The 132,379-nt window shown below is 35.5% G+C and overlaps 5 protein-coding genes across 10 annotated transcripts in view; 2 read left to right on the top strand and 3 right to left on the bottom strand.

Annotated features, from left to right (window-relative positions):
- CDK12_1 (Cyclin-dependent kinase 12) overlaps positions 1–2,830 on the top strand; it is a 5,114-nt gene extending 2,284 nt beyond the window's left edge. The window contains exons 6-13 of one of the 2 annotated variants that reach the window (XM_051213445.1): positions 1–62; positions 105–275; positions 315–504; positions 538–699; positions 737–931; positions 971–1,102; positions 1,137–1,258; positions 1,292–2,830. The exon at positions 1–62 is cut by the window's left edge and continues 72 nt beyond it. In XM_051213445.1, coding sequence (XP_051069429.1) covers positions 1–62; positions 105–275; positions 315–504; positions 538–699; positions 737–931; positions 971–1,102; positions 1,137–1,258; positions 1,292–1,809 — 1,552 coding nt within the window. In that variant the 3' untranslated portion in view covers positions 1,810–2,830. The remainder of the gene's footprint in view (positions 63–104; positions 276–314; positions 505–537; positions 700–736; positions 932–970; positions 1,103–1,136; positions 1,259–1,291) is intronic. The other variant, XM_051213446.1, reaches the window with a different exon arrangement.
- An 11,304-nt stretch (positions 2,831–14,134) lies between these two features.
- On the bottom strand, positions 14,135–15,824 carry CFDP2_2 (Craniofacial development protein 2). The gene has a single exon (XM_051208004.1). It carries the CDS (start codon positions 15,410–15,412, stop codon positions 14,714–14,716), a length of 699 nt encoding a protein of 232 aa, XP_051069428.1. The 5' UTR covers positions 15,413–15,824; the 3' UTR covers positions 14,135–14,713.
- A 17,451-nt stretch (positions 15,825–33,275) lies between these two features.
- Positions 33,276–46,199, bottom strand: RMND5A (E3 ubiquitin-protein transferase rmnd5a). The gene is made up of 5 exons (XM_051213444.1): positions 45,573–46,199; positions 40,138–40,238; positions 37,014–37,180; positions 34,803–35,078; positions 33,276–34,220 (listed from the first exon to the last, which is right to left on the bottom strand). Exons 4-5 carry the CDS (start codon positions 34,837–34,839, stop codon positions 33,799–33,801), a joined length of 459 nt encoding a protein of 152 aa, XP_051069427.1. The 5' UTR covers positions 34,840–35,078; positions 37,014–37,180; positions 40,138–40,238; positions 45,573–46,199; the 3' UTR covers positions 33,276–33,798.
- Positions 46,200–52,287: 6,088 nt separating this feature from the next.
- UBN1_1 (ubinuclein 1) lies at positions 52,288–72,824 on the top strand. Of its 2 annotated transcripts, XM_035733165.2 has the most exons (16): positions 52,288–52,928; positions 53,190–53,294; positions 53,330–53,446; positions 53,483–53,608; positions 53,645–53,694; positions 53,728–54,031; positions 55,852–55,916; positions 57,823–57,998; positions 58,533–58,620; positions 59,840–59,968; positions 60,626–60,763; positions 66,979–67,029; positions 68,038–68,805; positions 69,767–70,238; positions 71,115–71,681; positions 72,695–72,824. In XM_035733165.2, exons 1-14 carry the CDS (start codon positions 52,824–52,826, stop codon positions 70,191–70,193), a joined length of 2,649 nt encoding a protein of 882 aa, XP_035588458.2. In that variant the 5' UTR covers positions 52,288–52,823; the 3' UTR covers positions 70,194–70,238; positions 71,115–71,681; positions 72,695–72,824. The 2 variants fall into 2 exon arrangements, with proteins under 2 accessions (XP_035588458.2, XP_051069426.1); XM_051213443.1 differs by lacking the exon at positions 72,695–72,824 and having other exon boundaries at positions 53,645–54,031; positions 71,115–71,790.
- A 961-nt stretch (positions 72,825–73,785) lies between these two features.
- Positions 73,786–82,923, bottom strand: CPSF3_1 (Cleavage and polyadenylation specificity factor subunit 3). 4 transcript variants are annotated; one of them, XM_051213441.1, is made up of 12 exons: positions 82,805–82,923; positions 80,267–80,330; positions 80,126–80,226; positions 79,964–80,092; positions 79,742–79,925; positions 79,283–79,699; positions 78,928–79,233; positions 77,755–78,016; positions 77,045–77,241; positions 76,705–76,792; positions 75,603–75,807; positions 73,786–73,922 (listed from the first exon to the last, which is right to left on the bottom strand). In XM_051213441.1, the coding sequence occupies exons 1-12, from the start codon at positions 82,810–82,812 to the stop codon at positions 73,859–73,861; spliced, it is 2,025 nt and encodes a 674-aa protein (XP_051069424.1). In that variant the 5' UTR covers positions 82,813–82,923; the 3' UTR covers positions 73,786–73,858. The 4 variants fall into 4 exon arrangements, with proteins under 4 accessions (XP_051069424.1, XP_035588457.2, XP_051069423.1 ...); XM_035733164.2 differs by having other exon boundaries at positions 75,635–75,807; positions 82,805–82,899; XM_051213440.1 differs by having other exon boundaries at positions 75,635–75,807; positions 77,045–78,016; positions 78,928–79,699.
- Between the last annotated feature and the right edge of the window lie 49,456 nt (positions 82,924–132,379).

Genomic DNA, 132,379 nt, shown 5'->3' with positions numbered 1-132,379 from the left:
ACTAATTCAAGTTGGTGAAGGTACATATGGTCATGTCTATAAAGCAAGAGATAAAATCACTGGTAAGTATTTACTTATTTGTAATATTACGATGTTTATTCCAGGGGAATACAAAGCATTGAAAAAAGTTAGGCTAGAGAATGAAAGGGAGGGATTTCCCATAACCGCTGTTCGAGAAATAAAAATACTTCGCCAACTCAGACATCCTAACATTGTTAACTTATGCGAAATCGTTACTGACAAGGACGATCCTACTGACTTTAAGAAAGATAAAGGTAATGCTTGTTATTATTCATTGTTTTACTTTCTGCAAGGTGCTTTCTTCCTAGTTTTCGACTACATGGATCATGATCTTTATGGTATTTTAGAGTCTGGATTGGTAGCTTTCAGTGAACAGCATATCGCTTCTCTGATGAAGCAGCTCTTGGATGGCCTTAGTTTTTGTCATGATAGACATTTTCTTCATCGTGACATAAAATGTTCTAATATCCTGATTAACAACAAGTAATAAAGTTAACTGAGTTATTGGTTTTTCAGAGGACAGCTGAAGTTAGCGGATTTTGGACTGGCACGTTTATATATCGCTGGAGATAAAGAAAGACCGTACACGAATAAAGTCATAACCCTGTGGTATCGACCTCCAGAATTACTACTTGGTGAAGAAAGATATGGCCCAGCCGTTGACATATGGTCTTGCGGGTAAGGAGAAAAGTTTTACAGTTTTTACCCCTCTAAGGTGCATATTAGGAGAAATGTTCACTCGTCGACCAATGTTTCAGGCTAGTGAAGAAGTCGAACAATTAGAAGTCATATCACGAATTTGTGGGTATCCAGATCCAGCTATATGGCCTAATGTTGAAAAATTACCTTTCTATTCGACAATAAAACCTAAAAAGATGTACAGACGCAGACTCCGAGAAGAATATCACATGTAAGGCTTCCATTATTATTATTATTATTTCCTGCATAGCATTCCACCACATGCTGTAGATCTCCTCGATCATATGCTTCAATTGGATCCCCAAAAGCGATGTAGTGCACGTGAAGCGCTAGCTTCACCATGGTTACGGAATATTGACCCTACAAAGATTTCCCCACCAAGGTATTTACTATAGAAATATTCTACTCTTTCTTAGATTACCTGTTGACCAAGATTGTCATGAAATGTGGAGCAAAAGAAGGCGACGCATGTTGCGCCAGGAGCAGGAAGTAAAGGCTCAGAGAATTGGCCAAGAAACATCCTCTTCCAAGTTCCCAGGTGGGTTATTTTCTTAAACGTTATTTTTTGTAGCTGTCACATCTCGTACTTCCTTAGTGGATGGTAATTCTGTTCCAAATGGACCATCTCAAAACCAAGTATATTCAACAAGCAGTAGATCTGGATCATTCAAACAAAGCATTCCAAACAAACTTAGTAGTGACGGATTTCCAGACAGTAGTTTCAACATGACACAACTTCATCATCCTCAAATTTCTACTAATCCCATAGATTCCACTACTAGTCTTAAGAATCAGCTACGAGACTTATTGGCAGATTTCGCAGATTCTGGAATAGACCGTTTCAAAGAATCTATCACTGAAGCACTGAAAGCAAATCCTAATTTATTAAAAGGAATGCAAGAATTACTTGGTCCTAGTGATCCTAGTGAAAATGCCTCAGCTGTTCTTGCGTATATTTTATCATTGTTGGCAGATTTAAGTAGTCAGAGTTCAACTGCTATGGAAATGAGTGATGCAAGTATCCAAACGGCATCTTCACAGATCCATCCTCAACATTTGCCACGTGATTCCAATAATCAACTAACCTAGTATTACTGCTACTGCCGCCACTACAGCTCTTTCTAAGGATTCTGGTATTTTCTGATGTGAAAGTTCAACCATTGTGTGCATTATACATATATTTCAATTTTGTTGTATCTAAGCTGTAAAAAATGAAATGCTTTATTGTTTTTGTCCTGTTTATTTAAATGACGTGCTATTTTTAGACAGATAATGTAGATATAAAAACAGACACTTGTGATAGACATTATCCGAAACCTAATTTTATACTGATAAATTTTCGGCCCCAAAATACATGTTATTACTTGATAGTCTTTTGCTCATTTTTACTGGTATCAGCTCAAAAGGTTTTTGTTGTGAGTACATCTCTAGCAATTATTGCACTTGCATAAAGGTTATTATTAAGAAAAAACATTGTCAATGTTATTCCATTCTGTCAGGCAGTTTAGTCACAAGACTTGAAGTGTCACGGTTTAAAAAATTATTAGGTGATTTTAGGTCAATATTGCACACGTATCAGTGCGAATTGTGGAATATTGTCATATATCGATAGTGAAATAGAAAGATGCCTCTTCAAATGGGAATTAGGAGAGGTTTACTTCCGAAGCAAACTGACTTTCCTCTAAAAATCATTTTGATAGTTTAGTAATGATATTTCATAGGGATACTAGAAAATAAGGTTTCATAATAATCTCATTTCCCCAGTAATAATTCTTAAGTCATCATTCAAATACTTTATATTTTGGTAGGATAGTGGGAAAGCTAGTATCTTCTTGAAACATAATGTCGACTTACAATTTTCCCATTGCTTTGATAACATATTTTACTGGTCAAAGTTATCTGTACTAAAAAGAGAAGCAACAATTTTACAGTTATTTCAGCAATCAGACTGACATTAAAATTATTCAGGTATTTCTAATCTCAGTAACTGACTTGGAATTATGTACTAATCATTTTAAAGTATTCGTACAATATACATCCTTAACAATCTTTGCGGTCTTATGGAGGGTTAATCCCAAACATTCTAGATAGGCCACTTCCTATTGTATTTCTTTGAGTAGATAAATGTGAACTATGGTCGACCACTGTTTGTATGATGTCTGTCTCACTGAAACAGTAAGAACTTAAGAAGACGGACAATGTGCCGTTGATCCTTCATTGATTCTGCTTATACCCTCACTGACTGCAGTTCTGGTGAAGTGAAAGATTAGTTCTACAATTAACCTCGTCACTTTTAGAAAACCATGCACTTAACTGTTGTAGTCCTAGAAGGTACCCGAGTGCCCAGACCGAAGCAGGTGGTTTTCCTAGGGGGCCACACCCGGAGCCTTTGATTTAAAGGTCTGACTCACAAGGCAGTGGAGCATCGTAAGGAGATGCAGTCCCATGGTAGCCGGTGACCAACGATTGGTTCATAAGCCATTTGTTCCCGCAGGATACTGGAACGCATGTCCACCACTGGTTTGGGGTCCGGTTAAAGCGCTGGACATTCGCATTTCGTCCTCTCATTTTCGTAAACGGCACCCTCGCCACGAGAAGGCAGTAAGTAGGACTTCCCTGTCAGAGGCTGTATTCGCGTGGCCGTGTGGGAGCATTTGTAGAGGAAGGGCGGGCCCACCCCACTCTCGGCCATACTAGGGCATTTTGGGGCACATGCTTGGACTGTGATCATGCTGTACCAATAGGAGTACGCGTTTGCCCACGTCTTACTGGGCACAGAAGAGCTGCAACAGGCAGACCGGTTAAGTCTTAATTCAAAGTGGGAAGGTCAAGAGTCCATTTAGGGGAGAATCAATTCAGCACTCAGTCGATCATGGAGAAGAACATTCTGACAAAGTGAAGTTTGATATGATATCCAAACTGCTGCAAATGCGTCAGTGATATTGGTCACTGACTTAAATGAAAAGGTTAAGAAGCACCAGTGGACTTCGATGCCATCTACTGAATTGATAGCTGTTACAAAACTCATCTTGACAAACTGGCAGAACGATGAGGATGACAATTGAAATACAGACTAATAGGAAGTTCGAACAATGATTGTGAGCGATGGTGATCAACAGTAGCAAAATATGTGGGAAAAACTGACTGTGGGTAACACTAGACAACTGTTACGACTCTTAGAGAAAACAAGTATGTAGGAGTGGGGTGTTAGTGAGAATATTTAAGAAGCACACGGAACAGTTATTCATTCTTAATCCTGAAGATTGGAACGATGGGTAGAACGGTTTAAAGGATGATTCAGCTGTGTTGTAGCAATCTTCCGATTACGTATTATTATCAAACAACCTGAATTGGAAATCATGAGAAGTCTCCTAATTCATAATGAAATTGAGAAGTTTTTACTTACTCTAAAGCGAAGGAGAACAGAAGGTATTGTTAGATCGATTTCTGAGACCTTAGAGGATAGTGATTTGGTTTTGACAAACAGATTGTCTCAGATATTATCTTGAGTCTAAGAACAGGATTTAATTCCACCTCACTGGTCTTGACCTCTGATCGTTTTATCGCGTCTGGTGTTGTCACCCCCACATGGATTATTCCGGCTTCTGTACAGACCGATTTATTCTTTCTTGCGTTATTGTCCACACTTTGACCTATTCAATTATTTGCTTATAATCTTATCCGATATATGAACGTATGTGTCTGTATCGCTTACTGTGTGTACCAAATGTCTTTAGCTTAATTTTTTGTCTGATTCCAGATGGTGAGTCATGCCTTATCAAATAGATTTGGTGCTCTTTCCCTCTCCTTTTTACTTTCCTGCTTCTCGTCTTAATAACTTTCTGAGTAAATGAATCCACGTGATAAATTTATCCAATTGAATCAGTATTTGGTTTCTTATTACCACCGCCGCTCAAATGGGGTTAACCTATGTGTAAAATACGGAATTAAGTGGAGGATTTATGTCCATGAGATATTCATTAGTTCGTTTAAACAGGGAGTTATATCATGAGCCACCAAAGTTCCACACTATGAGAATGGACAAAAATCGACTGAGGAACCAGTTTGAGGATAATACCCCAGACAATGTGTTAGTCAACAACCAACGAATAACAACAGCACGTGAAATGCAAATCTTAGAGAGACTTGTCGTTTAAGATCAGCATATGGATGTATCGGCTCTAAAGGTAGCTCTCATTCTCTAACTTCCCAGGAGTTGATTTTTCATGAAGAGGATCACTTATAAACGTAGATGAAATATTCCAATTAATTAAGACTCAGAATGCTAAGATGTTCGGGGTGTGTTCCTTTTCTTGTAAATGGAAATTGTTTTTCTCAGGAATAATCTGCATCGACCCATAAACTAGCAATAGAGAGTGAAATAGTTGAATGCGTTGATCACTGCACTTCACTTGTGTTAAAACTTTTATCAAACCTGGTAAGCTAGTGTCTGATGAAAGCTGGGTCAATCTTCAACATATTCAGTTATTTATGACGTAGGCGAGATATCCTGCCAGCCAAAAGGTATATATGCTGCTCAGCAATCTACTCTGTTCTACCTTACATATGTGGAACATGAATCGTGAAAGTACAAGACATGAGTAGTCAGAGTTTTCGATCTTGAGTATCTTCGAACGATTGGTTGCGTTTCATGGATAAGTCGAATGAAGAACGTTAATACTGAGCACAGAATAATAGGTAAAGATGGAAAGACGGTTGATGAGTTTGCTGATTTTCATCGACTGAAGTGGTTAAGACGTGTGTTACGTATCCTTAACCACTGACTACCTTGATACCTGATGCCTTTTAATGTAGGAGTAGGTTGAAAAAATCTAGGATAGCCCAAATCAAGATATGAAATTAACCTATGAAGTCAGTGACTTAGTTTTAACATTGTTGAGAGATGCAGGTTATTTAGTTGGGTCCTCATAATAATAGCGAGCAGTGGTTGTGAACTTTGGATGACAAAGCTCCAAGTCGTTATCAAAGGAGCAGATGAATTAACTTTACCTCGTTCTAGATTTTGAATTCCAGTATTCACCCATGCGTAACTTTCTAATTAAACTTCTCTAACCATATATTTCCAATATTCAGTCTTCTTCATTGTGATTGTTATATCCTTCTCGTGGTGTTAACATGGGACGGCGACGTCAGCCAATGCTAATCTGTGTTAGGCTCTATGCTGATGATGACTGACTGTCATGATCTTTGAGACATACTTCATATACACTTAATCGAACCGAATGTTAGCTTCTGGGATCTCATTCGTAGTTGACAGTGAATAGAAAACGACCGTGAGTTTAACTGAACGAATAGTTGGCTTTTGGCAGGACGTGTACTGGTAGTTCCCAATATCTCTACAGCAAATATTTTGTAGTGTTTCCTAACTTTTTAACTAACGGTGTGCAGTTTGTTTTGCATGTTGTTCGGTTGAGATCTACAACAATGTAACTAACGTAATGGGGATGGTGTTTGTATATTTCAATTTATCATTTTCCTAAGTTGAATGAATGTTACGTTTTCCTACCAAGTTGAATTCAATCGTTGGTATTTGAATTATGATTACTTCCTAAGAAACAAATAAGCTGAATTTTCATCGTTAATTAATTGTAATTATTGTAAACAATCTATCTAATATTCAACTTATTTGAAATTATTAAGTATATTCTTTGTAATGATACTTATTAGAATATAATAATCCCCAGTCTTTAAGCCATGGCTTTTTGCACTTATTCTGAATTTTGACAGTCATTTTGGATATGTTTTTCCATCTTATTATAAACCATGAATCAGTGAATTTCACCTAACTAATGTATTATTTTGTGAATTTTTTATCATTGACAAAGAGAAGAAGCAAAGTGTTATTAGCAGCTTCTAGTTTCAGTGAAATGAATCCATCAGCTATGTTATATAACATCATCATTGTAGCCTAAACCATTTGAAAAATATGCATTTTCTCTGAAAGTTAGATAGAAGATAAATCCTTCATATAATACTATCAGGTGCTTCCATTTCATTGAGAGTTGTGTGCATAGACTATGACCTTGATTTTATCAAAACTATGGTAGAAGCCTTTTTGAATTTACTTTAGTACATCTTTCAAACTGCAGTAAAGAGATGATGAATTCAGTTTTTAGGACAAAAACCCTGTTTTTATTTCGAAAAAACATTTTGTTTTTCATTTTGTAGCTACTCGTAAGTAGTCAAAATATTTTGTATTGAAAAGATGTTTGATTTGGAAGTATTGGAGAAACAAGTACGTTCGTTAAGTGACGCCGTATCTGAGCTGAGCTATTGAACATACACTTTCTTTCACTGTTCATTAACTTTTATGATATAATTATCTCGTAGTTCATGCTCACAGTTTCAATTCTTGCTACAATGTACTTATGTCCGTCCGCATAAATAGTGGACACATTACCAGTAAACATAATTGGGTTATATTTAATATGAATCATTTAGAATAATGCCATGAGATAGATTTTATTACATTTCTTACATTCAGTTTTTTTAAAACAATAAATTCACAGAAAAAAAGTAATCACATTTAAGATTAAAACCAGTAATAATGTGTGTACATTATCTGAATTATCTGTGTTTCATGTGTAATTTACTAGTTCCAAATTCAATGACCGATACTTTCATTTTAATTCAGGAAGGTATATATAAAGTATAATTAAACAAAATTCAAGTTTGTTATCCTTTCATAGATTTCATGATTTTAAATCTTCAGTTGCATGTATTCTTCGGTAAATGTTCGGATTTCAGTGGCAATATGCATTTATCATATGTATATTAGTGAAGATAAACAAAACGTCTATTACTTCATGTTGACTTATTTGATTACACTTTTTTGAATAAAGATATTATCCAATGGAATTGAAACGAAAGGCTTGGAACAAATCGGTAGTTGTTATATCCAATAAGAAATTGTTGTGTATTATTTATATTAGCTGTGTGATTAGTATAACCATAATCTCTCATGATCATATGAATATCAGTAACTACATTTTACTTAAAACTATAATCATTAAATATCGATCTAGTGAGTACTGATATTTCGATAGTTAATTGTTTAATATTATTCTCATGGTTACATATTTCAATGAAATGACCTATTACAGTTAAGTGTGATAGTTTGTAATGTAAAACTTATTTATTATGTATGTGAATTTTTTATTTTCATGTAGTTTTATTAAACAAACAAATTAAGGTTTTATCAGAAAGGGTTTTGTGGAGATTTTAGTAATTCCAATGGTTGAAATCATGAGTCAATTGAAGCTAGACCACCATGAAAAACCCGGGAGAACTGGATGGCCGTCCCTTCCTACTATGAGACTCCTTAGCAGTCCTCATCCACGATCCAGCCCCCCGCGAGATTCGGACCCAGGACGTATCAGTTTCACGAACGAGCGCTTAACCATTAGACCACTGAGCCAGCATCTAATGGTGTTAATGTCTAACTTCAACCAATCCACGAAATCGCGCCGCTGTACACTATTGTCTTCAGTGAGCTGATATCTCACAACAGACCTGTTTGAACTCTACTGGTCACGGCTTCTCACTAGAACCCCAGGAAATTCCACTTGAAGTCAGTCACTAGTAAGCAGATGATTATTGTCACAAAAGGTTTTGTGGAGATTTTTAGAAATTTCAATAGTTGAAATCGTGAGTCAATTGAAGCTAGACCACCATGGAAAACCTGGAAGCAGTGGGTACGAATCTCGCGGGGGGGGCGGGATTGTGGTTGCGCACTGCTGAGGAGTCCCATACTAGGACGAAACGGCCGTCCAGTTTTTCCAGGTTTTCCATAGTGGTCTAGCTTCAATTGACTCATGATTTCAACTATTGAAATTAAGGTTTCATTATCATGATGTACTCATATTCAAAACAGTTAGTCCCTTTGATAAATTTCGATAATGATATTAGAAGACGAAGATTATCAGAACTATGTGATAGATTAGCGCAATACATTTCGAACAATCTGATCACACATACACTTGTTAAGAGCATTTATATATAAAAATAAAAGGTCAACTAGACTGGAAACGGGGTAAGAGGAGATAAGAATAATGATAAGAGTAATAATAATAATAATGTGAACACAATTCAAAACCTAATCACTCTGGATAATAAGTCAATATTACCAGGGTAGGTTTAAAGTAAGAACAAACTGTTTTTGAACACACAAAGGGGTTTGAATTTTCGTACGACTAAGGCTTCAATAACCTTCAATAACTTTATGAATTCATTTCTCATGAATATTCACTATTCTGTGAATATCTTATAGTTTTATCAGTAAGATAATATTTCTTTTTGTTGGTAGGAAGATAATACATATGTAATGAATTGTTTTATTTAATTTAATTACTATTAACTTAGCTACAGTGATTGTCAATGTAACACTCGAATAGATTCAAATCTATATACTTTTAACATTTAGAAATATTGTTGATTTTTTCTCTTTAGTCTATCAGTATTCTATAAATCATTCATGATAAATAGATAGTTTTTAAGTGAACGTACTGACATTTTTTTCTCGAATGGTATGTTGTTTATTTTGTGCTGAAACTAACTGGCATTAAGTTAGTTGCTTAAGTATTGACCAGGTCTAACTTTATAAGGCTAAAATTTAGATTAATCATAGTTGGAGACAAAAACATTGACACTGTACTATTGATATATGATATTAGATATTTCTGGGTAATTGATTATTTTACATTTTAACTGTTCATAAAATTTCAAGTTCAGATAATTAAGATAGCATGAAGCTTTTATAGTAATACTATTCTAAAAATAATTTCACTCACCAACTGGCAGTAAATAACGAACTGTTAAAAATTACAAAGGATCTCTGATGCATTTTATTCTGGTTAACAATTTCTCTGTGATGATGCGTCATGTGACTTAATACTGGTTATACCTTGGTGACTGACTACTATTTACATTTGACTCATTAGAATAACTACTTAAAGCCCACTCAACTATAAATAACTTCTATGGCAATAATGATGAAAATCATGTGTCGAAGTTTCGAACAAAGAAAATACCTTTTACGGTATTTATCATCACTAAACGTTCAACACTAAATTTATATTTTCTCGGACATAAAATATTGCTCCATCACATCAACCTTAAGCCCATTTAATTTAAATTCGGAACTAAAGTATGTATACCTTCTTCTTAAATAGTCTAGTGAGTGGGTGTCTATACAGCAAAACCTTATTTATTTTGTGTAAAACGGCATTTCTATACTTTAATAACCTTTCATACACATTCTGTTTGACGAATTCCAAAGATTCGTAATCAAAATATAAAAGGATTAAATATCATTTGTTTTAGTAATAAAACGTATTGGATTAACCCAACAGATTTGGAAGGATTATAAGAACATATGGATTGATTTAACGATTCTTATTTTTCTCTACAGTCGGCTTGTAACAAAACATTTTTTGTAGTCCAATCAAAGTTCACAAATTTCAGCGAAATTGTGTTTTGTTACCTGTGTAGTTTGATTCTGAAACTTTTAATACCTACCTTAAAATGATCATCAGAATGAACTTAGAAGTTAGCTATGAACATTTTTCCCTAAATAACCTGGAGGTTACTTTATCAATATTAAATCTGATTAGTTGTGGACACCACTTATCCTGCGATTCTTTGCTCAGTGATTTCAATTATTCTTTTCTCTAACCGGGTTTTCGCAGTAATAGTTATGCATAATTTTTATGTTTAGTTGATAAATTGGTTATATTTTGTTAGGTTTGTTAACTGCTGAGAATCATTTCGTAAAAGTTCTTATGGGAACAAACTTAATCAGTTCAGGAAGAATTCTAATAGTTCACTGACATCTGTAATTTGTACTGATGATATTATCTAAGATGGCAGTAAGAACTTCATGATTAAATAATCCAGTATAAGTAATGCAACCTAATCAAAATCATCATATTGAACCACAAAACTTCTCAATCATCTCAACATTTATGAAGTTGTTACTCTCTCGGATCCATTTCAATATAGATTAAATGTCAATTAATATTTCAGAATAGCTACACTTGAAACAAACAATTGTTAGTTCATCCTCCTCTATTATCAAAAGTCGTTCAACAATCAATGAATCAATAAATCCAGTGTTTTAGTTCTATTATTTAATATTCAAATAAATATAAAAAGTTTTCAAAATATTGAACGAATTTCTTACTGTGTTTGTTTAAAATGTCACTACATATTGAATCCTTATTAAGTTTTCTAGACAAAAAAATTGATTAAAAACGTTGAAATCATTTTCGTTCGACCGAGTAAGCAGTCTAACTTAGATAATTTTGATTATTTTCAATGGATGAATTCTTAGACTGTTTTTTTTTATAAAAAGGAGACCTTTATTGTTAAATTATTAAATATCATATATCTTTTATTGAATACAAAAATATCCTGGTATTTATGTTCTTATACAATCCATTTATGATAGTCTTGGATAACATGAATAAATAAGTTTCAAACAGTTTTTATTTATTCAAGACAATTTTATACAGTTTACACGATAATTTATCTTTCAAAATCGGTTTATCTAATTCTTTTTAATTTATCTTAAAAAAGAATGAAAAAGTGAGTTGATCTAAACTGGATCACCATTGAAAACCTAAAAGTATTGTACGATTGTTTTGTCTTAGTCTGGGACTCCTCAGCTATGCGCATCCTCGGCTCAGTAGTCTAAAAATTGAGCGTTCTCACGAGACTGAAGGTCCTGGGCTCTAGTCCCTCGTGTGGGATCATGAATGCGACTTGCTGAGGAGTCACATACTGGAACCGAACGGTTGTCCATTGTCTCTAGGTTTTCAATGGTAATCTAGCTTATATAGACTCGTGAATTCAACTGTGAAAATACTACAATCTCCACAAATTCCCATACTGCAAATAATAAATAGAAATTTAATTCGTTGGTAAGTGAACGTTTACTTATTTTCTATTTATACAACGGTTAGAAACAAGTTTTTTTAATTATGGTAAACTGTCTAGTTTGGTTATAACAGGATTAGACTATTAACTTCAAGATCACTGGCTCATATTTAATATCGAGATAGTTTCTGAAACAATATTTTTATTTTCATAAATAAAAAATTTATAACTAAGCAAATGGCAAAAAATCTGTGAATTTAAGTTATAGAAAAGCAGAACAATAAATGGCTTTTATCTCCAAGATTGAAATGATATAATTCATCAAAGTTTATAGTGTAAAAACAAAATGTATATAAGCTGTTTCACATACATTTATATGTTTGAACTGTTGTCACAATCAAAGTTATAGGATGTTCTTTCATATAAGGTATATATTTACAATATTCAGTCTACTAATTTTATTTACACCCTTACTGTGCTATACGAATAGGTCTTCAATTTAATTTCCAACGGTATTTTTACAAAAACAAAATTTTCATATATATACGATTGTACAGCTTGATAATAAATTCGTTGAAAAGAGATCCCTTAGCTGAACTTCGTGTTTTAATTTTACTCTTTCATGTAAGTAATTTCAACACATTATGTAATTATAATTTTAAATATTGCAGGTTGTAAGAAGCTGAAGAGAACTTACGAAATAAAAATGAATTCATGCTATTCTGCTAGAATCTTCGTCTACTAGGCTAAAGTCCCGATGTGAACATTAACACTGAAATGAAATACATTCAACTGATGAGTCAAAGTTAGGACGAAAGATGCACCCTAAACCACTTACTTACTTATTCACGCCTGTTACTCCCAATGGAGCATAGGCCGCTGACCAGCATTCTCCAACCCACTCTGTCCTGAACCTTCTTTTCTAGTTCCATCCAATTCTTGTTCATTTTTCTCATGTCTATCTCCATTTCTCGGCGTAATGTGTTCTTTGGTCTTCCTCTTTTCCTTTGACCTTCAGGATTCCATGTGAGGGCTTGTCTTGTGACGCAGTTGGGTGCTTTCCTCAATGTGTGTCCTATACACTTCCAGCGCTTCTTCCTGATTTCTTCCTCCACTGGGATCTGGTTTGTTCTTTTCCACAGTTGGTTGTTGCTAATAGTGTCCGGCCAACGGATCTGAGGTATTTTGCGTATACAACTGTTAATAAACACCTGTATCTTCTGGATGATGGCCTTCGTAGTTCTCCAGGTTTCTGCTCCATACAGTAGAACTGTCTTGACATTTGTATTGAAAATCCTGGCCTTGGTGTTGGTTGACAGTTGTTTTGAGTTCCAGATGTTCTTCAGTTGTAAATATGCTGCTCTTGCTTTGCCGATCCGCGCGTTCACATCTGCATCAGATCCACCCTGTTCATCAATGATGCTGCCCAAATACGTAAAGGTTTTTACATCTTCCAAATCTTCTCCGTCAATTGTGATTGGATTGGTGCATTCTGTGTTGTATCGGAGAATCCTGCTTTTCCCTTTGTGTATATTGAGACCTATTGCTGCTGAGGCTGCTGCCACACTGTTTGTCTTCTCCTGCATCTGTTGTTGCGTTTGGGATAGAAGGGCCAGATCGTCTGCGAAGTCTAGATCATCCAACTGCATCTTAGATGTCCATTGTATCCCGCGCTTTCCTTCAGACGTTGACGTCTTCATGATCCAATCGATCACCAGGAGAAAGAGAAAGGGTGAGAGTAAGCAACCTTGCCTAACACCGGTCTTCACTTTGAACGACTTTGTCAACTGTCCTCCATGCACGATTTTGCAGTGTAATCCATCATATGAACTCTGTATGATATTGAATATCTTCTGAGGCACGCCGTAGTGTCGAAGAAGTTTCCATAGTGTTGTTCTGTCCACGCTATCAAATGCCTTTTCGTAGTCAATGAAGTTGATGTAGAGTGATGAATTCCATTCAATTGATTGTTCCACAATGATCCGTAGAGTTGCGATTTGGTCTGTACACGATCTATCCTTACGGAATCCTGCCTGTTGGTCACGAAGTTGGGCGTCTACGCAGTCCTTCATCCTGTTTAACAATACCCTGTTGAAGACTTTTCCCGGTATTGAGAGAAGAGTGATGCCCCTGTAGTTATCACACTTGCTGAGATCGCCTTTCTTCGGTATTTTGATCAGAAGTCCTTCTTTCCAGTCTGTTGGTACTTGTTCCTCATCCCAAATCTTATTGAAGAGAATGTGGAGTATCCTTGCAGCTGCCGCTACATCTGCCTTTAGTGCCTCTGCTGGGATGTTGTCCGGTCCTGCTGCTTTGCCACTCTTGATTTGTCTGATAGCCATGCTGATTTCTTCAATTGTTGGTGGGCCAACATTGATTGGGAGGTCCGTGGGTGCTGCTTCGATGTTGGGTGGGTTCAGTGGAGCTGGTCGATTCAAGAGTTCTTTGAAGTGTTCTACCCACCTGTTTTGTTGCTCTTCAATGTTGGTGATTACCTTGCCTTCCTTGCTTTTCACTGGTCGTTCTGGTTTGCGGCGATTTCCAGAGAGTTTCTTTGTAGTGTCATACAATTGTCTCATGTTTCCTTCTCTTCAGCCTTTTCCGCCGTCGTTGCTAAATCTTCCACATATTTACGTTTGTCGGTTCTGATGCTCCTCTTCACTTGTTTGTTTATTCCCGTGTATTCAGCTTGTGCCTTGGCTTTTTCTGCTCTTGTTAGGCTGGTATTGATTGCTGCCTTCTTGTTTCTTCTTTCTTGAATCTTATCCAGTGTATCAACAGTGATCCATTCCTTGTGGTGGTGCTTCTTGTGACCCAGGACCTCATGACATGTTGAAGTGATTGCCTCTTTGATCCCCTTCCAGTTGCTCTCCACAGTAGTTCCTTCTCCATTGAGTAGATCATGAAAGGCCTGGAACTTGTTGCTGAGGACTATCTTGAATTTGTTGAGTTTGTTAGTATCCTGGAGAAAGGCCGTATTGAACTTTTGTGATACTGTCTGCCCCGTTGTCCAGTGCTTCTTGAGTTTCAATTTCATCTTGGCGACCAGTAAGTGATGATCTGATGCTATATCAGCTCCTCTCTTGGTTCTCACGTCTTACTTTTTGTTGATGCAGATATGGTCGATTTGGTTTTGTGCAGAGTGATCCGGTGAAGTCCATGTGTTTTTGTGTATGCGTTTATGTGGGAATATGGTGCCGCCTATGACCAGCTTATTGAAGGCACGTAGGTTTGCAAATCTCTCACCATTTTCGTTCCTTTCTCCCAGTCCGTGTCGTCCCATAGTGTCTTCATATCCAGTGTTGTCCGTTCCAACCTTGGCGTTGAAATCTTCCATCAGAATGGTCAGGTCCTTTATTGGGCACTTCTCGATGCTTGACTGCAGCCTATCATAGAATTGATCTTTAGCTTCTTCATTGTAGTCGTTGGTAGGCGCATAGCATTGGATGATGTTCATTGAAATGCCCTCTTTCTTTGTTTTGAAGGAGGCTTTGATGATCCTTGGTCCATGAGATTCCCATCCCATAAGTGCATTTTGTGCTCGTTTGGACAGCATCAATGCAACTCCTTGTGTGTGGGGGGCATTTCCTTCATCATGGCCGGAGTATAGCAGAAGCTCTCCTGAAGCTGGTCGTTGTTGTCCAACTTGCGTCCAGTGTGTTTCACTGATCCCAAGCACCTCCAGGTTGTATCTCCTTATTTCTGCAGAAATTTGGAAGACTCTCCCGGTGTCCCACATTGTACGAGTATTCCATGTACCTAAATAAATGGTTGCTCTGGTTGTCAGAAGGGGCATCGGCCTCGTGACTTCCGAAGGAACTCGGCTTTCATCATGAGGCGTCAAAACTTTTTAAAATGAAGATCTTCTGACTCCCAGGGCAGAGTTTAAAAGGTTTGAATAATTTTTTCTGGTTAGCACTTTTTAGCGAGTTAGTTTTCTACGGGATGGGGTCGCTAAACCCATGCCCAACTCTCCTCCTTTATCCGGGCTTGGGACCGGCAGTGGCCTCCGGAGGGACTTCGGGTGGAGTTCCATGAAATTTTTTCTCTATACAAATCCATGTATTCTGTAAAAAATTGTAATCGTAGTTTTTTTTAACTGGTTATAAAATTCATAACTTGCAAAACATGTAAATATATATGATGTTCTCAGAATTCTTCTCAAATGAGATATATCATAATACTGCATTATCCATTAAAGATACACTACAAACAATTGAATTAAGATTCATTTCTAACATCATTTAGCCAATAAAATATGGTTTATTATTTATTTATTTATTTGAACATATAAATATTAGTACAAGAGGGCACCAGATGTGTATGCACCACACAAAAATATGGGAATGGGAAGAGAAAAAGAATGAGAAGATGAGGAACAATAACGAACACAGATTAGTGTAAGGTAGTGTAATAATAATAAGGCAAACGGAAAGGTACAACCAGAAGAAATCTTTCAGTTAAGATACAACCACTTTTTATGAGAAATGTAAAAGGTTACATCAGGATCGCCACTGGCTTCTATTCTGAGCCATATCTGATAACGTCTCTAGCCACTGTTGCACCATCTCTAGGACTCCAACCAAGGAGTCTAGAAAGACCTACACAAGCCAACCCTTTGCAGCTTTCTTGCATACCACGACACCATGTCATACAATAACCACCTCTCCGCTTCTTCCAACCAGTCCCAGAATCGGCAAATAATGCACGACGTGGACTTCTCTGGGAGGACATTCGTAGAACATGTCCAAGCCACCAAAGCCGATGTTTCAAGATGGTGACACCCATTGGATTATCGTCTCTGTGCCCGAACACACGATACCAAACCTCTGCATTACTAACATGGTGTTCCCACTGGATGTCAGCAATCTTTCGGAGACAGCGGTGATCAAACACAGAGAGTCGTCTAACATCCTCAACTCGGAGAGGCCATGTTTCACAAGCGTAGAGAAGACCTGCTCTCATCGACGCGTTCTAGATCCGAACTTTTACTGCCAGACTGACATCACGAAGGCGCCAAAGATGTCCCAGATTTGCATAAGCCCCTTCGACTTTCACTATACGTGCATCGATCTCATCACTCACGCCACCATCAGCACTTATGCAGCTACCACCTAGATACACGAACTTCTCGACTACTTCAATCTGCTCACCACCCAGGGTGAGTATAAGATTAGAATCCTGCCAGTCTTGTAGAAGTGATTTGCACTTGGAAGGTGCAAAGCACATACCGTACCTACGGACACTGATTGCCAAGTGATTTAGTGTGGGTTGCATGGCTTGGGCATTATCGCACAGTAAGACAGTATCATCCGCATACTCAAGGTTGAGAAGCATTTCTCCAGGCAGCAGGTCCACATCGCCATTACTTACGTCTTTCAGAGCTGTTTCCAGAATGTTATCGATGGTGAAGTTGAAGAGGAGTGGTAAGATTGGGCAACCCTGTCTAACCCCACTGATTGAATAGAACAATGGAGAGAGGTGGTTGTTGATAAGTCTTGCAAATTGAAAGCTATATTCGTTTCCTAAGCTATTCTGTCACCCCAAGCTAGAACTATACAGCGACCTGAACAACGAGAGAGAAGACGCAAAATATGCGAGGCGTACTTTACTCCAAGGTTCATTTTAACACAGAAAATATAGGGTTTTTATATTATTTTTAAATATCCTTGGGTTGCTCGAAGATTCTGCAATGCTACTAAACATAGTAGCAGTATAACAATCAGCCAATCAGAACATCTACATGTGACGTTTCACTTCCTTGATATTTTTGGCTAAAACTTCAAGTGAACGCCGATTGGATGAGACGCTTCTTAGTGTTTCCTGATCCTTGCTTGTCTTTTGGAAGAAATTTTCTGGATCACTCCAACAGTTGTATGCCCTCACTCTGCCCGAGGTGTTTGTATATAGGGCTTTTAGGATGTTAATAAACTTCTCAGACACACCCTTCTTCAATAGACAATCCCTGAGAACAATCCTGTCCAATGAATCGAAGGCAGCCCTGATGTCAAAAAACACTACGATTGTTGGCCTGTGATAAGTATGACGGTGTTCTAACATTTGACGGAGGGTGAAGTTATGATCGATACATCCTCGACCAGAACGAAAACCAGTCTGCTCCTCGCGAGTTAATCTTTCTCGGGTTTTGAAAAACCTACGAAGTATGACAGAAGCCAATAGTTTGGACGCAATCGGAAGTAGACTTATCACCCGATAGTTGTTACAGAAACGACGTGAACCCTTTTTAAGGATAGGGACAACTATTGAGTCATTCCATGACGTTGGAACACTCTCTAGTACCCTAGACCTTTGTAAACAACGTCGTCAGTTCCTTAGTCAGAAAGTCACCACCATCTTTAAAAAGGGTCGGAGGTAAGTCATCTAGGCCTGGTGATTTATAGCTCTTCAAGAGTTGGAGTTCCTTGAGGACTTCCGTTTCATTTAGTGGATCAGTCGTCATCACCGGCCATGGAGAGCAGGACAGTCTGATCGATGTTTACGGAGCAGCAGACCACATGAACTGCCCATCATCCAGGATGCTGATAAATGTTAGTGATTGGCACACCGTCATCCTCACAGATTGTTCCACTCACAATGAACTTGCTGCCAGTGGCTCGGATGAGTTGGAAGAGCTTCCGTCAGTTACCAGATGCAGCTGGTGCTTCCAGCCTATTAGCACGCTCCGATTACCAGGCTTCTCGGTCCTTATGCATGCTTTGCTCAATTTCATTGCTTAACAGCCTTCGTTTGTGGTCAAGCTCACGGTCATCCAGAGTAGGCCGACGGGCTTCGATGAGTTGTAAGAAGCCTGAAGAAACCCAGTGTTTAAAAGCGGGACGTTTCGCGAAGCCGCAAGCGGCTTTACTCGCTATTTTGATGGGGTCATGAAGTTGCAAACAATGCTCATCTATACTTTTCGGCGGTATGTGAGCTAGCCTTGAACCTAGCTCGGTTTGATGTTTAGTTGCAACAGAAGTTGCAACCAATTTACTGACATTAATCCGTTTAGGATGATGAATTTGTTGGCCGCTGAAGAGTAAGTTAAGATTAGCGCAAACAAGGACATTTTCAGGGTTCAGATAGGTACTCCAAAAGTAGTGGCAGTCTTGTACACAACCGCGCCAGCGGTAGCTGATCGCGATGTGATCAATCTGAGTCCAGACTTGAGATGCAGAGGGAGGGCGCCAGGTGGCAAGTCGGCGATGATTGTGCCAGGAGTCAGTGATCACCAGAAACAGGTTATGATCTACGCACAGTTGCAGTAGACGGTCTCCGTTATCTGACCTGCAATCAACAAGTCCCCATCGGCCACTTAAACGATTATCTTCTGTGCCTAGACGCCCGACCTGAGCATTCAAGTCTCCGGTTAGTACGAATACGTCGATATTAAGACTTTATAAAGACGTAGTTAACTCTATCTGTTTTTCGATTTGCATTAGTGTGCGAACGTTGAAGGTAGCAAGTTTGAATGGTGCACGTGGTTTCAGAAAAACTGCTTCAGTATTCGTATTTGGTGTTAGCATTCAATATTCAACCAGTCAGTGACTCGAGAACGTTTAGATAGAACCGAGTTTCCAACATAGGCGAGCTTCTGTATGAGTTAAAAAATAAGAATACACAAAGTGGGAATAAAAGAGATTAGATAAGTGACTTAGTTTATAAATAGACAATTGTATCATGTTAATAATATCGTTATATTTCAGTATTCAATGATACTGCTTATTGCAAATTCAGTTATTTTAAGAATAAAACTTGTTAATGTTGAAATAAAAGAAAGCTGTTATTCTGATAGATCTAAGGTATTCTTCAAATGATATTCAAAATTGAAATGAACTATTCAACTCATCCCTCTAACAATGACTAATAGTTTCGACCGACTTGAGATTTTACTTGTTGTTATCAATGAAATTCAATGCTGAAAAAACTGCTAGTCACTTTTAGGGAAATTCTAATATTTCACTTATTGATGATTATGTTGCTTAGTTATACACTAGAAGCTTCACGATCAGAAGATCCAACAACATTAAAATCCTTCTAAGCTAATCAGCCTCTTGTTCTGTTATATGTAAAATTAGAAAAAAAGCTGAACAAATGATTGAAATTTGCATGTTAAAACTAACGTCCTAAAAACATAAAGACAACAGAAATCTCACTCATTACTTCTTCATAATAGAAACAGTAGAAGGTATAACCAAGTAAGGGGAGTTAATTCCTAAGTTAGTGCATAAATAGTGTATTTTGTGTTTATTTCAAACAATTCATTTCACAATGAACTATATTTTAAAAATATTTTTTGGGATATTTGTGAATTCACGTGTTTTGATCGATCTGTCAAAATATTCATTAATTTTTCTTATTTAGTAAAACAAATATTTAGGTTTTACAAATTACCATCCAATAATATATATGTATGTATATGTTATACGGAATTCATCCGATGGAATATAGTACAAAGTTGTGCATGGAGAGCAGCTGGTAAATGCATTCAGGGTGACGACTGGAGTCAGACAAGAGAACTTATCCCCCCCTTTCTCTGTCTTCGGGTGGTCACTTGAGATATGAAGACCTCCACATCTGAGGTGAAGCACGGAATATAATGGATAAGATGGATACCACTAGACGATTTGGACTTCACAGATCATCTGAACCGTCTATTCCATACACATCAACGAATGCAGGTCACGACAAACGGTGCAGTAGTAGCCTGTGCATTAGTAAGCCTCAACATACACAAGGGAAAAAGCAAAATTTTCAACCACAACACGGAGAACACCAACTCAATCATACTTGATGGAGAGGCTCTGTAAGATGTGAAATCTTTCACGTACCTGGGAAGCATCATCGATGAACAAAGAGAATATGATTTAGAAGTAAAGGCGAGGAGTGACAAAGCAAAGACAGCATTCCTACAGTTAAAGAGAATATGGAACTCAAAACAACTGTCAACCAATAACAAAGTCAGAATCTTCAATACGAACGTCAAGAAGTCCTAATGTGCGAAGCTGAAAAAGGGAGAACTACTGCAACCATCATCAAAAAGGTAAAAGTATTTATAAACAGTTGGCTACGTAAAATACTGAATGTACGTTGACCGGATACGATCAGCAAACAGACTGCTGTGGAAGAGAACAAACCAGGACGCTGGAAGTGGATAAGCTATACAGTGAGGAAATCATCAAATTGAATCACAAGGCAAGCAAGAGGAAGACCGAATGACACACTGTGCCGAGAATTGTTAACAGATATCCAACGAATGAATAGCTACTGGAAACAACTGGAAAGGATAGCCTAGGTGAATGCTGGTGGGTGGCCTATGCTACTCCATGAGGAGTAGCAGGCGTAAGTAAATACTGAGTCCCGCTAGTCACCATCTAGTGCAACAGGTATGAATTTAATTAGTAAAATTTTGAATTGACTCTTTGTTAATATTCTGGACTGAATCTTGATCAGCCTTATTTGGCACGTTCGCATCCTGTGTGGGTTGCCTCAATCTAGTTATTTCGTCGCACGATTTAAAAGCGCGATTTTCCTTCATATATTTAATAAGGGAAGCGACACTGACATTGTTCTCAAATAACTGATACTACTATTCTAAGTTGTAAGTGGCCAATGAGACACTACGAAATAAAGAAATTCAAATTATTGGGCTACGTTCATTACTCTTGCTGAATTCAAATTTCGAACATTGATTGTGCTAAATACAATGTCCGAAATATGTTAAGATAGATTTTGTACTCTTGTACTATTAAATGTTGACCTTCAATAGTTTGTATAAAAAGTTAAACATCTGACTTCTCTGTTTCCGCTATGTACTTCCATATCTCGATTTTTGAATTAGTTCCAAACTTTATTATTCATTATTTAAAAATATTATTTATAAATGAGATTCCATGGTGTTGCAAAATTCATCATTTTTCTTTTCAACTATGTAAATTTCCAAGCGGTTGATAATTAATGTACAGGGATAATCATTTACAATATCAAAATAATTATGGAGTTGAATCAATTGGTGACTTTTATGCATGTGTCTGTATATTTATCAATTCTCTCGATAGCTATATCTCAAGATTAAAATGCTCAATTAACTATTAAAGTGTTAGATGGTGGTTGGAGGTAGTCGACAGGAAACCCTGGACCCGAGTTTCGTGCTACTTGGCACTCGTCAGCAAGATGTACCTATAATCTTGAGGAAACTGGTGCTCCCTGGCAGATTCGATCTCGTGTCACCCATCTTCACAGTCAGAGACGTTACCTCTGAGGTATCCGAGCCACGACCGACCTCCTGTAGGAGTGAGATGTAATCACAATTGATTGATCACTGGGTGGCGATCAATGTCATGCGTGTCTAGTCCTTATTAGTGCAGATCGAATGCTATCGATCATGTTGCAATGTGGCCACCAGTCTAGGTGACTCAACACTGCGGGCACTATATATTGAGATTAGATGGTGGTCGGAGGTAGTCGACAGGAAACCCGGGTCCAGGATTGCATTCGATCTGCACTAATAAGGACTAGACACGCATGACATTGATCGCCACCCGGTGATCAATCATTTGTGACTATTAAAGTGTATAAAATGACAATGCAAATAAGATATTCAAATGCGAACAAAACATTTCAATTCAAATATCATCATCTCATATCATTTAACTCATAAACAATAACTAAATTTAATTTATGCGTTAATAGTCAATATTTTGAGTCTTCAATATTCAATTAGAAACTCTATTAAAAAATTAGGGAGATTTATTAGTCGAAAAAATGTGTTAAAGTACTATTTTATTTTATGAAAGTGGTATTTTCATTATGGAGTTTTCATTGCCTTTTTAAATATAATATCAGAAAGCAAGTAGCTGTACAATATATTCTGATGATTTGGAAGTGTATTCATTTTATTTGTGGATCTTTTATATATCCTGATACTATACATATTGGACTATTAACGTCGTTAAAATATATTTTCCACTGATTTTTCTCTGTTTCATATTTTTCTGTCCGGTTAAATAATATTTTACCAAATCAGTCATTCAATGAAGATTAATAGGATACTACGTTTCTCCAATAGCTCAAAATATTTATGTTGAAGGATTAATTCAGTTTCAAATAAAACAACTATGATGTAGCAATATTTTTTTTTGCTTAAACTAGGAATTGGCACGAAATCAGGTGATTTATACAAAATCAACCATATGCGTTCCCTAATAATCTCCATGTATTAAAAGCTCCCTTATTGAAATCAGCTCCTTATATACTAATTAACTATTGATATCAATAAGTAGCTCAACAACCTCCACATTCGTATAATCAGCTATATCGCGCTTTCTCTCTATTGTTCTTAAAAATATATATAATATAGTGTATCCTATTAAATTATTTTATGAAAATAAGGAAAAAGAAAAAAATCCATTTACAGGCCATCGTCTAAGCAATAAATATTCTCAATTTTTGGTTATTTAAACATCAGGTGAGGCAAAGTATGGAACCATATTTTATTAGCACCCAAATGCCCTGGTATGGCCGAGAGCGGGGGTAGGCCCTCCCTCCCTCTTAAAATGCTCTCACACGGCCACGCGTATGCAGACTGCCAGGGAATTCCTACCTACTGCGTTCTCGTGGCATTACTGTTATTTACGAAAATGAGAGGAAGAAAGGCGAATGCCAGGTGCTTGAACCGGATCCCAAACCAGTGGTGCACATGGGCTCAAGTATCCTGCGGGAACAAATGGCGTATGAACCAACCGTTGGTCACCGGCTACCATGGAATGCATATCCTCACGATGTTCCACTAACTTGTGGATAAGACCTGTAGGTCGAAGGCTTCGAGTGTGGCCCCCTAAGAGAACCACCTGTTTCGGCCTGGGCACCCGGGCAGTATCACAGCCCACACACAGATAGAATGAAAATGACGATGTTTAATGAAAATTCTATTCACTCCCCGATTAACAGTCAAACAATTCACATTATTATTATTATTATTATTATTATTATTATTATTATTATTATTATTATTATTATTATTATTATTATTATTATTATGTCATTTATTCGCTCTCTTTTATTCCCACTTTATGAATCCTTATTTTTCCACTTATACAGCAGCTCACCTATAATGGAAACTCAGTTCTATCTAAACGTTCTCGAGTCACTGACTGGTTGAAAATTGAATGCTAACACCAAATACGAATACTGAAGCAGTTTTTCTGAAACCACGTGCACCATTCAAACTTGCTGCCTTCAACGTTCGCACACTTATGCAGGTCGGAAAACAGATAGGGCTAGCTGTGTATTTGGAAAGTCTTAATATCGACGTCTGTTGTCTATCCGAGACCCATATTCGATACTCTAATGAAGTACTACAAATTCGCTCTCCATCTGTCGTTTCAAAAGGCTTGTTTTACGTACGTTTATCCGGGGACAACTTGGCATCTTCGTCTGGTCTTGCTGGCGTTAAATGTCGCACTAAACGCTAGAGATGAGGCAGCACTAATCGACTGGATCCCCATTAACAGTCAGTTATGTGCTGTCAGATTAGAAAGTTCCATCAAAGTGAGAAGAAATCGGCGTGAGAAACGATGTCGTTTCTTCATCTCCACATATACCTCGACAGATTGCAGCCCGGATGAAATCAAGGATGAATTCTACAACCAGTTAACTAATCTTCTCCAGAAAGTGCGTTCGACAGATATTGTAGTACTAGCCGGAGACTTAAATGCTCAGGTCGGGCGTCTAGGCACAGAAGATAATCGTTTAAGTGGCCGATGGGGACTTGTTGATTGCAGGTCAGATAACGGAGACCGTCTACTGCAACTGTGCGTAGATCATAACCTGTTTCTGGTGATCACTGACTCCTGGCACAATCATCGCCGACTTGCCACCTGGCGCCCTCCCTCTGCATCTCAAGTCTGGACTCAGATTGATCACATCGCGATCAGCTACCGCTGGCGCGGTTGTGTACAAGACTGCCACTACTTTTGGAGTACCTATCTGAACCCTGAAAATGTCCTTGTTTGCGCTAATCTTAACTTACTCTTCAGCGGCCAACAAATTCATCATCCTAAACGGATTAATGTCAGTAAATTGGTTGCAACTTCTGTTGCAACTAAACATCAAACCGAGCTAGGTTCAAGGCTAGCTCACATACCGCCGAAAAGTATAGATGAGCATTGTTTGCAACTTCATGACCCCATCAAAATAGCGAGTAAAGCCGCTTGCGGCTTCGCGAAACGTCCCGCTTTTAAACACTGGGTTTCTTCAGGCTTCTTACAACTCATCGAAGCCCGTCGGCCTACTCTGGATGACCGTGAGCTTGACCACAAACGAAGGCTGTTAAGCAATGAAATTGAGCAAAGCATGCATAAGGACCGAGAAGCCTGGTAATCGGAGCGTGCTAATAGGCTGGAAGCACCAGCTGCATCTGGTAACTGACGGAAGCTCTTCCAACTCATCCGAGCCACTGGCAGCAAGTTCATTGTGAGTGGAACAATCTGTGAGGATGACGGTGTGCCAATCACTAACATTTATCAGCATCCTGGATGATGGGCAGTTCATGTGGTCTGCTGCTCCGTAAACATCGATCAGACTGTCCTGCTCTCCATGGCCGGTGATGACGACTGATCCACTAAATGAAACGGAAGTCCTCAAGGAACTCCAACTCTTGAAGAGCTATAAATCACCAGGCCTAGATGACTTACCTCCGACCCTTTTTAAAGATGGTGGTGACTTTCTGACTAAGGAACTGACGACGTTGTTTACAAAGGTCTAGGGTACTAGAGAGTGTTCCAACGTCATGGAATGACTCAATAGTTGTCCCTATCCTTAAAAAGGGTTCACGTCGTTTCTGTAACAACTATCGGGTGATAAGTCTACTTCCGATTGCGTCCAAACTATTGGCTTCTGTCATACTTCGTAGGTTTTTCAAAACCCGAGAAAGATTAACTCGCGAGGAGCAGACTGGTTTTCGTTCTGGTCGAGGATGTATCGATCATAACTTCACCCTCCGTCAAATGTTAGAACACCGTCATACTTATCACAGGCCAACAATCGTAGTGTTTTTTGACATCAGGGCTGCCTTCGATTCATTGGACAGGATTGTTCTCAGGGATTGTCTATTGAAGAAGGGTGTGTCTGAGAAGTTTATTAACATCCTAAAAGCCCTATATACAAACACCTCGGGCAGAGTGAGGGCATACAACTGTTGGAGTGATCCAGAAAATTTCTTCCAAAAGACAAGCAAGGATCAGGAAACACTAAGAAGCGTCTCATCCAATCGGCGTTCACTTGAAGTTTTAGCCAAAAATATCAAGGAAGTGAAACGTCACATGTAGATGTTCTGATTGGCTGATTGTTATACTGCTACTATGTTTAGTAGCATTGCAGAATCTTCGAGCAACCCAAGGATATTTAAAAATAATATAAAAACCCTATATTTTCTGTGTTAAAATGAACCTTGGAGTAAAGTACGCCTCGCATATTTTGCGTCTTCTCTCTCGTTGTTCAGGTCGCTGTATAGTTCTAGCTTGGGGGTGACAGAATAGCTTAGGAAACGAATATAGCTTTCAATTTGCAAGACTTATCAACAACCACCTCTCTCCATTGTTCTATTCAATCAGTGGGGTTAGACAGGGTTGCCCAATCTTACCACTCCTCTTCAACTTCACCATCGATAACATTCTGGAAACAGCTCTGAAAGACGTAAGTAATGGCGATGTGGACCTGCTGCCTGGAGAAATGCTTCTCAACCTTGAGTATGCGGATGATACTGTCTTACTGTGCGATAATGCCCAAGCCATGCAACCCACACTAAATCACTTGGCAATCAGTGTCCGTAGGTACGGTATGTGCTTTGCACCTTCCAAGTGCAAATCACTTCTACAAGACTGGCAGGATTCTAATCTTATACTCACCCTGGGTGGTGAGCAGATTGAAGTAGTCGAGAAGTTCGTGTATCTAGGTGGTAGCTGCATAAGTGCTGATGGTGGCGTGAGTGATGAGATCGATGCACGTATAGTGAAAGTCGAAGGGGCTTATGCAAATCTGGGACATCTTTGGCGCCTTCGTGATGTCAGTCTGGCAGTAAAAGTTCGGATCTAGAACGCGTCGATGAGAGCAGGTCTTCTCTACGCTTGTGAAACATGGCCTCTCCGAGTTGAGGATGTTAGACGACTCTCTGTGTTTGATCACCGCTGTCTCCGAAAGATTGCTGACATCCAGTGGGAACACCATGTTAGTAATGCAGAGGTTTGGTATCGTGTGTTCGGGCACAGAGACGATAATCCAATGGGTGTCACCATCTTGAAACATCGGCTTTGGTGGCTTGGACATGTTCTACGAATGTCCTTCCAGAGAAGTCCACGTCGTGCATTATTTGCCGATTCTGGGACTGGTTGGAAGAAGCGGAGAGGTGGTTATTGTATGACATGGTGTCGTGGTATGCAAGAAAGCTGCAAAGGGTTGGCTTGTGTAGGTCTTTCTAGACTCCTTGGTTGGAGTCCTAGAGATGGTGCAACAGTGGCTAGAGACGTTATCAGATATGGCTCAGAATAGAAGCCAGTGGCGATCCTGATGTAACCTTTTACATTTCTCATAAAAAGTGGTTGTATCTTAACTGAAAGATTTCTTCTGGTTGTACCTTTCCGTTTCCGTTATTATTATTATTATTATTATTATTATTATTATTATTATTATTATTATTATTATTATTACACTACCTTACACTAATCTGTGTTCGTTATTGTTCCTCACCTTCTCATATGCACCTTACACTCTTTTTGTCTTCACATTCTCATTGTTATTGTGTGGCAGATATGTATCTGGTGCCCCTCTCTACCAATATTTAATTGTTCAAATAAATAAATAATGCTTTACCAAATTGAAATTAACAACTGTATTTTTTTTCTTTTTTTAAGCTGAACTGTTTACTTTTACAGTATATTCGAGAACCTACGATTCTAGGTAAATTTTTTATACTGAGATATGTGTGAGTTCGAGGATATAAACAACCTGTTAGGACATTAAAATACATAACGATACGAACATTTATTGACAAAAAAGATAAATTCGCTTAACTTTAACATCATAGCAAATTAGATGAGTCACTGAGTTATATGACAATCTTGTTTTTAGACTAAAAAAACAGTTCATTTGTAAACTCAATTGAACTCAGTACCAATATCAGGGCGTTATGGCAAACAGGTTATTCATTAATTACAGGCACACTTCCAAAAACCAGTTATATAAAACTGTACTCAGTGTAAAATGTAAACCTTGCCCATTTAAGAAACATGGGATATATATATGAAGAATATATGAATTTATACTTTAACAGTTGTATTTCGGTAGTAGAATATATTGAACTCAGTGCAAAAAATAAGATAATGGTAAAAAGAACAACGATGACAATAAGCTAGTGTTACAATGACAAAACATAAATTATATATATGTAGACGTGGAGTGCCTCCTACAATTACGATACGGCGGGAGAAATAAACTAATACTTGTACACAATAGCTTGTCTATATGACTAAATGAAATAATCAGAAAAGAAAACAATACGTGTAACTATCAAATAGATCTAATCAGTTAATTATTTCTATTTTTGCAATAGTCAAGTAAAAACTTGAATGGGAGGCGGATGACAGGAAGACAGCGTACAGTTTAATAATACATCAGGCAATATCTGAGTGGTATTCCATGTCAGCATATCACAATACAGCTTCGTTTATATCAATATATGAGATGTTGAGCTTGTTATGGTATATATAATATATATGATACACCACCATGGTGTGAGCGTGCATAAATCTATACACACAAAATGGTGATGATTTCTTCTTTAGAATATCAGATCCAATACTTGGTTTTTAAACGTCTCCACAGGACAGTAAGGACATTTCATTCGACTGTTAAGTAAAGAAAATTTTTTATAGTAGCTATAAAACTAATAACAGAAAGCATTTAGTATTACAAGTAAGAATAGCTACCTAGAAAAATAAACATCAATAAAATTTCTAGATAACATATAGTACCATATCGATATTGAAAGCACTAGTAGAAAGTTAAGATATCAAATCTTAAGATGATTCAGTGTATAAAATGGACTATCATTTTTGAATTCTAGTGATAATAAAAAATTAAAATGTAGTTACATTTTCTGAAGGAGTATTAAAAGTCCCGAAGTAGAATCTGTCTGAGTAACAGCTACAACAAGAAAAACTTATATGTAATAACTATAGTTAATTTGCTTAATAAAAAAAGATGGTTAGTAGACTAAGGGATGTTGAAGACAACTGAAAATGTTAGTTCGTATATAAAGAAAGTGTTCATTGACACCAACTTAAAGGTTACGTTGTTTGGTGCTTGGGACATCGTATGTTTTCTTGACAAATTTAAAAACATGTGCCCGTATTTATCGGCTCAGAAAAACAGTTTCTCGATTCAGCTCATATGCCGAAATAGCAAAAATATCAAGGCATTTGATACATTGAATCAATTAGAACTTGGACAACTGATATGTATATATACGCCGACTCGGTTGATCAATAAACTCCTCACTCTTAGTTTTTCCACTCGAGGTGACGATGCTCGTGTATAACAACAGAAAGACTACATGACAGTATTTTAGAAGAATAAAAGGATCTTTAATTAATCTCGCAAACGTTACAGATGAAGAGGCTGAACTCAAACAACACATTTAAAGCATGGACTTAACAGCCAGAAGAGTGATTTAGAAAAGTTTTTGGTGTGAGAAGGCTGTATTTAAGTGTATTTCACAGACTGATAAATAGTGAGGGTCAGTAAGAGAGACCGAGCTTTACATTCCTTAAACTTTAGACAAACATGTAAAGTCTACAAATCTAATAATGTAATTGAGGTAGCGATAATACAATTACGGGAAACAGTCAGTTCCCAGCACACTTGCGGTAGAAAGCAATAGCACACTCGTCACTAGGTATACAATGAAATTGTATCCGATAACATATGAACCCAATGATTATTAAGATTTTCGTAACTCCATTTAGAGATTGATGGTATATAGACCTAGATTACTGTAACTCAGAAGTTCTTCATTACTGGAATTAAAAAAAACTAAGTCGTGGCACCAGTCCACGAACTCGTCGACTGTTCGTTTAAACATGTTGGCAGATGCAGACTACCTTGTTGGGGTCCATGCGGCAAACCCAATAAGCGGTTGGTGACATTGGGTGACATCGCTCAGAATTGGTCACAGTGACACATATGTACTCATTCTTTATCTTTCTCTAGATCTTGGGTTCCCGTAATCCTTTATACATAGTTTTTCATTCCTTTTTTTCGAACCACAATTTAGTGCTTAGTTTTCTCATTGTTACAGCAAGGTTCCAACTCATTTGCTGCTTATTTTATAGATTTTACTTCGCCATGTCAATGTGTTACGGTAACTTCAGATAACCATATAGTTGTTTTTAGCTCTAGGCTGATTATGACTGGTCGACATTTTACTCTACTTTGAGCTTGAGTGGACAGTACTCTATATGGAATGCTTTACGCAGAAATATGTAAAAAAGTTCGTAGATTAAGGGAACGAACTTATTCGAATGACTTCTTTAACTACATAGCAGTAAACATTATACAAAAACGTACGCTACTAGTCGTCCTATTTGCTTAAATAGCGCTGATATCAAGCATAAATATAGTATTAATAAATCAGTGATTATTGAATAAAAAATATGCTTGGACGGAAGTTCTATAAGCTTATAATGGAAATAATTGAATACAAACATTGTAACTAGAATTTTTCATGGACAGTCTAAAATCAGAGGTTACTCAATTATTTGCTGTACAAAGGAATTTTGATTAGATACAACTGATATTTGTGGTTATTAGCGAAACACGCCTAGAAGACCAATGTTTTTTCTAGATCCAAAGTTCTACTATTCAGTGTTTTCGTTACGGTCGCCGATGAACAACAAAAGTTGAACCTTAAAGTGAGGATGTGATTTCGAGTTATGGTTTATTCTAAAAGACTAAATTTAATAGAGAAAAAAGCAGGGTTTGGGATTCTTAACGACTAATCCAAACATTTTTTAATCTTTTAATGTTACCAAAATCCCATAATAATAAGAGAAATTAGCTTCCTTATATTATATTTTTAAAAATCTTGGTTAGATTTCTAAAACTATACTGTACAGATAGAAAAATGTAATAAAATGTCTAACCTTCTATCTCCACTAGCCAAAGAGTTGAATGCATCTCGTGATATCGCATGACCACACGTTAAACGTACAGGGCCACCTCCAATAGCGCCATCATTCGACTCAGAGATTACTTCTTTGATAACAGGACAGTGGAAGATATTATGGCGGTGTGCGCTGGGATCCAGTTTAACAGCAATCTGTGACAAGCAAACATGGCATGTTAACTGATTTAAACAGAGCATGGGTATTTTAGAATATTCCAGATAATGCACAGTATATATTTTCAGATACTAGAATGCAAATATTTTTGTGTTTTTTTTACATAAATAGTGAGGTTTAGGAATCCGACAAAAACACAAAGTATAAGTTAAGATGACACAAAGGTGTAGTGTATCGTATAATTAGGGATTGATGAAAAACAAACATTTTGCAGATTTTATTAAACCACGCTTCAGTGGATAGACAGATCAACATTTAGTATTTAGTTTCAACTGTAACTAACTGATAAAACCAGAAAAAAAATTACAAACGTGTTAATACCAAAAGAATAATTCTCATGACTTCATTTATTTATTTGAACAACATAGAAGTTTAGCGCAACAAAGTAGTCGAAATAAACGTGAAAACAATAAATGTGAAATTTTTATTGACCTATAACAGGAGAAAAACTCAGATTTCAGTTTTGATTACAAAAAAATCATGTAACTTTTCACTTATTGACGAACTAATGCATGAGACGATGAAAAACTAAAGAACAATCATTTACTACATATCATAACGACTATAACAACCTGAATGCCCTTCATTTGAAGAAGCCTAGTGTGGAAGCATATTATTATTACTAATGGTTTTATCTAATATTAAATGTCCAGTACAATTTGGGATTCTCAGCACGAAGTATTTTGACAAGTTTATTTCATAAAATAGGAAAGAAGGAAAAATCGATAACTATACACATGAATTCAGTAAATAAACTATGTGATATCAAGTGAAGTGTTTTTAATAAGAATGTGTACAACTATTAATTAGAAACATGCTTAAGAATACAAGTTATTGACTAGGTCAGCACTTACAATCTGTTTGTCGTATAGTATATTTATTAGATAAGGTACTGTAGTTTTTATACCATTGCTGGAAAGCATAGATTTCAATGTACTGACGTTTCGTACTATCAGAAGATATACAAGGAGAAAGATGTGAATGAAGTGGATTGTTAATATCTGATAAAATAACATTTGCCAGGAGTTCGCAAGATTTTAAATCTCTAACCAGTCATATTCATAATGACCTTAAAAGATTCACCATAACCTGCTAAACGCATTCAGCCGTCTCCTTAATACAACAAAATCTTTTCTCAAAAGCTCGAGAGGGAATAAAAAGGGTGAGTAAAAAACAATAGGTAATATACATGAATTTAAATAATAAAAGTAAATATTGAGTAGTGCCAAATGCATGTAACCTCTTTATATAATAAGTCAGACGGAAAGCTCTTTTGCATATCAATAAAACATGAGAAGATCAAGAAATTTACTCACCTACGCCAGTTACCCCTAGTGGAGCAAAGGCCGTAGACTATGATTCTCCAAGAGAAGTCAGAAAGAAAAATTACACCAAGACAAATAACCTTGAACACCCTTCTTATTACAGAATCTTCAGTAATACAAACTTCATGGGATTCTAGCACAGTGCTTAAGTGCTGTTGATAGCAGTACAGTTACCTCACAATTGATAGTGATTTTAGTGTACATGAGACTTGATATCAGTAACCGATATGACTAACCTTGAGGTCAAACAAAAAGCTTTTCTGTAAAACAGGATGGTATATTCGGTGAAGCGATTGACAAATTGATTCGATTACGATTACATTGCGTAAACATGTTTAGCACCAATGTTGGCTACAGTAAGAACGTGGCGATTAAATTGAGGTTAGAACAAAAGTCAATTACGGTACTGACTGTATTTACTATGTAGAATTATCTGAACAATCTACTTAACCGAAAGAATTCAGTCAGTCAGTCAGTTACAACGTAGGACCAGGCACATTTATGCATCGGTCCAAGTTGCCATACTTCATTAACACAACAAGATGGACACCGGATTCATAAAAGTAGTTAATCCAGAGGTGGTAATATATAAAAGAAAGATTGCAATAAGGGTATAGTACAGGAAGAAAGAATTAGTTCGTAGAAAGAAAGATAGGAAGCAATTTTAATCTCTTAGTTTAAGGGAAGACAGGGAGTGTGTACACCGACGCCATTGTGATCGATTCTGAGCCATGTCACCAAGAGTCTCCAACCATTGGTTACGAAAGTCACGCGGACCCCAACCAAGTAGTCTGCATCTACCAACATGACTCAGATCAGAAGTTAGTGACTTCAAACACTGATGCCAAGTTTCGGTTTGGCCGCCCCTAACTTTCTTCCAACCGTCTCCAATACCGGATAGCATTGCACGTCGTGGTAATCGGTATTCAGGCATACGTAACACGTGGCCCAACCATCTCAGTCGATGAAGATTCATAACCTCATGAACTGATTTACCATCATTTCCTAATACCCTGCGTCTAACCTCACTATTACTTATCCGGTGATCCCAGCAGATGCCATCAATATTTCTGAGGCATCTGTGGTCAAATACTAGTAGCTTACGAGTGTCTTCTACTCTTAATGCCCATGTTTCGCTGCCGTAAATTAACACAGAACGGACTGCCGCGCAGTATACTCGTCCTTTTATTGATAGACGGATATCTTGCCTTCGCCATAGGTGACGTAATTTGGCAAAAGCCAAGCGAGCTTTTCGAATCTGTGCTGAGATTTCGTCAGACACCAACCCATTAGGGCTGATCAGACTTCCAAGATAGGTGTTGTCGACGCGTTCGACTACTACTACAGTTCGAAAGGTCAACTTTTTGAACCTATTGTGAAACTTTGGTTGATTTTTAAATTTTGATAACATATCGGTTTCAGATGTTTTACCATAATGTTAGGTTTAAAATCATTAGAGAATTAAGTTACATAATCACTATGTGCAAACTCACTGGTAACATGTCACCATCCAATGAACTGTACTTACTGAGGCAAGCGATTGCACGTTGTAACGAATGAAGCCGAGTAAGTACACGACATCCGGAGGAAAATGCAGTGAGTAGTGGATCAGTATCTGATAAATTTAAATGATAACAACATGAAGCCTTAAACAAATTTGCCGCTTCTGTCAAGGCATTGCTACCATCTGTTTTGTGTTTAGTTGTTACAGGTGACACTGAGAGAGAATATTCACCATCCATCATAAAAACATCTTCAGAAGTTTTATTTACTTGGGAGCTTTCAGAAGACATTTTTGTGGGGCTGGTTGGCAAGGCCAAGTCAGCATACGGAGTATCCTCAAGACTACGTCCAATAAAAACAAGACTCCCCATAAGATGTTCAAAATCTACAAATAGATAATTCACAAATTGTTTTACGAATTCATTATATATCAAAATTATATTTACGAATGTTTTGGCCTTACAATCATTAACAGAATGAATTACTGAAAAGCAGAGTACTTTAAAAACTATAAGCAAAGATGGATAGTGGCTAGCAGTGGAATCCAGGACGAGCGTTTCGTCCTGTCTGGGACTCGAACTCAGTACCGTTCACTTCAAACGCCATCGCATTATCCAGAGTGAACATCAACTCTGAGATGCAGGTACATCCAGCTAACGAGTCCCAAACAGGACGAAACGCGCGTCCTGGATTCCACTGCTAGCCACTATCTATCTTTGCTTATAATGCTTGTAAATTAAGGCAATATCGAGGCATACGCACAGTATGCACATATGCCAATAAGAGACTGATCAATTTCAGTCCTAAAACATCAATGGGAAGGTTAAAATAAAACAATACCAAGTGAATTACTTTAAAAACTGTTTGAAATAAGAGCTGAAGAAAATATAAACAAGGTTTGACACAACAATCTAAATACTTCAAATATGTTTGTATAAATATAGCGAATATGGAACAAATCCCGTACTTCTATCCAGTTGTCTACGGTTAGTTACACCATTCATAGACTTCTTCAAATATACACGAGAATTGTTGTTACAGCTGATAATGGTGATAATAATGGATCAATTTCTCATAACGTCCGTAGACAATAAACGTTAACAACTAACCAGATAAAACGGGAGCAAAATGTCACCTATGATCTCCGCACTTTGTTAAACTCGTCAATCCAAGCTCATTTTTGTTGTTGAATATTAAAAATCACTAGGTTTGTTCCTTGTAAACACATTTGGAGATGGTGATGCTTCAAAAAATCATCAAATTAAAGTTTGTGAGTTTACGATACAAAATGAAGAATAAGTAGAGAGTTCTACGCAATTATGAATAAGCCACGTTGCTCAACCTACAATACTTGTGATACCTACAAGGTAATTAAAGTAACCCATTGTGTCACAGAATTTAAATAAGAATTCAGAGAGGAAAATTTTCGACGAAATCATTAAGTTGTACGTTTGTATTTATAGTTGTTTGGTAATTCCGACCCATAAATTATTTTCATACTCGCAGTCCTATCTAACCCCCTTGGTTATTACGCAACCCCTTTTGATATGAAATCTCGAATCACTTTATGATGTAATCTATTTTTTTATGGACCAATATATTTACTAAACAATTATAAATACGAATTTACAGCTTAAGTAATTAACTTCGTCAAAAATTTTCCTCGTTGAATTCACTTTATTTTATGACATCTACAAGATGTTTGCCAACTGACTATTATTATTATTATTTTAACAGATAGATATTGGTACAAGAAGGCATTAAATACATATGCGCTACGCAAGTCTCATTCGATATGTGTGAGGGCTGTGATACTGCCCGGGTGCCCAAACCGAAGCAGGTGGTTTTCTTAGGGGGCCACTCCCCGGGACTTCGACCTGAAGGTCTGACCCACAAGGCAGTGGAGCATCGTGAGGAGATGCAGTCCCATGGAAGCCGGTGACCAACAATTGGTTCATACGCCATTTGTTCCCGCAGGATACTGGAGCCCATGTGTACCATTGGTTTGGAATCCGGTTAAAGCGCCGGACATTCGCATTTTGTCCTCTCATTTTCGTAAACAACATCCCCGCCACGAGAAGGCAGTGAGTAGGACTTCCCTGGCAGAGGCTATATACGCGTGGCCATGTGAGAGCATTTCGAGAGGGAGAGCGGACTCTCCCCACTCTCGGCCGTACCAGGGCATTTGGTGGCTGACTAAGGTTAGTATATGGTACTAATGAGCCCATACAGTACGATAGCAATCAGTGTTTCGTTGTCAGATAACGGCATTAAGATCTCAACCTTAATTTGTCTCGGTTTTGTGATTTCCCTCAAGGTACATACAGACACGAAGATCATTAGTTTATATACTTGACATAACTGAACATGATATGATGAGCATTTTCTCAAATGTGGTTATCATAACGTGTCTTAGAGCAGACAGTTAATTATCATCCTTTCAGACTATCTACTCAATTTAACAACTTGGCTTTATCTACAAATCCGAATTGACATTTCTAATGAGACGCTTTATGGATGGAATTCTAGCCGTGAATCATATGTTGCGTAGCCCTAACCACTTCGGTTATGAGACCAAACATATCCCCCATAACTGGAGAGTATAGATAGTATTTAAAGAACAAAAGTAACTAAATTAGTATGTGCAGACTGTTAGGGATGTTTAACTGGTTTTTTAAGTGGGGATTTAGAAATCAGACGGATAATTGATGATTTAATCATTTGAAAGATAATAACCCGAATAAATTTCATCACGTAAATGATAAGTCAATAATGGCTGAAAATCAGTGTAGATTTAACAAATCATGAAGATCCTCGTAGTAGTTCGTCTACGAGACGTTTGATAATTAGTGGCACGCTGTTGCAATACTTCAGGATAATCCCATTTATATTTTTACCGGTGTTTTATGTGAATCTAATACAACTGATATTTTCAAATCAAAATAATGAGTAAACGGTATGAGTATTAAATAAATTGCCAATACTACTGGGTAATAAAATTGACTTTCTACTCTAATGATCAACTTGTTATCAGAAAGAGACAAATGATCAAAACAATAAGATAATCTGATGAAGTATAGGGAGATACATAATGTGATCGACGACAATTCTTTTTTATCTAAATTAATACTTCGATGAAATAAAAAACTCATATGACAATGACAAACTTTCTAAATACCTGAAGAGTAATCAGATGCAAAAGGAACCAGCTGACGAGCACTTTGAATCACAGCAGCTGGATCCACAGGTTCTTTTTGTATTGTAGACAAAAAATCAAGTTTGGCTAGACAATATTCTAACTGCTTTGCCTTATCTCCAAGTTCCTCTCGATTATTTGATAGCCATCTGTAAAATAAGATAATCAACTCGTTAATAATTTATGTTGCAAAACTTTTATACGATGCTTATATAAAATGTAAGTATGTATATCATGGATAGAGAGTAAAATAGGTTTACGTTTTCGAAATGTGTGTGGCTCGTCAGCATTTATGAAAAATGGATATACAAAGTATTGTTGAATGAAGCAACACTTTGTTGTGCGAACCTACTTATACATTCAACATGTTGGTTAAATGATTTCTGGAACAGTCATGTAGATTGTCCTGTAATTGCATGTCAGGAGTAAAATGTGTGCCTGCAAAATGCATAAGTTTGGCATTAATTGGCAAAATCTCAACTTGAAAGGAGGGGGAAAATCTAACTAACCTTAACCATAAGAATAGCGTCCAAACATTTATTAACCAAAATAAATAGACCAAAAGGTTTAATTCAAAAATTATCGAATCAAATGTTTATTGACAAAATAAAGTGAATACAAGACTTTTGTTTACTGGAATATTAACTTTTGTAGATAGGGGCAGATTATCTAATTTTTTATGATTAAACGAAAAGCAAATAAAAATTGTGATTTTTATTTGTACATCATGGCTTTATTGTGTCACTTTGTTCACTAACAACATAGAGCACAAAACTTGATGCAGCAGATGAATGAGAAAATGAGTTAGAATATTGTTATAGCAATGAGAATAACTAAGCATTAAAAGTGTGGTTCGAAAAACAAGGAGTGAAAAAGTATGTGTGGAGGATTATAGGAACTCAATATCTAGAGTACATATGTGTCACTGTGACCAATTCTGAGCGATGTCACCCAATGTCGCCAACCGCTGATTGGGTTTGCCGCATGTACCCCAACATGGTAGTCCATATCGTCCAACACGTTTAAAATGAACAGTCGACGAGTTCGTGGACTGGTGCTACGCTTTATTTCGGTCACCTCTATATTCTTCTTAACCTACTTCTGCACCAGCTAACATCTCCCGTCGAGGTAGGCCGTGGTTAGGCATACGTAATCTATGTCCAAACCAGCCTAGTCGATGAATATTTGATACTTAATCAACCGATTATGTATCCTTACTAAGTAACATGTGCTTAACCTCAACATTTATCACTCGGTGGTCCCAGCATATACGATCGATGCTTAGAAGGATTCCATGATTAAATACTAGTAACCTACATATATGCTTTAAGCTCAGACTCAGCCAACAGTTTCAAGGTAAGCAACCTTCAAAGGACCAGTTTACGTTCAGTTGTCACAATCTGGTTAGTATTTCAGTCAATTTAAGTACGACTCTAAAACATCATTCAAAAAGACCTCTGGATTCAAATGACCAAATCTTGCTACCCTTCCCCGCTTTATCTTTGATATGTCTTTTCCCATTTCACCAAGAATCAGGGGAATTCTCATGATTTCCAATTCAGGTTGTTTGATAATAATACGTAATCGGAAGATTGCTACAACACAGCTGAATCATCCTTTAAACCGTTCTACCCATCGTTCCAATCTTCAGGATTAAGAATGAATAACTGTTCCGTGTGCTTCTTAAATATTCTCACTAACACCCCACTCCTACATACTTGTTTTCTCTAAGAGTCGTAACAGTTGTCTAGTGTTACCCACAGTCAGTTTTTCCCACATATTTTGCTACTGCTGATCACCATCGCTCACAATCATTGTTCGAACTTCCTATTAGTCTGTATTTCAATTGTCATCCTCATCGTTCTGCCAGTTTGTCAAGATGAGTTTTGTAACAGCTATCAATTCAGTAGATGGCATCGAAGTCCACTGGTGCTTCTTAACCTTTTCATTTAAGTCAGTGACCAATATCACTGATGCATTTGCAGCAGTTTGGATATCATATCAAACTTCACTTTGTCAGAATGTTCTTCTCCATGATCGACTGAGTGCTGAATTGATTCTCCCCTAAATGGACTCTTGACCTTCCCACTTTGAATTAAGACTTAACCGGTCTGCCTGTTGCAGCTCTTCTGTGCCCAGTAAGACGTGGACAAACGCGTACTCCTATTGGTACAGCATGATCACAGTCCAAGCATGTGCTACTTAACAAGGTGTGGTAGTCTGTTACCAAGTATCTCAAGCAGTGAGTGATGGAAGTATGCTTTGTTTATGTCCACCGTTGTGTAGACGTCGGGGGCCGGCAGACTAAACAATACCTCTTTTTCTGTTTGACGTTTATGTTTGCTAGGAATAAGCGGTTATGTGAAGGTAATTTCAGGAGACAACCACTGTTACCTGCTTGTTAATCTAGAAAACAAAAATAGCCACATATTTTTTTAAAATTTGTTTTCAAACTCAGTGTTATATCATCACCGACAAGGTCACGAGAAATTCCGGTTGACTTTTCAGATACACGAAGAGCAAATAGCTTTGGCTTATCATGGTAGTTAGGCGACGTGAGGTTTGTGCCTTGGATTTAATTATTAGACGATTAACAAGGTCAAAATCAATATAATTATTGGCTATCACCACGAAAGATGATGAAACTGTACTGTTATCGTTGGCCAGTAATCTTTATTGATGAGGCAAAGTTGTCTCAGTATTGAGGTGAACAAAAAACACATTTATAATATACTGATATATCTTTTAATATAAGTTGATAGACAACTCATGAGAACTAAAGCTGAGAATATTCTTTACGATCTTCAATTTTGAAAGCATGTCAATTAATTTTTAAACAGTGAAGTGTATTTTCACCATATTCTTTGTTTAAAAAGCATTAATGTAGCGAAGTAAAACATATGACTGGAAAGTTATATGCTACCAAATGGGTCTTTGAAATGCTGAGTACCATTGTTTTGGTTTTGCAAAAGAGTCTGATACTTTGTTCAGACTTAACTTATAGTAGGGTTGTGTTCGAAAATCCAAATGGAATGAAAAGCAGATATAAACTGGAGATAAAGTAAATGATTACTTATATGAAAATGATCACGCAAACTATTATTACTTTCTCGCTGGATCTAGCTCTCCTCGTTGTGTAGATGAAACCAGATCACTTAGCTCCTTAAACTTTTCTAATCCTATATCTTCCTGAGTAAAACCGAAATTCTGTAACATTCGAAATAAGTTAAAATGAAAATATTAGTTTGTTAAATAAAGGACAAAAAAGAAAAACGAAGTCATAAATTTGTTTATTTACAAACAGTAATTTGGTAATGTAAAATTCGTAACAGTGAATCAGCTGTGGCAACACCTTGCAACATCATAAGATAAAAATTACCTGGACTTAAAAGGTTCTTAAATAAACAAACATATAAGGACAATCAAGAGAAAATCCATATCCATACATTACTTTGGTGCATCCTCATTTACGGATAGATCTTTTGCCTTTTACTAAAGATTCCCACGGAGAGGCATAATACAATGAATACAATCAGGGGAAAATCCATATGAAAATACTGACTACATTGAGCCATGCGACTGATTCTAAGGTATTTCATCTGAAGTCATAGACTACTGATTTTTAACAATCCGATGACAAAATAAATCAATATTAATTGCCTAAAATAAATAAGACTAATCTGTAAGTGCTACATTTTGATTTATCAATATCTAAGGGTATTTCGAATACTCCCCTCCAAACAGATATTTCGACTGAGAGTAAGTAAAGATCTATGATACACATTACATGTTCCAGTTATCGCAACTACGAATGTTTATAAACTCCCCATGTCAATTAATTTAACTACGACTGAACTCCTTTAGGGCTACTGCTGGTCTCAAGCCTGAGTAGAAAGGGAGAATTGGGTTAGGGTTGAAAATAGCACCTCATAAAAAAACCTCGTTATAATAACGCTAACCAGAGAAAGCCAATTTAACCTACCAAACTCTGGTCTACGAGTCGAAAGGTCTTCATATACAAAAATCATGATGTATCATGTTAAAACAGGAATTTTTCGGAATCCACAAGGTTGTAACCTCTTCTCGTAACCAGGACAATGATAAACATAGGGAATAGAATTCCTAAACGACACGGAAGACTGGGAGGTCCTTCAAATAGCCAGAAAAATGGGAAGAGACAACATAGCTCTACTTGGGATAAATAAAACGCATTGGACACAAGCTGAGCATAACACAAGAACTTCAGGAGAGCTGTTGTTGTATTCTGGTCGTGAAGGAGAAAACAGTCCACATACAAGGAGTTATATTGATGATAACCAAAGAAGCAACAAAAGCACTTATAGGATGAAATATGCACGTCTCAAGGGTCATTAAAGCACCCTCCGAAACAAAGAAGGAAAGGGCTAAAATGAATGTCACCTAGGGCTATGGATATACTAATAATGATAACGAAGGTGATGGGGACTAGTTTTATAAGTCTATGTTTGAGTTGCCTACGATCCTTAGTGTTCTGGGCCATTTGGGGTGAGTTTACAAGGATCTATCAACTCAATATTTATGATATCTTCACACTCAACCAAACGTTAAAACGCTGACAGATTTATTGGGGATTAACCATTGTTGTTTCTTGATATGAGGGCCGCCTTCGATTTGTTGGAAAGGATTGTTCTCTAAGAGTGTCTGTCGAAGAAGGGTGTTAATCAACATCTTGAAAGCTGTGTAAACAAACATCTTAGGTAGAGTGAGGGCATACAACTATTACTTTCCTTTTGCTATTTTGGTTGTGGAGTTAGCCAGGATTTCCCGATCTCATAATTCCTTCTCAACTTTGCCATAGATGACACTGGAAACAGCCCAGGTGGAAATACGTAGTGGTGGTGTGGATCTGTTGTCTGGAGAAAATCTCTCAGGTCTCGAATATGCGTATGGTATTTTCTTACTATGAAATGATAGTGAGGTCATGAGATTTGCACTTAATCAGTTGATAATTAATATCCATGGGTATGGGATGCACTTTGCATCCCCTAAATACAAAGTACTTTTAAACGACGACAGGAGTCTATGTCTACACTTGCTCTTGGTGGTGACAAGTTGTGTTTGACTATCACTGTCTCAAAAGACTGCTGATATCCACTGAAAACTGTTAATAAAACCGAGGTTTTACAACGTATGTTCGGAAGCAATGACGGAAACCTAATCAGTATTACCATCTTGAAGCACAAGCTCTGGTAGCTTGGGAGTGTCATGGGGATCATCCAAGTGACTCCTTAACCGTAAATGATTCGCCGACGCTGGGATAGTGGAAGAAAGCTATCAATTTACCACATGGCGTCATGGTACGAACTAAATCTGTCAGTTCATCAGAACTCCCTCGTCGGGGTTGCAGTTTTAGACGTTACCAAGCAGATCAGAGAAGCTGATGATGACCCTGACGTAGTTTTCTTACATCTTTCTTAGAAAAGGAACCCCTTACATGAAAGAATTTTTTCGGTCGCATTTTAACTGAAAAGACTTCCCCATTCATTTATTTTTATTCATTCGTCTGCTTTGACTGCACTCTTTTCATCTCCTTAGAATTTCATTTTCTTACCTGTGTGGTGCTTTTTTCGTTTTGGTGCCTAGTTGTGCAAGTGTTTTAAATAAATAATTACATAAATGACTAATATATCGGTAAGTTATGTCGCTAAAACTTACATCCATTAGGTCAACGGCCAGAGATTCGTGGCCTTCACGAAGTAAGTGTTCGATGATAACTAACCGTAAGAGATCATCTGGAGATTTGGATGACAGAGAATCTTTGTATAGCGATGATGTTTTTAATACAGGTTTTATTATAGATTTGGTGGTTTTAGATTCTTTCTTCTCATGATTTGTAAAATAGGTAGTAAGATGAGAAAGTTCGTCAACAAAACTCTGGAAAAATGTAATATCCGAAAAGACGTTTACCTTGTCCACAAGTTTTCCGAATTTCGAAATGGGAAGGTGAATATCACGGTGAGCTTTTATGTAATCTGACAATTTCGACTTTACAGTTGATACAAATAAACTGGTGTGTTGCTTGATATCCGTATCACTATCAGCTACATTTAATATGTAAAGATAGATAAGTTACTTACATAGTTTAAATGTATCCTTATAGAATGAAACACACGTATAGCCCCGAAGTTATGACATATAATCCGGAAAGACATTACTGCACACGATCTCAATTGCTACCTTGACGTGGTGGTTGAGCTTGCCTATTGTGATGACTCGACCGAGTTATAATGGCTGGAACATGTTTATTTAGGTCCTATTATACCAGGTAGGTAGGTCGAAGGACCATGAAACTAAAATCAGCAACTAAAAGTCTGAGGGCGAAGTCGTGGTGCTGACTGCAGAGGAATATGGTAACAGCAAGATTTTCCCCTCGAGCAACCAGCATCCGCAGCGATTCTGCCTTTTCACAACGAGAGTTAAGAAATATTGACCTTAAAATGCCACACCTCATTTTAACCCATGGACTTGTCACAGGTAGTAAGACCTTTTGAAGTGAAGAGCTAACACATTAAACACCGTAAAAAGAACACGCGTGACCGGCCTCAAGCAGTTATTCACTGGACTTTGTGGTCACGCTTCCATGTTGCTAACACCATCACTAATTCAGCTCCTTTGCGGAAGTTCACAAGGAATCCTTCCACGGTGTGAGTAACTCGGAAGTGGCGACCGCCCTCATACCTCTACCAGCCTGTGAGATCACCTTGTTGACGATCCAATCCCTTGTTTACCTACTAATTATTCTCCCATTCCCACGACTTACCCTCCTCATATATTTTTGTTGCTGTGAGCCACCGGTGCCAATGATTTGATTTCACGAAGTATTATAGCTGGTCTCCTGAAACCATGCTCTAAACTACGCGTTGGAGTTTTTAAAGTTCGAACCTTGTGTCAGATAGGACAAAAGGCTTCTCTACTATGATTCTAAAGTCTCACACCATTGATGTATACTGCATCTCCGAAAAGCGCATACAGAGTTCATGCACAGTCACTCACTTGACCTCAACGTGTAAGTATAAAGAACCGGAGCGATTTACCCTTATTATACCAGAAGATCCCACTGTTGCTTCTTGTAACCTTGAAGGTATCGATAAGGGATCAATTTTGAAAGCACAATAGGCCCTGTTAGACAAGATTCCAATAGACATTTATATGTTGCTCGACTAAACAGAACAATGAGAACTGGAAGAGATCGGGACATATGTCGTTGCCCTTTAGTTGTTTTGCCTCCCCTCTCCCAATGATTGCAACTTGGATGAAATTAAAAATGAATTTCGTAAGAAGCCTTCCAACATCTTCCAAAAAGCTAGTCGTCCTAGTGTAATAATAGTAGTGGGAGGTTATTTTTATGCTTAGGCAGGTTGACTTAAACAAAGTGAAAGGCACTTGAAGGATCTTACGTGTTGCGGCTCAGCGAACAGACAATGGCGGGCCTTTTACAACTATGTTCAGATAACTATTTCTGGCAAACACCAACTTTAAACATAGAAAGCGACATTGTCTGACGTGGCAGACTCGACAATGTCGCTACGTTTACTATTTCTAGTCGTTTAGATCGGTGAGGTATGCTCGTGGATTGACTTGCTGATGGACTCCTCTCACGATCTGCAGAGGAGGATATGACTGCCAATGTAATAATTATTCAACGAACTTTAATTTTATACTGAATAAAATTCATTGGAAACTGAGGATTGTAAACCAAAAACAGTATATTGCCTGCCATACTTATCATTTTATCTATTTGAACAAATAAATATTGATACGAAAAGGCACCGAGTACATATGCGCCACACAAGTCACTTGATTTGTGTAAAGGCTATGATACTAGCCGGTTGCCTATGCCAAAGCAGGTGGTTTTTATAGGAGGCCACACCCGGAGCCTTTGACTTTAAGGTCTAATCCACAGAGCAGTGGAGCAACGCAAGAGATGCAGTCCTATGGTAGCCGGTGTCCAACGATTGGTTTAAATGCCATTTGTTCCTTTAGGATACTGGAGCCTATGTGTACCATTGGTTTAGAATCAGGGTTTTCCAACTCCCCTATGTGGACCCTCTGTGTCCACCAAATTGGTCAAAACTCCGGACATCCGCTTCCCGTCCATTCAATTTCGTAAACAAGAATAATGCCGCGAGAAGGCAGTGTGTAGGACTTCCCTGCAAGAGGTTGTACACGTGTGGCCATGTGAGAGCAGACTCCACCTTCGACCGAAACACGGCAATTGGAGGCTGGGAAATTGCATGACAATTTAATAAACAAGTGACAAACTGACGAAGGAAATTCTCCATTATTTTCACAATGGCACTTCATTTATGTAGACCTTACTTTCAACTAATACTCTTTATTTTATCAATTTTCTTAATTTCGAGGAATAAGGTTCTGATCACGCAAACTAGGCTAGCAAACTGAGTGAAAACACGAACAAAAAAGACAAAAAGTGCACTGGATTTTCAGGCAGACAAAAATTCGATTTATTATATCTTGTAAACATTGTAGAATATGACTTGCCATTTTGAAGTACAGACTGAAGGGATTCTAATTGTAATTCTAGTAAACTAAACGTTCTCTTTCTGCATTCGTCAAAGTTTGATAATTTTTCTTCTATCTTTGACAGTTCACCATCAATGCTTTCCAATTTTGAGGAGCAATTGTCAACTTTACTACACATCGAGAAGCGCCAAGTTCATTCCATCCGCCTTCCAAATGGTTCAAATGGTTCCAACTTTCAAACTTTGTAGTTTACTCCAAATGGCTGTCGATGAAACAATGGCTTTTGTGTAACTACCTTAAGGTTTTATTGGTAAAGATCCACTGATTTCTCCAGGTTAGAGCCATCCTATGTGGAAATAAGAAGAAGTAAAAGAGTTTTCGCAAGGTATTATCAAACTTCCGAGCTTTGCTGGATTGAAACGGCAGGTGGCCGATCTCTCGTGATCTGTTACTGGATTGCAAGAAAAATTCTTTTACTATAGAGGGGTGCGATACTCGCGTAATTGGGATTTAAGGAGTCGTTTGGCGCTACAGGATAAAATAATGTTGAATGATTGAGATGTTCACCCTCAACTTGATGTGGATGCTCATTGGGACTTCCTAATGCACACGCTCTTATGTGCTACAAAGCAATCATTTCCTCAAACGGCCCTCAAAAGCTACAAGTAACCCAAAAATCATCAAGAATCGCACTCTTAGCCTGCTAAGCCGCAAAAGGCACTGTTGGACAGAATACAAACGAACTGACAACAACAGCGCGTATATGCAATACAAACGTATAAGGAACATATGCACGATGGCTATAAGAGAAGACGGACTTCAGTACCAGATAAAGCTTATGGATAAATTTATCTACAACCCGAAAACCTTATTCTGTTGTGCAGCCTCTCTTCGTCAAGCCAAAACTGGAGTTTCCAAACTGCTAGGTCCCAATGGCCCGACCAACGACGACGGCGGCAACGCTAACCTTCTGGCCGAACAATACTCTCGGACATTACAACCGACCCATATCAAATATACTGATGACGGCTTCATCTGCAACTGCATAGGACTTTCCGTAGTGAACCTGAGCGCTGACTTGGTGTTCCGGAAACTGCAGCACCTAAGAAAAGACACTTCTCCTGGCCCAGATATGGTTCATTTTGCTATACTGAGGGAAGCAGCCTCAATCCTGGCAACACCACTTAGCGTGATATTCTCACACTCGCTAAGCCGAGAAAAACTACCGGAAATTTGGTAGCTGGCTCACATAACACCAATTTTCAAAGGAGGTCGACGCAGCGAACCTTCAAGTTACCGACCGGTAGCTCTTTTCTCTATACCATCAAAAATCATGTAGTCCCTGATATGCGATGGTATACATGACTATTTACTGTCCTTAAATTTCTTCTCATTCCAACAGCATGCTTTCAGGAAGGGTTACTCTTGTACAACCAACCTGCTGACTGCAGTGGACAGATGGACAAGCATCCTTGATCGCAAGGGGAAGATTGATATCACCTACCTTGATTTCTCTAAAGCATTCGATAGGGTAAACCATATATGACTTATCAATAAGCTCTAACGATTGGGTATCAGACCACTTCTAATTGATTGGCTCATTTCATACCTGAAAAATCGGCATTTTAAGGTCAGGGTTGACTTCTCTTTCTCTCAGGCCGTGGAACGTCCTAGTAGGGTCCCCCAGAGCTCAATACTAGGACCTCTTCTCTTCTTGATTTATATAAATGATCTTCCACAACAAGTATCGTCAGACCTATTACTTTTTGCTGATGATATGAAACTTTGGAGGGAGATACGCAACCAAGACGACATACAGGCACTTCAGGCGAATCTGACTCAACTTCAAAGTTGGGCGGACGATAACGGACTTACTTTTAACACTTCAAAGTGTAGAGTAGTCCATCTGCGACATGTCGCATACCACAGTAACAACTTAGGAGACTCTTCTCTAGTAGTATATCAAGTCGAAAAAGATTTGGGAGTCCTGGTGCTCTACTATTTAAAGTCCTAAGCTAACTGTGACAAAAATGACTATCGAGCAAATCTCGCACTGGTAAAACTGAAGCGCATTTTGGACCAATGTGACGGAAGAACTTTCCATGTAATAATCAACAGTTTTATTCGTCCACATTCAGAGTACGGAAGCACAGTATTTCATCCCTCACTCCAAAAAGGTAAGGACACACTGGAGGGTATCCAACGGTGAGCCACGAAATTAGTCCAAGGACTCAAATTCAAACCTTATGAACAGCGCCTCCAATCACCCAACCTTTACACATTGGAGTATAGGAGTCTTAGAGGTGACCTCCTGATGGCTTACAGCATCCTTAACACTTCTAGGCATCCCCTTAAACACCTACTTAAGCTTTGTCACAATAACAAACTAAGGGGCAACACCAAGAAATTGGAGATAAAACATAGCAGAACGGACTGTACACAAAACTTCTACTCCTTAAGAGATGTCAAACGCTAGAATTCACTGGAAAATTGAACCAAATCAATCAGTAATTATTGTTAATATTTATTAGAACAATTCATCTCTGTCCGGACACTTCATTCGTGGAGAGGCTTTCATCTTGGAGAGTATACCTGGACATAAGCCGGCAACATCGTTATTGAACAATCTAATCAGGTGCCCGCACCTTTTTGACGCAATTTTACATAGCCTAGATTATGGCAAAGTTGTTCTGTTGATTGGTTGCGATGTTCCGGATCTACACTAGGCGAAATTGATAAGTCGGCCTGATTGTTACCCAATTCTACTGTTATTTCCTTAGTTTTTTTCAAATATTACTATTCCTGGTTAAAGTTTATTTTAGAATTTAATGCAGGTAGAGTGTAGCCTGATTGTCAACAAATGTGAGCTACACATGACAGTCACCGAATAACATTGTTCATCCCGCCCAAAAATGATTTCTTGGAACATGTTATTCACCTAGACACGTTATGTCATAAATTTGTGTCATATGTTTACCCAAATCGTTGCGTGAACTGATAGCTACATGGCAGTATTCTTACTGGTTATTTTGCATTCACTCGTGTAAATAATTGTGATTTCTCATCTACCCACATCTCAGATTTGTGTGTTTATTTATCTCATCCTTCTTTTTTCGGAATCTGAGAACTAACACAGACTGGTTACAAAACCAGTTCACACACAACCAGGGTCGGCTGACGGAATCAACATACAATTTATGCAATGTCATGCCCTGCTCATGAGTCACACTTTACACAATCTCTAATTCCCATGCATCGGCTGAAATTTCGGGTACAAAGTATAACATGGGAGAGAAATTTTACGCTCGAAAATGCCGCGTAACTGTTTGAACGTAATATCACACGGAGGCTGATTCGAATAAATGTGAAGTTAACCGAGGCGGACAATATATGTAGTTAGTTGTGATTAGAAGATTCAACTTAATATCACGCAAGTAAAGCTTTTATGCCTTTAGGCTTACCCGAATGGTGAAATAGTGGCGATTATTTTAGAATTATAGGTAGGCTCATCATGTGGATTATGGTCAAAATCTACAAAGGAATTCACACTAGTTTGTGTAAGTTAGTCGTAATATTTCAAATGGTCAAACTGATCGGGTAGAAAACAGAAGGCAAGATATTATGGTCTAATAGAACTCCACTTCAATATTACCTGCTGGAGATTTAAAGTTTAGAAAGCCAGTGGATCTACTTCTAAAACCGATTTCTGGATTGACGATTTTTTCAGTTATCTTTGACATATATTTCAAACTATTACGTTTCATACTATCCAGCCCTAGAAAAGAGAATGGATACGAAAACAGTCCAAGCATCTCTCATCCTTACAGCGACATAAACAAACAAATTCAAAAGTTGAGTGAAACAAATGCATACAAAACATTGAGAAATGTTTAATATTTAATAAAACCGTTCTTAACCCGCCGAATATTTTCAGTCCATTTGTAAAGTCATTACACGGTGAGAAATATTAAGCAGAACGAATGCCATGATAATCCATTCTGAAACTGAATCTGTCGGACTCTTAAACTCAAAAGGATCACCAAGCGATCTGTGTCAGCTATTCAAGTTTGGTTGCTTGACATGCCTTATGAAAAGTCCTCATCATATAGTTTGAAAGGTTTTCTGACTATCGAAATACCAAGATTCTGTTTCAACACAGAATTAACGAACCAAAGTTTATCCGATTGGGACAGACTACGTTCTTCTGTTTAGCGTACGAAGCATTTTTGATTGTCTCGTAATAAATTATGTCAAAACACGGTTCTTATTCGAAAATCAGGCTAAATCATATCAGAAGTACTAAATACATCAAACGGTACAGCCGGTGCCATAATGTCAAGGGATTCTCTCGCGCAAACTAACGTGCTAACAGCAGAAAATGGTTAGTAGGCAACAGTTAAGCACCAGAGAACCAACAAAAATATTCCCATGAAGATGAGACTAGACATCTATCTGTAAGCGTTTCAACAACCGATTTAAGGTAGAGAGTCAGAGGTTAACAGCCATACACGCTGTGACCTCGATTTTAGTCGAATATGACCTTATTTTCAATGGTCTGGTAACATATAACATTTAGTTAAACGATAAAAGGAAAATCTTTAACTAACGTCAAATAACAAAAGTACCTACAAGAAAGACCGAAGAACACAATGTGTGGTTTAGAAGACACCCGGATATAGGAGTGAAAACCAGCTAAATGACGATTGTGTTCAGTGAAATGTTGGAGGATTTTTAGCGTTTTTTCCGCTACAAGCTGCGAGGATTGTATTGTGAGATTTAAATATAAGCATTTCCACTTATTTCTGTTGATCGTTTTTCCTCAAAAATTTCCATCCTTTTATCTTTCGGCAGAATAAAGCCACCGAGTATCGGAATCCACATTGATCAACTGCAATAAAGTTCAGGTGTTATAAGTGTTTTGATAGCATATGAACCTCCTGTAAAGTCTCAAAACCTAGCTCGGCCTACTGTGCACAATACGACGCATCAGTAGAGTGGACTTGTTCAGAGCTCTTACTACCAGTTCATAGTGCAGCTATCAAAAGGTGCAAGATAGATCTATCCTTCCTTAGATTGATGGATATTCATTTTGTCGGACTGCTTTTACCATTAAGTCACAAATTAACCGACCCTGTTTGTATATCAGATATCCTACCACCAATACTCGATATAATATGAATTGCATTAACCTTCCACTGAGTCAGTGTGCCAGATATCGAAAGGGTTTCTATGAAAATTCAGTCGAGAACGCCAGAACACAGCTATTTGACTAAACTTCCTCCACTCAAGAGAGTATTGCTGATTTAGTCGAACCGTAGTGGCTGGTAGGATATGTTCATTTGTCACAAACAGCAATTACTGATCCTTGTTTTGCTTATCTTTATTGGTCATGAATAAGGCTGTCTGATAGCTGAGTCCGACTTTAAGTGTTGTTCGAAACGAAACGAGAAGAATAAACCGGAATGTCTCTGAGACCAATCAACTGATAACAATTACTCCAGTTGATATGTAAGACATGATAGCAACTGTAACAGAAATGTGATGAGTCAACTGTGGACTCAGGGTCTTTGACAATGAAGTTTCTCATTCGTTTGTAGCTTAGATGAATGACGATGGTTTCAAATATCTACTTAACGATTACGCTGCGGAACGCTTCGGATACCATTAGCTGTATTGAGACTGGAAAATTCGAGGATTAAGGTGCAGCCCTTAAGGCATTTTCCTACTTGTTTCTGGTCCTTGCTTTTGTAAAATTACACCGTAATAATCGGACATAATAATATATTTCTGTCAGGGCAGGTGCACGCCATCTGATAGTCTCCCATTTAGTACGTGATGGGTATGATGCAACCCATTCATGTTTTTAGGCTGGTGTTTGGGAGATTTTGAATAATGTTTTTGGGCATCAAATTTTCTACCACAATCACGACTAATGAATGTGATAATTGTCTAAAAACGTGCCATATATATTTCGGCTTCCCAACCCCTCTGTCCGGCACTTTGTGGTGGACAGAGATGAATTGTTCTAATAAATATTAACAATAATTACTGATTGATTTTGTGCGATTTTGCTAGGGGTATAATCATACAGTTTCGAAAATGAACAGTATGTTCGGATGTTGATATGCAAGGCAACTGTGTTTATTTTCAGAGATCTCTACCATTCATGATTTATCACAGGTTGTGTTTTTAGTCTTGATAGGGATGGTAGATTCTAGAAGAGTAGGATCCATGTTACTTAGCTCCGCCGTCAGAGACTTCACTTCTGAGTTTATGCACTGCGGCTGACCTCTTATGTGAGTATGATACATTTTTAGTTGAGTCTTCCCTGAGTAGCGAACAATTTTGCGCACTTCAATAAATACTGGGGTAACACAGGTCCTTGATGAGTGATTGAAAAACGCACATTGCTACAGTGAGGTTTAGTTCAAAGTTGTCAATATTTAGCTTTTATGTCTCTGACAATAGATGGAATTTAAGATCGAGTTGCCCCATCCTAACTCGATTAATCTGATTACGAGAGAGAAAATTAAATGTTACTTGCAGCTGTAGACTTCAAAAAACTGTTTAGTTCTTGAATCTTTCATATCCTGATTAGTATACTCCTGTATATACCATGATGATCGATACATTGCTAACACGTGTTTTCAGTACTGAAAATATGGCAGAGGAAATCTCATAAGATTGTAATTGTAGTTCTGCTCATGATTAGAATATGAATATTTCTACTAGTTAAAAATAAACAGGAAAAGTATAGCGGCCTGTTTGCCAACTGGTTGTCATTTACCAAAGGTCGACGTAAAACCAATGCGTGCAACTGTTGTGACTCTTCCAAGGTCAGATGAGCAAAATAATCTGGCATTTAAAGATATTTATCGTCTGCCTAAATAAAATCAACTTGTAACTATCATGTGATTTGCGTTACTTTGTTGTGTCCGACAGTATTAGTTCTTCAGTTGCACTACCCACCTCAATACCAGTAACGCTGATGGATACTTTACCGAACAATCATAAGAATATCGAGAATTACACCATTTTCTAGAAATATTGCAATTTTTTTATGTATAGTTTACTCTTCACGGTTTTACTACGTATTGACTATAGTCATGGATGCGCAACATCAGCTCAGTGCTAACTAGTCAAACAATAGTTTGCATACGTCCTTCAATTGATAACCAGCCGGTGTAGTGTTACGGCTAATCCTCTGGTCAACATTTTTACGTCACTCGTAGCTATATGACTAGAAAGCCCTGATTAGTGTTTGGTAATATGCATAGCGAAGCAAACGAAAGAACGGTTGTTTTTGAGATATCATTACCTGATGACGAGGGCTGCCATGAATGCTCTTATCTCGAGCTGTTTCAACAACACCTGGTACTATCACGTAACATGTTTATTATCATTTTGTTGTTCTGTTTGACTGTTTCTACTATCTTTATATTTGTCGGTTTTATTTTACTTCTTGTATTTTCTCGACCAACTAAGATATATGCTGTTATTACGGTGTACTTATTGCCCAGCCTATTCTTATTGGCCAGGGCTCGACCTTGAGCGTGGGCGTCGTACTGTTGTGCTGACGTTAGCTACAGACTCTGTTTTTAGTAAAATAACACGTTTTTATTTTGAATATATCAGGAATCAAATAATAATCAAAAAAATGGGGATAACCCTTTCACATCCAATGAAGCTGCAGAAGAAAAAAAGCTTTCTGACCTAGCTAAGGCACTCGAGAGGAAATATGTAAGTAACATGTCGTTAGTGTAACTTAATTTCAGGGGACTATGGTTACTATGAAGAATAGTGGAAAGCACAAGCGAGTTCGTATAGATGATTTCTTGGACCCAGGAGATGGATACGATACACAAGATTCATTTATCGATGATTCCGAAGCTGTAGGGTCCCTTCACATTTTCTATTGTAATATGCAGATTGATGTATTTGTGGCCCCGAACATTTCTACTAAGTTTGGAGGATATTTTGTACATCAAGGAACTGTTGAAGGACTTGAAGATCAGAGTGCGAAAATCGAGGCCCCTTGGAGTGCAAGGATATTGGTTTGTGTAAATGAAACTGATTCCATTATCCGATAGACAAATACTAATTCATCTCAAAACGTTATGAGGAAAAAAAATAAATCCAAGTCAGTGCCATAAATTTCATAACATTTTCTTAGAGAGCTTCTGGATAAAGCCGTCAAACGCTTGTCAACTCCTAATGCTTTTAAGCCTAAGTTGTTTCTATCGGAACCCCGAACCCAAATGCGCAATTTAGACTCCCTATTTGATGAAGTTTTGTACACATCGACAGCATCTGAACAAGATAGTAACGCAAAAGGCATTGAGAGCTGTAAGGACCCAAATGATAGAAATGACTCTTCTGTCGTCACTGCAAAGTCGTCATGTGACATGGGAAAACCAAAAGTTCTTCCTGAGAATTTACCACCAGACATAGTAGCATGCCTTAACAACTTAACAGAGGTAAGTTAATTATTCATTTGCGTTACTTGGAACGTAGATTTATAAAAACTATTTGAAGATAGAATGTTAGTGCAAGCCATTTGAGTAAGGGAGATAAGAAGCATTCATCAAGTAAAGCATACCTCTTAAGGAATGAGTGGTATCACTCGTAAGGTTTTTTGACTTTCGAGTATTTTAATCACTATGGGATCAGCATAGATAATGATTTTAAACGATTGAATTAGATTTTCAACGAATATTTTCTTTCCAAAGTATCAGTCAGCAATTAGTTTATTGGTCGCGTTAAAATGTCCAACAAAAAACGAGTAAAACCAAGTGAATGAAAGTAAAACAGCATAGTTGGGAAAGCAATCCAGTCAGGAAAAACACAATCAGAAAAGATTCAGCTAAAAAAGTTCCTCTCACTTATATGAAGTTGCAGCAAGGCCGCAACTGGCTCCTATCGTAAGCTATGTTGGATAGTGTCTCGAATCAGTGTTGTACTATCTTTCGAACTCCAACCAGAGGGTCTTCAAGGACCAAAAGATCTCAGTCCCGCACAGCTTGCATATCATACACTGACCATCTCTGCTCTTTCTAACCAGTCGATCGGGAAGTAATGTATGATGTGGAATTCGCTGTATTGCATGCTAGAAAGCAGTCGGTTCTGTTAGAATTTATTATTATTTATTTTATGGCCCCCAAATGCCGTGGTACGGCCGAGAGTGGGGACGTATTCGTGCAAGACTTTGTTGATTATGATCGACTGAGGGTTATGAATCAGGACCTACAAAAGTGGATGACATATATGGTCTACGAACATTTGTTCAAACTACTGCTTGTACGCGGTAGACTACCAGGTGAGTAATGCATAGGTTGAACTTAGAGCACTAGGTATATATGGCAAATTGGTTAATGAATTGACTGAGATGTCTAGAACATGTATTTCATACACCCAGCCACTCCCTATCACAAACTACAATATTGACTTTAGTAGGAATAAATTGGAAGAAAGCTAGGGACGAGAAAACCAAGACGTGAGATCAGTACACAAAGTTATTGACTGCTGTTCTGGACCCTTTTAGTAGATCTGAACTACCTAGCTGAGGTCAGTGCAATTATCGTAATTACTAGTTAAAGATCTTGGTTGACGTGACTTAGAATTGTCCTCACTAACGCAGGTACATTCACTCTTTGTCTTTTCTCAAAATTGGTCATAGCGCAATTAAATTCATTCTCGTTGACTACCACTAGTAATGTTACTACTTTTACTCTGGAATCTGCCTTGATTTTTTCATTTAGCTGTCCTGATGGAGTATGGCAACTTGAACCGATACACACATGTGCCTAGTTCTACGTTGCATATGACTGACTGACTGATTAGATCGTCATTTTAGTGTTTCATCCATGTATCGTAATAGGTTTCTCATTTAACTGCACTTTACTTCCTCCTTGTTGCTGCTAATCCTGTTGATTTTCTTCTACGTTGTTAATATGCAGTGTGATGCACACTCGTATCAGGTCCTACACTGATAACAACTGGTTGTAAAGTTTGGGTTACTGTTGGTTGTAGACTGGGAATGTACGAATGAGGGTTTTGTGACAGGTTTATGATTTGTAAAATTTTGTTTGTTTGAAAGTTTTGTTTACTAAAATTCCCCCGAATAGTCGTACCAAGAGAATAGTCAGGTCATATGCATGCTTACTGAGTGCCTTGTTGATGTGGTTGATATTTTTCATTAAGAGTTTACACATTTTAGTTGATAACTCATGTGTTTGAATCAATTGCCTTTTTTGACATTTGCTGTTTCTTATTCAATTTATGAGTAACTTAATTCCAGCTCAATAAACATGGAACAAATCAACGTCGTACACTAGGAAAACCATTTGATACAGAACTACTAAAGTAAGTTTTTGGATTGTAATAGTTAGTCTTAACGTTAGTTAGTTGACTTATCATTATCTGTTTTGGTAGGAAAGTGAACACTAGTGTGGTAAACTCTGGATTCTGTTTCCCCATTATTTATTTGTAGCGTGGTTCGGTCAGATAAGTTGTGTGAATAAACAAGTAAATTGTACTCCAGTTTGTATGATTTAATCGTTAAACAATTATTTCAAAGTAGTTTTCACCGGCTGTTAGTTTGTGTTGTCGTTATACAAATTACAGTCCCTATTGATATTATGTAGAGATGCTTAAAAATATGTTATACAGCTAATTCACTCATTTTCTAGGCTATTCAGTTATTTTTAAACTTCATAGCATTACCACAAACTTCATTTGTTTTTGAGAGCTTTAACCTAGTAGTGAATTTACTCAGGTTCCAACTAGTAGACTATATTTCTGAGTTTTTCTTCACCCACTTCTATTTTGGCTTTCGGATAATATCACTGTCCTTAACAGTGCAACTTGAAGCATAGTATGTAGTCATGTATTTGGTGAACTAGCTTCATAATCAACTCAAATAAGTTTGATGGTTATTTTCTCGGGATATAACATCAATACGCTGGAAAATATTATTTCTTCATGATTTCCGACTACTCGTTCTGTCCTGTAAAATAAAAGCCTCAGTAATGTGACAGTTTGATAGCTGTTAATCGGAGGTGGATAGGAACAAGATCTGGATAGCCATTTCTTATTGTGAAGTTCCAACTAGGTTTTGTATTTGTTCAACTAATATGAAACAACCTGGACGAGAGCATCTATACTTTTAAAAAATCTTGTTTAACTCAGTAACCAGGGGCAAGTTCGTGTACCCAGTTCTGAGCCACACACTTTGTATGAGTACTAGTAATATCACCTAGGTGCTCAAACCGAAGTAATTAAAGTGGGTTTCTATAACCTTCAACCTAACGCCTGACACGAATGCTTCAACCAGTAAGCCTCCTTATTATACATGATATTGAAACTATTTCTCTCAATTCACGGAGCTCCAAACTTATCATAAAAGGAAACGAAACGATTTCAATTTAATGCGCACATTATTTTTGATTGTTATGAACCGGAACTAGTTTTCACGCTTATAACTATAACTCAAATCAGTTATTATTTATACTTCTAAACAAATGAATTGTAATAGTAACTATACTCGACTATTCATGTTAGCGAGAAATGTCTCAGGAGTTTTGTACACAAGTATGTTATTCGTAACGTTAATGAGTTTTGACACCAAATCTTTCAAAAGTACTTTAATTTGTAAAAGAATTCTCGTAATCCAGCGCTTTGCTTATTTAAACATAAAAATTAGTATGAGAAGGCACCGAATACACATGTGTTACATAAATCATCCGGTTTATGTGAGGGCTGGGATATTACCCGGGCGCTCAGACCGAAGCAGGTGGTTTTCTTAGGAGGTCACTCCCTGAGCCTTCGACCTAAGGGTCTAATCCACAAGGCGGTGGAACAACATTAGAAGATACAGTCCCATGGTGGCTGTTGACCAACAATGGGTTTATACACCATTTGTTTCCTCAGGATTCTGGAGCCCATATGCACCACTGGTTTGTAATCAGAGTCTTCCAAGTCCCCTAGGTGGGTCCTCTATATCCACCAACCCGATCAAAGCTCCGAATATTCGCTTTTCGTCATGTCACGAACAACACATTCCATCATAGTTTTGGTCACAATCTTCATAAGTGTCAATGAATTATATTAAAAATTTGCTATCTTCTTGGAACATGTTTTCAATGAGTAACTCAGTTTACAGATCTATTTCAATAAATAAATGTTCATATTGATGGATTGTTTACTTTCGACTGATTGGTTTGTTGTTTCGACTAATTATTTCTAAAACTATTTTGTTCATAATATTTAGATTGGATATAAAGTTGAAAGAATTGATGATAAATCAGTCTGTGAGGTCAGATGTATTCAGCTACTTAGAAAGTCACTTACAATTGAAACACAAAGCCGTAATGCGTAGACTTAAAAGATTGAAAGAAGATAAACAAGAACAGAGAATGAACCCGCTATTGGATGCTCTTGGTGAAGGTATGTGATCATTGTTACTAGGTAGCTAAGCGTACTGAAAAGTTTACTGTAAATGAAATGACAGATCTGTTGTACCTTTTATTTCAAACCTTACTTTATCCACCTTGCAATGAATTTTTAGAAAAAAAATCATATAACCGGGTTAAAACACACATCATGTTGGTACTCAAAATCTGGGTTCTTTGAATACACCTTCACTAACAAAAGTTACTAGTTGTGTTCGGTAGGCAGTGCAACTGAAGACTGATCTCATTGTAGGGCAGAGTTATGTTCAATCTTTTATAACTTACGGATATTACTATTTAATTTTCACCCAACCTTCACTATCTGTTTTTCCCCACCTTGCTATAAGAAGCCGTGTTACCACTTTGCTAGTTCAGTATTGTCACTTCATGCGTATCTAGTCAACCTTGTACATACGTTCTCAGTGTAAATATAAGTTTTATATGTGGGGTCTATGAAATAACTAAATCTTTTAGCTAGAGTCTTCAAAAGGACTTATTTTCTGGTTTTGTTCTTATTTCCTGACTTAAGCTATTTCATCGTCTATGCCTCCAATTATTGAAAGTTATACAAGAGATAAAAAGGTTCACTTGGAACGTATCAAAGCTTGGCAAACGGAGTAAGTTAATCAATAAGTTGTAATATTTTTCAACTGAACTGTTGTTCTAAACACTTCAATTTTAACTGCATGGTGGGTTTTTGCGTCTTATAAGTTTTGGTTCGGACATCCTGGTGTTACTTTTTAATCCTCACCAATAGTACTATTCAAAGGTTGGCACATAAATATTTACTAACTGGTTTTCAGTTTATGGGTATTAAATAGCTACCGCAATTAGAATTATTGAATAATTGAAGGTAATAATTACTCATTTTAAGATTCGGTTATATTTTGACATTCAGTTATTAACCATTTCAGTTTGTTATTCTGCTGTATTCTGGTAACCATTTGCTCGGTATTGGTATTTGTTTAGTGTAAAATTCATCTTAAGTTATAATTATTCAAATGTAATTATAAATTACTAAGAAAGGGGATCTGTACGTAGGGTATGCTATTTTTCTTTTAAATTCTTTGCAGCCATGGACTAGGCTTGTAGTGAACAGAATACGGGTGGGGACAATCGAATGTATTTGACACAAAATTACAGAGCATCTCAATAAAATCTGAGAACTATATATTAAATCGTTAATTTGCAAAATGTCCACCAATTGTCTCAAAATGCCTCAGACTTCATTGTTCTTACATTTTCATACAAATAACATTCTATTCCCACTCTTGCTTTTTTGATCTTCCCACATCTTCCGCTGCCAGACATTACATTCCTGACTCGCGTCATATACTACTTATATCAATATAAGTAGCACGCACTACAGGCTTTTTCCACTTAATTGTTGGGAGTCTAGGTCAAGAGTTTACCATTGCTTTGATATTTTCGAGATGCTTGTGAAAGAGCCGGTTATAACCCAGTTGAAAAACGATGTAATATTGTCAAAAATTTCTGACACTGGATTCACATGGCTTATACTGCAGGATTTAGTTTTACAATCTATGTATGTAGTAGGTTTGAGGTTTAATAGTAGTTTTTCTAAATTCGCGGTTATTGAATCAAGAGCCAAGTTATACTGAATAGCTGTTTAGGTTCTTTGTAGCTATCCGGTTGGGATGTTAACGTTGCACAGTTGTGATTAGGGACTAATTAGCATACAGTAAACGGGTTTTTCTCTATTTGTAATCTATGTGGTTGTTAGCCACGGGTTTTCTTCGATCATTTTTGGTACCCTCTACCAAGTACAAATATCTTCAGCGACAATCCCCTGAATTGTTTTTTTTTCGGTTTCAGAAATTTGCAAAGCGGTTCAGATTTAAACGATAATCAAGGTGTTAATGGCTCAAGCGACGGAAGCTTATCGAAACGCCCTCCAAAACCCGGACCTCCTAAGAAAATCTACCGATGGAATTCTGAATGCAGGTAAATTATTTACCGTCATATCTGTTCCACCAATTTTGAATAATACTTCGCTATTAACGTAAAATTGAGTTGTAAAACTTATAATCGACTGATCTCTGTTACCTACATAAAGTTTACAAATTAGGTAGAGTTCGGGTCTTATGAACACTAACTAGTCTTAATATTGGAGAAAATATCAGACAGATGGCAATTCGCATGGAACTTTTATGTTTGTTGTGAAGTATTCATTCACCCGAGTCTTCGAAAAATTTTAATGATGCTTGCCGTATAAGTGTTTTCCAATATGATTATGTCATTCTTAAGATTTCGGAACTATTCATGGTGATTAACCCACAGCCATTCTCTGGTTGGTATAACGGTTCCCTTTAATTCCGATTTAAAATGATATCGCTCTTAATTGAGTAAAATATTGTAACGGCGCACTATCTGAAAATTCCAAACCTTAGTTATAAATGAACTAAGGTTGTCTTTCATCAATTTTCTTATAGATGTATTTTTATCTTTTGGTTATATTTGTGTAGTAATTTCATACTTACAGTAATTCGCAGCCAGTGAACGAAGATACTGATATCTAGACTCGTTATTTCCCAGGTATAATAAGAAGGTATCTAATAGTTTTAAACGTGGAACAATCTGTTCGTTTCTTTTTAACCATAGGCAACTTTTCGATAAAATCATCCTTTGCCGACTTGAAAGTTATAAATTGTTGAACATCAAAGGTTCTGCTGAAGACTATCTGAGACGCCTTTTTCCAACTTTAATTCAACTTTGGCCTGATGGTTGGATTACTAATGCGTAAGTATCTATCATTTTTAATTATTTTCACGCCACTGAGCTAGTAGGTTCGTGAATATGCCATATGTTCCCGAATCTTAAACACTTGATTTCAAAGTCTGTCAGTTAGTCTGATCCACGTGGGCTTCGTGGTTCTGGCTCTCAGTACTTTAGAAATCAGTGATTGAGGTAACTGAATTATTCATAACTCATCACGGGTTACAATAAAGACGGTAAATTAAGTTTTTTCAAGAAGAATATTTGACATTGTACTTCTCATATTTCTCGCATGTTCACTAATTCATTTTCATCAGAACAAGGAAACCATGAGTTACTGAACAAACAGAATTCACTTTTGTTGATGACTTCTTTTTTCAGCTACAAAAAGCGCAACATTTACATATGAATATGAAAGTAAGGAGTATTATTAAACAGAACTAAGATAAAAACGTTTGACTTTTAATGAAAGTAAAACCATTCAAACCAATTTAATGACAACTCAATTTACAGTTATTATTCTTTACCTATATTGTCACTATTTCTTAAGTACATTCTTATTTATACTAGTCCTTCCCTTTTTATGACTTTCCATTTCTTTGCTATTCGATGTAGTAGTATGGACTGATGGAATTTTTTTTGTTCTAAGTTATTTCTTTTCGACTAGCTTATCACTCCTGCTTCTTCTATGACTCATATTTAATCAATAACTTAATAAATTTTTTTTTTGAGGTGTGATTACACACTAACGACTTACATTCCTACCACTAGATTAGATAAATTGAAGTAACTTTGCTGATTTTAAATTCGTGATCTAGTGATACTAAAAGTTATTTTTTATGAAAATCACTGATTGAAACTCAATAACGTTTTGCTGAATTGCCTATTCCGAGCTATACCAAACAGAAAGACATTTAGGTGGGTATTTTAGTATCCCAGTTCAGCGAACAGATAATGGTGATCGTCTGTTGTAACTGTGCTTAGACAATCGTTTATTTTTAGCAAACACTAATTTTAAGCATAAGAAGAGACATCGTCTAACATGGCGATCCCCTGCACCAAAGCAACGATGAACTTAAATAGACCATATTGCCATCAGTCATCGTTGGAGAGGGTCGGTAGAAGATTATCACTCGTTCTGGAATACTTGCTTGAACTCCAACCATGCTCTAATACGGGCACGCATCTGCATGCGCTTAACTGGACGCAGAAAAGCCACACTAAGAAGACCCATTAGCATTGAATTGAGTGACGAGAAAGCCGAAAGTAGATTCCAGGAACAACTAATGTCACACTTAGGTAGCTCTGGAAACGAGTCTGACACAGATGTTACTTGGAAAGATATACAAACAGCTGTGGAGACAGCAGTGACATCTATTAATGATTTAAACCAAAGGGTCACAAAAAACCAACGGATTTCTTCTAAGTCTATTGCGCTAGTGGGCTGTCGTAAACTCATCCCATCAGGCTCTGAACATGATGAAGAGCGAAAGCAAATTAGATCTAGGTTAAGCAAAAGTCTAAGGAACGATTGTGAGCAGTGGCAGGCAACGAAAGCAAAAGAGATGGAAAAGGCAGCGGCTGTAGGTAACACTAGACAGCTCTACAGACTAATAAAAGAAACTGGAATTAAGAAGTCAAATGTGAGACTATCTCGGAAAAAGATGACACTTATCTGCTCTCAGTCCAGACGTTAAGAACGATGGGCGGGACACTTTAAGGAGCGGTTCAGCTGGACTTCAGTCACTCTACAACTACCTGTCATTCCCAGATAGCCTGAATGGAACATTGAAGTAGGTCCCCCAACTCTAGCAGAAGTTCAAAAAGCTATAGTTAATCTGAAACGAGGAAGAGCAGCTGGTTCAGATGGATTGGCTCCAGAGGTCTTTAAGTATGGTGGTCCAGTTTTAGCGACTAGGTTGGCTAATATTTTAGCTAAAATCTGGGAGTTGGACGTAATCCCATTTGACTGGTTACAATCACTGACTGCCCCAATATATAAGGGGTCAAAATCATCCTGTGACAACCATAGAGGGATTAGTTTGACTAACATAGTATCCAAAATACTAGCCTCAATAATTGTCGGTCGCCTAACTAACACGAGAAAATCAGGCTGGCTTTAGACCTAGTCGTGGCTGTATCGACCATATGCTCTCTCTCTTTATTATTTATTTATTTGTTTATTTGAACACATAAATATTGGTACAAGGGGGCACCAGATACATATTCACCACACAAAACAATGAGAATGGAGAGAGAAAAAGAATGTATAAAAAAAGAACAATAACGACCATAGATTATTGTAAGGTAGTGTAATATTAATAATAACAATAATAATAATAATAATAAGGGAAACGGAAAGGTACAACCAGAAGAAATCTTTCAGTTAAGATACAACCACTTTTTATGAGAAATGTAAAAGGTTACATCAGGATCGCCACTGGCTTCTATTCTGAGCCATATCTGATAACGTCTCTAGCCACTGTTGCACCATCTCTAGGACTCCAACCAAGGAGTCTAGAAAGACCTACACAAGCCAACCCTTTGCAGCTTTCTTGCATACCACGACACCATGTCATACAATAACCACCTCTCCGCTTCTTCCAACCAGTCCCAGAATCGGCAAATAATGCACGACGTGGACTTCTCTGGGAGGAAATTCGTAGAACATGTCCAAGCCACCAAAGCCGATGTTTCAAGATGGTGACACCCATTGGATTATCGTCTCTGTGCCCGAACACACGATACCAAACCTCTGCATTACTAACATGGTGTTCCCACTGGATGTCAGCAATCTTTCGGAGACAGCGGTGATCAAACACAGAGAGTCGTCTAACATCCTCAACTCGGAGAGGCCATGTTTCACAAGCGTAGAGAAGACCTGCTCTCATCGACGCGTTCTAGATCCGAACTTTTACTGCCAGACTGACATCACGAAGGCGCCAAAGATGTCCCAGATTTGCATAAGCCCCTTCGACTTTCACTATACGTGCATCGATCTCATCACTCACGCCACCATCAGCACTTATGCAGCTACCACCTAGATACACGAACTTCTCGACTACTTCAATCTGCTCACCACCCAGGGTGAGTATAAGATTAGAATCCTGCCAGTCTTGTAGAAGTGATTTGCACTTGGAAGGTGCAAAGCACATACCGTACCTACGGACACTGATTGCCAAGTGATTTAGTGTGGGTTGCATGGCTTGGGCATTATCGCACAGTAAGACAGTATCATCCGCATACTCAAGGTTGAGAAGCATTTCTCCAGGCAGCAGGTCCACATCGCCATTACTTACGTCTTTCAGAGCTGTTTCCAGAATGTTATCGATGGTGAAGTTGAAGAGGAGTGGTAAGATTGGGCAACCCTGTCTAACCCCACTGATTGAATAGAACAATGGAGAGAGGTGGTTGTTGATAAGTCTTGCAAATTGAAAGCTATATTCGTTTCCTAAGCTATTCTGTCACCCCCAAGCTAGAACTATACAGCGACCTGAACAACGAGAGAGAAGACGCAAAATATGCGAGGCGTACTTTACTCCAAGGTTCATTTTAACACAGAAAATATAGGGTTTTTATATTATTTTTAAATATCCTTGGGTTGCTCGAAGATTCTGCAATGCTACTAAACATAGTAGCAGTATAACAATCAGCCAATCAGAACATCTACATGTGACGTTTCACTTCCTTGATATTTTTGGCTAAAACTTCAAGTGAACGCCGATTGGATGAGACGCTTCTTAGTGTTTCCTGATCCTTGCTTGTCTTTTGGAAGAAATTTTCTGGATCACTCCAACAGTTGTATGCCCTCACTCTGCCCGAGGTGTTTGTATATAGGGCTTTTAGGATGTTAATAAACTTCTCAGACACACCCTTCTTCAATAGACAATCCCTGAGAACAATCCTGTCCAATGAATCGAAGGCAGCCCTGATGTCAAAAAACACTACGATTGTTGGCCTGTGATAAGTATGACGGTGTTCTAACATTTGACGGAGGGTGAAGTTATGATCGATACATCCTCGACCAGAACGAAAACCAGTCTGCTCCTCGCGAGTTAATCTTTCTCGGGTTTTGAAAAACCTACGAAGTATGACAGAAGCCAATAGTTTGGACGCAATCGGAAGTAGACTTATCACCCGATAGTTGTTACAGAAACGACGTGAACCCTTTTTAAGGATAGGGACAACTATTGAGTCATTCCATGACGTTGGAACACTCTCTAGTACCCTAGACCTTTGTAAACAACGTCGTCAGTTCCTTAGTCAGAAAGTCACCACCATCTTTAAAAAGGGTCGGAGGTAAGTCATCTAGGCCTGGTGATTTATAGCTCTTCAAGAGTTGGAGTTCCTTGAGGACTTCCGTTTCATTTAGTGGATCAGTCGTCATCACCGGCCATGGAGAGCAGGACAGTCTGATCGATGTTTACGGAGCAGCAGACCACATGAACTGCCCATCATCCAGGATGCTGATAAATGTTAGTGATTGGCACACCGTCATCCTCACAGATTGTTCCACTCACAATGAACTTGCTGCCAATTTACTGACATTAATCCGTTTAGGATGATGAATTTGTTGGCCACTGAAGAGTAAGTTAAGATTAGCGCAAACAAGGACATTTTCAGGGTTCAGATAGGTACTCCAAAAGTAGTGGCAGTCTTGTACACAACCACGCCAGCGGTAGCTGATCGCGATGTGATCAATCTGAGTCCAGGCTTTGAGATGCAGAGGTAGGGCGCCAAGTGGCGCATCGGCGATGACTGTGCCGAAAGTCAGTGATCACCAGAAACAGGTTGTGATCTACGCACAGTTGCAATAGACGGTCTCCATTATCTGACCTGCGATCAAGAAGTCCTCATCGGCCACCTGAACGACTCTCTTCTGTGCCTAGACGCCCGACCTGAGCATTCAAGTCTCCGGCTAGTACTACAATATCTGTCGAACGCACTTTCTGGAGAAGATTAGTTAACTGGTTGTAGAATTCATCCTTGATTTCATCCGGGCTGCAATCTGCCGAGGTATATGTGGAGATGACGAAACGACATCGTTTCTCACATCGATTTCTTCTCACTTTGATGGAACTTTCTATTCTAACAGCACATAACCGCCTGTTTATGGGGATCCAATGGTTAGTGTTGCCTCAGCTCTAGCGTTTAGTGCGACACCAACGCCAGCAAAACAAGATGAAGCTGCCACAGGGTCCCCGGATAAACGCACGTAAAACAAGCCTTTTGAAACGACAGATGGAGAGCGAATTTGTAGTACTTCATTAGAGTATCGAATATGGGTCTCGGATAGACAACAGACGTCGATATTAAGACTTTCCAAATACACAGCTAGCCCTATCTGTTTTCCGACCTGCATAAGTGTGCGAACGTTGAAGGCAGCAAGTTTGAATGGTGCACGTAGTTTCAGTAAAAGTGCTTCAGTATTCGTATTTGGTGTTAGCATTCAATTTTCAACCAGTCAGTCGATCGAGATCGTTTAGATAGAACTGAGTTTCCATTATAGGTGAGCTGCTGTATAAGTGGAAAAATAAGGATTCATAAAGTGGGAATAAAAGAGAGCGAATAAATGACATAATAATAATAATAATAATAATAATAATAATAATAATAATAATAATAATAATGTGAATTGTTTGACTGTTAATCGGGGAGTGAATAGAATTTTCATTAAACATCGTCATTTTCATTCTATCTGTGTGTGGGCTGTGATACTGCCCGGGTGCCCAGGCCGAAACAGGTGGTTCTCTTAGGGGCCACACTCGAAGCCTTCGACCTACAGGTCTTATCCACAAGTTAGTGGAACATCGTGAGGATATGCATTCCATGGTAGCCGGTGACCAACGGTTGGTTCATACGCCATTTGTTCCCGCAGGATACTTGAGCCCATGTGCACCATTGGTTTGGAATCAGGGTTTTCCGACTTCCCTAGGTGGACTCACCGTGTCCAACGGCTCGGTTAAGGCGCCGAACATTTTTCTTTTCGTCCTCTCAATTTCATAAACAACAGTAATGCCTCGAGGAGGTGAGTGGGACTTCCCTGGCTGAGGCTGTATAAGGGTGACCGTGTGAGAGCATTTAGAGAGGGAGGGTGAGCCCTCCCCGCTCTCGACCATCCCAGGGCTTTTTGGGGCCTCTCTCTCCCCATATATATATATATATATATATATATATATATATATATATATATATATATATATATATATATATATAAATTCACATTCTGTTTTTTTTAGCGCATTATGGCGTACTGGTTTACCAATCTTCCAAAAGTTTTGCAGCGATAAGTGAGTCACGTTATTCTTGAACAAATGTAAATATTTTGTTTTTCTATCATCCGGTAGATATAAATAAAACGCTTGAGTGGTGTCTGGGAATAGATTTGTTAAATAAAAATATTGACGACAGCATCATTTATGTCAAGATTCGTAGTACTGCTTAGCTGTTAATAATAGATTAGATTTTAACTTAACAACTATTTAGTGGATGACTTGAGTTATGTTACCTTACACTGATTGACTCTAAGTAGTAGTGACTTATCATGTTTGTCTAGTTCTCAGTGTTGAGCGAACTTTATCTATTACTCTACAGTGTGACTCTGTTTTGAATCCCATACAGAGCATCAGTCTCGCCATGATTGCAAATACACCTTGATGACAGTTGTCAAATAATATTAAGTCTAGTTCTCAGGTGGTTCTCTGCCGATGGGGTCCAACCCCTTAACACTACGTGATCTTATTAGTTGTCTATTTAAAATTACTGAATATTGACATATTCCATGGAATTCATAATTTTATTTTGTTTGTGATGGCGTTTTGGTCTACCTATAAATATTTCAGGATGTCTAATGTTTTATGTTTTTTTCCAGTTTATTAATATAAGTATAGACAGTAAGTAGAGACAGCCAATATATTAATATAAAATTATTTTTTCATTACTAGCCGGTCTCACTAGGATATTTGTTAAAGACTAAGTGGCATCACTGAGAGGTGCTTTCCTAGATAGTGTTATCGTTATTTACAGATTTCTATTCTTCGTTGTATTCTAGTCATTCATGATTGGCAATTAATGGTTTAGTCATTTTTGAACCATCTTATCATGAAAAAATCCATTCTGATGATAGTTTTATCCGAGATTAGCTTAACAAATATACGTGGAAGAATATCTTCTATAGTAGCTGTTTGTTTTTGTTTGCTTTTATAATTTATTGTGGTGTCCGATTTCATTTATGCATAACAAATTTATTTGGATTATTATTTTTAACAATGAATACAATATTTGTTATTTCGTCTTAGTGGTTTGAGCAACAGCACTTCAGCATCTCAATCGCTTGCACGACCTACGAACAACAATAGCAACCATAACAGTTCTACGCATACAAATAATGGGAGAAGTCACAATTCACCTTCTTCTGCAAATACAACACCTCTTCCTGACTCTAATGCTCTATCACAACAAAATTCACCTGTTGTCATTGTACCCCATATTTCTTCGAATATTTCGGTTTCAACTGTCTCCAAAACAGTTCCCAAGGTACCCGATCATGTAGTATCAAACAGTAGTCCACGTACAAGTTTATCGGTTGTTTGCAGCCCTAAATCTAGCCCTCATTTAGTTCCTGTCACAAAACATTGTCAATCACTTCCTACAGCTCACTCACCCACACAACCAATTAATCGCCCCAATTTCCGAATTACCTCATCTTCAGTTGCTCAAAGTTCAATTCATTCGAAAACTGTCAATACTAAGACTCCAGTAACTGTTTGCGTGGATACTGGAACTTCTCGCTTCTCGTATGTCCTGCAATCAACCACAGCATCTATATCTCCAAATTCATTAGTAGTTCCTGTGTCAACTTCAACATCTCAGAATTCACAGTTAAATCGAACACCTATTTTACAAAATGAAGCTGTTATAGGTCGAACGGCTAACCCGGGTATACCTCTGCGTCTTGTCTCATCTAGTTCTTCTAATCCTGTAGCCACTATTTTAGTGTCCAAGGCGGTACAGCTTAACTCAGAACTGGGCAAATCTACAGTGATCAATCCAGTAGCTATGAAAAGGTATATTTTATTAAATGCGTCAGATAATTTGAGCATATCGCATACCAGTTTTGGTAAAGTACATCGTTGAGAATGTTATTTATAGTCGTCATATGAAACTAAGATAAAATAATACTTATGTACACCAGTCTTCGACGTGGGGTCCAGCACAGTTCCCCGTTTCTTCAAGTCACCATGCCCCGTAAGTACATCAGAAAAGGGGACCAACATGATAAGATGTAGATAAGAAGAATTGATGTAAACTGTAATGGATTTTAAACATAGAGCATATAATGCGGTGATGTATTTATAGTGTGGAATTTGTTCTACGTTTTTACCTTTTGCTTAGGTAATAATTAAACTAAATAATATCATAGCCTACAAATTACTTTTTTGAGATGGATATTTTGACTGAATCGGTGGTTAATGCTGCTGATAAAAAAGTATGTTTCGTTTTATAGTTGATTTCAAGTCGTTAAGTGTTTACAAAAACTAGCCTTTTAATGGATTTAATTCAGCATATTAAGACGATCGTTCTAATACGAATGTGGTGAACTGGGTTATCAATGACTAACCTACACTCATTATTTCAAGATATTCGCTTGTTAAAAGACCATTTCCATTGCACACTAATGAAGTTATTCATTTTATAGTCTATGTATGTAGTGGCTAATTCTTACCCAATCAGCGCTAGTCGATACTTGGAGAACACTAGAAATATTCTTATGTAAAAACTATAAATATACTAACGTTTTCCCTATTGTGCTTCTTACTTCCATCTAACCTCGTTATTTGGAATGTAGTCTCTTCCCTGTTCAACCATGTTCTGATTTGGGGACTTGTCGAGTGAATTGATATCGAGCAATAGGGATAGCTGGGTTATAACGTAAGAGAGAAGTATAACAGTAATCTATTTACTTTTTATTGCAGTTTAAAATGTAATGATCTGGTACGAATGTAAAAGTGTTTATTACTGTTTCAGACAATCATATCCCCAGTGTCAATCTTCACAGCAAGCTCCCACTGCTCAGCTAAAGGTTAATGAACTTGGAAAGTCAATGGTTTCTGTTAATGATGGTTTTCCAAAACCGTGTGCACCAAACGTCCCATCGAATTTTCCTCATGATTCTAATAAGTTTAGCCAGCAAATTACCCATCAGTCTGCAGCTGTCGCTCTATCTAGCCAACAGATTGACCAACTACAACATCGCGCATTGTCTAGTACTGGGAGAGTGGGATTGAGTTTAAATCCGACAATAGGTGCGGCATCAACTCTCCTCTTTCCCCCACAACCTCCTCCTGCTCATCAATCTAAATACCAGAGCTTGTCTTCACAAAAAGAGGATCCTAGAGAAAATATTATTGGGAGTATACCTTCTGCTCATTCTAGTAACAACCAAAAATTATGATAAAACTTTTATGTTAGCTCGTGAATTTATTATGTAAACACTCAGGTGAGCTGTTTGAAAAACGTCTTATTTTAAGTTAGTTCACTTGTTGTGACAGTTACTGTACTTCCAATGTTCTAGGTACCGAACAAAAGTTTAACCAACTTAGCAATTACTGACAATTTTTGTAGTAGCCTTTAATAGATTTATTACTTGAGCAATCTGTAGATCTGAGTATAATCTTTTTTTTTAAAACTGTGATACTAATTTGGTCGAAGTCGTATATTTGTGTGAATCGCGATTGGAAAATCATGGTCTTTTACAAGCATCTTTGGTAATTAGGACTTTTATCGTTGTAATGATAATGAGTGTTTTTGCGATGACATTTACTGATTCTCGAAACCAAGGAAGCAATGATTTAATTACACTCCAATCAATACTGAAGAGTTTATAAGAAAACAAAACAATCAAATGTTTTCGTGGAAGAGCTTTTCTATTTTGAGAAGAAAGGATTATATTTATATATTTGAATGTAACCTTAGGAACTTCCCAAAAGATTTTCTCGACAGTGATACCTTGGCCAGTTGGTGGAAGACCAGTCGTTGAAAAATAGGAAGACTCCCCTTTGTAGAAACAATTTTAACACAACTGACTTCCATTAATTGATGTCAAGTGTGTTTGTCGTATATATATATAACATATATAATATTCCAATAAGTAGAAAAATTAGATTTTTCGACGTTTCGTGACTCAGTGTAAGCCACTTCAGAGAATAAATAATCAAACGATTTGGTTATAATATAATCGTGTAGCATTCGCCTCATAGCTCATGGTAAGAGCTTTACATCGTTTAGTAGCGTAAAGTATTTTGAATTATTTGAGATGTTTTTTAAATGTACAGTGAATTCCAGTAAAAAGCTTTCTGTTAACTTCGTTTTTCAGATGAATCCAGTTTTATTGATCACTAAATATATCTGACCCTCTGTATGTATTGATAAGTAGGAACATACGCACTTATATTGGGCATCTTAGACTAATTATTACTACTTCCATCATAGTTATCATTGCAGCTGTCCTTATCTTTTTCTTTCCCGATTGTGCAACATTACTCATCTCGTCCGTCAATCATTCATTAAATTGATTTTATTTGAACTTTCCTTTCTTATCGCGTGTATCGTAATTTCTTTCAAATGTTTCTTATTCCGAAAGGAGTGTATGTATGAATTCACCTAACTCTGTTATTTCTTTTTTCAGCAAAATGATTTCTAGGTTAATAAACGAACAGTCTCTATGTTTCCTCATTGACATTAAAGTCAATAATTTGTTCGCTCCCTATATTTTAATATGTTTTCTTCCGTCTTTTCTTATTTTCTTACTGTATCTCTTTTAACGTGTCGTTCAAAAAACACGCCATTATTACTTATCAGTGTATAAATTGTTTGGCATGGCTGAGTAAGTCTATACACATCTGGAACTATTAGGATTCTGTAACTTGACATATATATAATTGTAAGTACAATTATTTAGCATTATGTAATTATTTGGGTAAACTTATTAAATGTTTTCTTCATATCATTACTGTCTTGTAAAGTGTGCATAAAAAGCAAATCGTTGATTGATTAGTTTTTCTTTTATCTACTATCACCTAAGTAAAATAGATGATGAAATCCAGTTTGAACACTACCAATTATGATGTGGAGATAATCAATTGACTGGGGTCCATAAACATTTCATTTAAATCCAATGTTGAAAACGTCTGCGATAGTGGTGTAAAAATATTTGAGTGGACCTATTCTTAGATCGCTAGAAAGTTTGTATGCCTAAATAGATTTGTGAATCCTGATGGAGTTTTCGGGTAGGCCACTCAAATCATTTAGGAACTAGTGCCCGTAAGTACGATGTTTGCTTGGCACCTTCAGAATCCACACTGTTTCACAAGCTTACGTACCGAACTGTTATTGTGGACCTTTTTAACTAGTCGAAATGTTCATACATTTAGTAGTTTTGTGAGTTGAGGTCGACATACCTGAGTCAGTCACAGCAAAGTCTCATAATCTGGATTATCTGTAGCATTGATGATGTAAAAGTCCGAATATACAACGCGTTAGGGAAAGCAGTTCTGTTACATAAATCTAATGCATATTTCAGGTGAGGATGTGTGATCACCATTGTCTCTCAAGGATTGCTCACATTTGGTGGCAACACCGTAATTAATGTCGAGGTCCGGCAGTGTGTTCGGATGCATTGACGATAATTAAATTGTTGCCGTAACCTCGAAACACTGGAAATTTTCTCACAGCATATTAACCTACGCTGGGTATTGGTGGAGAAAACAAACATAAAATTGTCTCTGCGAAATAAGAGATAGCTACATAGGACTGATCAGTGAATTGACCGGGTAGAAAACGAAACAACTAGTGTTGTCTGAGGAGGGCAATGCACTGCAAACTGACCGAAGTTGTAAATTTAGACTCAATGATTTCCCGCTTGTCACAAGACAAGGATTTTCTTTACATTTGTAGAGCTATAATTTACGAGTGTGGTGCCTTAGCCTTGGAAAGAATATTTTGCCAGTAAATCATCCGCTTGTCAAGGAAATTATTTCATCACCTTTCTACCTTAATGGAGGAAGCCCATCTAAACAAATCATAAACCGCTTTCGAATTTATTTGAAAGTTGGTGCTTTTAATTCATTCTTTGTTATGAAGACAAACGTGTAATTAATGAAACACCGGGTTGTACGTTTGATCAGCTGTCACATCTTGAACATTATAGAGACTATACTGCTTAATATTCACATAATTATGAAGGTTATAGTTTTCACCTTACTGGAGTGCTAATTTTAAGCCCAATCAATTTAACTGTTAATGCGTTCTTCCATTTTTTTCTATCATAAAAATAATTTCAGGTGATATTCCCACACTTGTTTTAATGAATATTTTATAGTCAGTTATATTAAATAGGATTTGTGCTGTCACTTGTCTAAATTATATTTCACTATGCTGAACCTATGAGCAGGTATTGATCATTTAAGAGAAACTTCCTTAACAAGTTACATTCCAATTTAGGTTTCCATTGGAATTTAATCTACACAATACAGATTATTTAAACTATGCACGTTTTCAATTTAAAATATGGTTAGTAGCTTCAGTATTTTATAGAAGTATGTGACTGTAGAATTAGGGATTGGGTTCAGTATACGATCGGAAATACATAACAAAAGACTTCGTCTAAGTGAGAACTACAAAGTGAGTCGACGTTCTAAATAAAAAAAACATCTAGTGAGAATAACATCTCACAGACAGACTCTAACAGAGATCTGAAAGCTCTATTACTCGATCATTGTAGTTAGTAATCTATACAGTAAGAAGTGTTGACACTTTAGAGTGACTCGGTTTAACCTTATCACTTAGTCTTCATTGTTGAAACTTGTTGCTTCAGATCACATGCGATATTTGTAATTAAATCATTTTAAAAAATGTGAATAAGATTGCCATATTACTATAGTCACTAAAGATGTCAGATTAATTTTATTCATAGACTATCCCTCTAATTAGCTGAATTTTTCGACTACGCATAAAGGCTCGAAAAAAATGATTGTAACAAGAAAAAGTTTCTGTGGAAAAGATTATAATTTACAAAATAATTAATTCACAGTGGTATTCACATAGCTGAAATACAGTGGTTCAATCGATTGACCATAACTTGAAGAATATGCTCCAATCTTGGATTAGTTTTACACGAGACGGACTACAATATAATATTAAAAGAAAATCCTATTACAATGAGTTCTATCATAAATATTAATAACTGATTACAGTAATCGTGATGTACATAGTTGCCATACAACAGGTTTGAAATAGATCGACAAGAATACTACTGTTTTTCGTTGAAAGACTAGTCATATACATAACTTGGTGTTAGAGGGTGCTATTTGTAGCGTCTCCAGAGACTTCATCAAACAACGTAGGCTTAAATCTTATGTACAGCATATGTTCAAGATAAATATTATTAACTAACTAGTTAATTATCAGATCAATAACAAGTAGATGAGAAATGATTCCCGTCACAGATATTTGTTAATTTGAAGACGTTTTATGAGAGAAAAGCTGTACAAATGACTAAAAAGCATATTTTTTCGTGAATAATTATTGCAAACCAAATTTGACACTGAAATATACCATAATGAGGAGCGAAAAGAATGCCAAAGCATAAATACGTAAGTCAGTTTTCGTCACATACTGACATCAAGTGGGAAGCCATTGGAAACGAAGGAGCACCAGGCGAATATTCCGTATGAGTATGGACTTCACAACGATCTAAAGCCACGACCCCACCGTAGATAGAACCCAAAACCTTTAGCTCGCGCGATGAATACGTTATCTACAAACCATTAAATCAAATGGTTCTTGTGTGTATTCACTATTGAGGAACCTCATAATAGAACAAGAGAGTTACCTAGTGTTCTCTGGGTTTCAATATCTCCTAGTTAGTACTTATTTGCGATAGAAATAAATTACATCCATTTTAACAATATTCTATGTATTAATTCTCACTGATATTCATATTTGCATTTCCTACCATTACGGATTACTTCAAGCTTACAAGAATTGGAAATGGGCAGTAAGCACATTGTTTTAATATAAAAAAACTGTTTATTGTTTTCATTATCACTAATGTTTTTCGGATAACTCTTCAGTTAACATTGATATATGAAAGAAAATCATCTATTAGATAACTGTACATAATCAGTTGAATGACTAAATATCACTAAGACGAACTTCAAAGAGAAAACATTTAGGTGCCACTAGTCAGTAAAAATACCTAGCAGTCATTCTCAAGTAAGAATTAACTACAACAGTCGAAGATAATGGGACAATTAGATTTACATACATTTAACTGAGTTTTGTGGAGATTTTTAGGAAATTTCACATGTTGAAATCATGAGTCAATTGAAGCTAGACCACCATGGAAAACCTGGAAGCACTGGACGGCCGTTTCGTCCTAGTATGGGACTCCTCAGCAGCGGGCTCGTGGATACGCACTGCTGGGGAGTCCCATACTAGGACGAAACGGCCGTCCAGTGCTTCCAGGTTTTCCATGGTGGTCTAGCTTCAATTGACTCATGATTTCAACCTGTGAAATTTAACTAAATGTAATATATTCAATATGAAATGCAAAGATGATTTACACTGATACCACAAAGTGTGAACTGACGAATATGTATCAATATTTCTTTAGATTCTAAATCCTATTTAAGCCGAGTTAGTGTTTTTAAACTAATCGCACCAATCAGCCTACGGAAAATGTAAGTTAGTACACAATAGACTGAGTTTTCGATGGGTAAATCGTTTAACTAACGTAACACAACGTATGGTGAACAGTGAGATATAATATTACAGAGTTAAGAAATGACTAGAATAAGCTTACAAAACAAATGGGAAGATTATATTATTTCTTACTAAATCGCATAGATTCACTTCAGCGACATGAGAATCAACATGCACTATAACATGATTAGCATCAGGCTTAATTATCTCTTCTTCTAAACAGTCAATACCGAATGCATCTTGAAGTGCTACTTCGAGAGCAGATCGAAATTGTTCTTTGTTCGGTTCAATAAGATGAGGTAAACCTAAGTGCAGTTAAAGAAAAAAGGAAGATATGATTTTTGTTGAAAAAAGAACGGAACATTCGAAAAGTTGCACAGTCCTTTCCACAACAATAAATACATAAGTCAACGAAACCACATCATTTTAAAAATTAATCGGTGATTAGTAAAGAATAAGATAATTAGTTAAAAGGTATATCTTAACAGTTCATATTAAGGGTTATGTGTTGAGATTAATGTCAGCAGCATTAGAGCAGGAGAATACCTTTCATTCACACAAATATCTTTGACTATGAATTGAATCACATAAAGTACTTTCCAATACGATCCTGTAGCTTCACAGTCTGGTTGCACAGAAGACATTTTTATCAACTTTAGGAACTAGATATAAGGCAATTTTACACAGTCCTTAATAAGATACACACTCAAAAGGCCCTATCTTAGATGTGACTAGTTCATCAGTATGGTATACTTTTAACCCATTAATTAGCCTAATGTTTAATATTATCTAAATAGAGTAAGAAAATTCTTGGAATATTCAACCATATAACATAAATTTATGGCTATATATTTCTTTGATTTGGATAACTACGAGCTTTTTGAACACAGTTTACTGTGGAGTGATAATCGGTAGCATGAAGCTTTTAGCAAAATGAGAAAATGTTTCTTTTCAGACGTAATCTCGTTTTCTCAGTTCCTCAATTTCAGTCTCGTTTCTACTACTCATTCGTCTTTTAAGTAAACAGTCGACAAGAAATTCAAGATAAACATGAAATGTACTTGATTTCTTTTGAAATCAATGATTTTAAGATTCAATTATGTAAGCCACAAATTAAAATAAACCTTATTATACAACGCCGAGAGATCATACTATTAGTCCCATGTACCAAAAACCCCAAAAGAAATAGTAAAAATACTCACCTCTAGGAGGCATTCCTTGCATAGCAGCACGTAAAATAACATTCTGTACAGCATCCGCATACATGTCACTTGTAGGATTGGATTGCCACTGAGATCGAAATGTAAAGGATGAATATTCATAATTAAACAACGAAGTACTACTACGTAGTTTTTTTTTTACAAAAAAATAACATAAAAATTTATGTACAGAATATCTAAGCAACTTATTATGCGAAGTTTGATTCGTCTAATGAATTGAATCTAAATCTTAAAAGTGGTCTGCTATATTTAATAAACCCGAGTGTGTCTATCTTCAAACCCTGACAAACTGCAACTCACTTTGACCATATATATAACTTACTTCCACAGTTATCTGTTGTGGTCGCCAAGTAATATTAATTGCATCAAATACACGATATTGTACATTATCTGATTTTTGAGATACCGTTTCCACGCTACCAGCAAGTAAAGCCAAATGAAATTTCAAAAGATTAGCACTACCAGTAAATGGAATAGAAATGACTTGATTTACTACAGTTGTAGCTAGTTCAGTGTATGCTAAGGAAAAATAGGGAAAACATGACATAGTAGACACAAAGAGATACACTATTTCTCTAACATATTCACTAATTAATGCTAAATATAATAAAAAAAATACAAGTTGAGCGAAGAAACATTTCTTTTTTAATCCAATCATTTAGACATTTACTCCTGTGTTCAACTACATCTCAAAAACCGTATAAAACTACTGTACTAAATTCGAAACCACACTTTTCAAGTGAAAGCTACCAGCAATATTTAGCTGTCTAGATTAGATTATACATACTGAGACTTAAAACTGAAGGTCAAGTATGTCAGTTAATGAACGATATCCAAAGTATGATACACCAACAATAAACCAAGGGGAAAACAGAAATAAATTATCTGTTAATGGTTATTCAAAGGGGAGTGGTAAATACCTCTTGATATTATCAGTAGGATGTACATCAAAGCCGTAGAGGCTTTCGAGATGCGTTCCAAATTTTAACTTTCACGAGATCATTAACACAGAAACAATATGAAATTACTTACTCGGTAATTCACCAGGTGTTAAAATATGATATGCGAAATTTTTCTTTACAAGTACTCCTGAAATAGTTTGACCTTCTTTAGGAGCACTATGGGCAAGACTGCCCAAAATTTTAGCAACTTTCTCACCACGAAAACGTAGATTAACAGGGACACAGTTTTTAGGTGTAAATATTTCCAGTCTACATGTTTCATCATCTTCATACTCCCTTTGTAAAGCCCCACATAACCGTAACATTTCGTTTTGTTCTCCGTGTACTAATACCTAAAAGAGAAAGTTTTAAGACACTGAAATAAAGAAACGACTAGTACAATGCAGGGCCTAGGGGGACATTGCATTACTTAAATCTTCGTGTTTTAAACTACTACACAAAAGTACGACATAAAAACAACAGTGAATAAACATAAAAATGAAAAAAACAGTTATACATTTCGATAAACTAGAAACGATCCATGACCTTCACTGTGAATTATACCTATTTTGTGAACAGTATTAGTGTCAGCCGGTTTCCTCAGTTTTTGTAAAGGAATGGTAGTTTGAATCCGTAGTTGAAAAAATGAGTACATCAAACACCAACTGACAACTCTACATTAAACTGATAAAGAATGTATCTAGTACATACAGAAACATATAGAGTTGGTGTTGTAGATTTTAAGATATGTCAATCAGGATTTTAAATCATTTGTTTCAATGGTTTGAAAATCCTCACTAACTAATCTATAAAATTTAAATAAACACCTATAAGCCATCTAGATAAAAATACAACAAAAGCGACTTTTTCATCCAAAATATATTTAGATATTTTTGGCACAACCATTTCAGTGTAAAACCCACTTCGATACTAAACGTACTGTAAAGTGTTATTAATTTACTTATTATATGAACAACGAGAATTTAACGAAGTTCATAGTCGTGAGGCTGAATGTGAAGCGAGTCAGCAACCAAAGTCAGATTAATCAGGACAGTCTCAAAACTGAAACTTGATAACTACATATTTAATTTCCTAGCATTGTGATAGTTGGAAGGTTATTATAATTTGTCAAAAAAGCAAGCAATAAGTTTACCACTAAATAAAAAATAGCATAATGTTCAATGACTAATATTAAAATTACACATATTTTAAGGAAAGTCGTAAAGAAGATGAAATACTTGCATTAACATATTACATAACTTACGACATAGCTTGGTTTTAATTCTCTGATAAATGCACTCGTCTGTTGATAGTCAGTATGAGCAGAGAAACTAATATAATCTACTGAACATTTCAGTGGTAACATTTGACCTGACATTGTAGGTACTTCAGTCGGTAGAGATAAAATTTGTTTCGCCAGAGTACCCTCGACACAATAGCCTGCAATAATTACTCCATTACGTTTGTCTGTGCACCAATTCTCAAATAGCTCTCGACTAAGACCAGATTGCAACATTCCAGGACTGGCCATAACCACACATGGACCAGAATCGTCAAAATGTTCAATACTCTACGAAGACAAGTGTTAATTATAAAATGCTTTGATACTACTCATCTACCTTTAAATTGGATATGTGTCGGAAACAGAATGGATTGTTGTTTGCTAACTGGTTGCGAATTCGTTCGTTCATGGCATAAATATACGTTTGGTAAACTGCCATACATTTCCGTGCGAGCTGACTGGCATAATAAATGGGTATGTCGTGCAGTTCTGGATGATTGTCCCAATATTCATCAAGAATCAACATTAATTCTTGGGCTCTGCCAAGTGCGAATGCTGGAATCAAACAGCGCCCTCCACGAGTGACAATATCGTGAACTAAGCTAGTAAACCTAGCTTCTCTTTCTTCTCGTTTGTCATGGATATGGATACCATAAGTAGCTTCGGTTATCAGAACGTCTGGGCGTATAGGCGGAATTTCAGCACACATTAAATGTCTATCTTCTTGTCGGCTGAAATCTCCAGTATATAAAATCTAGATGGACTCTATGAAAGTTATCTGTAAAGGAGGACGAACTTTTACACCAGCAATTTCTATTAGAAACATCGCTGCACCTAACACATGTCCAGCATGATAGGCAGAAAACTTTATCCCGTTAACTTCAAGTTCTTGGTGAAAATCTATGGTATCAATATGGTCTAAGCTAGCTACTATGTCTCGATCACTGTACAATAATTGATCCGGTAGGCCACCAGAATTGCTAACCAGTGGAATATCTTTAGTGTATTAGAAGCTCACCTAACACGAACAAAGTCAGCAAGCAAATAACGATAAATGGCTTTCGTTGCGTGTGTCATGTAACATTTTGACTTAGCTCCAGTCTTTAAAAGCAAATGTGGAAGCCCTCCACAGTGATCAAGATGAAAGCTATGCATATTGCATTGAGATTAAGTTACTTACTGACTAATTAAAATAAGGTCTGTCGTTTGGATATCCGGGATTGCATCAATGAATGGCAGGCTTTCTCTGTTGCGTAAGCCAGGATGTATACCACAATCCAGCTGTGAACATATATTTATAAAAGACAATGGAACACCTTACAATTATCTTCTTCCCTTTAAATGTTAACAGTATACATGACCTTCCAACTTCTTGACCAGCCCCACTGAAATAGTAAATTAAAGGATAAAGTAAGGGCTAATGAAATTTACCAGAAGCCTTTCTAAATGAGTCCAATAAATAACAATTACATTAATCTTATTTCTCATTAATTTTACTTAAATGTTAACGTTACGGTGAGCTAGTAAGTTATTTAGCTCAGACGTCTATTAAAAAATTTAGCCAACACAGTCATCTGAACTCTTGCCTTTACTTTCTGAATAAGAGTAAAAAAATAGTGATGCGAACAATTAAGATCCTGTCGAATCGTACTTGACGCCAAGGAAGCTCAATAACCTCGAGTACTAAGCCCTGCTTTTACGGAGAGTTTGTAATTTTCTAATGAAGAGATCTATGGTTCAAACAAGTCAAACTAGAGAGAACTGTCAAATATCATTAGCATACAGTGTTCACATAATACATCATATGTAGAAGTCATGAGTCGATTACAAAATAAATTGCAATGACACCAGTAGATATGAAGGGTAAACAAGGTTTATTCAGGTGACAGATGAGTAGCTGGAAATTTCTCGGCCATACTCCTTATCGACGGGAAGCTAGAGACAATAGATTGGTACAAGGAGGCACCAAACAGATATGCGCCACATAAATCATTCGATTTGTGTGAGGGCTGGGATACTACCCATGTGCCCGAATTGAAGCAGGTGGCTTTCTTAGGAGCCACACCCGGAGTCTTTGATCTTAAGGTCTAATCCACAAGGCAGTGGAGCAACGTCAGGAGATGCAGTCCTATGGTAGCCGGTGACCAACGACTGGTTCATATGCTATTTATTACTTCAGGATACTGGAGCCCATGTGCACTAATGGTTTGGAATCAGGGTTTTCCAACTTCCCTAGGTGGAATCTCCGTGTCCACCAACCCGGTTAAAGCGCCGGACATTCGCTTTTCGTTCTCTCAATTTCGTAAAAAAAATACCCCCGCCGCGAGAAGGAAGTGAGCAGGACTTCCTTGGTAGTGGTTGTATGCACGTGGCCATGTGAAAGCATTTCGAGAGGGAGAGCTAACTTTCATCACTCTCGGCCGTACCACGGCATTTGGAGGCCACAAAAAACTACTCCATGGGACTGCAAGTTTATGCTGTAATGAATGCTGTATACTTTGTTTACAAAATAAATTTGTTAATGACTTCACGCTAAAAGACAGTATCAGATAAATATCTTGGTTACGGAATAAATAGGACGTTTACCAGTGATTTAGATGTGAAACTAAGGGCAATGATTTATTGCCCTCGGATATTAAGGAGACTGGAATATTAATTTTATATATGACTATGAGTCAGATAAACCTCCATATTTCTTCAAGCCTGCAAGGGGTATGAAGTAAGATATTAGATATGGAGAAGTGGAAGCATCAAGAACAGTCCCACTGCCAAGCAGATCGAAAGTAAACAGTTTTAAATCAACAATCCTCGTGTTAAACCAATGAAATATTTCGCATTACTGCTATTACTTCACACAAGTGGAGCTATCTAATTCAATAAACACAGAGCAAAACCTGACACGTGCATTGGTCTAGGTTTTTAAGCTCCAAACTTTTAGACAAAATTCATCAATTTTGGGACGATCCCATCAAATTTTTCGATAAATGTAGCACAAAACTAAGAATCAACCCAGTTTTGGTTGCGTTCTGTCAAAATTAATGTTAAGTTTACTTCAAACTTTCAATGTCTTTGTTTTCATCGACGAAGTCTCACAATTTCTACGGTTAATGCTCAAGGTTGCTCGATAATCTGTACAAAAACACGATTTTCTAAGAATCCCTTCCCTTCTAAAGATCTATTTATTCGTAAGCTTTTGCTTACAGAGCACTTCTCGTTTAACACGTCCAAGTCCAACTAGTTATAATTAGTTGGGCCTAGAAATTTACTACGCTTATTATAATAAACGTAGTAAACTCCGGAATAATTTTCGCATCTTGCATGCACCAGTGCAACTGGAAAACTGAGGGATCGTCAGATGCAATGATTGTTAGTATAAGTAATCTCCCTAATGAAGGAATACCTGTATACTTATAGTTGGTGGTGGTCACATAAATTCAGTACATCTAAATGAGATTGTGAGAAAAACATGAGCGTAGAAGTACCAATACTATCATTGGCAATAGGAAAAACTTGGCGTAGAAGATAGAACTTCAGAAGTGCAAGTTCGCGGATCAATAAGGATAACTGAGGAGCTTGTAATATAAGGGAAAAAATATAGTGGATGCACTTGAGTGATTAAGAATAGCCTGAACAACATCATTTGGAGTCTTTAGCCCCTAGTCACGAAAATCACGTGAAAATTAATTCGGCATCCTGCAGAAATAAGGTTAAAATATTTAAAACTACGACTTTAACAACTACTATGTATAGTAGTAGTGTCTTTGTACATACTAGTATGTACAAAGACATTATCAATTAAACTAGCAGACTTTTAGGGGAAAAGAAATTTGGCTGTAGTAAGAATGGGTAAAATACTTACAGAGGCATAATCGTTAACTTATCACTTTCTTCATAAGTGTCTCCCAAATCCATAATGTATATACAGCTTAAATGGTTGAGTGGAACAGAAGTTTGACTTAACGCGAATCTTTGTTCAATGATATCTTAACACAAGTAGCTTCAGATGAAAACATAGGTATTTGTCAAACTCTAAAGTAAACAAATTATTAGTAAATTGGTGTGAGACGTTCTAGTTCTCGAAGGATAGGTCAAGTTTTTTTGAAAGTACAAGATGGAAGTGTCATGAAGCACTTTAGATGAAGGGTAGTTCCAAGAACAGAATATTCATGAAAATAAGGTTCAATGGCATCTGAAAAGGTGTCTTTTACCCATAAATTCCTAGAATTCTCAACCAAAGGTATGCTTCATGACTGAGCTTAAATGAGTGTTCAAGTGCGCTCTGGAGCACAGCTAACTTTATAAATAAAGTAATAAGAAGGCAGAAATTATCCGGACTATGATAAAAATCCATCTGCTTCTACTACAGAATACATAGCTGAAACTAGTCGTATGAATAATCTCAACTAATTCTTCGCAAATTGTACATAAGCCATCTGGAGCTTATACTGAGGTCCATTGACGTCTTGAGTATGCGAAAATTGACACTCCAACTATTTATTTAAAAATAGTTTGACTCAACCAACGTGGTTATTAAAGCTGTACACAGATACCCTAAAAAATTGTGTAAATCTTCGACATCAGTATTCATCTTATTAGTTTATTGGACCTACAATAGCTGGAGGCGATCTGTCACGCATCCGCACCAGACCACGAATAAGTATGCCGTGATATAAATCTCTCAAAACTACTGGTCGACTTAGATAAAACGTTTCTCAGCAAATCTACAACTCCCAAATATGTCTTCAATCTCATCCATCCATATCTTCCGATTTGAGTGGTTTGAATTTTATTGATGTAATGAAAAATGAATTGTCACTCCATTTTGGGTGGTTAGCCTAACATGTTCTGGTTCTCTAAACAATAAACTTTAAATGTGTCCCCCGATATATTACTGTATAATTCGTTTGCACCACTTGCTGTAATTTTTTATTATCTGCGATTTTTTTTTGCAACTTTGTATATTACAGCTTCTAATATATCGTGGCACCTAGTATGTTTACGATCGATGTTTCTGAACATCATGACACCTCAAAAAAGCAATCCTTAAGCATGGAAATCCAAACGGTCGACAAAGATTAGATGAGATGTTTCACAGTATAGAACTTCAACACGGCTCAGCAACAAAAATGGTAATGCGTGTGCAGGAGATGATCGGTCGATGGGCTTTGACTAGGGATCTTTAGATACATCTTCTTAGCTAAGCTGCCCCAGCAGCTGCAAAATAACGCTGCAGACGAACTGACTGCACATGCTGGTTGGATTTCGAGGTTACAAGTGTCCTCCATGCTAGGGATTTTTGTGTCAAGGAAAAGCGTTACACGACACAGGATTTCGCAGAGCTCTGTAATACTTCCACTCATATCTTAATAGTCATCACAATATTAAATGCTTCAAAACTTCCCAAGGAATCGTGCTGCTAAAAGGTTCTTTTTCTAGACCATAAGAAGTAGTTACCACTGACTGGCGTTGATACCACAACAAGAATGGTAGGTCTTCCAGAAATTTCAGGGAACCCTAGAGTTTCTTACAACAACATAAATATCTGTTATACATCACTGACACGATGACAAAAGTTCGCTATCATGTCGACACAGTCAGAAATAAGTGTTCTTCTCGAGAATATTATTGATCATCTACAAGGTCTGGTCTTAAACTTACAAGCGACCAACGGAAAAGCGACAAAAGATGCGTTTACTTTATAGTCATTTAACCGAAATCCTCAAGTGCAAGTTCAGTGCGATATTTCCGGCTACCGAACAGCCTTTGGGCTGTTGCTACACATCAGTGACCTGACTGCTGCTTTGCAAAGTGCAACTGTTTTCTTAAAAATCCATCTGGTTAAAGCGTATAACTGAATTCCTAAGGATGAAGGCGATGTCTCTGAAGTTGCTACCATCACGTCCTTCGAACTCTACACATATCGGTTCGAAAAATGCTACGCAAACTTTCCAGAGGTTCATCTATGACGTTTTTGAGGTCTCAACTTCGTATACAAGTATGTTGATGACTGCATGATTGCAAGTCCAGATAGAAAATCTCATGTCCATAATCTGAACCGTGTTTTCAAGCGACTGCAGAAATACGGGATTACTGTAAACATTCAAAAATTTTAAACGCGAACCGACATCCTAGATTTCTTCAGACACACTATTGATGCTAAAAGCATCCGCCCTCTGCAAAGCAAAATGGCAGCCTTTCTGGATTATCCGGAACTGACTTTAGTCAGGCTATTACGTACGTTCAACGGCCTGGTAAATCTTTTCCTATTGTCCATAGGGAACCGCACATCTCTCATGAGACCCTTAATCGACCAGCTTCGTGGAATTGCGAAATTCATCAATTTAGACGACGAAGGGAAAAGAGCATTCTTTACAATTAGAAACTTATCGCTTAAGCAACTATGCTCTCACAACAAGTCATCAAAGCACCCACTACTATCACCGTAAATGAGTCAGACCCTGCAATCAGTTGATTTTTACAACAATAAATGAACAATTGTTGACAACCTTTGGCATTCTTCTCGAGGCAGTTGCAAGACACTGAACTTTCGATATCAAACTACTATCACTTATTTGGCTGTACGGCACCTTCTACACTTTTTAGAAGGCTGACAATTCACTCTTTTCACCATCCACACACCTCTCACCTCCTATCTAAGCTGATCTTCAGACATGTACTTCGTTCGGGAGTCTCGATTATTGGACTGGATTTCACAGTTTGCTTTAGATACACAACAAATTTGTGTGGCAAACAATGTTGTTGCAGACACTTTGTCTCGTACAACTTCCTTGAACAGTTTCCAAGGGACCAAATTTCTTAAACTCGCACAGCTTCAAAGAGGAGGCACTGATTTTCAGCACGAGTTATCTTCGACAACCGTGAAACTACGGATCAAACAGGTGGGAATAGGCCAGGAAATTTTGTTATGTGACACATCTGCGGGTAGAGATCATCCAATCGTTCCGGAATATTATCGATGCAACGTCTTCAGTACGTTGCATAATGTCATAATCTCATCCAGGTGTTTGGTCAACCATCGAGCTCATAATAGAACGCTTTCGCTGGCCTGGTCTGCATAAAGACGTAAGGGAGTGGGCACGCTTTTGTGTAAGATGAAAAATCGAAGGCGATGAAACACAGCAGACGTCTCTTAGGCTCTCGCGCAACTTTTCAGGCTCATTTCAACCAGAACCTATATCAGGTTCAAACGGACACTTACTTCTTGACCTGTGTGGACCATTTCACACGACGGGCCGAAGAAGTAATTGTGAAGGGCACTATTCAACTTATCTCCCACGTCTAATCGACTATGAGGAACCGCTTTTCTTTGACCATTTCTCGAATATACAAATTTAATATACGTCCCTTGATTCTTATGGAAATGAGGATCGCGAACTGCATAATGACAGCACATTGCTTTACATGGTCATATGGATTATTAGACTTAGTCCGGATGGTGAAGAAGTCAGACTGTGGGTTATCGCGCGCACGTTACACGTTGTCGAGGTCTTTGGATGTCGTTATTTATAAGCTATCATCAGAATTTTCTCCGTCGCATGTCAGTTTTTGTAATGTCTGTGCTTGTTACATAGCTTTTATTCCAGTTTACTAGTAGTTTGTCGTAGTTGTTGCTCACAAACTGGGTGAATGTTTAGTCAGTCTAATGTGGTTATTTGCAACAACACAAACTCAAGTAAGTAAAATTCACCATTTATCAAGTAAAAAGTAGGCCGCAATTTTAATGAAAAGTAAGCTCTAAAACCTTTTTCATTTGATTCACCTTTATGATTATGATGTTGATGAACATGTATGTTGTTAGTTGTTCATAAAATGTAGGTTGAAGCAATTATGAGTTAAACTATTTATGAATATTATATAAATTGCTAATGTACAGCCATAAATATTTCTGAAGACACCACAGGTATTTGGAGTTTGACAACGTTTTAACCAGTAACACCTAGTATGAACCGTACTCACCAAGTGAAATCAAAAGACAGAAGCGAGGAAATTCGAAAATATATTTGATAGGTTATCAATAAATCGAGGATCGGCTGATCTAGACTCGCCAGCGATTGCAGGGGATGTTGAGCACGGCGTTCCAACTCGTGATCTGGTGCGGATGCTTGACCGAGCGCCTTCAGCTAGTTGAGTCCATTAAAACTAATGTGGTCAGCATGCAATGTTGAAGACTTACAGAGCTACTTATTTTGGGGATTTATTTATTGCTACAGATCACTTCTCCCCACCCTGGTTGGGTAGTGATGACCCTGAGACGTGGTCAGCCAGAAGTTTAAACCGAACGAGTTTGTCACTGCTGAACACTCTTCTGATAGTTTGCTATGCGTAGCAGCGTCTGGTCGTCTTTCCTTACCATAGTTCTATCCATTATAAGTATAATCGTTTTAGACCGAATCGACATATTATTATGTAACGTATCTGAGAAAAAAACATGAGTAACGACTGACTTTGGCAGCCTTGTCTGCCGGCTTTCTGAACATATACAGAAACTGTGTATAACATTACTGAAAGTGCCACATTAATTAGTCAAATAATCTTCATAAGTAATACGATGCGTGTTTGCTTTGAGCATGGTAACTAAATCATGTCGTAGTTAATACTACTTTATAATGTCTGCTATATGGTTAACAAATATATTTCTGTTAACAGAATTCACAATCATCAATCAAATTGTGAACAAAGTTCTAATGCATATTAACGAGTAATATCTGAATAATGCTTACCAATGATATCATTATTGTGTGTAAACAATGAATTGCTAATAGTAATGTGAACTTTGTGTTTGGAATTTTTTCAGATTTCGTATCACTAATTGAATTTTTCGAATCCGTTTATTTTCTGCCTGCAGTTTTTTTGTTAATACCAAATGACTAGGTGAAATTTTACGAGGGTTATAACATGAAGAGTACTGTTTACAAGACACTAATAGGTTTATTCTTTTAGCTGCCATTACATTTACTTTTCGAAATCGATACTGATAACGAAGTTTAATCGTTTGTTTTACGATTGATTTATTGTTTTTCAGAATCGCATTAAGCTGAGAAGGTCCCCATATGTTTTTTGATATTCGACTTGTGGCTTCTATCAACTAATTGAGAAGCCCAAACCTTTCCAATAATCAAGTTTATGCCAGTGAACAACTTAGCAAATTTCTGAATATGGAAGATTGTGTGAAGAGCCAATTTACAAGTTGATGGTAACTGTGTTTTATACTGACTACTGCCATGTTTATTTATCTAATGGATCAGTTAAATATAATTGTAACAACTATACTCAGCCTTTTGCGTCATAAATCCTGTTCATATGTATAATTATAGTTCAGTTCAGTATTAATAATACTTTGATAACAGACCTAATCCCAAAACGATGAATTCGTTATGATATGATTGCTTAATCTGTAAGATCTTACGTGGAATTCACACCACTGTCTACACTGACTCATCATATCGTAACAATTAACAGTGATGATGGAAAATACATTTGGGCTGGGGATTGAATAATATATTGAACGTGAATAGTAATAAGTTACACATAATGACCATGTCTGCAAGGCTGAGCCATGCCATCCGATTGAATGAATGTTTCCACGTTCACCATTGCCGACCTTCTCCAAGTAATACACGTCGAATATACATCTTTTCAGCCATTATATGCTTGTCTCTGAAGAACATATGGCTAGGAAACAGTGCCACTACAAGTATCTATCAGAATATACCGTCATAGTGAAGAAACCATTACACGCAACGCAACATTCTAGCGAAACTTCTAAACTGATGCGGTACTACAAGTTTCTGTAACGAAACGGGTAATTATGAAGCAAACACTTAGTTCGTTTCGATTTTCACAAAAAGTTACCCGTTGAGATTACCGGTATATCTCCCAATGAAACTCCGAAGGAGATGAAAATAAAAATTGGACAAAAGTTTGTTGGTATCATTACCAAGGTTTGATTTGATAGTTTCGAATAAACTGAGCACTGGGTAGATTATTATAAATAAATAATATATCTGTAATTTTAATTTATTCTCTGAAGAAGTGACTTACACTAAGTCACGAAACGTCAGAAAATTTAACTTTTCTACTCGTTGGGGTATTAAAAATGTATTATTTATTTATTTAAAAGTCTGTTAATTCATCAATACTATTGGTAAAGTAGGAGCAACATTTGGCGCAGAAAAATCAGTTTACAAGTTGGATATATAGTTAAGTAAAAAAATACTACTATAAGGAACTTCTTATAGTAGACACATCCTGGCACTTTTCCACACTTTGTTATATTCCTATCCATATTTTCTATCGTAAAGGGTACTACACAAAGTCAAGCGTTAGAGAAACTATAGTCTTACCTACTTATTGATGATTCTTAAGTAAAAATTGGCTTCGTTGAATCTGCAGATACTGTTTGCTTCGTTTAGGTAGTGTTATTTATTGTCATTTTGTCATTTAAACACACGAAAATTGGTACAAGGAGGCACCAAACAGATATGCGCCACATAAATCATTCGATTTGTGTGAGGGCTGGGATACTACCCATGTGCCCGAATTGAAGCAGGTGGCTTTCTTAGGAGCCACACCCGGAGCCTTTGATCTTAAGGTCTAATCCACAAGGCAGTGGAGCAACGTCAGGAGATGCAGTCCTATGGTAGCCGGTGACCAACGACTGGTTCATATGCTATTTATTACTTCAGGATACTGGAGCCCATGTGCACTAATGGTTTGGAATCCGGGTTTCCCTATTTATCCACGATCCAGATTACATCTGCTCGCAGTTCTCTTCGCTTCCAGGCAAACAGAACAGGACGCTCCCGACCAAAATAACCCGTTATTACCAACTGAAATAACGAATATCTACAAAGTTTAATTGGTCAAAAAGCAGTTTACATTAAGTGTGAATGTAACGGGTATGCGTAATCTTACTTACTTACTTCCTTACTCCTGTTACTTTTCGTGAAGGAGCATAGGATACTCACCAGCATTCTCCATTCAACCCTGTCCTGGGCAATCCTTTCCAGCTCCTTCCAGTTGTTATTCATCCTTTTCATATCTGCTTCTATTTCCCGGCGTAATGTGTTCCTTGGCCTTCCTCTTTTTCGCTTCCCTTCAGGGTTCCAAGTTAGGGCTTGCCTCGTGATGCAGTTTGACGATTTGCGTAATGTATGTCCTATCCATTTCCATCATCTTTTCCTAATTTTCTCTTCAGTTCGGAGCTGGTTTGTTCTCTCCCACAGAAGGCTATTGCTGATGGTATCCGGCCAATGGATGTTGACTATCTTGCGTAGACAGCTATTTATAAACACTTGTACTTTCCTGATTGTGGTTGTTGTAGTTCTCCAAGTTTCAGCTCCATACATTAGAACTGCGTTGACGTTCGTATTGAAGATTCTTACTTTGATATTGGTTGAAAGTTGTTTTGAGTTCCATATGTTCTTCAATTGTAGGAATGCTGTCCTTGCTTTGCCGATCCTCGCCTTTACGTCTGCATCGGATCCTCCTTGTTCGTCGATGATGCTTCCCAGGTACGTGAAGGATTCTACATCTTCCGGAGTTTCGCCATCAAGAGTGATTGGATTGCTGTTCTCCGTGTTGTATTTGAGGACCTTGATTTTCCCCTTGTGTATGTTGAAGCCTACTGATGCAGAGACTGCTGCTACACTGGCTGTCTTTATTTGCATTTGTTCGTGTGTATGCGATAGGAGGGCTAGGTCATCTGCGAAGTCCAAATCGTCTAATTGATTTTGAGCTGTCCATTGTATGCCGTGTTTTCCGTCAGATGTCGAGGTCTTCATAATCCAGTCGACCACCAGAAGAAAGAGGAAGGGAGAGAGTAAACAGCCTTGTCTGACTCCGGTCCTTACTTGGAATGCATCTGTCAGCTGTCCTCCATGCACGACCTTGCACTGTAGTCCGTCGTATGAGCTCCGGATAATATTGACAACCTTCTCAGGAACTCCGTAGTGTCGAAGAAGTTCCCTTAATGTCCTCCTATCCACACTGTCAAATGCCTTGTCATAATCAATGAAGCTGATGTATAGTGACGAGTTCCACTCAACTGATTGTTCGACGATAATCCGTAGTGTCGCAATTTGGTCTGTGCACGATCGATCCTTAAGGAATCCAGCTTGTTGATCTCGAAGTTAAGCGTCTACTGCATCTTTCATCCGGTTCAGCAACACTCTGTTGAAGACCTTCCCTGGTATTGACAGTAGTGTAATGCCTCTGTAGTTCTCACATTTGCTCAGATCTTTCTTTGGTGTGTTAATGAGGTGTCCTTCTTTCCAGTCCATCGGCACTTGTTCCTCCTCCCAAATCTTTTTGAATAGAAGGTAAAGAATGTTTGTAGTTACTTCGATGTCTGACTTCAGTGCTTCTGCTGGTATGTTGTCGGGTCCTGCTGCTTTCCCGTTCTTGATTTGTCTGATGGCCATTCTAATTTCTTCCGTCGTTGGTGGATTGACATCTATAGGAAGATCTATGTGTGCTGCTTCGATGTCCGGTGGATTCATTGGAGCCGGCCTATTCAGGAGTTCCTCGAAGTATTCTACCCATCTGTTCCGCTGTTGTTGAGTTTCAGTGATTGGCTTACCTTCTTTGTCTTTGACCGGTCTCTCTGGTTTACTGTATTTCCCTGCTAGTTTCTTCGTTGTATCGTAAAGCTATTTCATATTTCCTTCTCTTGCACCTTTCCCCGCCGTCGTTGCTAGTTCTTCCACGTATTTCTTCTTGTCGGCTCTAATGCTCTTCTTCACTTGCATGTTTGCTTCTGTGTACTCAGCTTGTGCTTGGACTTCCTCTGCTCGTGTTCGGCTGTTGTTAATTGCTGTCTTCATGTTCCTCCTTTCTTTGATCCTGTCCAGTGTTTCTGTAGAGATCCATTCCTTATGATGGTGTTTCTTTAGGCCCAGAACCTCTTGACACGTTGAAATTAATGCTTCTATGATACCTTTCCAGTTGTCCTTCATAGTAGTTTCTTCTTCCTTCAATAGATCCTGTAAGGCTTGGAACCTGTTGTTGAGAGCTACCTTGAATTCGTTGAGTTTGTTAGTATCTCGAAGGAAGGCTGTGTTGAATCTTTGCAGTGCAGTTTGTCCAGTTGTCCAGTTCTTCTTTAGCACCACAACTAGGTGGTGCTCTGAAGTTATGTCGGCTCCTCTCCTGGTTCTCACATCTTCCATTATCCTTCGGAACTTTTCATTGATGCAAATATGTTCTATCTGGTTCTCTGTAGTGTGGTCCGGTGAGATCCATGTAGCCTTGTGTATACGCTTGTGTGGAAATATTGTGCCTCCTATGAGCAATTTGTTGAATGCATACAGATTTGCAAATCTTTCTCCATTTTCGTTTCTCTCTCCCATTCCATGTCGTCCAATGGGTTTCGCTGATTCCCAGTACTGCCAAATTGTATCTCCTCATTTTTGTTGCTATTTGATTGGTTTTACTGGTCTCTTACATTGTCCGGAAGTTCCATGTACCTATTAAAATTGTTGCTATGGTTGTTAGGAGGGGTATCGGCCTCGTGGCTTCCGAAGGAACTCGGCTTTCACCATGAAGCATCATAATTCTTCTAAATGAAGACCTTCTAACTCCCAGGGCAGAGTTAAAATGGTTTGAATTATTTTTTCTGGTAAGCGCTTTTTAGCGAGTTAGTTTTCTACGGGATGGGGACGCTAACCCCATGTCCAACCCTCCTCCTTTACCCGGGCTTGGGACCGGCAGTAACTCTGGAAGAGCTACAGGCGGAGTTATGGGTAATCTGGGAAGGGAAAAATTATTTTACCCTACGTTTTGGAATTCAATAAGCACTATCGAATTCAGTCCAGCTTCCGAAACGCTTACGCTGACGAAAATTATCTCTTGATCATGAAGCATTACAAACATCAGTAGGTAATTATTAGAAACCAATCATTCGTCGCAACAATAATTCACTAACTGAAGAAAATACTACTGATGTAGTGAACGAGAACACAAGTGGGGATAATCGAATGCATATGAACACAAAATCACAGAATATTTTAGTAAAATCTGAGAACCATACAGTAAATACCTAATTTGCAAAATGTCAATCAATTGTCTCAAAGTTGACTGTTCCTTTTGCAAATATCAATCAATCTTCTCAGACTTCACTGTCCCTTCATTTCCTCAGCAATCATACCCTATTCCAATTCTTTTCTTAGATCTTCTTAATCTTTTTCCTTCAGACATTTACTTTTGATTGATGAAACAGACGCTTTTCATCTAATCTCATACCGAAAATGTGGAGAAAGATGAAGATAATTCCTGTACCCAAGAAAGAATCTGGTGATAAGAATGTAAAATTTAGACCTATTGCAATAACTTCACCCTTCCTCAAAACAATGGAAAAATTATTATTACTCCCACTTCAGCCTGTGATAAAAGAGCATATTGATCCATATCAATTTGCTTACAGACGCAAAAGAAGCACTTTAGATGTTGTTGCTGTTCTGCATCACAACATAGTGTACAACTTAGAAAAGGGTAAGAAGTATGTTCGATGTGCTTTTCTGGACTATACTTCAGCTTTTGATTCTATACCAAGACAACGTTTACTTAACAAGTTAATCAGCGTCAACACTGACAGCTGGATAACCAACTGGCTATGTTCCTACCTCTCTGGAAGGGAATAGTACACTGTGTTTGGAGGAAAGTGTTCAGAGTCTCTACTGTCTCATGAAGGTGTACCACAAGGAGCTGTTCTTTCACCTCCTCTTTTCTCTTTTTCTGCATGATCTGCCATCTTCCACAGAAAACACTTTTGTGAAATATGCGGATGTTCTTACTGTATGTATGTCTATATCTTCCTCTTTACATCCCATAGAAATGAATGAATTTTGTCTCGTATTGATTGTTGATCTGTTGGTAATGGTCTCATGCTTAATCCGTCTAAATGTCAAGTTGTTAACTTTAGCATTAGGCATGAACGGCATCTAAACTCCACTTTGGGATCTCATATTGCTTGTATCATCGGAGACTCTTTGATAAACACAGTGTCGAAGGTCAATTATCTTGGTGTCACCTTTTCCTCTGATCTGTCTTGGTCTTCCTGCATTCTTAACATGTCTTTAATTTTAAAAGTTGTACAGTTTTTCCGTTTTTTTTAAAACCTTTTTATTTTTTTGTATTTGTTACTGTTTTTTTGTTGTTTCGTAAGTAACTTGTTGAAATACCCTGTGCTGAGAATTCTATATTGTACTAAAACATAATACTGAATAAAGCCATTAATAATAATAATAATAATAATAATAATAATAAACGTATCAACAACGTATCAGCAACGATCGATCCAACCTGTGCACTACAAGACAAAGTGAGCTAAATTAATGTTCTTCGCAATGATTCTGTGGTTGTGCTGCAATAAAAAATCACTTAAATATGAGAACACTAAATATTCGTGCAACTCAACGGACATCCATCAAACCTATAGTGATTGAAATACAGGATGGCCGCCTCATACCAGGCCATTCAAGGTCTCTTAAACTAAAGGGTGAGCGGCTTTGAGTAAACCTGATTTTTTACCATCCTGTCTCAGTCACATTAAGTGTATATGAGCACGATAGTTGTGAGATGATGATGGTTAACCGCTATTGGTCGGAATTCATGCTAATTGTCTAGGGAACATATATATAATAGTATTTTTGTGCGTATCTAGATTTGGCTTGCCAGTACAGTTTTCTACTCATTATTAGTCTTTTCACTCAAGTAATCGGTTCCCTTTGCATGTAATAAGCATGCACGCCAGTATCAGAATCGTATGACTGAATAACATAACGTTAACTGGAATTTATGTAAAATGACAAATAGGTTTAGTAAAATGATGAAATGAGTGATTAAACAAACCGGTTTTGTACAGAGAGTTGGCGAATGAGTCACTGTTCATACCTATCTCATATATACGGTTCATAGCATCTTTCTATGTTATTTTACATTTATTAATCAATTATTAGCAACATCTTCATGATTTTCTTTCTCTTTCATTTGCTTCAAACGGACAATCATCTTTTCTATTTAAAACAATTTGCCTGTATAAGTGTACATTAACGCAAACAAACTGAACATGATACTTTATTGTTTGTCATGAGTTCGCTGTTCTTCCTTGAACATAATTATCAAAATATGTATTCGTAAAAAACCACCACTTTGTAGTATAAATAGTTGACAAGTGACTCCAATATTATTTAATCATTTAACTTGATTCATGATTTAAAAAAATCAAATGAATTCAAACCTTCGAGAAATTACATTATGTCACAGTATGTTTAATGAAACCTAGTATTCATTTTGATTCATTTGTTCCAATTAAATGTTTTTAAATTGGGAAAGTTTCTCACATAAAAAACCTAGAAGAAAAATTTACACATCATGAACACATTGTTTTACACATAAAAAAGCGGAAACATTCAGTCAATGTGAAAAACACACACTAACTGATTGTAATAGATTTACTCAAACGCTTTAGTACAATTCTCAGTCAGTTTCTATTGTTCTATTAGAAAGTGGTTTAAAATTTCTATCTCCATGTTTAAATGATAGTCATACTTGATGATTTAAAACAGACTAACTACTGGGAAAATTTAACACAGTATCATTTGATAGTGTTTTAAACAGGTTTCATTTTCTTTCTTTTTATGGTTCACATTAGACTCGAATAAAAATAAAATTCAATTTAATAATAATAATAATAACAAATAATTCAATTTTTCATTGTTTCTTTGGTTTACAAATGAAAACCGTAAAATCCCTTAATAGAGTTTAAGAGGGAAAAAATATAATTTTTGTAATACATTCAGTGAATGTAATTAAACTTTGAAATCAATAAATTTTATTTGTTGAGATATTTTAATGTGTTTAGTATACATGAAACTAAATTTTTGTTCAACTATTTATTCATATCTGGAGAAATATCCATATGAAATGATAGATGTCACATAAACAAGATGAATATTAGTATTGTAGCGGTAAATAAATCCCCAAGATAGATAGTTCTGTAAGTCTTCGACATTTGATTGTGACCTGATTAGTTTTAATGAACACATTTAGCTGAAAGCGCTTGATCACGCGTCTACACCAGATCATGAGTGGGTATGCCATGCTACGCATCTCCTACAACCATTAGCCGGCTTAGATTAAATGCTTCTCAAGATATCTATCGTCTTTCAAATATAACTTCCTCACTTCTTCATTTCTGATTTCTGACTTCATTGGATTAACGTAGTTTGATCATAAAGGCGTTATCAAACTCCGAATACTTGGGGCATCTTTAGTATCTTTTTATAATTATCAAGAATTCAAAGGTTTTCTAACATCTCTTGAATGAGATATGTATTTTTTCAGTTATAAATAAATTATCTGGCATATAAATAGACTAATATTATAAGTGAAACCTTATTGGCATCTACTAATTGACAATTAGTAAATTATTTTTTATTTTCTAAAGAACTCAAAGGAAAAAAGAAATATTTTAATTACTATTTTATCCTGATTACTTTGCTATGGAATTATTTCCTTATAAATAAATAAATAAATAAATAAATCTGTCTGTTTATTTTTGTTTTTATTTAATCAGTAAATAAATTAAAATTGTTTACAAAAATCTCAATTCCCTACTGGAATAAAATAAATAAACAAATAAACAAACAGATACCTTAGATTTATGCTCACAATTGGTCAGCTTCATTTTTATTTAGATTATTCTATTAGAAATCATTTAATGAATATAAATTAGAAATAAATTATAATTTAAAGAAAAATAAAACCTACATTTTCATTTCCTTTATCATATTTAAACAACAACAAAAAAAAAACACAATGAACCGATTAAAATATCCTTGTGTTTTCTACATTTATTCAATTTTATTTATTGTTTATTTTTTTGAAGTGATTGTTAAGAAATAAATAAATCTGCATGATCATTGGGTTAATAATAAAAAAATAATTCATGTTACATGATTATTTAATTATTAATAATCTATGAATCACAATTGATTGATCACTGGGTGGTGATCATTGTCATACGTGTCTAGTCCTTATTAGCGCAGATCGAATGCTATCGATCATGTTGTAATGTGGCCACCAGTGATCAATCAATTGTAATTACATCTCAGTCCTACAGGAGGTCGGTTACGACTCGGATAGCTCAGAGGTAACGTCTCTGACTGTGAAACTGGGTGACACGAGATCGAATCCGCCAGGGTGCACGAGTTCCCTCAAGATTACAAGTACACCTTGCTGATGAGTGCCAAGTAGCACGAAACCCGGGTCCAGGGTTTCCTGTCGACTACCTCTAACCACCGTATAATCTATGAACACTATCCATTATGTTTACTTATACGATCAATTATGTAATCAGTTATAATAGATGTTCACTAATTGTTTTCTATATGTAATTTAAAATAAAAGCAGTAGAATAATATAAATAATAAAGTGCAAATGATAATTTAAAACAGTACTGTCACATTTTATAATATATATATATATTACTGATAATAAAAATTGATCAGTCATCAGTAGTATTCTCATTAACCTAAGTAATTGTTTTTCAGAAAAATCGTAAAACATAGTAAATATTTTCAGTTATTAATCATGTTTTATTGTATTTAACTAAATGATTGATTGGCATAATGTAAGACAATAATCTATTTTAATTATTATGAATTTATATTTAAATATTTCATGAATTAACCAATGAACTTTAAACTTGTGTTTTGTTCTCATCCTATTTAGTATTCGAAAATATCATCCCAGCCAATAATATTCAATAGTAACATTTAATTCAGTATTTTGTACTAATAAATTTAGCATACTGTTCTTCTCATAGATTGTTTAAAGAAGCAATTCGAATGATTTTCACCATCATTATGTACTGATAAGTTTGAATAAAGTTTGAATAAAGTTTGATAACCAAATGATACTTTAATTAGTCTGGTAAGAAAAATATGCATCATACATTTAGTTATGATTCATATAACTTTGAATCATGTTTGGTTTTACTATAAAGTATTTAATAGATAAATTTTTGACTACAATACAAAATAATAATAATTTGTTAGTATAAGAAAAGGGGTTTTGTGGAGATTATAGTAAATTCAATAGTTAAGATCATGAATCAATTGAAGCTAGACAACCATGGAAAACCTGGAAGCACTGAACGGCCAGTTCATCCTATTGTAGGACTCCTCAGCAGTGCGCATCAACGATCCCACCTCGCGAGATTTAAACCCAGCACCTATCAGTCCCGTGTGTGAGCGCTTAACCACTAAACCATTGAGCCGGCATCCAATGGTGTTCATGTCTAACTTCAACTACTTCACGAAATTGAGCGACACATCCACCATTGTCATTAGTGAGTTACTATCTCACAACAGACCTGGTTTGCCTTGTGATGCAGTTGGGTGCTTTCTTCAATGTGCGTCTTATCCATTTCCAGCACTTCTTCCTGATTTCTTCCTCCGCTGTGATCTGATTTGTTCTCTCCCATAGTAGCTTGTTGCTAATAGCGTTTGATCAACGGATACGAAGTATTTCGCGTAGACAACTGTTAATAAACATCTGTATCTTCTGGATGATGGCTTCCGTAGTTCTCCAGGTTTCCGCCCCACACAGTAGAACCGTCTTAACATTTGTGTTGGAATCCTGACTTTGGTGTTGGTTGACAGTTGCTTTGAGTTCCAGATGTTCTTCAGTTGTAAATATGCTGCCCATACTTTGCTGATCCACGCTTTCACATCCGCATCAGATCCACCAAGTTCATCAATGATGCTGCCCAAATATGTAAAGGTTTTTACATCTTCGAAATCTTCTCCGTCAATTGTGATTGGATTGGTGCATGCTGTGTTGTATCGGAGCATCTTGCTTTTCCCTTTGTGTATGTTGAGACCTACTACTACTGAGACTGCTGCCACACTGGTCGTCTTCTCCTGTAATTGTTGTTGCGATTGCGACAGAAGAACCAGATCATCTGCGAAGTCTAGATCGTCCAACTGAATCCTAGATGTCTACTGTATCCCACGTTTCCCTTCAGATGTTGACGTCTTCATGATCCAGTCGATCACCAGGAGAAAGAGAAAGGGTGAGAATTAGCAACCTTGCCTGACACTGGTCTTTACCTCGAACGAGTCTGTCAATTGTCCTCCATGTACGATTTTGCAGTTTAATCCATCATACAAATTCGTATGACATTGACTATCTTCTCAAGTGCGCCGTAGTGTCGAAGAAGCTTCCACAGTGTTGTCCTTAAACTCTGCCCTAGGAGTCAGAAGGTCTCCGTCATATTACGTTCGTTTATATAAACATTAGTGGGTTATCGAATCACTGAATATTTCATTCATGATTAGTTTATTTTATTTAAGGATATTTATTATTGAGAGGTAATGATAACTTTAGAATTTAGAAATGCCCATTCTATGATAGAATAATAAAATGTGATTCAGTTTACTGTATCTATTATGTACACCACACTTTTATCTTTGAGTGTTCAGTGTTCAATACAACTAATTTCAGCATATTCTTTCCGTGTAAACAGTTATTAATCAATAAATATTATCCATTTAATTTATTTTTGAAATCATACATAATCCTAGACAGACAAGAGTTATAGGGTAGAACTTCAATACTCAAGTGTCATGATATAACAGGAAAACATAAATTCAGTCTCGGTGAGTGTAGAAGAACCTTTGAATTTCTAATCCGTAAACTCAATTATGTGTGCAAGGATATGCAAACAAAGCAGTCTATTATATTTGATGATAATTAGCAGTAGAAGTCAGTTTAGACATTACGCTGTGTAACAGATTTCCTACTGTTTCACTGTTAGCTGCTTTCAGTGAACATCTTGTTAGTAATCTACCACAAAAGAGATTATTGTTAAGTCCTGCTTAGAACAAATGATTCCATTTCTGGTTTATTATTGCATATCAGTAATATGGTCACTATTATATGATGGTTTTTAAAATAATCAACTAAATAAGATGTTCCACTCAGCAAATCGTCGTATAGCATACCGTAGTTGTCCACTTATATACATCCACATGAAGAATAAGATGAGAGTACTGATAAATTCAGCATTAATTAAACCTGGTTTAGTGTAACTTGGTCGGTTGTTTAAGTAGCTTCCTTACTGGATCGTGAAAGCATTATCTCGTATGTTTAGCAAAAAACAACTTAGATCAATTACTTCTGTTATTTTGCAACATGTAACAGACCTAGGATATTTAGCCGCAGACTAATCTTTTGACATCAAATTGAAGATTCCAAGAAGTTCACTCCGAAGTCTACTTTACATTGTAGGAGCTTAAGTCTTACGCAACTTAAAGCCTGAGCTATATGTGCAAAATATTTTCTAAGTCACCCATTTAACGGCACTGCTGGTTGTGCTATATTTTGTTCCAACGTTTACAAAGTTATTTCAGGTTCTCCTTTTTTAATTCGTGATTATTACCTTTACTATTTACTTAAGTAAAGTGATGAAAAACGAAAAAATATCATTATGCAAGTAATGACGATATTTTATAATTATTCACCTTGGTTTATTCTTTAATAGGATGCGAAAACCTAGCAGATCAATACTATTCTATTTGAAGTTAGTCAACATCATGAACTGACATCAACTATAGAACCATTATGAAGCAATGAGCACCGGACAGATGTCTTGTTCAGTGAAGTGACTATTTAACAGCGCATATCCAGTTATTAAAGCAGGTTTGAACCGAGAATTAAGACCGCTGAGTCTATATTTCCGGTTTTAATGAGTTAATATTACCGTAAGAGCATCACCTAATCCTATGGGAGATCTATGTACCACTCCCAATATAACTTTACTCCATGAATCGGATCCTCTCTCTAAAATTTCAGGACCTCTTTTCAAACTTTGTCATCCATGCATTTAATGACGTTCTGGATAGGGTCGGTTTGTGATGGAGGTTAATTTAAACTTTGGGAATCTATAAAAGTAATTATTCTTAATAATACTTAAAATCCAATGTAAAATTACATTTTTAAAAGCCTTGTCTTCAACCATAAGTGAGACTCGCATAAATTAGTATGGTTGCGTCAAACAACTTAAGATTGTTTAAATTATATAATCGGTTATTTCACTCAAGAAAGTATTATAGAACAATCCATTTCATTTTATAACGTAAGAAAAAAGGATATACAACAATGACCGATTTCGGTCTTGAACACGAATGGGAAAATTCAAACAACCATTGAATTAATCTTCATTCAGTTGCACAAGCTAGTGGCTATCTGGACCGAACGATACTGCGTTTCAGTCCCGAATTGAACATCAACTCTTGGATGCAGGTACATCCAGCTGACGAGTTCCAAATAGGATAAAACATGAGTCCTTGATTCCACTACTAGCCACCATCCATTTCTGCTTATGTATTATAAATCTTTTTATTAAAGCCGAATTCATAAGAATTTCATTCTTTAAGTTGTTTTAGACAATTAAGATGATAAACAAAAATTCTAAAGCTGAAACTTATAAACAATGCAAAACGTGGGTGGCAAGAAATTATTAGTTATTTTGAAAGTCTACTATCTGGTATTAAGCTATATATGCATTTTCTTAATTTAGCTACTGAAAACCACTACAAACAACATAGGGGTGAATATCTTTAAAGTGAACGAAATGATCATTTTTCACTCACTGATGATTAAATATGAAACGCACTTACTGAAATTCTAATAAAAAGGCATAACCGATGAAGTTCAATCACGTAACGATAAAAACAGAAAAACGATCTAATGACGTTGGGATTTTGTTAAGAATAGTGATGGCAGAGATGACATCTAGATTTAAACTTAATGACTTTATGGTTATCACAATTACAGTGTAAACCAAGTGACATGGGTTTAAGTATAACTGTGGTTTTGTGTGTTTGCATTGTTATGGGATCTTTGGGTTGAAACATTTTCCTGTAGACATAAATTCATCACTCCGCACTATATACTACTTACAAAATCAAACGAAATATTTGTTTGAAGTAGTAAACATGACTTAGATATTTCCTCCCTTTAGTATTTACCAAAATCAATTGTTACATTTGAATATCCGTTATATTTTCTTCAGAACTTTACTCTGATGGTTTATTTTAATTAGAATATGCCTTTGTGGATCTTTCAGTGTGAAAGTCAACTAAATGTAACATTTAATTTTAGTTTTTAATTAATGCTAACTCTTGAATGCAACAATTAATCATAACGAAAGGTAAAAAAATAAAATTTGGTAATCTAATATATATCATGGTCTACTGGTGAATTTAAAATCCATTTTTCCTATCTCCATAGTCTTATCAAACTTTTTCTTTGTCAATATGAATCCCGTTTGTGATTAGGTTTTAACGAACCATGTCGAATCGATGAAAATGTCTGAATAAAACGAGAATGCATAATATGAAGAAAAAACAAACAATAAAATTCAATTCAAATATTTTTCTAGTTAGTTCAACATCATAAATTTACTTGCTATTGTTTACTTGAATCATCCCATTGATGTTTAGTACTGCAATTGATCAGTCTCTTATTGACATATGTGCATACTGTGCTTATTGCCTCGATATTGTCTTAAGTCAAAAGAATTATAAACAAAGATGGATAGGACTCAGTAGCTAAGTAAAAAACGCTATAGCGTTTAAAGCGAAAAGTACTGGGTTCGAGTCTCAGAGTGAACATCAATTCTGGGATGCAGGTACATCCAGCTGACGAGTCCCAGATAGGACGAAACGCGCGTCCTACATTCCACTGCTAGCCACTATCCATCTTTGTTTATAATTCAACATTATGTTCTTTTGTTTAATCAGATTCTCTGGGTATATATTAATTGAAATTTCATTCAAGAACAGATGAGATTATAATTATTTACATTCAGATTAAAGATAGTATATATGTTGTAACTTTTATCTTCTCTTCATTACTGAGATACATTTGAAAGATTGGACTGGAAATAAATCTTATCATTATGAAAGTTTTATTAAATTACAGAATAAGTAACAAAGACACATTTGATATGTTCATCGATATGATAACACTTCAGTAGTAATTGTTGGATCAATGATTGTTAATATTTCTTTTGTTATAAGAAATCTTGATGAGTATAAACACATAAACGTATATATATATAGTCTGGAAGAATTTGATAATTTCCAAAAATATCTTATATTACTGTAAACATATTACAATGTAATTAGTAATTCAGTAATCTATTAAAACTACTTAATTTTCAGAACAATATTTTGCAATAATGAAGAAGACCAACAGGTTAGGTGAATTTAATTGATACTTTCACTTGTTCTGAGTATCCAATTGAAGTAGATCTTAATATTGTTGATCATAATAAAAAAAATTCGTTTATAAATTATTTAATTCACAGAATGAAACAGTGAAATTTACTTATAAATCTGAATTGTAAGCAGTTGATTAGAATCTACAAAAAATATTGTGAATTTATTCTTTTTAGTTGTTAATTATTCTTTTTTTTCTGTCGAATTCAAACAAGAAAAAAAACTTTATGGAAACTATTTGTTTGTTAGACTGCCCTTGTAGTGATTCTTGGTAACATAATGAGCCAAACAGATTAATTAAATAGTTATTAATAGCAGAAGGGTTTTTTTGTGGAGATTGTAGTAATTTCAATAGTTGAGATCATGAGTCAATTGAAGCTAGACCACCATGGAACACCTGGGAGCACTGGACGGCCGTTTCTTCCTTTAGTGGGACTCCATTAGATACCGGCTCAGTGGTCTAGTGGTTAAGCGCTCACGCACGAGACCGATAGGTGCTGGGTTTGAATCCCGCGAGACGGGGTCGTGGTTTTGCTCTGCTGAAGAGTCCCACAATAAGATGAAACGGACGTCCACTGATTCCAGGTTTTCCATGGTTGTTTAGCTTCAATTGATTCATGATCTCAACCATTTAAATAGTTATTAGGCAATTATTACAGAATTTGTATAAATATTTAATCTTTAGTGTTTATCATTACTATTGTAAGCAAAGATAAATGATGGCTAGCATTGGGTCAAGGACTCATGTTTCATCCTATTTGAAACTCATCAGCTGGATGTATCTGCATCCAAGAGTTGATATTCAATCCTGGACTGAAACCCAGTACCGTTCGGTTCAAACGTTATCGTTTTGTCTACTTACCTATTGAGTCCAGATAGCCACTAGCTTGTGCAATGGGGTGAAATTTTATTCAGTTTTGTATTATTTGTTTGAATCTTCTCATTGATGTTTAGGACTGCAATTGATCAGTTTCTTATTGACATATGTGTATCATGTGTGGATTTCATTATAAGCGAAGATGGATGGTAGCTAGCAGTGGAATCTTATTTCGTCCTATTTCGGACTTGTCAGATGGGTGTACCTTTACTATTGCTTTTTTCTGTAATTTCTTTCAGTTTTATTAAATAATACATGTTTCTTGAATTCAATTACTTCATAATCTCTTTCTCTTAGTTATTTTGTTTGTTCATTACTTGCATAAACATGGGACGTATTTCTAATTGTTTTTCACTGGTAAACTAAATGAATTTATGCATATTACGCACAAAATGATATTTATAAAATTAATTGCTCATGCGAATCAGAACGGATGTGAATGATTCAGAGTATATAATGTGAAATTAATCTTCTTTATCTCAGAATATTTGCCATTCTAGTAGTGAATAATATTATCCACAATATCTGCAGTTAAGTTTTTATGTCACTTGGAACAATTCGCATACATAGATAGGTATCCTTATGTTGCTGTATTTGAATAGGATTGTTCCAAGTATCAAAGCAATATATATATATATATATATATATATATATATATATATGACTGTTGTGATAGGATAGGAATCTCCTGTTTAATCTTTCTTACTTGTTGTTGATCTTTTTCGAGTTTTCTGTTTGATGATTTACACCATCTAAATAATTCTTAGTCTATATATAATATTCAATAGAAATTAATATTGACTAGGAACAGAATACAGAATTCTTATCTCAGATCATTACCAAATGAATCAAGATAGAAATATTAATATGATTGTCATTATTATGATTATTTCCAAAATCCAGATAACAGACATGTTTCAACGGGGATATATACTAAACCAACTATTTCATTTCTGTTAAGTATATTTTTCTTAGTTATATAGTGAGTAAAATGCATTATTCTGTATAGTTTGTGTACTTTATATACTATACAATGAAATGTTTCATATTTTGTTTTTAGAAAAACTATTATATATGTGATATTTATGTTTATATTACAATGTAATTACATTGATTACATTAGTTCTAATACTATTCATTACATAATCTGAGATATGTTACAAATCTGTTCGATTAGTTTCTATACTCATGTTTTTTATTGTTTGATTGTTTTAGTCTAAATACAGTTTTATACTTTTGTACTAACTATAAATGTTTTTAGAACTTTAAAGTCAGTTGTATTCACATTAATAAAAACGTCTATTAGTGTAATTAAATCAACTTTGAAGCAAAGCTTTTGTTCTTATTCTATGATTAATCATAGAAGACATAAAATATAATTTTTTGTTGTCTACATCAATGATTGACTTTAGGTAGATAATAAATGTGAACCAGAAAGCACTAACCATCCGTTTTATTCCAGTATGAGACTGAAATGACAATTTCACCAATGGTCAAATCTATAAATGATGAACTTCGGTTTCAGTGTGTAAATGAGCAAGTTAATGAACCATGATGAAAAAGAATTTTATTTATAGTGCAGTTATTTTTTTTTTCTCTATAAGAGAGCCATAGCGTTACAAGTACTATTTGAGAAAAAGCACATAGGGTATATATATGCTTATTTTAATTGTTTTACCAGTGGTAAAACCCTGTAAAATACTTTTGTCCCACAAGAGCCATAAACTGATATCGTCATAACTTGATAACTTTTCTCAGAATTAAAGAGTTTTATTGAACAAAACAGTAAATTAATGCTCTCACAAGTCGAAATGATCATTCACTGTTAATGGAAAATTCCTTTTTTAATTAAAATCATCTCAAATGTTACATAATATTAACGACAAGTGAACAATAACTTGGAGAATTTGTGGTTCCTTTCTATTCTTAATATTGTATCACCGCCGTAATTTATTGTATATGAAATCACAACCATCTACAAAATACGAAAATTGAGAGTCAATGTTTATTGAACATTGGATCTCTTTACTATCTGTTACCTTTATAAATCCATCATCTAAAAATCATTTTCATAACTTGAATCATACAAATTGAACAATCTGACTAAACCTTCAAGATTTCTGGTAATAGTCCTGGCTTCCAACAGGTTTGTAATGTTGTTGGTCCTCATAGTGAATGACTATGAAACGTAGGATGGGATATTTGGCTAATATTTTATAATCTTTAGCGGTTTAACAATCAGTGTCAGTTCACGATTTATCAGTAACTTCAGAGCAATAAAAAATTTCTCAGAACCATCGAAGTTAGTAATGCTAACATTTTATGTTATCAATAAATTATTATTTCAAAGCATAGATATTCATACTGTTTGACCAATGTTTGATCATTTTCACCCAGTACTTAGTGACCACTGAACTTTATCAATCAAAATGGTTGATAGTCATACTCGTTTGACTTAACATAGATTATATTAAATTGGTGTTACATGGTTGAAGGTCATTGGCAAGAAGCTACGAATTTAAGTTTCGTCTTAATTGTAACTTAACATCAAAGCATATCTCCAATCTTAAAAAAATAGTTTTTACTCCGATTAACATTCAAACTCATCTTATTTTAAGTTTCTTCGTTGAAGATGTTATAGCTAACTTATTCAGACCAATAACATAAGCGTAGCAAACGTACATCATTTAATATTCTTGAAGAATGACCTACAGAAATTTATAATCTCAAATAATAGTACTACAATAAAAAAGATGATTTTATGATAAATATATTTTGTTATTATTTCAATGTTGTACTTTAAAAAACAATTCAATAATAAACAAATGTATCATATATGTTTATTTTAAATAGAAAACTACTTTTTGTTAATTCAATTAATTTACTTATATAGTAATTAATATTGAGTGAAAAAATATTTTTCTTTGATGAAATCAATTTCGTGGATTGGTTGATGTTAGGCACTATCACCATCGGATACCGCCTCAGTGGTGTAGTGATTGAGCACTCACACACGAGACTGATAGGTGCAAGGTTTGAATCTCGCGAGGTGGAATCGTGGATGAGTACTGCTGAGGAGTCCTACAATAGGATGAAACGGCCGTTCAGTGCTTCCAGGTTTTTCATGGTGGTTTAACGTCAATCGGTTCATGATCTCAATCAGAAACTTAATAATCTCCACAACCTCTATACTGATAATTAATTACTAAATTCATTTATAGTTTAATATTTTGGTAAAATTTTTAATTGATACGTCACTATTAGTATTATTAGTATTATTCAAAGTTAGTAAAATCTTATGTATCGATTAATTTTATCCTTAGTTACTATAATATTCTTATTATTAATTAATATTTTGAGTAAGTTCAAAGTGGTAAATTACGTTGTCAAACATAAACTATTAGTGGTCTACATGTTGAATATTTTTATTATCTCGTAGATCTTTATAATTATTCTATTTACAGTAGTAAGTACATAGCAGAGATAAAATAAAAGCCAATTTACGTAAAAGTGCTTCTATTTTTAGCAATGTCATTTATCAAAGTTGTAATAACATAATTATATTCTATTTACATTGCACAGTAGCGTGTTTTTAATAAAAGATTGGTTGTGTATTATCAGAAAGTTATTTAGGAAACTCATATTATTAGAGAATTACTAGCTAATATTTTGATTGAAATCATGAATCGATTGATGTTAGACCATCATTGAAAAAATGAGAGCAATGGACAACCGTTTTATCATATCGTGTGACTCTTCAGCAGTGCTCATCCACGATCTCATTCGTAAGAATTTTCGTAGTTCTGCTGAGAAACTTTTACCAGTGGAGCTAATCCATGTCAGATGAGAAAGGTATCTACCTCAGTGCAATGGAAGATGGTCGCGCAATCTCGTGGATTGGTTGATATTAGACACTAACACCAATGGATACCAGCTCAGTGGTCCAGTAGATTAAGCGTTCGCGCGCGAGACTGAAGGCCCTTGGTTCGAATCCCGAGAGCGGGATCGTGGATGTACACTGCTGAGTAGTCCCACGATAGGACGAAACGGCCGTCAAGTGTTTCCAGGTTTCCAACGGTGGTCTAACATCAATTGGCTCATGGTCTCAATCAATAACTTAATAATCAACAGAACTCCATACTGATACTAGCTAATAGTATGAAAGGGCAGTGAAGACGTAATTTGAATAGATGTAAAGTGTGAGAGTTAATTGTAAACTTAAGAAAAATAAAATTGATGAAGAAGCAAACAGGAACGAATGATGAACTGTTACAAGTTTGAACCAGCTTTGAACAATAGTGGGATAATTAGATATGTTAGTTTTGAAAGCAAAAATTAAGCTTTATTTCAGTGTACTGGAAAAGCTACTACTGTTTACAAATCCTTGATACAGATTTATTTCCAATGGATTCTTTTGATTTTGCAGATCATTTTGAAAGATTATCATGAAAGGGCTGTATGACGATAATTGATTTAGGGTATTTAGGAACATAGTATAAATTTCGATGACACCGTTTGCTGACTGACGTTTTCTTGTGTCAGAAATCGAGAAGTAAAAATTCAAGTCTAGTGGGTGATTAAACATGTTTTTTTGTTTAAAATGACATGTAGCGGAATTTTCTTGGAGAAACATCCCCATTGTCGAGTATTGAACGATATGAAATAATTTCAGAAGTTCAAGCATAGCAAACCAATATTTCCATGTTGTAACAAGTGGTTTATATAGGTATTATTTTTAATAAGATTGAATTATCACTGAGGAAATAAGTAATGAAAAACACTATTAATTAGACGAATATTGTGAATATTCCAATTCATTTTAACTGTTTATGTTTCTGAAGAGCTTCTTATTAGTTTGATAATACATGTATAAACTATCTTTAAAAGTCTACATATTCACAGCAATTATTTTTACTGAAGCTTGTCTACTATGTTTTTACTTTTAAGAAGATAGTTTTCATTGGAATTGTTAGGAAAGTGTATTTGAAGTAGAAAGAAATTTTCTGGAGATAATAAAATCCAAATATTTAATGACTAGATATGATTCATAGCAACTCACGTGCAATTGAGTTTGTTCACATTTAATTTGGTTCAGTCCTTTTGGTAACTTATTTAACGGACAGAGTCATTCATATAATAACAACTTATCTATATCATTGTGCCTTTATTACTGTTGCACTTGTATGAATATGTATTCTTGAGCATCGCTTACTGCCTACTCATATATTTATTCGGCTAGCCTTACTAATAGTCTCTTAATTGATTCGATGATTCATTCATTTCAACATGTATATATATGTACATTTTAATCCCGGCACTAATCTTTCATTCTCGCTTAGTGTACTTGTAATTTTGGTGATCTGTGTGTGGTGCAATAATAAACTTATTCAGCACATAGTATTCACCTTTTGATTAATACACCGTTGAGGCGTTGTCTAGTGACGGTTATCAGGAGTATCTGTACACGAAGTTTAAGGATTATATTGAATACCGACAACCACAGATTCATTACCTGAATATATCCATTGAAATTTAATACAAATAGCTGATAACAGGTGACATTTTTTCACATCAGAACTATTTTATTCTAAAATGCTCATACTGATAACATGAAAAATGTTTTATAGTCGAAAATACAAAAATGTAAATTGTTTCTATGCTTATCCATATAGAATGATGAAACATGAGTTTTCGGTAATTAGATACTGTTTAAAGTTATAAAGAATTTAAGGCTACTAAACTAATATTCTGATATTCCAACAGTTGAGACCATGAGTCAATTGAAGCCAGACTACCATGGAAAACCTGGAAGCACTGAACGGCCGTTTCATACTATTGAAGGACTCCTCAGCAGTGCGCATCAACGATCCCACCTCGCGAGATTTAAACCCAGCACCTATCAGTCCCGTGTGTGAGCGCTTAACCACTAAACCATTGAGCCGGCATCCAATGGTGTTCATGTCTAACTTCAACTACTTCACGAAATTGAGCGACACATCCACCATTGTCATTAGTGAGTTACTATCTCACAACAGACCCTGTTGAAGTGCACTGGTCACTGCTTCTCACTAGAACTCTAGGATATACACCTTGAAGCCAGTCACTAGTGAGCATATGTTGATTAATATCAGAAGAGGTTTTGTTGAGATTGTAGTAATTTCAATAGTTTAGATCATGAGTCAATTGAAGCTAGACCACCATGCAAAACTTCATAGGTCCCGGGTTCGAATCTCTCATGGTGGGGTCGTGGATGTTCAATGCTGATGAGTCCTGCAATAGGATGAAATGGCCGTTCAGTGATTCCAGGTGTCCCATGGTTGTCTAGCTTCAACTGACTCATGATCTCAATCATTGAAATTATTACAATCTCCACAAAACCCCTTCTGATTCTAATATTACATTAACTAATAATCTCAATAATGTTAAATGAAATAAAATGTAGATTTTAATTAATTATATGAAATACACTGATAATGTTCGCTTAAATGATTTCAATAAAGAAAAAAGATTTAAGCAAATGTTTTTTGTTATAGGAAGATAGGATCTGTGAATTTATTACTTAAAGAATGTATTTTATTACAAAATCAAATCGATAATCTTATTCTTACATAACCATTTACGATTTAGTATAAATTGGAAGTTGTTTGCCCAGTATTTAATTGTATCCTAAGACTTTGATAGAACTTTTACTTTAACCATGTAAATATCATACCATTAAGTAAAATTTATTAATCCTTTATATCGTAAATGTTAATTTTAAATTATGCCAAATTAGTATCGTTTTGTTTTTAGTGTATCGTTATATACTATTAATGCATGATTTATAAGCCAAATGGCTTTACGATATATGTAATTTCAAATTTCATTATACGACCAGTTTAATTTATTTGCCAATTGTGCCATGTAGAGTTTTATTCAAGTTTTGAATTGAAACCTGATAAACAGATAATTTTCAACTGATTTTCTTTTAATGTTTAATTCAGCTTTGAAAACTACTCCAGCTCTGATTTAAAATATACAGGTACTCATAATAAACTGACTATATATGATATTTCAAATCCCTTGGCCAGAGATCATCAACGGTAATTAACTGTGACAAAAATAAACGTTCGAGTTAGGAACAAAATTAGGAGAAGACTTTGAATGTAGATAGGAAACACTTTCAGGAAATTATCAGATTCCATCAAAAAGTGAACCTTAACTTTGAATCCTCATGGTCAAAGAATACTGAAATACACATGGTACCTGCAATCAGAAGCTGATGTTAAATAGAGGAAAAAACAATAATAACAGTTGAAAAGATGAGTTCAGAATAGAGCAGTTTGGTAATCATTTAATGAGGTCTTATACCTCATGAGGAGTAATAAGCTTAAGTTAGTAAGAAAATAAGTTCCGTAATATTTTCAGATTTTAAGCTACGTTATTATTTGAAATTTTTATTGCTTTTTCATATTAGGGAAAATAAATATATTAAGTAAGTATATGCAAATTTGTAATTTCTAATATTGTTTCACTTAGTCACTAGGAATGTTGTCTGATCTTTCTTAATTGTCAGAAGACTATATTTTCAAGGCTTCACTGCTAGTATTCACTGATAGTTTTGCTTTTATAGTTACGTTGATTTATCATAATTGGTATCAGAATTCAATCAAATAGCTAATTGTCATCAAAAGCAATAGAATTCACATTCAAGGTCTACTATATTTATCTTCAAATAATGGAGTTAATCATTCCTGTAAAAAATCTTTTTTTGTTATGGTGAAGAAGAAGAAGAAGGAGAAGAAGAATTTTAACCGTTGCTGATCAACATTTCTTGAAATAAAAATATTTAGTTTTCTAGGAATGTTCATTATTAAATGTTTTTTTGAAATAGTCCAAGAAATTGAAATTTGCTCAATAAACTGGTTTGAGTTTCTTCAGGTTAATAAACAAAAATGTCAGTCTTTCACTTATTACAAGTATATCGCTTATATATTTGATGTTTTCCATATATCCGATGCTTAATTTCTGTTAAAATTTCAGTTCAATCTCTGATAAATATTTGTAAAAATAATCTCAGCTTTGGTTATTTTTTTATGGCTCAGATTATTGCACATATCTATCTGACAAGTTTCGAATAGGATAAAACGACTGTCTTGAAATTCTTTTACCAACCACATTCCAACTGTTTTGTGTAAATTACAATCTTTTTTTTACATTTTAATGTTGGTATTTAGTTACAAAATTTGACTACGCTTCTAAGCAGTAACATTAAAATGTAATTTAAAAATATTATAAATCAATACTTGTCTAAATTATTGACAGACCTAATTGAATAAGCTCTGAGAAGGATCTAAGAGACTAAAGTTTTTTTGTTTTTGTTTTGATAGATTTTATCTCTATGTGAACTATAGGAGACAGTGAATGTTAAAATATTTGAAACTTCAGATACAGATTCAACATATATGGTACTTTGCATATATTTGGAAACTTATCATGGAAATAACATCTTCAAAATATTCATTTTATCTAACAAAAACCAAATTAGATAAAATAAAGTACTTTACCTATTGTATATACACAGCTGAAATATACTAAAACCAAATACACTAATTATTCACTACATACCTTTGAAAATAATTTTTTAAAAGTGATTCGATGAAAGATTTTTCCTAGTAAAATTGAATTAATGAAACTGTTTAAAAAAGAACATAAAACAATATTTTAGACGGATTTTCTAGGTTTATATTGAAAGAGAACATTTGAATGTGTAAAAATTTCTAAACCAGAAAAAAATATCAGTAGGGTTTTTAAAAATTAACACCATAAAGAATTTATCAAAGATGTACTTAAAAGAATAGGTGTTCAGAAATAATAGATATGACGTACCTGTTAAATTTGCGCGATGGTGACTTCATAACTGCGAGGAAATGTGCACATGTATGGGTCACGCCGTGCTCGTAGAAGTCGGCCTTTGTGTAGCAGAACCAGGCTTCGATGTTTTCAGGTCAAAATGGCATTAGCTGAAATGAAGGTGGTGTCATAGAATTGACGTTAGTTACCTTAGGTGTCTGTTTCGTCATAGTGAGCATGAAAGTACAGGAATGAACGAGGAAAAAACATCCAATAACATCAAAAGACATATAATATATAAAATTTAAAATAAAGCAATAATATATGAAGTTCCATAAAGGAACAGACTCACAGTTTACAAGTTGGTGTACCACATCACGTCGGCTCACCAATAGAGATGTCATAGATATTTGAAGTTTGCAACGCTTCGACCAGTAACACCTACTATGAACCGTACTCACCAAGTGAAATCAAAAGACAGAAGCGAGGAAATTCGAAAATATATTTGATAGGTTATCAGTATATCGAGGATAGACTGATCTAAACTGGCTAGCTGTTGCAGGAGAAGTTGAGCATGGCGTTCTCAATTGTGATCTGATGCGGATTCATGACCGATCGCCTTCAGCTAGGTGAGTCCATTAAAATTAATGTGGTCAGCATGCAATGTTGAAGACTTACAGAGCTACTGATTTTGGGGATTTATTTACCGCTACAATATGTTCAATTTAATTATTCACTTTTTACTAGGTAGTAAATGTTTAAGACATACATTTCTGAACTGGAAATTCAGTAAGCAGTCTGCTTAGTTATACGAAAGATATCTAGAAGAGTATTATCTAAAATTCTCATATATTTAAGCTTAACAATTCTAAAAATTATTGGTTGATACCTACAGGTTAAAGGTATACCTATAGACTAATACCAATAGGCAGTCTTTATCTTATTATGACACTTGAAGAAACCACTTGGCATATAAATACTTGATTCCCCTAAAATTTCTTCCTATTTGCTCTTATTTTTTATTGATATATCATGGTATTTATTAATATGTATATAAAATCATGATATATTATTTTCGATAAGAATAATTTTAAAGTAAATATATTTTAGAACGTGAGGTAGGTATCCTGGTAGAGGTTTGTTCTCTGAGTTGTATGGTTTGGTCATGGAGCTTTCATCGTTATTCTGGACATCATCAGTACAAATTTTTGGTAGAAGTGAAGTGTTCGAATTTCTTCACATATGGCTCACAGCTTGTCTGTAGACCTCGATCGTAATTGGTTATTGTTGACGTTTAACCTGTCACTGTTTACTTTTTTATTTTGATTGTATCTCCCATTGATTTGATTCTTAGTCCTATATTTGCCCATAATTTTCCTAATCGGTTGATGAATTGGATTGATTTTAATGTGTTTGTTGATTGCTGATTGACCTGAGTGCCAAGAATCTAAAAATTCTATGGTGTTTGTAGAGTTGCCTCTATCCAAGATGCCAACATTTTCTCAGTCGAATGTGTGTCCACAGTTGTCCACGTGCATTAATATAAGCGAGGATATATCATGGCGTTTGACTGCTAATTGATGTTTGTGCAGGCAAAGATGCAGGGGGTATCCACTTTGTCCAATGTAGTGTTTCTGGCAGCTGGTAGATATCCATAACCAGAGGAAAGTTAGCAATAAGATTTTCGTGGCTTTTGACTCTTAACACTAAAATATGTCCTGCACTTCAACTTGATTGATGGGTCAAAATTCCATCAATATTAGATAGTTTAACAGTATCTATGAACTACTCTACATTTATGGATTATTTAGTGTCACTAATTATTGAAGCAGTTTGTAAAGATTCTAGAGCCAACTGAAACATTAGTCATATCCCTGGAGGACTTCCTAGCTCTTTTTCAGACGACATTTTGAAAACTAAGTGTTGCAAGTGCTACAATAAATTGAAAATTCAGTCTTAGTCATAGAATTTAACTCTGGGTTCCGATGAAACCCAATATAACAGAGTTGAAAACTGAAAATATATAGGTCACAATGACTAATAATCTGCATGTAGTGCATTTCTCTGACTACGAAATTATGAAAAATCATAATGAAGGTGCCAAAACTAAAGAATTATGGCGTATTGTGTATCTGAATACACTGATTTATATGTGTGAAAATAAAATTAAACGAAAGATCATGTTCTTTGAAGGGCATGTAAAACCTTTAACTGTCATCAGTTCTTTCATTTTCTTTGTATTGTGAAATTCTGTATTTTCATCATATTTTTAGTATCAGTTTTCCGTGGTCATATTTATTTTCAATAATATAAGACTACAACGGAGCCTCCAGTGGCCCTAAAGGAGCCAAAGAGTTCCCATCAATCAGAACATGATGGAGCTTTCTAGAATATCAATGTGGCATGCTACTATTGATCAGTAGCATAATGTCTCTTAAGGAATTGGTCAAAATATAATGTTGATTTAACAAATGCTAATATCTATAAATACCTGTGATTTTCTGTACACATTGATTCTTACCAAATAAACACTTCTCCAGCTTTTCTTCTGCCTTCTGATTTACGACGGTGAAGTTCAACGTTCGAGTGTCGTCGTTGTAAACCATATTCTGTGTTGATCAAGTTGCAAACTTAAGAAAGACTAAACTATTTCAGCTAACAAATATGATATTTTACTGAGTTATTTCATTACTTCTTCCTAATAGTAATGAACTAGGTAGGTTGAGAGTAATTTAAGAAAAATGCTGATGAATTCCATTCACTTATCAGAATGATCTACACAAAAATTGACATTTATCTGTCTTGTTTAAACTTGAAATTTAAACCAGATTTTTGAAAAAAAAACAAGGTGATTGGCTCTTCTAAAAAAATGTTTTACTTCATTTCATAAATCAATTTTTGTTGTTGTTGTTGTTGGTTAATTTGTAAATTCGTGAAACAATTTGATGACATTCTGTTTTTCATATTCAAAAACTGATCGAGTTTATACATAAATAAATATAAAATATGAGTCAATTGAAGCTGGACCACCATAGAAAACCTGAATGCACTGGATAGCCGTTGAAGGTAGATATTAACACTGTTGGATGCCGGATCAGTGGTCTAATGGTTAAGCGCTCGCGCTCGAGACTGATAAGTCCTGGGTTCGAATCGCACGAGGTGGGATCATGAATGCGCACTGCTTAGGGGTCCCACAGTAAGACAGAACAGATGTCCAGTGCATCCAGGTTTTCCGTGGTGGTCTAGCTTCAATCGACTAATGATTTCAACTATTGAAATTACTAAAATCTTCACAAAATCCCTTCAGATATAAAATAGTTGACTGTTAGTATAAAAAGAATTGTATAATATTGATTTACTTTTAATAAAAGATAAATGTTCTGGATATTCTAGTAGATTGAACTCATCGATAGTTCTATAAGATAGTTTACAGTTACACCAGATTAATCACTTTATTCTAAACTTTATTACAAATTCAATATATAAGTTTAGATTCTTCAGTTAGTACAATAATATTAAATCAATGAGTTCATCATCAATATTCTACACTTTAAACTTCAGCTAAAGTAAGAAATAAGACATGCCATGTTTCTTGTCTCATTTATTCCTAAAAATAATTATCTTGAATCTAGCTGTTAATCAAAACAATTTTGACTTTAGTAGTTCATGATACTTTACACAGTTTAAAGATAATTATAAAGTATGAACACTGAATTTCAGACCCAAAATTTTATGCTTGGATTTGATTTTACATCTTAAGTCGTGAATATCCACTGTTAATTAATTGTGAATTAGAAACAAGCAAAAGTTCAGTTTTCTATGCTTTTTAAGCATTTTTTTTTCGATGTGGATCAATGTTTTTAAAAAAGTACAATATAATTTTACAAATCACCATACTCAATTTAAAGAATGTTTCAACATTGTTTCCAATGTTACAACATTGGAATTGGATTGGAACGTTTTTTCATTAAAATTTCACTATATTTAATTATCTGAGTGTTTTAATTTCTGAAGACTGTTTGAATCATTGTTATTGAAAAGGATAACCTTAACTTCTTTTCAATAAAACTGCAGTGAATGAGAACACAGGTGAAGACAACCAAATTATCATTAGCAGAAAATTACCGAGTTACTTGGTAAAATAGAAAAACCATACTATAATAATTTATTTGCGAATGTTCAATAATTGTCTCGAACTTCATTGTCCTTGCATTTTTATACTAATTGCATTCTATTCCTGCTCTTCCTTTCTTGATATTCCCCATCTTCTGCCGCCAGACATTACATTCCTGACTAGCATCATATACTACTTATATCAATATAAGTAGCACGCACCACAAAACAACTTCGTACAACTAGCTATGACTTTGCAGTTATTTATTTGACATATAGAATGATTGTAATTGTAAATATCACTATCAAGAGTTAAATGAAATAAAAATGTTTTTAAAGCATTCTATTCATTGTAATAATTTCATCTATTACAACTCAATAAATGGTGAAATTTATTATTAATCCCAATTTTCGGATGAATTGTTCCCTTTATGTGTGAAACTGTATGTCATAACATTTAATATGTAATCAATTAGTCTTGTATTCGATTTGTTTTTTAAAGGTCATTAGTTTGAAGTTAGTGTTCTATTAATATCAACTACTAACAGAAGAATCATAAAACATTGTTATTTGTCCATTCTTGAACAGTTTCACTATTTTCCTAACGGATATCAATTTTATGAGGAAAAATATATTCACTAGATACATCGATCATTATCAGCATAATATTTGAGATGAAATGTAAAGCGTTTTAGCTCAAAAAAAATGAAATTCATGCAGACATTGTTAACTAGAAAGAGAATGAACGCTTTGTGACTATAGTTTTCAACTAGGAGGATAAAATACCACGAAAATAGAGTAGTTTTCAAGTGATATTGTAAATATCGTGAAATTTCTGTAATGACTTCTTTAATGAAAGTCACTTATATATATATATATATATATATATATATATATATATATATATATATATATATATATATATATATATATATATATATATAAGTATTTCAGTGTTTTATTATCTAGAATGAAATAAATCCTTGAGATAGTGAAGATTTATAGTTCAGGTGGATGATTTCGATGGAGTTTTGTTGAGCACAAACTTCAGATAGAGTTGAAGCGTTCGAATTTCTTCATATGTGGTTCACAACTTGTCCTCTAGACCTCGATGTTGATTGGCTCTTGATGACCTTAAACTTGTCATTGTTTACTTGTTTGTTTCGGTTGTATTTCCCTTCATATTTTCCTTCGTATTACAAAACTTACTTACTTACTTACTTACGCCTGTTACTCCTCGTGAAGGAGCATAGGCCGCTCACCAGCATTCTCCATCCAACCCTGTCCTAGGCAATCCTTTCCAGCTCCTTCCAGTTGTTATTCATCCTTTTCATATCTGCTTCTATTATCCGACGTAATGTGTTTTTAGGCCTTCCTCTTTTCCGCTTCCCTTCAGGATTCCAAGTTAGGGCTTGTCTCGTGATGCAGTTTGACGATTTGCGTAATGTATGTCCTATCCATTTCCATCGTCTTTCCCTAATTTCTTCTTCAGCTGGAAGCTGATTTGTTCTCTCCCACAAAAGGCTGTTGCTGATGGTATCCGGCCAATGGATGTTGAGTATCTTGCGAAGACAGCTATTTATAAATACTTGTACCTTCTTGATGGTGGATGTTGTAGTTCTCCAAGTTTCAGCTCCATACAGTAGAACTACCTTGACGTTGGAATTGAGGATTGTGACTTTGATATTGGTTGAAAGTTGTTTTGAGTTCCATATGTTCTTCAATTGTAGGAATGCGACCCTTGCTTTGCTGATCCTTGCCTTTACGTCTGCATCTGAACCTCCTTGTTCATCGATGATGCTTCCCAGATATGTGGAGGATTCTACACCTTCCAGAGTTTCGCCATCAAGAGTGATTGGATTACTGTTCTCCGCTTTGAATTTGAGGACCTTAGTTTTCCTTTTGTGTATGTTGAGGCCTACTGATGCAGAGATTGCTGCTACATTGGCTGTCTTCATCTGCATCTGTTCGTGTGTACGCGATAGGAGGGTATTAGAAAACTAAATTACTAAAATTAATTCATTGAAAAACGTCTACATTCATAAGCATATCTCATCATATATGATGAAGAAAGTGTTTAAAATTTAAATTAAAAGCATTACAACATTTATTTTATTGATACATTTTATTTATTTTATATAGAATTACTAACTACTTTGGTTGAAAATAGAATTTGAACATACATGAAAGATCAGTACATATGAAATATCGTTTATTTGATAAACAATCATAACTTATCACATCCATTCCTTAAAACAAATTATGTAATAATGAGAAAAGGTCTTATTAAATTGTAGTGCTGTAGTGAACGAGAACACAAATGAGAATAAATGAATGTATTTGAGCTCAAAGTTACAGAACATCTTAGTAAAATCTGAGAATACTTAGTTTACAAAATACCAATCAGAAATCTCAAACTTGAATGTTCATTATGCAATCATCAGTCAATCGTCTCAGAGTTCATTGTTCTTGTGTTTTTTTTTCTCAACCTTCTGTTGTCAGATATTCTAATCCTGACTATCGTTATATACTACTCATGTCGATATAAGTAGCACACACCACAGTGCTCGTGACACATGAAATTGATTTTTTCCCGACCGTCTATGATATATAGTCCCATTTTAAAAGCGAATAATCACATTAGTTTTATCTGATGCAATGATTAATTGATTAATTAATGTCAAATAATATTCAGTTCTATTTGTGCAGATCTAACTATATTACAAGTATTGTATTCAAAAATTAATTTTGATTTGATTTTGTATGTTAGCTGAATCCTCATTTGTTAGCTTCATGTTTTTACTTACATCATACAGTTCACAGATTCAAGTAGTCAATATCATTTATCTTACATTACAATAACTGTTGATGAGTTTTGGAAGGTCAAAGAAATCTTTCGTCGCATTAGTTTTCCTGCAGTGCTTTCCCATTTTCAAATAATTTAACATCTTGCGGTTATAAGAAATATTGTGTGACAAATACCAAAATGTAGATATTTGTAGTTTGACATAATAAAGTACAATTGTTTTGTTAATTTAATGAAATAGCGTTTTATTGTTATAACGTAATGATGTATTGAAGTTATAAACCTAGAACATACCATTATGAATCCTTTCTAGGAGAAAATATATGATATCAAATAAAGAAATAAGCTGCATTAATTGAGAAAAATATTTTTCTGCGTTATAGGCTTTTTACTAGTCGACTTGATAAGATAAATGTTCAAACTAAAACGGTGGAAAAAATTCACAGTTCAGATGGATGGTTTTTGTTGATATAATCACTGAACTGGATAGTTTTCTTGTAAAGCTTCCATAATCGTTCTGCACAATATTTACTATAATCTATTTCATATGGATGTAGGTGTCTGAAGTGTTAAATCCGTCAGTTCTGACAGTTGCGTTTCTGATCAATTTTCATTTTGAGTTTTATCTGTTCATTCAGTCATAAGAAAGACAAAGTCAGGATTCATAAAGAAAGTCTCATGTTTATCTTATATATTTAGGGTCATTTCAGTTATTTGTTTGAAATTACAAAAAAAACTGACATCATAGTTGCTAAAACATAAGTAAATCATTAGACCAAACTAGCCAATAATTAGATAAGTAGTTAAAGATAATCTACTGATAACAGTTACCTTTTCCCTTATATATAAATTTGTTCGCTATTCCAGGGTTTGTTATTTAGTCTGTAATCAATATATTTTAGTCTTTTACTTACATTCATGTCGACAAGAAGGATTTATTAAGATTATCATTATTATTTCTATAAATAATCACTTTACTTATCTTCCCTTTTACAATGAACACGCTGAATTCATCTAATTTAAGACTTTCCATACGTTATTGATCATTAACATCATAAAGAAAGCATTATGAACCAACGTAAAATGAAAAAAAATAGATTCGCTTGTTGATAAAGATCATTTACCATCAATCAACATGATTAACGGATTGTTTTCAAACATTCAAACTTCTGACTATTTGAAATGTTCTAACGTTCTTGATTATTGACTGTAAGTTTACGATCTAACACAGGATATTATTATTAATTAACTCATTTCCTGATTTGTTATTTCCATTATTAAAACGAATGATTGATTAAGATTAAATACTCTTTCACTATTCAATCTATATGATTCTTGTTTTGTAGAAACAATAACTCCCTTTATTCTTTACTGAATAATTTCAAACACAAACAGTTTTATACATGGAGATATTTACATTATTATGTCATTCTAATGAGGTTTCTTTTGTATCTTTTGGAAAATGGATATAAAATTTTAATTACTGTTTGATATAAGATACAAAGATTGATTTGATATTACCTCACTGAAGATTCGACTGTCTTAATCATTACATTATCTATGTGAATAATAATACAGATACGTTTTGTGAGAGAATATCTTAACGATAAAGTTCTTTGATCTTTTGTTCTTATGAAAATATTTTGTAGTTGAAAATGAAATAACTAATCTTAGTAGGAGATATATATATTGATTGTTGAAAAGTTACGGGACTTCAGGATTTCAAGTTAGCACTTGTCTCGTAATGCGATTTGGTGATTTTTGCAATGTGTATCCTATCCATCTTCAACGTCTGTTCCTTTTCAGATGAAAGTTGATTCGTCATCTCTCACGATAGGCTGTTGCTGACGGTATCCGGCCAACAGACATTCAGCATCTTATGCACACAATTGTTTATAAATACTTGTACGATTTTGATAATGGTTGTGTTAGTTCTTCAATTTTTAGCTCCGTTTAGCAAAACTGTCTTGACGTTCGTATTAAAGATTCTGACTTTGATGTTGACTGACAGTTCTCTTAACTTTCATATGTTCCTCAACTCTAGGAATGCTGTTATTGCATTACCAATCCTCGCTCTTACATCTTCATCAAAACCTCCTTGTTCAACGATGATGTTTCCAGGTACGTGAAGGATTCCACACCTTTCGTAGCCTCTCCATCAAGTGTGATTGGGTTGATGTTCTCCGTGTTGTATCTAAGGATCTAGCTTTATTCATTTTGTATGTTGAGGTCTACTGATGAAGAGGCTGCTGCTACACTAGTTGTCTTTATCTGCACTTGTTGGTGTGTATGGGTAAAGAGGGCTAGGTCATCTGCGAAATCTGTTCATTGAATTCCTCAGTCAATTAGAGCAGAAAAATAATTTTTTGTTACCAATAAATGTAGTCTTTGACTTAAAAATTACTTCGATTATTTTTGTCATTTACGGAATCCCCGACCATATTACTAGTTATCATTTTTTGTCACTGGTTGAAGTATTGGCCATGTTTTAAAATGTCTTTTGATTTATTGAGTCACATGGTTGTAAACTTTCTTCCTTTTTTCTTGTGTTACCTCTACTCAAGGTTGAAAATTTTTCTATTTAAACCTATATACACGATCATTTATATCAACCAATATAAGAGAATGTATTCTAAGATACTGTAGATATTGTCTTGAGTTACAAGTTTTCGGTGTCACAGATACTACTGTCAACCATAAAGTATTTATTTCAGATTGGTTTTGGGGATATTATAGTAATTTCAGTGGTTAAGATCATGAGTCAGTTGAAGCCAGACCACCACGGAGAACCTGAAAGCACTGGAAATGTGCTCACTAGTGACTGGCTTCGAGAGGGTTTGAATCTCGCAGGGGGCGAGGTCGTGGATGCGCACTGCTAGAGTCCCACGATAAGACGAAACGCACGTCCAGTGCTTCCAGCTTTTCCATGGTGGTCTAGCTTCAATTGACTCATGATCTTAACCATTGAAAATAAAGTATTTACTTTAATATAATAAAGAACACAACTAGAGTCCTATTAACATTGCTAGAAAGGTAGAGATTGTACATTTTTAGTTCGCTTGTTCTTCATTTTCTTTACAAGTGACTCAATAAGACTTTTACAGTACTTTTTGTAGAAATACAGTATTTTGGTATTCATTCACAGGATACTTTTTTCATTTCTAAGTAAAATTATACAATCTCATATCAATTTATGATATAAAAAAGTTGATACTTTGTAAAAACAAGATGTATACTATGCGTAAATTATCAAACAACATAAACAGAAAGAAACCTTTAAAGTTAATAAAATAATACCGGATAATTAAATCACTAAGCCATAAAATCTACAACATATTTCTATCAAACAACGAAACAATCAATCCATATTTCTTTTCTTTTTTAAACTTATTTAGTTTAAAGGATTCAAGTGTAAACTACTTTCATTGAATTCAGAAACGTGAATGATTTATATATATTACTGATATTTCGTTTCCTATTTTGGTTAGATCGCTTAGTAAAAAGAAAAATGAATAAAAAAAAGAAAAAAACAACAAATGAAAATGAAACATTTTTTTTCTAGAATAAGACAATGACACTTACCATTGGTTCATTTTAATATAAAATAGAGATAGAAATCAATATATAATAAATTTACATGGATTCACACATTAGAAAAAAAGGAATTTTATAATCGTAAAAGTGTAGACAAGTAATTTTTCAACAAAAACCCCCAGAAAAAATGTAGTTAACTATGTAAAGTTAATTTAGTGAATTGAATCTAATAAATTCAGTATAATATAATGATATGAAAACTGGTATGAATACTATGTCTATCTTACTTAAATTGTATATCAAATCCTAAACTAGAAAAGTGGAAACTCAATATTTACTATTAACATAAATGGGATGTTGATATAAAATAGATTGAAAGTTAACAACTGTTTTATGTTTAGGCACAAAGGTTCGACCAACTTGATCCTTTCACGAATTTATTTGAGTCTGAGGTATTATAATTGATTATGACACTTATGATTGAGATCGTGAACCAATGGATGTTAGACCAAAGTTGGAAACCTGGAAGCATTGGGCAACCGTTTCATCCTATTGCGGGACTACTCAGCAGTGTACATCCACGATCCCGCCCGCGGTATACGAACCCAGATCCTTCAATCCTGCGTGCGAATGCCTAACCTACTGGACCACTGAGCCGATATCCAATGATGTTAATGCTTAACACCAACTAATCCACAAAATTGCGTGACCTGATTTCCAACAGTGGTCCAACATCAATCGGTTCATGATCTCAATCATAAAATTAATAACCTCCACAACCCCTATACTAATTTATGAATCTAATGATCAATAATTATGATTACATAATCTATACTTGTCTTTCTCCAAAATCTTCGAAATCACCCAAACCCTAAAATATTTCTGTTTTCTTTTACTATGGAAAATCAAGAATAATCAGTCCTGGAATTTCGGTAAACCATGAATCTTCTACGAACCTCTTTCATATTCTGGTTTAATATTATTTTTTAACTAATGAAATATTTGAAGTTCTGAATTTATTTTATTTTGATGAATTAAAATTGTCATTACTGTCAGAGTATATTTTTGATATGATCCATGATATTTAAAATAGATCTGTTAACAAAATTTCATTGCTTATATAGTCCAGAGCTATAAAATGAAAAAATATATTTGTATTAACCATTTCAATGAAACACAAAGATTATTTCAATAATCAATTTAAGGAATACATTATTTCATATTCTTGATTTATCTGTGACATACACAAAAAAAGGAATCATGTCAGGGTTTCCTGTTGACTACCTGCAACCACCATTTTATCTCAACATGGTGCATGCAATGTCGAGTCACCTAGACTGGTGGCTACATTGCAACTTGGTTGATAGGATTCGATCTGCATTAAGTAGGACCTGAAATACATCATATTGATCAACATCCAGCGATCATTCAATTGTAAAGAATGAATTTATTTGAACAGGAATGATAATATATCATAAAGACGAAAAACCTTATTATTTTGTCTTATAAAAATGAAAAGATTAAGTTTTGTGTTATGAACGGGGAATTAAGAAGCCCAGACAATTACGAAAGCTATTTTCTTGGGACGTTATTGCATTTCATTCAAAACCTGTAAAACACTTATATTTATTTTTATCCCTATCTTATTCTACATAACACGAGCTTTCGTTCTATGTATCATTCACTAGCATACCCTTTTTTGTTCCAAAAATATTGTAATTTAAACATTATATTTTGCACTATAATTTCTACCCTAATTCCCTGTTCGGGCATAACTGTATTTTTCCAAATTATCCTACGTCGTGGTCAAGATATGCACTTATTTATTCATGTACATTTTTGTAGTAATCCGAATTCAGAGAATCCAGAGTTTAGTGTTCCAACTGTCTTGTCTTCTTTCACTCGCGTGCTTGCCAACCAATCAGGATTTAGAATAGTTCTCTCTACCCCAATCGAACTCACGCGTATTAGACTCAAGGTTAAGCCACTCAGCCTAACGCGTCAAGGTCATAATTTAGACTACACAGACCAAGGTCAAGTCATAACAAGTATCACGGGGTAAAAGCGATCCAAGGTCATAACATTTTGAATACAGTTTTGCAGTATTATTCATATTATTCAAAATAACTGTTTACTTTATTAACTAGCAAAAGATCTGGCTACATTAATTATACACTTTTAATTATTGTAGACTAACTGAAGCAGATATTTGGTTTTCCCAAAAACGCTACAAAATACAATGTTTGTTTTATTTCACACATAGAAGGTATTCATAATCATAACTTATTTATATAATAATAGGAAGTTACGTATCAACCTTCTGACATAAACGTCCAAAGGAAACTTTTAGGTGATAATTTTGTGGTGTATAAGATGTAATACATGAAGGTATGATATAAAACTCAACTAGGTATAACTGCTGAAATTAAAGGCACTATCTTCTTTCAGGGTCTGGGTGCTAATTCCTTGGACAATGTGCAATGATTTAATAAGTCTTCTTCGGTACATTCACATGTAAATTAATCTATTCACTATGTCCAACAAAACGGTTTATATAAAAGCATTTCGAAGGCGTTTACTTACGTACTTCAAGATAAAAACACTGTCATGTGCAGTGCTTGTAAAATTCCTCAGCTCGTTGTTAAGGAATAATAAATTCTTATTTAAGATTAGAGTTCCATCTGCTACTGAGAAAAAATTGTTCTCCAGTTAACGTTGAATTTTAAATGCAAAATAACTGCTATTCAATTATTTTTTTATTTACCCCCAAAGAAATGACTTACATTAAGTCACGAAACATCAATAATCTAAATTTCTATTCATTAAGATACTGCCAAAAATACAATTATTTCGTCATTATAAACTTTCTATCTAATGCTCGTTTTATTTGAGAATATCAATTTCAACCTTGGTGTTGAAACTTACTAAACTAAAGTATTTTTAAATTAGCCAGTGTTATGGGTTTTTTGGTTGGGTATTCTATTTTTCTATTTTAGAAGTATGCAGTCTATTGTTAGTAGCGCTGATCTTTTGTAGTCACAATCAGTTTTGAATGCTCAGATCTAAAAAAGCAATTTTGGAAATTTGAAAGTTGCAGATACGTCTGCTGATAGGTATGAAGATTTGATTTACTACTAAACTGATTTCTATGTTTAATTGTGCAGTTACAAAACAACTACCGTATAGTGTCAGTGAACTAAATTATTTTTAGTCTTGATCTCTGATTGTTGCCATGTTCAATATTGATCTTAAATGACGTTAAATAATTACTTGATTAAATAAATAAAGACAAACTGATATTATTTAACCTAAAACTACTTGTTATTATTTACGAATAATTTTATAGTTTACTTAGGTTTTTCAGTCAGATGATTACTCAATAGTGTTTTACAATTATTAACTAATCGACTCATTTCATTATGTCATGAAATTTATGTAACACAAAAGTCATAATGTACTTTTACCAATATTAATGTGATATACAATTTATAAGCAGGTAAACTTCATGAGTGTCACATCAGGAACAAAGATATACATTTGACTGAACTTGATGAATTCTACTTAATTATTAATATTTTGAATATAATACGACATTAAAATAAAATAACACGAGTACACGGCAAGAATATGAAGATACTTAATGTAACTGGAAGATTGTCAAGTGTATTCATTTACTTCATGTTGAATGTCTTGAAATCTAAGCTAAGTTATGAAACAAGTGTCAATAGCATCAATAAATGCTTTATAACAACATATAACTATAATAAAATAATTTATGGAAATCTAGTATATTTGAATTTATACCAGAATAAATAGAGTTTTCAAAAAAATGGCCTTATTAATATGTATAGTTTGTTTTTATCATTAAATTATAAGTTTGATTGATAAAAGTCAACTAATTTTTAAGAACAAAAGGTTTAATGCGTGATTAGGTGTAGTAAATTTTTCAGTTAAGGAAGTATTTAGTTGAGAGATTATCGAGAAGAATGAGTATTGTATTTCATTATTAATCAAGTGCATAACACTTGAATGGTTCAATAAATGTTATTATCTTAGTAGCTAATTTATGTTGTGATCAGACACAAATGTCTTTTTATTTAACAAAACGTTATAAGTTCATGAAAGACTTTTTACATACTGATTTCAACAATATCATTATAATGTTTATTAAATAGTACTAATAACTACAATGGATATTTAATCATTTAAAAGATTATGACTAACGTCTAGAAAATAGGACATTTTTCATTCTTTATGTTTATGTTATGGTTATGGTTATGTTAAATGAAGTAAAAAACAAACTATTCTTTTCGTTAACTTCGTATTTGTTCTCATTATCTTTACTTATAAAAGTATATTGTTGAACAGCTTGGTTCTAATTGGTGACTAATGAATACTTGTACGGTAATTAAAAAGTATGATTACTAGAGCCACGTTTTAACTTTCTGGAAAAAGGATTTTTTACCAGACCAAATTTTAAGGCACCGTTTTAGCTACTAGTTCTTGAAATATTTAGTTTAAAAAAAATCAGTGGTTTTCATAATTCCTGAGATCTTCGACTGGTCATCATTGTCTATTTTATACAATCATTGAAATCTTTTTTTAAAATCCCGTTAATGAATTATCTGAGATAGCTTTGATTCATGCAACATTGAACGTTAGATTATCACAAAATTATTTTTTGTCTAAATATTGCTACTAATCAACCTGAGTAGTTCAAAGTAGACTTCACCTTCTGTTTGTTTATTTTTTTCTGATGATTAAATAACTTATTTATCCATTTATATTTGTGTTTATTTAATCAAGGTTACGAATTCTGTAATTAAATTCTATTGATATTGGAATCCTATCAAAGTCCTACTTTGATGAATTTCATGTCCAGTGATCATTGAAGTGAAATCATTCCTCTTCACTAACTCTATAGTTTTAATTATTGGACAATTATTTGTATTATTATTGTAATACCTAATGTTAAACGTGTGTTTAAATAGCTTCTGACTATATTAGCATTACAAACCCAGTTAACAGTATAAAATTGACAGCTACACTGTTCTATAGAGAGATATATGATTGACATAGATAATAAGTTATTGACTTGTAAGTTATTATCTGATTCTTTTTACAATGATAGATTTTTAAGTTAATGAAAGCCGTGATAATTACAAAAAGAACCTAAACCTCATTAGTGAGAGTAAAAACAATATGTGTCCTATTTGAGTTTGCATCAATAATATTCATTTCATTGAAAAAAAGATACAATTATATTGTGACATAAATTTCTATTGTTTCATTTCTCTCCCCCCCCTTAAATTTCCAATAACCATTTTTATTCAGTTAATCTATCTGACTGAAATGGTCACTATGTGGATTTTTTTATTTCGAATTAACTATGACTAATTATGAAATATTTAAAGAGTTTAATGTTAACTAAAACATAGTTTCAGTGTATAATTGAAGACTTTATGTTGACATTTTGAATATAACAAATAAATTTATATCAGAAGGGGTTTTGTGAATATTATAGTAATTTCAATAGTTGAGATCATGAATCAATTGAAGCTAGACAACCATGGAAAACCTGGAAGCACTGAACGGCCGTTTCATACTATTGAAGGACTCCTCAGTAGTGCGCATCAACGATCCCACCTCGCGAGATTCAAACCCAGCACCTATCAGTCCTGTATGTGAGTGCTTAATCACTAGACCACTGAGTCGGCATCCAATGGTGTTCATGTCTCACTTCAACTAATTCACGAAATTGAGCGACACATCCACCAATTCATCAGTGGGTTACTATCTCACAACCGACCCTGTTGAAGTGCACTGGTCACTGCTTCTTACTAGAAATCTAGGAACTACCTCTTGAAGCCAGTCACTAGTGAGCACATGTCCAGTGCTTCCAGGTTTTCCATGGTGGTCTAGCTTCAACTGACTTATAATCTCAACCATTGAAATAAATTTATCACAATCTATTCAGATAATTAATCTAAAATGTGGTGTGATAAAAGACAATAACCATATATTTTTTCTACATTTTGATTCATTATAATACAATCGATGACAATTGATACAAACTTCAAATAGCATAAAAGTAGTTCACTTAAACAAGAAAATGAATATTGTAATAAATGCCAAAAACGTAATCATTATATGTTGAAATATAATTATTATTTTGAGTAGAATGACGTTAATCAAATATAACTTGTTGCTATGACGAAAATTAGTATAGAATATATCCAATGAATTTATTATCTTATTTTAATATTTAGAAAAATTAAAATAATAGAATTCAAATTCAGACTACATATTCAGAAAGAAAAATAAAATGAATGAAAGAAATATGAATAACAGACAGTTATCTCTATGCATCTTAATGTTTCTCTAAGAAGTAAAATTGTTACTTCGGAATAGTCTTTAAACAGATCTTTTTTCTTCTTGGCTATTCTTTCAAAATAGTTTATATGGCTTTGTTTATATTAGATTAGTAAAAATGTAAAGAAATGTAAGTCTTAACAAGTAGGTTATACTTTCCTATATACACTTTTATTTGATCAACTCATCCTTCATATCCCATTGATTTTTTAAAAAAGTGTAATAAATTTTAATATTCTTCTTTTTGAATGCAAAATCTCTAGCTTGAACTGGATTAATTTCTTAATGAGACTTTTTCTTCAGTGATATACCTACACATAGTAATGAATATATTGTCAACATTAATAGCGGTAGGTATTAAGTTTAACGATTAGTTATTTAAGATGTAGGGTCTTAACAACAACAACAAAACACTTGTAAAAAGAAAATCTGATAGAATATAGTATAAATATTAACCTGATTTTATTCTGTCAGTTTGTGTAATATGCGTTAATGAGGATTAATTTACCATCTACTGTAGATTTTAAATGATATCAATTATACTATGCTCAAAAATTTCAATAATATTAGTTTTTTTCAAAATAGTAACTAACACACGAGTTAACGTACAAATTCAGTTGTTTCGATGAACAAACTGAGAGATGGTAACATCTGGAGATATTATATCTTATATTCTAGCGTTAAATTCAAAAAACACTTTAAAAAAGAAAGACTCATATTTAAAAATGACCAAACATAGGATTCATATTTATGAAATTTAGATAAACCGTTCAATCATATTGTCTAACTACATGAATTAAATGACAAATAATATCGTACTGTAAAATTTGATAAACTAAATGCTTTAAACAGTTGAGCTTTATTAATAAAAATGATGATTAAAGCTTGTTTACAATTGTTTTATCAAATAACCAAGATATATGTGTAAATGATTTGACATTTCTTAAGGCGATACAATACATTGCAAGATCATATGATCTGTTAGATTATTCAGTTATATAAACTTAAACAAAAATTCCACGTTAACTGATGGTATATCCAAAGTTATTCAACATACAACTAACTAATGATCAATACCAATCAATTCGGTTTATCATTAAATCATTTTAATTGAATACTGGCATCAATTATTTTAAATGTAAAGTTAACGTCTATTAAAACCATCTAATTACAATGAGTAAATTCAACTTCAAAATTAAACCTTTCAAGTTTTTCAATGGATTATTTTCTTTAATACAAATTATTCTCAGCAGTGCGCATCCACGATCCCGCACCCCGCGAGATTCGAACCGAGGACCTGCCGGGCTCGCGCCAAGCGCTTAACCAACTAGACCACTGAGCCGTGGATTGGTTGAAGTTAGACATTAAAACCATTGGATGCCGGCTCAGTGGTCTAGTTGTCTAAGCGCCTGGCGCGAGACTGATACGTCCTGGGTCAAAATCTCGCGGGGTGCGGGATCGCGGGTGTGCACTGCTGAGGAGTCCCGTAATAGGACGAAACGGCCGTCCAGTACTTCCAGGTTTTCCATGGTTGCCTAGCTTCAATTGACTCATGATTTCAATCAGTGAAATTTCTAAAATCTTCACAAAACCCCTTCTAGCAAATTATTCTCTTTATTTTTTCTTAATCCTTTACCAATTAGTTTTTTGCAATTTTCAAAACTATTCGTTATTTATCTGATATATATCACTTAGGTGTTTTCTAGACAAGGTCAAGATATGCATAAAAACTATCTTTTGTTTAATTATCTAGATATCTAATAATGTTAATCTCTATGGTAGTAATATTATAAACAAACAATGTTCATTATTATTTAATAATATAATCATAATCATTTGCAAATAAGTAAGATATTTCAGTTAACTAAACTTTTATTTATTTATTTGCAAACATGAATTGTAACTGACTGCTTAGAAAGTATGGAAAATAATTCAAAAGTTATGTTCATAAAACAAGTTAATGTTTTATTATAACAGACTGTTTGAGCATATTATCTATAATGAAAGATTCAAACATTTCAATAGATATAATTAGTTGATATGGTTATATTTTTCGGTATATTATTCTCTTTTAAATTTGAGAATGTTAACCATTCAGCGTTGAAAGAATAACAGCAATCAGAATGAACTCCTAGAGCTAGGATTTCGGTAAAATTTAAAATTATTGTCAACTTATACCTACATTAATAATGGGACTGAATTGTTCTTTGCATTTCAAACGGAAGTCATTTCTTGTCACAGGGAGAGATCATATCATTCAATTACTCTTCTGTTGACTGAATTATTGTATGAAGAAGATGCTGACAGTAAATCTAGTTTATTTGGTCTTTATCTCTTAAATCTGAAATGAGGCTACTAGAATATATGACATGAAATCATTGTTTATTTCTAGCCAACTCCCACTAACCACCAAAGGTCATTCAATAAGTTTATTATTCATTAGAGTTGACCAATACTAAGGATTATGCAAGACAATGTTATTTTCTACCTAGTGATCAACTAGTATAAGTAAATAACTGCTTAGAACTTAAGACAATAGAATACCGATATAGGTTAGACTTTATTTGACAAATATAGAGGGACTAAATT

Source organism: Schistosoma haematobium, chromosome 3, assembly GCF_000699445.3.
Source record: "Schistosoma haematobium chromosome 3, whole genome shotgun sequence".
NCBI classification, from domain to species: domain Eukaryota; kingdom Metazoa; phylum Platyhelminthes; class Trematoda; order Strigeidida; family Schistosomatidae; genus Schistosoma; species Schistosoma haematobium.
The sequence above is the reverse complement of the archived record's forward strand: the minus strand, read 5'-3'. Positions and strand labels throughout refer to the sequence as shown.

Bases quoted from the DNA above. Each gene is read 5' to 3' on its own strand.
- CFDP2_2 (XM_051208004.1), bottom strand. From the start codon at position 15,412: ATGCCCCTTCTGACAACCAGAGCAACCATTTATTTAGGTACATGGAAT.
- RMND5A (XM_051213444.1), bottom strand. From the start codon at position 34,839: ATGAATGGTGTAACTAACCGTAGACAACTGGATAGAA. The intron at 34,221-34,802 runs GTACGGGATTTG...ATCTATTTGTAG, and splicing joins CCGTAGACAACTGGATAGAA to ATTTTGAACATCTTATGGGG.
- UBN1_1 (XM_035733165.2), top strand. From the start codon at position 52,824: ATGCATAGCGAAGCAAACGAAAGAACGGTTGTTTTTGAGATATCATTA. The intron at 59,969-60,625 runs GTAAATTATTTA...TTTTAACCATAG, and splicing joins CGATGGAATTCTGAATGCAG to GCAACTTTTCGATAAAATCA. The intron at 67,030-68,037 runs GTGAGTCACGTT...ATTTCGTCTTAG, and splicing joins CAAAAGTTTTGCAGCGATAA to TGGTTTGAGCAACAGCACTT.
- CPSF3_1 (XM_051213441.1), bottom strand. The intron at 80,227-80,266 runs GTAAGGTGTTCC...ATATGTTCACAG, and splicing joins TTAAAGGGAAGAAGATAATT to CTGGATTGTGGTATACATCC. The intron at 75,808-76,704 runs GTGAGTATTTTT...AACTGCACTTAG, and splicing joins GCAAGGAATGCCTCCTAGAG to GTTTACCTCATCTTATTGAA.